Source organism: Eschrichtius robustus, chromosome 17 (assembly GCF_028021215.1).
Source record: "Eschrichtius robustus isolate mEscRob2 chromosome 17, mEscRob2.pri, whole genome shotgun sequence".
Classification (NCBI taxonomy): Eukaryota; Metazoa; Chordata; class Mammalia; order Artiodactyla; family Eschrichtiidae; genus Eschrichtius; species Eschrichtius robustus.
In genome coordinates this window covers 24,231,494-24,375,672 of record NC_090840.1, presented here as the reverse complement: position 1 = coordinate 24,375,672, position 144,179 = coordinate 24,231,494, and the positions used below count along the sequence as shown (strand labels likewise).

Here is a 144,179-nt window from a genome sequence, read left to right as displayed (position 1 = left end):
GGCCAAAGTGTGAAGGCAGGTTCCGCCCCCTTACAAAGTGTATACCTTTCAGCTGTCTCCGCTTCTGGGTGTCATGGGAATAATACCCTGCCCGAGCCTGCAGGTAGGGAAACTGCCAGGATGAGGGGAAATGAATGCAAAAGGACTTCTGCAAATTGGAAAACATTACACAATTACCAGCATTAGTTTGCTTCCTTTGCCTTCCCTGATGTCCCAGGGACCTCTCCATTGAGCTCCCACCCTCACGCTTTCCCCAACCACAGCCTTTATCCCCCTGTGCTGAAATTGCCCATTGATGTGCACATCTTCCCCAAGGTTCTGAGCTCTCTCAGGGCCAAGGGCTTCATCTAATTGCATTTGGTGCACCGGGAACCCCTCGATGAATGTTTGCTGAATGTCCGAACCTCTAAATCTCCAAACTCCCAACCCAAAAGACCCACGTTACACTAAACAAAGTGTATACTTTTAGGGTCTCACTAATAATAAGGCAAACGCGCTCATATAAATTTGTAAATAAAAACTTTCTGAGAAATGTTCCCAACATTATAAATTTATAACTCACAATAGTCATTTTCTGGGGACTCTATTAAGTGACGGGGATGGTGGGTGGGGACAGAGGTGGGTTGTGAGGGAGACAGAGAAAGAAATGACTATAATTCAGGATGTTTCTAGGCCCCTAACTTTCCAGGTTCCTCTCTTAGCCAAAATTATAGATCCACCTGGAATCAAGCTTTCAGGTCTAAAAGCTGCCTGTCTGTGGAATTAGTCACTTGACATGATGAAAATTCAGATACTCACTCCAGTGTTCAAGACTTGGGTTTCTCGTGGGGATCCCAAATTAGCCTGCTGCTAAGTGTGGACATTTGCAAAACTCCCCTTTATGTAACTAAGTATTAACGCCTACTCTATGTCCTACCTCATCACCTGTCACAGTCAAAAAGTGGCAGTGTAAATTCAGATTTCAAGGAAATAAAAAAATATATTGCACAGGAATTCCCCTTTAAAGCATGACCTTAAGAAAATTCCTTTGCTCTATGTCTTCTAGATTGGATAAACTGGGGTGGAGAGGAGAGAGAAATAATTGAATTTCTGTGGACCCAAAAGCCCAACAAAGGTAATTTGGGTAGGTACTATCCTGTATCCCACACATTTTGGAACAGTTCAAATCCAAAGATCTTGATAATTTTTCAGATTCAAATTCTGTAAGTTTGACATTTATATTAGTATTATTCCCATTTGGAAGAAGCAGTATACTCTCCGCATAAATATATGTAAAATCGGGCTTCCCTGGTGGCGCGGTGGTTGAGAATCTGCCTACCAATGCGGGGGACGCGGGTTCGAGCCCTGGTCTGGGAGGATCCCACATGCCGTGGAGCAACTCGGCCCGTGGGCCACAACTACTGAGCCTGCGCGTCTGGAGCCTGTGCTCCGCAACAAGAGAGGCCGCGATAGTGAGAGGCCCGCGCACCGTGATGAGGAGTGGCCCCCGCTTGCTGCAACTGGAGAAAGCCCTCGCACAGAAACGAAGACCCAACACAGCTATAAATAAATTAATTAATTTAAAAAATATATATATATATGTAAAATCCCCCCCTCCCTACTACTAATTTTCTGCCCATCTAATAATCGACTTTTAGGTAGTACCTGTTTATATGTTCTAGAAAAATGTCAAACTATTTTGAAATCTGGAAATTTTTTAAAAGCTTAAGAAATAATGTTTATTCCAAACAGGCAGCAGTCCCCATAGTGAGCAAATGCAAACAATGATCTTTAAATCGGAAGATGAGGAAAAACTAATAAAATTACATTCTATCCCAGGGAATTTTAGCTTTATACATAAGCCAAATAATTAATGTAATCCTCCTTAATGATTCATCCAATGTTTATTAAGCATCTATAATATGCCACCGTTCTGGATATTGAGGATGTACCAATAAACAAAGCAGACAAAAATTCCTGCCCATATGGAGCTTACACTCTAGCAGGAAGAGAAACAAACTTTTATATAAGTAAAATGTATAATACGGCAGATGTTGCCAAACACTGTGTTTGATTGCACTCATGGCCCCAATTCTTTACCCTCCCTCTATCCATTCCCTTCGTCATGTTCTCTCCAGTGACCTGGGCTTCTTCCCTTCTCCTTGACTTTGAGTCTGGCCATGTGACCTGATTTGCTCAATAGAATGAGGTAGAAGTGACAGGGTGCCAGCTCCTGACTCTGGTGAAGACCACAAGAGCCCTTCATGATTCCCATGCCCTTCTTGCTCCTCTGTCATTGCCATGGGAAGAAGATGCCCAAGCTAGTCTGCTGGTCTCAGGAGAAGGATAAAAGATATGGAACAGAGCTGTTCCAGCTAAGCTTCCTCAGCCAAACTTAGTCTAAGGGGCTCCTTAAATGCATGTATAAGCTGAGCCAACATTAGCAGGGCCACCCAACATGCCCAGCGTAGAGGAGCTGACCTCCTGCTAACCCACAGGTGCATGAGCTATAATAATAAATGACTGTTGCTTTGGTGTTGAGTTTGGGGGCTGTTTGTTACACCTCAATAACTAACCAATACAAGTACTAAAGTGTGGTCAAAATAAAGCAGTAAAGAGAGATAAGAGAGTATGTATGTGGTAGTAGTGGGGGAGTCAATTTCAAATAATTTCCTTGTATAGAGTTATTTTTTAAATATAACACAGTATTAGTAATTCTAAACACACTCTCTTTCTAAGAATTGAGAGGTTCTTATGTTCATTACCTAACATCCTCATCACATACACTCTCATCCTAGTACAACTTGGGCCCAAGTAAAGGGGAGGCAGAAAAAATATTGCTACCTTGTTCTGATAGGAGAAGCAGAGCAGAAATTAACACCCATTTCCAGTTCCAACCCAGGTGTACAATCTTGCTCTTTCTCGTGTTTAAAGTGCAGTGCGTGAATGCATATTCTCTTTTTATGTGGCATCCTACAGCTCCACTAAAATCTTCCCTAGAAGCACTCTTTCCTAATTTTTCACAAAGTCACTTCAGGTTTAAAGGTAGAGGTTTTAGCCAATAGAAGTCTATTGGCGGTCTTCCCTGGTGGTGCAGTGGTTAAGAATCCACCTGCCAATGCAGGGGACAAGGGTATGAGCCCTGGTCCAGGAAGATCCCACATGTCGCGGAGCAACTAAGCCCGTGCACCACAACTACTGAGCCTGCGCTCCAGAGCCTGTGAGCCACAATTCCTGAAGCCCGGGTGCCTAGAGCCCATGCTCTGAAACCAGAGAAGCCACCACAATGAGAAGCCCGAGCACCACAACAAACAGAAGCCCCCACTCACTGCAACTAGAGAAAGCCCGCGCACAGCAACAAAGACCCAACACAGCCAAAAATAAATAAATTAAATATTTTTTTAAGTACCTTTAAAAAAAATTAAAAAAAAAAAGAAGTCTATTGACAAGTTTAGCCGATAGAACTCCTCCAACACACTCTTTGGAGTAAGGAGACCACGTTTCAAGGATTCTTTTCAATGGTTTTGAAAGTAACCAGTGTCGTTGTTTTGTGGAAATCAAAGACTTTACAAAGTAGCCACCCTACCTTCTAGCAAGGTGAACTTGGGTTCCACTAGTCACTATGTCCTCCTGCCTGAAAAATGAGACCAGAGGGTTCCAGCCCAGCTTTGATTTCCCATTTCATACAAATCCTAACCATGCCTTTTCCATCTTCCATCGCATCACAAAATGAGTGCTCTAATGGAAAAAAAAGTCACAAGTTCCAGTTCAGGGTTCAAGAAGATTCTAGTGGCTAGAATTGGCTCCAATACAGACTTGAGCTAAAGTTGATGAATGTATAAAGAAGGAGGAAAAAAATTCCTCTCCATGCCTTGTCTTCTAGGGAGTTACCTGTTGGTGGCTCCAGTGGACTGGTGGAAAGGTTTGAGAGCATCTTGATTAAGGTATTTTTCAAGGGCTCCTAAATCTACTGTCTTAAAGTTTCCCTTTCCTTCGTCTTCTACAGATTTGAACAGTTGACATCATATTCCAAAAGCTGTATGATCTTTGGAAAATCACTTAACCTCTCTGAGATTCAAATTCCTCACTAGTAAAATAAGAACTGAAGAAGTTCCTCCCTGTTCTAACACTCTATCATTTAAGTACACATGTTTAAGCTACTGATTCCAAACTAATGAAACCTTGCAGCCTGCTACAGGCTATAGCACTGGGCACAAACCAGCTGAGTTAATAAAATGAATTAGATTAGATCTTTCATTGATAATTTTTTAAAGTCCTGGTCCTCCTTATGCCTTCTTACATTCAGCCTTACAAGTTTGACAAGCAACAGCCAAAATGTAAATAGTAACTATTTCAAAATCCTCCTCAGATCCGAACTATTTGGCTTTTTAGATTTCCGGACAAAGTGATAAACTGTGAGTTCTGTAAGAGAGCATCAGAAGTCTTTAGCAAGACTTTTCCATTCTACGATCTTATGCTGCGACCAGGCTGATAAAACTTCCTCTGTGAACTCTGAGTTTCTCCGAGCCGTACCTAATAGCTACCGGTTCTCAATCAATTGCTATTCACACGCACACATCTGCACATATAAAGCCAATTTAAACATCACGCTGTGGGGTCCTGACATGATGACTGAACCACCAGCTGTCGGGGCACTGCACTGAATTGGGGGCACAAACCCCATTTTCCCATGTAAATTGGCCTGGACGATGCTTAGGCCCCCCAACAAAAGGGGGCACGCCTTTAAATGGGGCCATCTGGCCGTCCCCCGGCCCCAGTGATACCTCTGGGATGGGGGTGGGGATGGGGAGAGCGAGAGTGATCTTCGGGGGGCCACAAGGTAGCTCGGTAGCGCGCAGCTGTCACCCCGACCCCTGGGGTCCGGTCCACAGAGATTGGGGGGCCAGCAGATTCGCGGAGGTCTTAAGCCTCGGGCCTGGGGCGCCTGAAGGTCTCACAGCGCACTCCTGAGATGGGGGAGGGCGCGCTTTGTTCCCGGGCCCCAAGGGGGCGAGGCGCCAGAGCCTCGGGCAGAGTCCCTGCTCCGTCCCCGGGGCCCCAGGGCAGCTCACGGCGGGCGGCGAGCAGCCGCGGGCGCCTCCATAGCAACGGCGTGGGAGCTCCGCGGACCGGGAAGAGGAGCTGGGAAGGAAGGAGGGGAGCAGGGGGGAGGGGTGAGAGAGAGGAGGGAGGAGAGGTTCAAGGAAGGAACAGAGGAGGAAGGAGGGAAGGGAGCCGGGAGAAGGGGCGCACGGGAGGAGCTCAGTAGGAAGAGGGAGGGGGGCAGGAGAGAAGGCTGTGGGAGAGGAAGGAGATCTGGAGGAGCTGGGAGAAGAAAGGAGGGGAACGGGAGCGAGGAAGAGAGGTGAGGAGGAAGAAGGGGCAGAAGGGAGGAAAGAAGGAAGGGAGCAGGAGCGTGGGTGGTGGGCAGGGAGAAAGCGTGCGGGGAGGAGGGGAACGGGAGAAGCCGGGATCAGCAGAGAAGGGGAGGGGAGAGAGCTGGGAGGGGGAGGACGGGAGGAGGGGAGCCGGAACCTGGGAGGGGAAGAGCAGAGCCCGAGCAGGGGAGGAGGGTGCAGCCCAGCCGCCCGGCCCAGCCCTCCAGGGCACGGTGCCCCGGGGAGCGCGGCGGCCGAATTCCTGCCCCCAAGCCTCGGGGCGGGAGGAGGGGCGGGAGCCGGCGGCCGAGGGCTGGCGCGGGAGGGGAGAGACTAGAGGGCCGGAGGCCGCGCGGGGAGGATCTTGGAGAGCCTGGGGTCCGCCCACCCCAGCCCGGGGAAGCGCCCCAGTAGCGCCCGAGGGCTCTCCCCCCGCCCCCCTCGGCTAGAGGGTCCCTCTCCAGCTACGCCGACCTTCCCAGCCCTGAGAGCCGGCTCCCCTGCCCCAGAGCAGCCCGCAGTTTTCCGGGGATGTGCAAACCCTCGTCCCCAATACTATTAGAAAGGTGATGTGGAGCTTTGTTTTGAGTCCACTCCCCTTTCCTCCCTACCGCCTCCCCTCCCCAAAAGGAGGGGCCTCTTGGAGAAAGTATCTTGCCAGTATTAAGCTTGGGAAATTGACAGTCTGGATGGAATTCTTACATCCAGCTGAAAAGTTTTGGGAAAAGCCAAGTCACACAAAACACATCACCATTCTTAAGTACTCTTTGCTGAGCACCAGCTTGTACAAGACATTTCACAAAGTTGGCGGAACGGATTTGATCCTTGCTCTGGAAGAGTTGAGCATAAAAATGGACTAACGTTACATCTGAAAAGCATTTTTGAATAGCTCTCATGACGGGACGTTAAAATGTGTAAAAAAGAAAAAAATTCAGACTTAGTATTTCAAAAGAAAATCAATAGATATAAGTGGTGTATATTTTATTTTAAAACCATTATACAAAGTAAAGGAAAGAAAAATAAACTTTGGGACGTTCTCAGCTAACATGGCCTATGGGAAAATGAAAATAAACCTAATTGAAAAAACAGTGCTCACCATAAATAGGTTTAGCTTGCAGTCAGGGAACATGGTTTAAGAAAGAAAGAAAGAAAAAAAAAACCCAGCAGAAAAGTCACCAATCAAATGTAAAATTGTCCATGTTTCATAAAGCAAAAGTCAAAGAATTCTGTCAAGCCTTAAAGACCACTTTCTGCGTACATAGCCAGGGTTTTGGTTTTGTTGTTTGTTCTGAAAACCCTAATCTTAACTCCTGCTTTCAGGTATTACTCAAAGGAATATTTTTTGGTTTCTTCTACCCACGTATTCCCAAATTAGGTATCAAACTAAAAGAAACAGGAAAACTTGTAGGTTTGTAATTGTGCGATATCCCATCTGGTTTCCACTCTTATCTTTGACCAAAGAGAAAAGATGAAAATGTAGACAAACATCCAACTATGTCTATAAAACTCTAAATGTTCACTTATTTTGACATAAAATGAATGACTTGTAGTCTTTGCTTCCCAGCTATTTGGTATGTAATATTTTTTTAAGGGCTCTATGCATTCCAGACATTATTCTCAGCAATTTATAGATATTAGCATTTTATTTAATATTCTTAAACGTAGAAGTGAATATTAATATTATCCCATTTTATAGATGAAGAAACTGAGGCTTAGAGAGGGCATAAAACATGCCCAGATCCTGACACCTGTAGTCAGAAAGTTTGGGATGAAGACCCCCAAAACCAGCCATCACTGAACATTTTGTTCCCTGACCACACACTCCACAAAGGTGGGACTTCCCTTGCATCTCATCTAAAATAATACTGAATATAACTATGGATCAATATAATTATAGATTAACTGAATTTCTCAATTTCATCCAGTTTTTCTGGCACTAGGTAGACATGTAAATTCACAAGTCATTATTTTCGTATTTTTTAAAGCACCCCTATAATAAATCTTGGTACAATATTGTAAACTTCAGAAATATTAAAAGCAGCAACTTGCCAGACCCAAATCTACTGAGCACAAATTGCTAGTGTAATTTCACATGAACACTTAGAATTGTGGCAATATTTGAAAATATATATTCTGAATTCAATGATAAACCATATTTTTTTTTACTTGTTTACATCCTGTTGCTTATACTTTTTTTTTTTTTAAGTTAAAGAGTTTGATGTCCTTTATTCAAGAGAAAATAATCCACGAATTGCGGAGTACCGTGCCTCACAAGCAGAGGAGTACAGCTCTCTAGGATTTGGGTCCAGAGGGAGTTTTATAGAGACTTAGAAAGAGGCAACATGGAAAGAGGGCATGATTAGTTAGGAAGTCAGGGATTTCCTTAGAAAGCCAGCAGGTCCTGTTTTCTATGGTAAGATAAGCTAGCTAAAGCTGAGTTGGAGGATTATGATTGGTGTACGTTAGGTTTCCTTGACAGGGGTTTCCCATAAGTGCAGGCTGACTTAAGTTTAGATTTGTGACATCGGCTGGGCCACTGAGGTGGCTTCCATTTTGTGGGTGCCAATATTCAAATTAACTTTATCATTTCCCCCTTTTGATCAGTACTCTCAGTTGCACTCAAAGTTTAAGGTATTAGGTGCCACTCTGAGCTACTGCTTCTTGTTGATGTTGGAGTCAGGTTGGATCACTGACTGGAAAACAAAGGTTGGAATATCAACATCTTGGTCTCGTAGTTGACTGTTTTCTTCATCCCATTTTTGGCATTCTAGGCAAAGGGAGATCATTTGTCTGGTCACCAGCGACTACATGCATGCAGATAAAGCTTTTGAGAGAACACAGCAAACCAGAGAGACAATCATGACTATAATTCTGACTATAAGCAGAATAATACCCAGCGATTGGAGGGCACCCTGAAGGCATGGTCCCCATGACCCAAAACAACTTAAATCAAGTAGATCAGAGGAAGAGTCTGCTGAAGGAGTAAAATTCTTGAACCAAGTGGCTTGTTCAGTGACTTTATGTAGCTGAGTCTCAACTTCCCCAGAAGTGTTCATTTAAGTGTAGCAAGTGGTGCTGGCCACATCACAGATAGTTATCTCCTTGCTCAGCTAAAAGATAATCAAGGGCTATCCTATCATCAAGAACAACTTTGGCCAGAGAGTCTCAGGATATTTATTGGGCAGCTACTGCTTTAGCAGCAAGTTCTTCAATATCTTCCAGAGCTAAGGAGAGATTCCTGGTTATAGCCTCGTTTTCACTTACTTTTCTATTCAGGGGAGTAGGCATCTGACAAAGGAAATGAATTTTGAATCAGGAATGCCCCCTGGTATTTCCAGTTTGAGTCTGTGGCTGGGGGCTGGAAAGGTGACAACCATGGAAGCCAGTAAAATTTAAGGGTCTGTAGACCACACAGGTGGTTTTATTTTGATTACCCTTGCCTCGAGTCCCTTTCTTTACCCAGAACCTGGATGCAAGAGTCCCTATGTTTGGTGTTGTCCTGTTGCTTATACTTTGACTTGTTTCTTTATTTTCTATGTAAGGTTTGACAACAACCTTAAATTCTTAGGCACCTGCAAATTAGGAGGAATGGACTAAACATCACTTGATGTTTGTTTGCACATTCAAAGTCAAGTGCGGGTTGAGAGTTTTCTGCTGAATTTGGCCTCTGTCAATAGATAATGAGACGAAACCCACCCTTAAACTGTTTTGCCTCTGCATCTTTTCTTTTCTTCTGTCAGAATCAGTCCTACAGTCTTCACTTGACTCAGCTAGGGAAAGAAAGGAGGAAAAGGAAAGGAAAGGCGTATGGAAGAAACAAAAGTGAAACATTTGCCTCAAAAGTAAGCAAGGGCCTGACTTTTTCCTGTGCAGAGTCAGCAATGCTAGATGCTAAAAATGGGCAAGGCTCAGAATGGAAGGGGGATGGGGGATGAAGTGAGAACTAAGGAGGCTAAGGTCCATTTTTTAGGCTAACTAGAAGGAAGAGCTTCTTTTGGGGCTTGGCTTAGAAGTCAAACTGGAATTTCAGTTGACTCACTGGGGGTGAGGTGAGATGCCTTCCCAAGAGGCCAGGCCCCCAGGAAGTTTCAGAGGATGGGACTTACTCTTCCTTCTTTCTCCCACTGAAAACTGAAGGGAAAAAAGGATGTTTGGTTGTAGCCAGAGCCATTTTCCCTGATGGCCTGTGTGACTGTCCCAAGGACTCAAGAGTGAGGGAAGAAAGGGGGCCACTGTGCTCTGCCCGAGCAAATGCTGCGGGCCAATCCTGTCCTTCTGCTGAGTGACTGCAATTTCAAATCTTTTTGTTTCTTTTAATTTTCTAAAAAGATTTTCCCCTTAGGAAAACACCCTCTCATTAACTTTAGTCCAGGGTGATTTTTGTTTTTCTTTTACAGAATTTAGGGGGGGGAAAATACCCTGTGACTATTTTTAATACATATGAGAGAGAAGAGATTATTTTCTCTTTGCTTAAATATTCTGATATTCCCACCACTGGTAGCTGACATTTCCCAAAACCAAAAGTGAAATTTCCCAGTAGGGTCTCAAGTCTGAATAAGATTTATTAGAAGATAAGATTGAAGGGATGGGGGAGGGAGAGAAGGAGAGATGACAAGAATTTTTCACAGGATACTAGTGTTTGTCTCAACAGAATTCATTTTAATTGAATTTATAGGCAACATTTTGCCATAATGTTGTTGCATGCCTTGCTTTTTCTTTTATACCCACAGCTGATTTTTAGGTCTGAAATTTAAAAGAATGCAACTGAATGATTTTTTTCCCCCCTTGTTAAGGAGGTCAAACAAAAAGAGGACAATTTAATCAATATAGAGTTTGGGTTAACCAATTCAAAGTAACAGGATGAAAGTCCAGAATTAAAGCATTAAGCATCCACTGAACAGAATACCTAATTAGTATTGATCACCAAATAATTCTAAACACATGTGCTATTTACATAGAAAGGAAGCAATATATTTTCTTATAAAAAGTAAAGCAGCAACACTATATCTGGACCTCATTACCATGAGGAAAAGGGGGAAAAGCCTTATAAAATGAGACTCTGCCACACTAGAAAACAACTTTATTGGGCAGGACACATTATTTAGTGGAAGCTGTAATAATGTCCAGGGGCAGAAGACAAGACTTGGGATGAGGGCTACGCTAGCAGAGGAGCCTGAATGGGGACAAGAGTGACAGACTGAGGTGTCCAACTGGGCTTCTCTGCTTGGATAAAAAGAAGAACAGCTGACACTTTTTTGTGTGCAAGATGCTGGGCAACAAAGTTACGCATATTATCTGCAATCCTTATATTGGCCCTATAAGGCCCTCTTACCCACTGTATTATTACTGCACCCATTGTACAGGTGAGGGGTCTGAGGACTGGAGAGACCAAATAACGGACCCCAGGTCACCCGAACCACAGATGGCAAAGGTGGAATCCCCTGTCCCTTCTCCCTCTTCATCCTTCCATCCCAGTGATTAGTGAGTGGGGGGTAGAGGTGGAGACTCCCAAGGAAAAGTGCACATGGACAAGCAGTTTTCAGCTATTTAAAGCTCCCAGTCTTCTACTTTGTGTTACTCAGTGTCACTGGAAGAAGCCTCAGAGCTGGGGGTGTTGCTGGTTTTCCTTGTGGAGAGAAGTTTTAGATAATACCGTCTCTTTTACCTAGAATTGTGTAGAAATCAGAGGTTATCGCTTGGGCATCCAGACATGCTTAGAAATATCCAGGAGACTGACTATAATTTTCAGTTTTGAACCAAAAGTTTTGGCCTAGTAGAACTGAGAGGGTGATTATTGCTTGGGAGGTAAATTGAAGGAGAATGGGAGAGAAAAATTCTTAGCTAATTGACTAGTTGAAACTTGAAATAAAGATGGAGGACAATGTTAATACTGTTACTGTTAAGTCTAATTGAAGGAGCCTCATTTTGTGGAATTTGCTAATTTGGAAATCATTAGTGTATTTCTTTATGGTCTGAGGGAAAATCAGGGATAGAAGGACCGGGATAGAGGAGGAAAGGCCTGAGGTGGTGACTTTTTAGCAGCCTGTTAGTTAAGAAGGTGCCAACCTTGAGGAGCGCTGGGGAGGAGGAGAGATGGGGGTGGAGGTGCGGGGCAGCTTGTGCAAAGGCCCTGTGAAGCTGACAGTTTCGATTTTGCTGGGATTCACCATTTCCTCTGCTGCCTAAGAACCAAACTTCCAGACCAAGGACATGTTTTATCTTTACTGATCTTCCCCATTAGCCTAAACTAGACAGGAATGTTCTCGCCCCTTTTTATATGATGCCTTAACAATGTTTACCCAGGGAGTTTACTGTAGGGATTCAGGGCCATAAGCATATTTCATGGCGCCCAAGGGCAGGTGCACCCTGGCCCAGAAAGGAGTTGGTCCCAAACCCGAAAGTCATCAGAAGTGAGACAGAATGCCTTCCCCATTTCTGCCTTTTGTCTCTATTTCTCTTCAAGAGCCCTTACCTTTTCACCTCTGCAGACCAGTTTTGCTGCTCCTCTGGACATATGATCAGTGAGGTCAGAGAAAAGCTTAATTTTTTTTGGAGTCATCAGTCCTTTATTATTTTTAAAAGTATCATAAAGCAATGTAGCTTTTAGGTGTTAACTTGAGACATTCAATTTTCCTGCACTTCTAAAAAACTATGAGATCAACTTTTAACATCTGGCTCTCAGGGAGTTATATCACCATGCAGAGGAATAAAAGACTTGTACTACTTATTTACACCTTCAATACTTAACCAAGATTGAGCAGTTACTTTGAGAAAAGCTTAATTTATATCACCTTAGTTCCAGAAATGCTACTCACTGAATCTCATTTCCAAATACGAGGTCAAAAATGAGACTGATCCAACTCAGTCAAGTGTTCACCTTTGAGGCAATCATCTGGAGTTGAGGATGTTGATTTTAAATAGGAAGAAAGATCCCTCTCTGAGAAAGGGGTTTGAGATGAGCTAGAAAGGCGGTCTCCTACAGAACCCCTGTGGCTTTCCACATCATGTTTTAACTCCTCATATCTTGACTTCCAGATTCTCAAAAATATGTTTTTTTCCTTGTGCCATGTTAACTGCTATTCATTCCCATTATTTTAAAAATAATGATAAATGTGTTCTCTGCTTTCCGCAGCCCCAACTTCACAATTCTTTCATCCGGCCGTGGGATAGAACACGTTCTTCCATAAATCCTGCCCCCACCCATTCTTTTTGCTTCCGGCTTAAGGGGCAGGAAGGAAGGCTGAATTATTGCAATGCAATCAAGTACAGTATCTTCTTTTAAAAACAAAAGTGAAAACAAAAATTAGTCTTTTTTAGGATTAAATTAAGCATCTGTTGTTTTTCTCTCATTTATCTTAGAGATCATCTAATCCAGTCCATTAAGAACTAAAGATGTTAAGTGCCTTGCCTGGGGTCACACGCCTCATCTGTGGCAGAACTCTCTGTACAGGGGTTTTTCAGCTGTAACATGCTGCCTTCTACCCAAGTGTATCAGGGACCAAGACACAGAGTAAAATAAGGAAGAGCAGGAATCTCACCACCACGCTACATCTCGGCTCAGAGTGGGCAACCTTTAGTGATGGGCTCACTCTGGCGCGTGCATGCCATCATACAGATGTTTCGAAGGGCAGGACTTTGGATGACCAGGTCCCAGCGGGTGGTGTCCGTCTAAGTCTTTCTGCATTCTGGAGAGGGGGTGCTAGCAAAAAAGCCCCGTGATGGTGTCTGGATTGCTGCTCACCTCTAAGGCACAATGTACCCTTGCTAAAAGAGCTGCTGCATCATAGAAATGGGATCTTCTGGAGAAATCACATGCAAAAATGACTCTCTCTGGGTCACCATTACCAAATGAAATGGTTGGATAAGAGCTAAGTGACTGGGACTTCCCTGGTGGCGCAGTGGTTAAGAATCTGCCTGCCAATGCAGGGGACACAGGTTCGAGCCCTGGTCCAGGAAGATCCCACATGCCGCAGAGCAACTAAGCCCGTGCGCCACAATTACTCAGCCTGTGCTCTAGAGCCTGTGAGCCACAACTACTGAGCCCACGTGCTGCAACTACTGAAGCCTGGGCTCCTAGAGCCCATGCTCCCCAACAAGAGAAGCCAGTGCAATGAGAAGCCCGCGCACCACAACAGAGAGTAGCCCCTGCTCACCACAACTAGAGAAAGCCCGCACACAGCAATGAAGATGCAACACAGCCAATAAATAAAAATAAATATAAATAGATAAATAAATAAATTTAAGAAAAAAAAAAGAACTAAGTGACTGCCATGACTGCTCACAGCTCTAAAATCCCACAATTCCATGATAAATATCTAAAAAGAACAGGAGAAATTCATCATATAATAAAACACAAAAGGGCTAGACAGTATTCAGACTAAATGCAATTTTTAAAAATCCAGGTATTTTTTAAAAAATAGCCCAAATAATGAACTACTAAGAATTGTAAGAAAATGCTCTTGTAATCACTGTGTAAGGGAAGAAAGTCTCAACAATACATTATTTTTTAAATTATGAAATGAAACTCTGTATGTTAAATCTTTAAGACACAGCCAAGTTATTCTCCTCTGCACCTTATGAAGCTCTTAAACATGGATTATCTCATGGCAAGGATCCTGTTCTGAAGCAGGTAAATATCCATTTTATAAACGAAGACATTGTGACTCAAAGAAATAGGTCTCAGGCAAAATAACATGCTCACATGTCCATAATCCAAGGCTTCAAGAGATGGGCAAACTGGATGAAATCAAGAAAAGCTTTATTTTATCCAATGAGCCTACTTTCATTTCGATTTTTTAAAAAAGGCTAGCTGGGACTTCCCTGGTGGCACAGTGGTTAAGAATCCGCCTGCCAATGCAGGGGACACGGGTTCAATCCCCGTGTCTGGGAAGATCCCACATGCCTTGGAGCAACTAAGCCCGTGTGCCACAACTTCTAAGCCTGCGCTCTAGAGCCCGCGAGCCACAGCTACTGAGCCAGTGTGCCACAACTACTGAAGTCCGCGCACCTAGAGCCCGTGCTCCGCAACAAGAGAAGCCACTGCAGTGAGAAGCCCGCGCACTGCAGTGAAGAGTAGCCCCTGCTCGCCCCAACTAGAGAAAGCCCACACGCAGCCAAAAATAAATTTTTAAAATAAAATAAAAATTAAAAAGACTAGCCATGAAATCTCTTAATAGTTAAATGCTAAGGCAGTTATGCAAATCAAAGATGATATATGTTTTTTAAAATTATACAGTTTTATGCTTACATATTTGAAAATATGAATAAACTTATTTCCCTCAAAGATGCCAAAGTTGATATCAAATTGACTCCTCTAATTTTAGGAATTTTGTTAAGTATAAAAGTTGAAAAATTTTCTTCACGTTTGCCAATTTAAAAAACATCCTATTTAAGAATATGTGTCTGGGAATGTGAGTGCGTGTGTGTGTGTGTGTGTGTGTGCGTGTGTTACGCTTCTCATTGCGTGAATGTGCCTGTGTAATTGTGTCGATAGGGCTGAATGTGACTGTCACATGGAACAATGAAGAAAGATCTGGGTTTCATTATGTAAGAAAACATATCTCAGTTTTTTAAAAAATGAGAAAATCCCTACGTATTTACTTTCTCATGAAGAAATTCTTCAGAAGGAGCCATGAGGTATAAAAAGGGTGTTATTTCTAAGCAGCATTTCCAAAAGTGTAGAGGGGTAGATAATTTTATGTAGCATATGAATAAACTTTTTTATTGAAGTATAGTTAATTTACAATGTTGTGTTAGTTTCAAGTGTGCAGCAAAGTGATTCAGTTATATACATATATTCTTTTTCAGATTCTTTTCCATTATAGGTTATTACAAGATATTGAATATAGTTCCCTGTGCTATACAGTAGGTCCTTGCTGTTTACCTATTTTATATATAGTAGTGTGAATATGTTAATCCCAAACTCCTAAGTAAGTTATCTCTCCCCTGCCCCGAATAAACTTTTTATGTAAATAATCATGCATTGATTTTTATCATTCAGCCCCATCCCCCCACCTCTTACACTCTGCCTTGGTCATTGGTTTTATTTACAGCATTTATTTGGTTCCTCATGTCTGCCACCAGAATCCCAGGCCCAGAAGGTCATCCCTTGCCCCCTACTCCCCACGCTGCACCATCTTTTCTGACCCCGTCTCCACATCCTCCCTAACTACGGGAACTGTTGTTGCCTGAGCCCTCTGCAACTCACAACAAATCATCAGCCAGAACTCCATCTAGAGAGCAAGTCTAGCTGTCTTTCCTATAAGGCAAAGCCATGCCCTATTAACCAAGAGTTATAGGTGACAGTGAATGGCTTGCTTTCTATTTTGGTTATTTCTTGCTATGGAACAAATTACCCCAAACTTAGTGACTTAAAATGGCAACCACTTTGTTTGCTTTCTAGTTACTGTGGGTTGACAACTCAACTGGCAGTTCTGCTGGTCTCCTTGGGAGTCTTCCAAAGGATGGCTGGAACTGGAGGCATGTGGAGGCCCGCCTTCACCGCGGGAGGCCAGCAGGCTGACTCTCCTCCCTCTCCATGCAAGGGATGTGGTCTCTCTGTGTGGTAGTTTGGGGCTCCCAAAAGAAACAGAAAATGGAAACCTCCAGGTCTTCTTAAGACCTAGGCCTAGGCCTGGCACACCATCCCTGTGCCACCTTCTATTAATTAAGTAGTCCCAGAGTCAGCCCATAATCAAAAGGAGGGGAAATAAATTCTACCTTTGAGGGAGGGGAGGTGGTGACAACGAATTTGCAGTCATCTTTAATCCACCACAATTTCTCAAACAAAAGAGTTCCTTTTAGTTTCTATGCAGAACAAGTGCTTTGAGGGTTTCAAAACCTATCTACTATTTTTTGGAATAAACTTAAGTTTCTTGGGTATAAGAAGTGTGATGTTTCCCCAAAGCAGTGTAATATTGAGGTAAAGAGCTGGTCCAGAGAGATGGTGATTATTATAAAGTGATGTACACACGAGTACGTATAAATAGTACTTGCCTTTCAAACAACACTCTGAAATCCAAGTTTTACAACCATGAGCTTCATTTTGTAGGTACTCTCAAATCCCCCACTTTCTTAGAAATTAAAATTAATTTTTAATTTTCTAATCAGTAAAAACGTGTTTCTGCCCACACTTCTAAAAGTTAGAAAACAGATAAAAGAAGTGTCCATAAATTGATTATATATAAATAGGGGAACTTTTTTCCATCCCAAATGTATCTTAGCAAATAAAGGACATAGTATAAATTAACCTAAGCACGGGAACCCTTCCTGGTTTAATTTATTTTATTTTATTTTTCTTCCTGGTTTAATTTAATCTCATCTTCCTCTGAAAAACTTTCTCGGAGTATTAGGATACTTTTCAGGATAGGTGCCTCTATTTCTGTTCATTTCACAACCTACCTCTTCCCTCCTCCTTTTTATTTAATCAGAATGCATAAATGCATTTAAGGTAACTAACAAGAATCTACAAGAGGGAACAGCAGTGAGAACAATTCGAAAATCACTCACATTCAATTTGGTAAATATATTGTACTTATGTTTTGAATGGCTGGCTGTATGAGGGTGTTTTCTGAGTCCAATCTTTTAGCTGTGTGGGGAAAACTGCCAATTTTGCTTAACTGCTCCTGCGTGGTTACTCCCTGCAATTCTACCCACGCTAGAAATAGATGCTGAGAGAGTTGCCTTCCCTCTGGCCTCTTCTGTGACTTGTCTGGTTCTGGGGTCAATAAATGTTTGGGTTCAAAGGGCTTTTCTCTTCGCAAAGTAAATAGAAGGAATGGAGATGTGAAAAGTGCAAGTAACTAAATGGGAATATATTGTCAGTTTACTGGAATTTACTTTACCCATTTGCTGGTCATTTTCTACCCATGTCATCATTCATTGACTGTATTTGTTATTGCAGGTGTTAGTTGTAGCACTGAGGTAAACAGAATGAAAAACAGCCTACTAGTTACTCACAGTGATGTGGGAGTTTTGCCAGCCCCAACACATATCTATAACGACATGGTAGGAGTTCTTTACATCAGAGCTTTATAAAGATAAGAGTAACTGACGTGGTAATGATTGAACCGACCCTGCCGAATAAGAACCACAAGCATTTTACAATATCTGGTTGATATATGACTACAAATATATTAATTTCCAATCCCTCTTCACTCTCGTAATAATCTTGGCCAGGTGTGCAACAGAATATCCCCATCATTGCGTGGGTTCTTCTGCCCAAATTATCCAAATTCTCCTGGCCCCTCCACGGGAGCCGGCTCCAGGGTTCTCCCTGGGAGGTACGTTTCTTAGTTCAATTTAGGGCAGCTTACTTTGGGGAGGATACTCTTGGGAATGACGGGAGAATTCCTTCCCTTGTTTCCAGGGCCGGCGGAATGGCTTCCTGTTCACACCAGCCTCTCATCAGCCTGCTGCCCCCTCTCTTTCTGAAGCTGTCCAGCTGCGCAGAGGGGAGGGAATTTTATTTCCTCCTTGAGCAGAACTGGGGGCCGGGCTGAAAAGAGATTCTCCCCATGGGCAGAAACGTGGATCCCCGATGCTGGTGTGACATCCAAACTCTCTCCATCCGCGCCCCACCCACACGTACCCACGAGGCTCGGGGGAGGTAACTGATTAACCATCTCCCTGGCCGGAGCATCTGGGCCGCGACGTCATCAACACCCGCCCACCGCGCGCCAGAGGTTGACAAGGTCACGGAGGGCAAAGCTGTAACTGTTCAACTTGGTACAGTCCTCGCTGAACGCCTCTGCCTCGACCACAGGGCCTCTAGGTCAGCCTAGCATACGCTAGAAGGAGAAAAAAAAAAAAAAAGAGAACACACAAGGCCGAAGAGAAAACAGCTAAACACCAAAATCTGTGAACTGCCTCTTTAGGGGGAAGGAGACTGGAAGTTTCCAATTATCCTCGGAGGAAAAAAAAATCATAAATGCTGAGCAAGCATTTGGGCATGGTTTCAGGTAACGAATGAAAGAATAAAATGCAAGTAGACTGGAGCAATTGTTAATCAGGTGTACTTCAATAAAAAATAAAATTATAGAAATAAAAAAAAAAATACAAGTAAATTGTCCTACATTAGCTAATTACTAAAATCCGTTCTGAAAAAGTTTTGAGATTTAAACTAAAATGAACGCTTAAGTTACTTTAAAAGTATAGTGAGACTAGAAATGGACAAGGGCTATTAAGCCTCAAAACTGGATGGAATTCAAACCCTGACAAAGACGGGGAGGCAGTGCTTTACATTCTGAATCCTGTCCTGAATATGGCTACGGTTTTACCAGAAAATATATTTTTCTACTATCAGTTTTGTTTGGCGTAATAGAATATCCAAAAGAAAAATATTATTGTTATGTATTTGGAAACTTAGGTATGCAATCATTTTTTATATATAAGAGAACAAAATTATGCTTTTAAAAAGAACGCTAAATCACTAACAGAAAGAGGCTTGGTTAGAAAAATCAACAAGTCGGTTAGGGTACTGAATGCACTTCAGCATATGTTGGTAGAACACCTACATGCTTGGCTTACACTGTCATTTTCTGCGGGTTTCTAGAACCTCAGGCGTTCACTGGAGTCGTCTGCCTGTCAGTCCGTCAGCGACATTCGCCAGGTTCTGCGCCTAGAGCGCTGACAAAGCGCTTTGGGTCTGCTTTTCTAGATTTATGATGATGCATTCTCCCCATGAAAGTGTTTTGTTCATTTTTTTCTCCCCTCATCATTGACTTTTATCTATATTTTTCTTGTTCTGCAGATAAATACAAGATGATAAGGAGACACTAATTTTAATTTCACTTTTTATTTTTGTACTGGTTTTTGTGTGTGTGTGTGTGTTGCAATAATATAATGCTAAAGTGATAGTTTTGTCCTTCTAACGAGGTCATTTAAGCAATTTTCCAACGTTTTGCCTTATAGTTGGTTAAATAAGAGCTTTGACAAAATAGCTTTAAAAAGGAAAAAATACATCTCCAACATATGTGTGTATATATGTTGATGTAAGGGTGAGTGTATATAAGTGTGTATGTATATATATGGTAAAGTGTATGCAAAATAGGTCTTCTTTACTATAACACCTTACTATTGATGTTTACTCCTGTCAGATGTCATGATCAAGCAAGATGCATTGCCCTAAAAATGTAAAACACAATTGCAAAATTCTCCATACTTCCAAAGTTTCATCCATTATGCCTATAAGAAAACTCACCTTATTTCTATCTATGTGTAAAATATGGATCTAATTCGATACCAAATATTTTCAACAGCCTTTACATACATTTCTGAAGAGTGAGACGTCATACTGTACTTACTGTAAGCATATTGCTAGAAATTATGTTTTTGGTTTTGCAGCCTCAAGTACGACACTCAGGCTCTCAGCCTCTAAAAACAAGCAATAAAGTTAGTTGCAAGTAAAAGTTAGAGCCCTGAGCGCCTTAGAGAAGCATTCCCTAAAGTTTGTTGTGTGGACTGCAGTGAGAACCTGTGTGAAAGCCTGTGTTTAAAAAAGGGGGGAAGGGAGGAGGTAGAATTCCTTGTTAAAAACATTTTGGGAAACAGTCTATATCCTCCCTGTTGGAGATTCACAACACACATTAACATATTAAAGACTCTTACACTTATGCTCAATTGCTTTTCAACAAAGGTGCCAAGGCAACTCAATAGGGAAAGGATAGTCTTTTCAACAAAAGGTGCTGGGACTATTGGATATCCATATGCAAAAAGATATATTCAAACCTTTACTTCCCATGATACTCAAAATTTAACTCCAAATGAATTACCCATCTAAATGTTAGAGCTAAATTATAAAACTTTTAGAAGAAAACATAGGCGTAATTCTTCATGACTTTCTTAGAAATAACAAGAAAAACACAAGCAATAAAAGAAAAAAATTTGAGAAGCTGAACTCCATCAAAATTTAAAATATTTGTACTTAAAAAGACACCAAAAGAAAGTGAAAAGAAAAGAGGGGGAAAATATTTTCAAATCATATTTGGTTAAGATCTTGTATCCAGAATACAAGGAACTCTTGCAGTGCAATAGTAAGAAAATGACCCAATTTTAAAATAGGCAAAAAATTTGAATAGAGCAAAGAAGATATATGAATAACCAATAAACACATAAAAAGATGCTCAACATTATTAGCCATCAGGGAATGCATATCAAAACCACGGTCGAATAGCACTACACAACCACTAGGATGACCAGCTGGTGAGGATGTGGAGAAATAGGAGCTCTCATACACTGCTGGTGGGAGTGCAAAATAGTGCAGCCATTTTGGAGAAACAGTTTGGAAGTTTCTTCAAAAGTTAAACATAAATTTATCATATGATTCGCAACTTCAATCCTAAATATATATCCAAGAGAGATAAAAAAGTATGTTCAAAGAAAGACTTGTACATGAATGTTCCATAGCATTATTCACAGTACCCCAAAAGTGAAAACAATCCAAATTCCCATAAACTCATGAACGGAACAAAATAATATATGGTATATCTAGGGAATTCCCTGGCGGTCCAGTGATTAAGACTTGGGCTATCACTGCCATGGACCTGAGTTCGATCCCTGGCCAAGGAAACTAAGATCCCACAAGCTGCATGGTGTGGCCAAAAAAAAAAAAGGTATATCTGTATAGAATACTGTTTGTCAATAAAAAGAAATGAAGTACTGAAGTACTAATACATGCTACAAAATGGATCAACATCAAAGCCATGCTTAGTGAAAAAAGCTAGACACAAAAACCAAATATCGTATGATTCCAATTATATAAAATTTCCAGAAGAGGCAAATCTATAAAGACAGAAAGTAGATTAGTGGCTGCCTAGGGCTGGAGGTAGGAATTCAGAGTAGTAGCAGATGGGAACAGGAGATGTTTTTGAGGTGATGAAAATGTTTGAAACTTGGATTTTAGTGATGGTACAACTCTGTAAATTCACTGAAAATCATTTAGTTGTACCCTTAAAGCAAGTGAATTTCATGGCATGTAAATTATACTGTAATGAAGTTGTTGTTTAAAGGAGAGGGTGTTCTCTGTTCAAAACAGTTTGAGAAACATTTTATGTCTCACATCTTGGAGATTAACATATTAAAGACCAAGGAACGCTATAGTAAAGAAACCTATTTAATTTTTTAATCCAATATAAACCAAATTTATGTGACCACAGAAACTTTAAAATTACATCAATTAAACCCTTTCAAAATGAGTGTTAAGGGAAACATAATTAGGTATTGCTGAAAGTAGTTCCCTTCACTATCCCTTAACTTCTCCAAGCCCTCAGGTCCAAATAAATAGCATACACTTGACTAATCCCTGAGATTTTTTTTTAACAAAAATAAATACAATTTATATAATTAGTGAGTCCATATGATCCTTCAAGCTGGAAAGGCCTCCCCATTCACCATGATTGCCATTGTGTCTGGCTTTCTGCTGGGGTATCAGGCTGAGAGGCTGAGATTAAACAGTAATTATAATTGAAGCTGAATGTAATTAATTACAAAATTTTGAGTTGTTCCAGGTTAATTCCACTACTAAAATTATATCATAAAATCAGAGCATTAAGAAAGATTACTGTCAAAAGAAAAGGTGTGAATCAAGCACCTGACTCATGTATGAATCATCTTCAAAGCACTTGGCTCATATTTGAATCACGTGTAACAGTTGAATGACAAACATGTACTCCTGAGATTCTCCATAGTCATTAGTTAAATAATTGATGTAGACTGTACATATAGAGTCCTGAGCATGGGAACTACTGTTGGAAAAAAACCTGGAAGCCCCCAATGAGCATATCTTTTTTTTTAAAAGAAATTTTAAAAATAAATTTATTTATTTTTGGCTGCATTGGGTCTTCATTGCTGCACGCGGGCTTTCTCTAGTTGTGATGAGAGGGGGCTACTCTTCGTTGCGGTGCGCGGGCTTCTCATTGCGGTGGCTTCTCTTGTTGAGAAGCACGGGCTCTAGGCGTGTGGGCTTCAGTAGTTGTGGCACGAGGGCTCAGTAGTTGTGGATCGCAGGCTCTAGAGTGCAGGCTCAGTAGTTGTGGCACACAGGATTAGTTGCTCCACGGCATGTGGGATCTTCCCAGACCAGGGCTCGAACCCGTGTCCCCTACATTGGCAGGAGGATTCTTAACCACTGCGCCACCAGCGAAGTCCATGTCTGTCGTTTTTCATCGGGGAAGGATGATTGTTGCACAGAAGGTGTGAGGAAAATTTGATTAGAATTGTTTACTTCGGGAAGGAGAAGAGGAATTTTTTAAAAAGCATTAACAAGATGTATTCTGCAAACAACTACCCCATACTTTTTTGTCAAAGAGAGGAATGATTGTGGGATGAGAAATGGATAAACGATTTGTTATACCCAGTTGGTTACTTTGCAAAGAGTTTCTTATAACCATATTAACAAAGAACTGTTACAGCCACATATCAGGACTATGAAATGGATTTGCTAAGAGAACAATATTTTTTAATGATACTCTTCAGAAAAAAATTGGTGTCAAGCAAGGCACAGATAATGTGATTTGCCCTTTGTCTTTATTCCAAATGCATGCAAATAATGATATTGATGATCCTAAAAGATAACAGCCAGAATTTCAGGAATATTGGTTTTCATATTTGGAAATGAATCTAATTTTGATGAGATTATTTTGGATGTATGCAGGGCAGAAGGCAAAATGAACATTGTAAAACACCACTACATGTAAATTTTGCATTTACCTACTATAAGTTACTTGTAACTAGAATAATCTTTTTAAACAAGTGTATACTGAACAGGAAAATGAAAATCATCCAAGATTAAACTTGTTTAAGCAAGGGGAGAAAGCAAGAACTTCTTTTCGATAATCTCTAAAATCTGAATTTGTATTCCAAGTACACATATAAATTACAGTTTAATAACATGCTTATGAGAGAAGAGCAAGCCAAAAAGGCTGCAGATATATAGCCCCAGACCACTTTGGAAACCCAAAATACCCACTTTCTCCCAACCACCTCAGGTTAATTTGATTTTTGTTCATAGTCTAACTTTTGTTTGTATCAACACTTGTTTATAAAGTTTGTGGTTCAACTACATCTATTTTGCATATTGCACTTCTACCACTTACTGGCTTTCCTACACTAGTTTTAAGTTTTTTCTCTCAAAACCAAGCTGACCTCTGACGGTATTATATCTTCATATATTCTTCATATTTCTTCATGTAGACTGAATCTCATTTTCTCAAAAACAGCTTTGCAATTCCTAAAATTATTTTCTAGATAAAAAAGTAAAACATTATTCACTTCTCCTTATAAACAGAATGCCTTTTTTAAACTCCAGTTTGTGTGAAGTGTTGAGAAGGTGAAGGAATTAGATGAAGTCAGGCAAAGACTCTTTTGAGGAAAATCAGGAATGGGAGTACAGTTTATTTGTAAGGGGACTGTGTCTGCTGATGGAAGTCACCTCTGTGTGCCTCTTGAATCTGAGTGATATAACATAGGAAGGACCCCTGTCAAGACTTTCTCCATATTTATGTGTCACTTCATTTTAGCCTGTAACTCAAAATGATCTCTATTCTCTCCTACTGGACTTAAGCATTATTAAGTACTTAATTGGGGCTTTTTTTTCTTTCCTTTTCTTCCAGTTTTATTAACTGCAACAGTTACCTTAGCAATTGTATTATATATATATAGATATTTTAATCACCTTTACAGAATGTAAAGAAAAATAAGAAAAAATTATTCTAGCATTTTAATGTGTTTCCTTCCTTTTTCTATCAACTTTTTTGTGTGGTTGTAATCACAATCTACTTATGGTTTGGGGTACTGTTCTATATACTAAGATCTCCCTTGTTGCTAAATGTTCTTCTAATCATATGTAAGCTCTGCATAATACAATATTCTTGACAGTCTTTAATTTTTTGACATTTTAAAAATCACAATACCGTGATGGACATCTTCCTGTATAGACTCTAACAATATTTTGGGTTTCATAATTATCTTTAATGAATCTTAGCCCTGCAAGACTCAAGCAATAGTGCAGAGAGTCATTCCAGGAGGAAGACCACAATGACAATGGATGTTAACCTTCTCCTTTTAGAAATTTGCACTGATTTTAAAACTTTTTTAAAAATGTGACTAGGAATCAGATTTGTAGTTTGTTTAAATTAGCTTGCACTCAGAATTGAAGACAGAAGAGAAGAGAGGAAGAAAACATTAAAGGGAGGAGCAGAGGGTATCAATGTCCATTTCTTCCAACTTTATCAGGGAGGGTATCCCACTTCCAGAGAGCAAGCAGAAAGGCTCACGTTTGTTCAGTTGGATGTCTAAAGAAGTGCACCCCTGTTAGCCAGAGTCAGACTCCTGTGAACTTGACAGCTGTCATTTTCAAAGTCAAAAATAGGTAGTTTGACTTAAATGGGAATAAAAGGAAAATAGAAATTTAAAATTTAAATTTTTAATTAAATTCTAAAATAAATAGAGGGGCTTCCCTGGTGGCACAGTGGTTGAGAATCTGCCTGCCAATGCAGGGGACAAGGGTTCGAGCCCTGGTTCTGGGAGGATCCCACATGCCGCGGAGCAACTAAGCCCGTGAGCCACAACTACTGAGCCTGCGCATCTGGAGCCTGTGCTCCGCAACAAGAGAGGCCGCGACAGTGAGAGGCCCGCGCATCACGACGAAGAGTGGCCCCCGCTTGTCGCAACTAGAGAAAGCTCTCGCACAGAAACGAAGACCCAACACAGCCAAAAATTAATTAATTAATTAATTAAAAAATAATAAAATAAAATAAATAGAATCTAATTTTAGCCTTTTGTTTTTAATAAAAAATAGTTTACATTTTATCTTCACTAAAGAGCCAAGGCAGTGCTACTCAAGGTTAAATGCTGTGGTATTTTCATCGATTGAAATGGATGGTAAGCCCCAAGTTGGTTTCTTCAATCTCATTCTTCAGTGCTTCTTCCCAAATAATGTATTTCATTGTTAATATAAAGTGCACTGTTGTACTCTCGAAAGAACTTGGCAGTTCATAAATAAAGAATAGGCAAAAAAAATGGAAATCTTTGCCAGCCTCCGAGTCCCTTAAGGTTAATTTAACTGTCACACGTAATGTCCCAGGAAAGAAAGCAGCCTATGTCCGTGAACCAGCCAGTTAACTCATCTACGCTTGCATCGCACATGTCACTCCTGTGTAATTTTTTCAGCACAATGTGATTTACTGTGTCAAAGGCATTGATAAGGTCGGTAACCACATTCTGTTCACACTGATTATTCAGTTACTTTAGGCAGATCTTGAAGCATCCACAGCAATTTAACGGGTCCTTCATTACAAGTTTGCAAAACACCGGCATTAGATAATTAAACTTCCGATACCTATAACATGATTCTTAACACATCAATAAGACATTAGAAGAGTTCGTCACAATCATTCTGTAATCACTTAAAAATTTTTTTCCTGCCTCCTCCCTGAAAAAAAAAAAAATCCAGGCATCACAAATGCATTTTTAGTGTTTCTGTTTGAAATTTAATGGGCTCTAATTAATTTTCCAGGGACTGTTTGTCCTAGTTTGGGTTCATCCTGCTGATTCTAATCCTACTTCCATTTCCATGTTGCTTTTCATTGCACCTGGATTAAGAACAGGAAATAGAAGAGAAAGCTCTGGGGCCCCAGTCCTTGCCTCCATTTCCACTGGTGTGTAAACTAGTGGTAGCTGTTCTGGTTATCTATTGCTGCATAACAAGCTACCTATAAGTATAGGTAAATATAAGTGGCTTAAAACAACCATCATTTATTTTGCCCCTGAATGTACAATTTGGATAGGGCTCAGAGGGGACAGGCTTTTCCTTCTCCCGCAGCATCAGCTGGTGACCACAGCCAGGGGCCGGAACCATCATCCAAAGACTCACTCACACGTCTAGCAGTTGCTGCTGGCTGAAACTGGGACTTCAGCTGGGGCTGTTGTCTGGAACACCTGCATGTGGCCTCTCTGTGAGCCAGATTGGCTTCCTTGCATAGTGGCTGGGTTCCAAGATCGAGTGTCCCAAGAGGACAAGGCAGAAGTACATGGCATTTTTAAAAAATTATTTATTTATTTTGTTTATTTATTTGGCTGTGTTGGGTCTTCATTGCCTCGAATGGGCTTTCTCTAGTTGTGGTGAGCAGGAGCTACTCTTCGTTGCGGTGCACAGGCTTCTCATTGCGGTGGCTTCTCTTGTTGTGGAGCACAGGCTCTAGGCGCACGGGCTTCAGTAGTTGTGGCACATAGGCTCAGTAGTTGTGGCTCGCGGGCTTAGTTGCTCCACAGCATGTGGGATCTTCCCAGACCAGGGCTCGAACCCGTGTCCCCTGCAATGGCAGGCGGATTCTTTTTTTTTTTTCCAAATTTATTTATTTATTTATTTATGGCTGCATTGGGTCTTTGTTGCTGTGCGCGGGCTTTTCTCTAGTTGCGGCGAGTGGGGGCTGCTCTTCGTTGTGGTGCGCGGGCTTCTCATTGCGGTGGCCTCTCCCGTCGCGAAGCACGGGCTCTAGGCGCACGGGCCTCAGCAGTTGTGGCTCACCGGCTCTAGAGCACAGGCTCAGTAGTTGTGGCGCACGGGCTTAGCTGCTCCGCGGCATGTGGGATCTTCCCGGACCAGGGCTCGAACCCGCGTCTCCTGCATTGGCAGACGGGTTCTTAACCGCTGCGCCACCAGGGAAGCCCTACATGGCATTTTTATGATCTACCTTTGGAAGTTATAGAACACCACTTGCAACTGTACTGTATTAATTGAGGATATCACAGAGGTCAGCCCCGGTTCAAGAGGAGGGGACATTGGCCATACTACTTGATGGGACGAGTGTCACTTTCTCACGGTACAAGGAGCATGGGGGATGGGGAATATATTGTGGTGGTCATCTTTGGAAAATAAAATCTTCCACAGTTGCTAAATAAATCATTCAGATGGAAATATTCATTTAAAAAAAGGACCTGCTTTTGAAAATATTTAGGTACTACCATTGATATCTAGGTACCATTATCTAAACATTGGCTCAGGTATAGTGCTGAGCAGTATGCTAGGGGCTAGGGTTTTAAAGAGGAATATGGCATTTTCCTTACCTTTAAGGACTGTTTAATCTATTGGGAGAGACCTGAAGTGAATAATTACAATTATATGTGATATATGCAATAATGCAGGTAAATGTTGATATACATGTGAAAAGAAAACTTCATCTCATTCTACCTGAATGAAACATAGATGCGTTCACAGAGGAGGACCCTTTATGGTGGCTCTTAAGAACTGTGGTAATAAAAAAGGGGAGAGGGAATCATTTATAGTGGTAGGTATGGGATACCTCATCAGCTATATTTCTAATAAGGATAAAAACTTCAAGGCGATTGGAAATAATCTTGTACTTGGATTATTCTAGTTGCATCTTTTTTTTAGTTGAGGTCTAGTTGATGTACAATGTTAAATCGGTTTCAGATGTAAAACAGTGATTCACAGCTTTTAAAGGTTGTACTTCATTTACAATTATTATAAAATATTGGCTATATTCCCTGTGCTGTACAGTATATTCTTATAGCTCATTTTATACATAGTAGTTTGTACCTCTTAATCCCCTACCCCTAGCTTGCCCCTCCCCCCTCCCCTCTCACCTCTCACTGGTAACCACTTTAGTTGCATCTAAAGTTTAACTTCTCATACAGTATATCTGAATAAGTCATACTTGGCTTAGTGACACTTTAATTACGAAAGAGAATGACATGCTAAAAATCATGAATTAGTACATAATACAAAATGTTATAAATGTAATATCTAAATACCTGACATTTCCATGAGACACTTGAGTATTGGCTTCCAAACCATTATTTACCAATAAATATGCATTGAATAAGTGAATAAATAAATAACCATTTGTCATTGTTCTCAAATAGCATAGTCTCTCAAAGTATTAAAGTGTTCCTTAATTGCTCCTAAAACAAATTTAAGTCATGTCTATGTGAGACCAAAGAAAATGGTTTTGGATAAGAAATAAACATCCAAATTCTTTTTCATCTATGCATTTTTAACATAAATGAGATGGTTTTATGCAAATAGTTCTGAGACTTTTTCACTTACAAATTGATGGATATTAAAATGTTATTACTTACGGACATTAAGATGCTTCCAGTATTTCACTATTACAAACAATGGTATCTCTGGGTAATAACTGTGGATTGTTCTGACTTTTCTGTATTTTTCAGAATTTCATTTTGGAAGTAATATGAAAATATGTCTTGGGTTTTAGAAAGATACCAATGCACCAGAGGCATATGATAGCCAGAGACAGGTTACTTATTATATAAATAGGTGGTTCACATTTGGTTTTAATTCTGCCTCCCATTTCATTTCAAAATGTTTGTTTCTAAGGGGAGTCTTCCAGCAAAAAGCTTTCTGATTGGTCTACTCTTCATTTTTACTCCAACTAGGCAAACAATATAGGAGTTAGGGAAACATTTTGGGTAAACAGCTAAGAACAGGTTGGAAATACTGTCCCTATTTGGACAACTTTTAAAGAAATACCTTCTTTTTTAATTATTTATTTATTTATTTTTGGCTGTGTCGGGTCTTCATTGCTGTGCACGGGCTTTCTCTAGTTGCGGTGAGCGGGGGCTACTCTTTGTTGAGGTGCACGGGCTCTAGGCGCGCAGGCTTCAGTAGTTGTGGCACATGGGCTCAGTAGTTGTGGCTTACGGGCTCTAGAGCTCAGGGTCAGTAGTTGTGGCGCACGGGCTTTGTTGCTCCGCGGCATGTGGGATCTTCCCGGGCCAGGGCATGAACCCATGTCCCTTGCATTGGCAGGCAGATTCTTAACCACTGCACCACCAGGGAAGCCCCAGAAATACCTTCTTGCATGTTGATTTATTTATCTGTTGTAGAGCTTAGATTATTTTCTTGTTTAAAAGTGTGCCCTTTGTTAGAAGTCAGGATAGTGGTTACCCTTGGATGGAGAGAGAATAACTGGTAGAGGCTGGGGATGGCAGACTGCTGGAGTGCTGGAAACTTCGTTTCTTAAAAGGGCTACAAGCTGCACACAGATGTACTCATTTTGTGAAAAGTCATCAAGCTGTACACTTTTGTTTCCTGTACTTTTCTATATATATGTTACTCTTCAAGTACAAGTTAAAAAATACAGGACCATGAATGAAAGATGATGTCATTTTGGCAGGCCCAAAGAAAAAAAAAATCAATGAAATAAAGGGATGAGGCAAGAGGACTTGTAACTTAAGGAGTAATTTCAGGACAAAATGCTATCTCTATGTCATTCAAGAAAATGAGAAAAGGTAGCTAATGAAAAAATGCCCACCATATCAAATAATATTTTTTTACTCTTTGCAATAAATTTAATAATATTGCAGACTTTGACTATTATTCCTTTGTTTTATCCATAAAGTAGTCACCATGCTAGTTACTCTTTCCCAGGTGAATCCCTTCACCTCTGTACTTGATCCTCACCCCTACCCCCAAATCCACCAACACCTTACTGCATCAATTAATCATGCCCTATCTTGGCCTCTCCACTGGTTCCTTTCCCTCAACCTGTAAAAAATATGCAAATCTCTTCCTATTCTGGAAAATGTCTGCCCACAACCAGGCTCCTTCGCCAGTGCTTACCCTCATCTTCTGTCATTTCCTCTGTTTTTAACTATCCCTTAACTCTCTGCAACTCAAAATGGTTATATGAGTCTGTTGCACTATTGTATTGTAATGATTTATGTGTTACCCACCCAACACTATCAGACTAGCAGCAGTGAAGAGACCATGTTTATTCATCATCTATCAGCAGAACCAAGTACAGAGTCTTCCTTTCTGAAAGCTGCATGCATCGTTACCACCAGGAAACTGTTGAGTAAGTGATTCCCCCCGTGCCATGACAGAAGAGCACATTTCACCTCCTTCATCACACCACCACTGCCCCTCCCTTGGAGTTTAGATCTCCTCTGACTCAGGTTTCCTTAGAATTGGTTAGTCCTGTGATCTCTGGAATCTAGCCTGCCTACCACTGTTTTCCTAATAACTGACCATGTGCCCAACTCGTGGTAGGGGCTTCATAGCTATTTCTCTAATAAATGAAACGAGGGAATAAATGAATGAATGTAAAAGAAGTATGGAAATAATCTGAAGTAGACTGGCAAAGTTCTTGGGGCTGGTCCGGAGAGAAGACGTTTCTAGTTTTCATCCTTTGCTGTACCTAGACTAGAGCAATGTTTTTCAAACTGCTCATTAAGATCAACTAGTAAGTTGTGAAATCAAATTTATGAGTCACAAATGACATTCTAAAATGAAATAGAATAGAACAAATAGAGGGAATAGAATAGAATAGGATGGAATGGAATAGAATGGAATGGAATGGAAGAGAAAATATTAGTGAATTGCAAGTAGTAGAGGAAAGCAATATTTCATAACACTTTTTCTCAGTTGTATATATTCATGTACATGCCTATTTTAAACTTCCATTTAAAATATTTCTTATGTGTGTCAGGGTCAAAAAATTGGAAAACTACTTCCCTAGTAACCTGTGCAGGATATCATTAATGGAACTTCGAAAGGTAGATAGTCGTGAGAGAAATTAGGTTATGGTAAAGATCAGCAAAGTTTGAGCTGCTTATTTCTTTATTATTTTTGGTTATCATTTGGCATTTTGGGCAGCATAAAGTCTTCTAAACAAGTTAATCTTCAACTCAGAGCCACAGTTCACTTTGAAATGTCCACAAATACTTTTTGAAATAGGGGATGGATAAATCAACTATCCATATAGAATGTATTACTGTACCAATGTCGCAAAAACACACTACACAGGGCTCAATGTGGAAATAACATGCATTACTTTTTTGAGTGAAAAAATAAAGTTTCAATACATATCAGATATACATATATCTGACACTTACTTGATTCTCAATTCTCTAAAAATGTTCTCAGGGTTGGGTCTGCCTTTACATTTTCTTCATCCATTAGCAGTTTCTTACATAAAATCTCATTTTATTTTTATATTATTTAATATAATCTAATTTCCAACTATACGTCCAATCAGATTGAGCCAGTGGCCTTCACTGCAACCTGTTCACTTTGATTCTCTTTGACCATGACCCCGTAGTTAGAAGTTACGTTAGGGACTTTACTGGAGGCGCAGTGGTTAAGAATCTGCCTGCCAATGCAGGAGACACGGGTTCGAGCCCTGGTCTGGGAAGATCCCACATGATGCAGAGCAACTAAGCCCGTGTGCCACAACTACTGAGCCTGCGCTCTAGAGCCTGCGAGCCACAACTACTGAGCCTGTGTGCCGCAACTACTGAAGCCTGCATGCCTAGAGCCCGTGCTCTGCAACAAGAAAAGCCAATGCAACGAGAGACCCACGCTCCGCAACGAAGAGTAGCCCCCGCTCTCCGCAACTAGAGAAAGCCCGCGCACAGCAACAAAGACCCAACACAGCCAATAAATAAATTTATTTTAAAAACAAACAAACAAAGAAACCAAACCAAACAAACAAAGATATCCTGCTAGTAGGTCTCCCAGCTTCCAGGCTCCATCCCACATCAAGCTGTTCTCTGTACTGCTATCTGTTGAATGCATGAATGAACTATACTGATAGGGAAAGTCCAGTTGTCACACATTAATATTCTGCTTATGGAAAATATGTTCTTTTAATGTTTCCTAAATCCAGATTGCATCTAGGAGAAAAGATAGCAAGTGTGAAGCAGTCAAGACAGAGAATCAGACCAGACAGCTAACTCGAAATACTTTCAGACATGTAGGAGAGTAGTTTTGTGAGGTTTTCTCAAAACCTATAGTAATTGTAAAGGGAAAACGAGGAATGAACACTGACCTCAGGTGTGGTGAGATGTCTGTCTTTGGAACTATTTAAGTGCAAGCCACATGATTATTGTTTGAGACGTGAGGGAGAGAACGCCAGCACTGGGAGGTGAAGGGTGAACCCACAGCTCTGAGGCCCTTTTATTTCCTAGAATCTGTTTCTAGACGTTCTCCAAAAACACACAAACAGGCAAAAGGCTTTTCAACTCCCTGGCACTACTAAGGGCAGAGTTATCTGTTAAAGACATGAAGGCATTCAGGGAGCCCTCTGACAGCCATTGACTTTTACAGATGGTTAAAATGACTCTCAGGGAAACACAGACAGCAGGTTTTCTGCCTTTACTATCTTCTTCTTGTGATTTAGAGACCTGTACAAGAAAAAAGGATTGAACTCTATAAGCTTTGTATATGAAAGCCTCATAAAAATATTCCAGGGAGGGGGGAAAATGGGGAGTTGTTTGATGGGTACAGAGTTTCAGATTTGCAAGGTGATAAAGTTCTGGAGATCTGTTTCACAATGTTTTCTCACTAACACAACTGAGTGAGTAACAGTACTTTAAAATGGCTAAGACGGTAAATTTTATGTTGTCTTTTTTACCACAGTAAAACAATATCTTACTGTGTGTGTTTTGTTTTGTTTTTTAATTAGTTTATTTATTTATTTATGGCCGTGTTGGGTCTTGGTGGCTGTGCACGGGCTTTCCTTAGTTGCGGTGAGCGGGGGCTACTCTTTGTTGCGGTGCGTGGGTTTCTCATTGCGGTCGCTTCTCTTGTTGAGGAGCATGGGCTCTAGGTGCGTGGGCTTCAGTAGTTGTGGCATGTGGGCTCAGTAGTTGTGGCTCGCGGGCTCTAGAGCACAGGCTCAGTAGTTGTGGCACGCGGGCTTAGTTGCTCTGCGGCATGTGGGATCTTCCCAGACCACGGCTCGAAACTGTGGCCCCTGCATTCGCAGGCAGATTCTTAACCACTGTGCCACCAGGGAAGTCCAGTGTGTGTGTTTTTAAAAATACTATTTAAGTAGGAAAATTAGATTAAAAATTTCTTCATTACTCTTCAAAAGTCCCTAGAATCAACAAGGGATTACAAATCAAATCAAAGGGTTTCGAAGTTCTGTGCCATATGGTTGACATCCTAACAGTAATAATAGTTATGAGAACCCAGGCACCCAGGACCTTTAACGGTCTTATCCAAGCTGCTGCCTGGGTGCAAAATACTATTAGTCACCTCACTCAATAAACAGACAGAGCTGGATGTAGCCCAGGGGCTAGGGTGCAATTTTCATGAGTGCTTAGTGCTAAATAACGAAGAGCTGTGAGCCAGAAAAGGAACTTGGTAAAATTTATAATATATAAAGGGATATGGCATAGTTAGTGATAATATGATGACCCCTTTTGCCACTCAAAATAGAGTTAAAAGAGATTAATGTAAATTAGAAATTTTACCCCGTTAAGTTGAAGTGCACCATGACACTCGGAAAGTTAATTTTCACAGCGTGTGATTTAACGAGATGATATATGTAGAAAACATCCTGCCCAGAGCCAGACACAGAGCACAGATTTTTGTCTCTTCTATTTTATAATGTACCTAGAACAGTGCTTGGCATATAGTAGACATTCAACGTGTATTTGTTGAATAAATGAATAGTAAGGACTTAATAAATGTTAGCTAACAATGTCTTAGACTTCCAACATGAAAGAAAAAAAACACTCTCTGTGGAAGATGTGAACAAGCTGACAAAACTGGAACAAATTGCAGCTCAAGATATTGTGCAGAAGGAAACTTTCTAAAAATTCAGATGCAGTAAGAAAGACAGTGAAACCTATGAAAGATGATACAGAAGAAGCAGCTTTTGGAAACCTGAGAACATGACAATAGGTGGTCATACACTATGTTGATGGATAATATTCTCACACCTAAGCCTGCAGGTTTCAGACTTTCCCTTTTCTCTTAGTGCCTCAATTTATTCAATATTCATTTGACACACGTTTAATAAGTGCCAGGTGCTGTGCTTGCCCTAGAGATATGAACACGTATAAAACCTAGATCCTGTCATTTAAGGAGCTCACACTGAGGGGGGAATGCAGACACACAACTAAATGTCATAATGTGGTAACATAACACAACGTAATGGAGCCACATAGAAGGGTGTGATTCGCGTTGTCAGCTGGTGTGAGGAATGGAAGGCGTAGAAGCTTAGGCAACGGTCCTGACCTGGGGGCATCAGAATCCCCTGGAGGGTCTGTTACAGCCCACGTTACAGGGCCACCCTCCTGCGCCCCGCCCCCCCAGAGGACCCAGTGGATTCTCAGTGGGGCCCAAGAGTTTGCATTATCTAACAAGTTTCAGGTGATGATGCCTTCTCTGAAAATCACTGGCTTAGGGTAATTAAATTTAGTTGGCATTTAAACCAGGGCAGGGAAAACAAGATGTTTGGCTTTTTTAGTTACAACAGCTGATTCAGGAATCAAGGAACCCAGACATCCAACTTAAAGATCACAGTTCTGCCTGTGCTTTCTTGACTGTGAGAAGCACCTCAACCATTATCCTAGCTTGTCACAGTGTTTCGAAGAGGAGCTACAGTAGAGGCTTTTACAAGTACCACTTCTGCAGTGAGAAAATACTATTTGTTGTTAATAAAACAGAAAAGAGGGGCAGGGCAGGCTGGTGGGGCCTCTTGGTTCCTGGAGGAGAGGGTGATAATCTGAATCTAAGAGCAGATAGTGTCCTGAGATATGCCATCTGATGACACAGTACTGGGTTATGGTGTTTTCCTGCCAGTCTGCCAGCGCCGGGACTCTGCCACTGAGTGGTCTGAGGAGACGGAGGCTCCCTCTCCATCTCATACTGGTGCAGAGTGGGACTCAATCCATGTGATGGAGGGTGTCAAAGGTCATGTTTTGTTGTTTAGCAGCATCACTCCACTCCGTATCCCCCCGCAGCCACCCCGAGAACTCTTACTTGGACCGGAGAGCGATGAGGCTGGGCCACAGGAGGGGTTGGAAACCACTATCTAATATTGAGCTCAGAAAAAACCAGAAATGCCAGAATCTGCGAGACACCTCAAGAAAGTTCCAGGAAAGATACCAGGAAAACCACAAGCTTGAAGGACTTAAGGGAGAAGAGCTGGAGGCAGACAAACCTGGGTTTGAATTCAGCCCTGCTCTTTATTTCCTGGGAGTTTGGAAAATTTGCTTAAATACTCAGCCTGAGTTTTCTTTATTTGTGATTGTTGGACATTGAGGTTGTTTTTAGTTTTCACAATTGTGTAAAATACTGCAGTCAATATCTGTACATCCTTGAATTAATCTATGATAATTTAGAAGAGATTCCTAGAAGCTGCATCACATCAAAACATCAAAAGTATGAATTTTTTTTTAATTGTTCTTTTTTTTTTTAAATATCTTTATTGGAGTATAATTGCTTTACAATGGTGTGTTAGTTTCTGCTTTATAACAAAGTGAATCAGTTATACATATACATATGTTCCCATATCTCTTCCCTCTTGCATCTCCCTCCCTCCCACCCTCCCTATCCCACCCCTCTAGGTGGCCACAAAGCACCGAGCTGATCTCCCTGTGCTATGAGGCTGCTTCCCACTAGCTATCTATTTTACATTTGGTAGTGTATATATGTCCATGACACTCTCTCACCCTGTCACATCTCACCCCTCCCCCTCCCCATATCCTCAAGTCCATTCTCTAGTAGGTCTCTGTCTTTATTCCTGTCTTGCCACTAGGTTCTTCATGACCTTTTTTTTTTTTTTCTTTTTTCCATAGATTCCATATATATGTGTTAGCATACTATATTTCTTTTTCTCTTTCTGACTTACTTCACTCTGTATGATAGACTCTAACTCCATCCACCTCATTACAAATACCTCCGTTTCATTTCTTTTTATGGCTGAGTAATATTCCATTGTATATATGTGCCACATCTTCTTTATCCATTCATCCGATGATGGACACTTAGGTTGCTTCCATGTCCTGGCTATTGTAAATAGAGCTGCAATGAACATTTTGGTACATGACTCTTTTTGAATTATGGTTTTCTCAGGGTATATGCCCAGTAGTGGGATTGCTGGGTCATATGGTAGTTCTATTTGTAGTTTTTTAAGGAACCTCCATACTGTTCTCCATAGTGGCTGTATCAATTTACATTCCCACCAACAGCAAGAGTGTTCCCTTTTCTCCACACCCTCTCCAGCATTTATTGTTTGTAGATTTTTTGATGATGGCCATTCTGACCGGTGTGAGATGATACCTCATTGTAGTTTTGATTTGCATTTCTCTAATGATTAATGATGTTGAGCATTCTTTCATGTGTCTGTTGGCCATCTGTATATCTTCTTTGGAGAAATGTCTATTTAGGTCTTCTGCCCATTTTTGGATTGGGTTGTTGGTTTTTTTGTTATTGAGCTGCATGAGCTGCTTGTAAATCTTGGAGATTAATCGTTTGTCAGTTGCTTCATTTGCAAATATTTTCTCCCATTCTGAGGGTTGTCTTTTGGTCTTGTTTATGGTTTCCTTTGCTGTGAAAAAGCTTTTAAGTTTCATTAGGTAACATTTGTTTATTTGTGTTTTTATTTCCATTTCTCTAGGGGCTGGGTCAAAAAGGATCTTGCTGTGATTTATGTCATAGAGTGTTCTGCCTAAGTTTTCCTCTAAGAGTTTGATAGTGTCTGGCCTTACACTTAGGTCTTTAATCCATTTTGAGTTTATTTTTGTGTATGGTGTCAGGGAGTGTTCTAATTTCATACTTTTACATGTAGCTGTCCAATTTTCCCAGTACCACTTATTGAAGAGGCTGTCTTTTCTCCACTGTATATGCTTGCCTCCTTTATCAAAGATAAGGTGACCATATGTGCGTGGGTTTATCTCTGGGCTTTCTATCCTGTTCCATTGATCTATATTTCTGTTTTTGTGCCAGTACCAAACTGTCTTGATTACTGTAGCTTTGTAATATAGTCTGAAGTCAGGGAGCCTGATTCCCCCAGCTCCATTTTTCATTCTCAAGATTGCTTTGGCTATTCGGGGTCTTTTGTGTCTCCATACAAATTGTGAAATTTTTTGTTCTAGTTCTGTGAAAAATGCCAGTGGTAGTTTGATAGGGATTGCATTGAATCTGTAGATTGCTTTGGGTAGTAGGGTCATTTTCACAATGTTGATTCTTCCAATCCAAGAACATGGTATATCTCTCCATCTATTTGTATCATCTTTAATTTCTTTCATCAGTGTCCTATAATTTTCTGCATACAGGTCTTTTGTCTCCTTAGGTAGGTTTATTCCTAGATATTTTATTCTTTTTGTTGCAATGGTAAACGGGAGTGTTTTCTTAATTTCACTTTCAGATTTTTCATCATTAGTGTGTAGGAATGCAAGAGATTTCTGTGCATTAATTTTGTATCCTGCTACTTTACCAAATTCATTGATTAGCTCTAGTAGTTTTCTGGTAGCATCTTTAGGATTCTCTATGTATAGTATCATGTCATCTGCAAACAGTGACAGCTTTACTTCTTCTTTTCTGATTTGGATTCCTTTTATTTCTTTGTCTTCTGTGATTGCTGTGGCTAACACTTCCAAAACTATGTTGAATAATAGTGGTGAGAGTGGGCAACCTTGTCTTGTTCCTGATCTTAGTGGAAATGGTTTCAGTTTTTCACCATTGAGGACAATGTTGGCTGTGGGTTTGTCATATATGACCTTTATTATGTTGAGGAAAGTTCCCTCTATGCCTACTTTCTGCAGGGCTTTTATCATAAATGGGTGTTGAATTTTGTCAAAAGCTTTCTCTGCATCTATTGAGATGATCATATGGTTTTTCCTCCTTCAATTTGTTAATATGATGTATCACGTTGATTGATTTGCGTATATTGAAGAATCCTTGCATTCCTGGAATAAACCCCACTTGATCATGGTGTATAATCCTTTTAATGTGCTGTTGGATTCTGTTTGCTAGTATTTTGTTGAGGATTTTTGCATCTATGTTCATCAGTGATATTGGCCTGTAGTTTTCTTTCTTTGTGACATCTTTGTCTGGTTTTGGTATCAGGGTGATGGTGGCCTCGTAGAATGAGTTGGGGAGTGTTCCTCCCTCTGCAATATTTTGGAAGAGTTTGAGAAGGATAGGTGTTAGCTCTTCTCTAAATGTTTGATAGAATTCGCCTGTGAAGCCATCTGGTCCTGGGCTTTTGTTTGTTGGAAGATTTTTAATCACAGTTTCAATTTCAGTGCTTGTGATTGGTCTGTTCATATTTTCTATTTCTTCCTGGTTCAGTCTCGGCAGGTTGTGCATTTCTAAGAATCTGTCCATTTCTTCCAGGTTGTCCATTTTATTGGCATAGAGTTGCTTGTAGTAATCTCTCATGATTGTTTGTATTTCTGCAGTGTCAGTGGTTACTTCTCCTTTTTCATTTCTAATTCTATTGATTTGAGTCTTCTCCCTTTTTCTCTTGATGAGTCTGGCTAATGGTTTATCAATTTTGTTTATCTTCTCGAAGAACCAGCTTTTAGTTTCATTGATTTTCGCTATTGTTTCCTTCAATTCTTTTTCATTTATTTCTGATCTCATCTTTATGATTTCTTTCCTTCTGCTAGCTTTGGGGTTTTTTTGCTCTTCTTTCTCTAATTGCTTTAGGTGCAAGGTTAGGTTGTTTATTCGAGATGTTTCCTGTTTCTTGATGTAGGCTTGTATTGCTATAAACTTCCCTCTTAGAACTGCTTTTGCTGCATCCCATAGGTTTTGGGTCGTCGTGTCTCCATTGTCATTTGTTTCTAGGTATTTTTTGATTTCCCCTTTGATTTCTTCAGTGATCACTTCGTTATTAAGTAGTGTATTGTGTAGCCTCCATGTGTTTGTATTTTTTACAGATCTTTTCATGTAATTGATATCTAGTCTCATAGCGTTGTGGTCGGAAAAGATACTTGGTACGATTTCAATTTTCTTAAATTTACCAAGGCTTGATTTGTGACCCAAGATACGATCTATCCTGGAGAACGTTCCATAAGCACTTGAGAAAAATGTGTATTCTGTTGTTTTTGGGTGGAATGTCCTATAAATATCAATTAAGTCCATCTTGTTTAATGTATCATTTAAAGCTTGTGTTTCCTTATTTATTTTCATTTTGGATGATCTGTCCATTGGTGAAAGTGGGGTGTTAAAGTCCCCTACTATGATTGTGTTGCTGTCGATTTCCCCTTTTATGGCTGTTAGTATTTGCCTTATGTATTGAGGTGCTCCTATGTTGGGTGCATAAATATTTACAATTGTTATACCTTCCTCTCGGATCGATCCCTTGATCATTATATAGTGTCCTTCTTTGTCTCTTGTAATAGTCTTTATTTTAAAGTCTATTTTGTCTGATATGAGAATTGCTACTCCAGCTTTCTTTTGATTTCCATTTGCATGGAATATCTTTTTCCATCTCCTCACTTTCAGTCTGTATGTGTCTCTAGGTCTGAAGTGGGTCTCTTGTAGACAGCATATATATGGGTCTTGTTTTTGTATCCATTCAGCCAGTCTGTGTCTTTTGGTTGGAGCATTTAATCCATTTACATTTAAGGTAATTATCGATATGTATGTTCCTATTGCCATTTTCTTAAATATTTTGGGTTTATTATTGTAGGTGTTTTCCTTCTCTTGTGTTTCCTGCCTAGAGAAGTTCCTTTAGCATTTGTTGTAAAGCTGGTTTGGTGGGGCTGAACTCTCTCAGCTTTTGCTTGTCTGTAAAGGTTTTAATTTCTCCATCAAATCTGAATGAGATCCTTGCTGGGTAGAGTAACCTTGGTTGTAGGTTTTTCTCCTTCATCACTTTAAGTATATCCTGCCACTCCTTTCTGGCTTGCAGAGTTTCTGCTGAAAGATCAGCTGTTAACCCTATGGGGATTCCCTTGTGTGTTATTTGTTGTTTTTCCCTTGCTGCTTTTAATATGTTTTCTTTATATTTAATTTTTGATAGTTTGATTAATATGTGTCTTGGCGTGTTTCTCCTTGGATTTATCCTGTATGGGACTCTCTGTGCTTCCAGGACTTGATTAACTATTTCCTTTCCCATATTAGGGAAGTTTTCAACTATAATCTCTTCAAATATTTTCTCAGTCCCTTTCTTTTTCTCTTCTTCTTCTGGGACCCCTATAATTCGAATGTTGGTGCGTTTAATGTTGTCCCAGAGGTCTCTGAGGCTGTCCTCAGTTCTTTTCATTCTTTTTTCTTTATTCTGCTCTGCAGTAGTTATTTCCACTATTTTATCTTCCAGGTCACTTATCCGTTCTTCTGCCTCAGTTATTCTGCTATTGATCCCGTCTAGAGTATTTTTAATTTCATTTATTGTGTTTTTCATCGTTGCTTGGTTCCTCTTTAGTTCTTCTACGTCCTTGTTAAATGTTTCTTGCATTTTGTCTATTCTATTTCCAAGATTTTGGATCATCTTTACTATCATTATTCTGGATTCTTTTTCAGGTAGACTGCCTATTTCCTCTTCATTTGTTAGGTCTGGTGTGTTTTGACCCTGTTCCTTCACCTGCTGTGTGTTTTTTTGTCTTCTCATTTTGCTTATCTGACTGTGTTTGGGGTCTCCTTTTCACAGGCTGCAGGTTCATAGTTCCCGTTGTTTTTGGTATCTGTCCCCAGTGGCTAAGGTTCGTTCTGTGGGTTGTGTAGGCTTCCTGGTGGAGGGAACTAGTGCCTGTGTTCTGGTGGATGAGGTTGGATCTTGTCTTTCTGGTGGGCACGTCCACGTCTGGTGGTGTGTTTTGGGGTGTCTGTGGCCTTATTATGATTTTAGGCAGCCTCTCTGCTAATGGATGGGGCTGTGTTCCTGTCTTGCTAGTTGTTTGGCATAGGGTGTCCAGCACTGTAGCTTGCTGGTCGTTGAATGAAGCTGGGTCTTGATGTTGAGATGGAGCTGTCTGAGAGATTTTTGCCGTTTAGTATGACGTGGAGCTGGAAGGTCTCTTGTGGACCAGTGTTCTGAAGTTGGCTCTCCCACCTCAGAGGCACAGCCCTGTTGCCTGGCTGGAGCACCAAGAGCCCTTCATCCACATGGCTCAGAATAAAAGGGAGAAAAAAATAGAAAGAAAGAAAAAAAGAGGATAAAATAAAATAAAATAAAACTATTATAATAAAAAATAAGAAAAAAAATTAAGAATAAATTTATTAAGAGAAATTTTTTTTAATTTTAAAAATAGATTTATTAATTTTTATAATAAAAAATAGAAAAAAATTAAGAAAAAATTTATTAAGAAAAAAATTTTTTTAATTTTTAAAAATAAAAAATATGAAAAAACTTATTAAAAATTTTTTTTAATTTCTAAAAATAGGAAATAAGGAAAAAATTATTAGGAAAACATTTATTAGGAAAAAAAAAATTTTTAAGTAAAAAAAAAAAGAAAAAAAAAAAACGGACGGACCTAACCCTAGGACTAATGGTGAAAGCAAAGCTATACAGACAAAATCTCACCCAGAAGCATACACATATACAGTCACAAAAAAAGGAAAAGGGGAAAAATTAATATATCCTGCTCCCAACGTCCACCTCCTGAATTTGGGATGACTCGTTGTCTATTCAGGTATTCAACAGATGCAGGCACATCAAGTTGTTTGTGGAGCTTTAATCCGCTGCTTCTGAGGCTGCTGGGAGAGATTTCCCTTTCTCTTCTTTGTTCGTACAGCTCCCAGGGTTCAGCTTTGGATTTGGACCCGCCTCTGCATGTAGGTCGCCTGAGGGCGTCTGTTCTTCGCTCACACAGAACGGGGTTAAAGGAGCAGCTGCTTCGGGGGCTCTGGCTCACTCAGGACGGTGGGAGGGAGGGGTACGGATGTGGGGTGAGCCTGCGGCGGCAGAGGCCGGCGTGACGTTGCAGCAGCCTGAGGCGCACCGTGCATTCTCCCGGGGAAGTTGTCCCTGGATCACGGGACCCTGGCAGTGGCGGGCTGCACCGGCTCCCGGGAGGGGCGGTGTGGAGAGTGACCTGTGCTCACACACAGGCTTCTTGGTGGCGGTGGCAGCAGCAGCCTTAGCGTCTCCTGCCTGTCTCTGGGGTCCGCGCTGATAGCCGCGGCTCACGCCCGTCTCTGGAGTTCGTTTAGGCGGCGCTCTGAATCCCCTCTCCTTGCGCACCGCGAAACAAAGAGGCAAGAAAAAGTCTCTTGCCTCTTCGGCAGCTGCAGACTTTTTCCCGGACTCCCTCCCGGCCAGCACCAAAGCCCGAGCCTCAGCTCCCAGCCCCCGCCCGCCCCGGAGGCTGAGCAGACAAGCCTCTCGGGCTGGTGAGTGCTGCTCGGCGCCGAGCCTCCGTGCGGGAATCTCTCCGCTTTGGCCTCCGCACCCCTGTGGCTGCGCTCTCCTCCGTGGCTCCGAAGCTTCCCCCCTCTGCCGCCCGCAGTCTCTGCCCGCGAAGGGGCTTCCTAGTGTGTGGAAACCTTTCCTCCTTCACAGCTCCCTCCTACTGGTGCAGGTCCCTTCCCTATTCTTTTGTCTCTGTTATTTCTTTTTTCTTTTGCCCTACCCAAGTACGTGGGGAGTTTCTTGCCTTTTGGGAGGTCTGACGTCTTCTGCCAACGTTCAGTGGGTGTTCTGTAGGAGCAGTTCCACGTGTAGATGTATTTCTACTGTATCTGTGGGAAGGAAGGTGATCTCCACGTCTTACTCTTCCGCCATCTTGCCTCGTCCCAAACTGATGTTTTTCAAAAGTATGAATTTGATGCATGTGGTTAAATTGCTTTCCTGACAGTTTTCAGCATTTTATGTATATTGACAGTATATGGGAGCGCTGGTTTCCCAGCATCCTAGATATCATGGGGTAGTTAATAAAAAAAAAATAATCTTGATTTCGTTGATTTTACATAAAAATATGCATCCTATTGTGTTATGTGGCAATGCTGTAATCACTAATGAAGCTGGATATTTTTCACACGTTTATTGGCCATTTATATTTTTCTTCTTTTGTGAATTGCCAGTTTATGGCCCATACCCATTTTTCTATTAGTCTGTATTTTCCTTATCGTTTTATAAGAATTCTTTATACACAAAGAAGAGTTCATTTTTATCTGTCATAAGTTTGCAATCTTTGCCTTTTTATTTTTTATGATGGCCTTTTATATTTAGAAGCTTTAAGATTTATGTGAATGGAATAATTTCTGATGCTCTTTGAAATTACTTATGGCATGTATTCCTAATGATTTGGGGGGAAAATGCATTTATATGTACACATAATTACTTTGGACCCTTATCCATGGAGGGTTAGATGTACAGATATTAGGTATATGGAGTATAGAAAAGCCAGAAATGAAGTCACTCATATATTGAGTTATAGGATTTAATGTTTAATGTAGAGACATATATACAAATCAATGCAATTCTTAATTTTTTTAGTGATTTCAGATTTTGAATATGCTTTTATATGTATGTATCAGGTATTTTGGTGTTTAAATATTTAAATAAAACATTTCTTCACAGAGATGATGTAATGTACTTTTGCCTGGAACTAGCAAATGCACAATATATTGACAAATATTACATGCTTATATTTATTCAAGCTACCACAACAAGGGAAATATGAATGAAGACTAAGAAATTTATGAAAATTTTTTCCAATGCCAGATAGGATGTTTATGTGTAGAGGGAATGATATTAAATACAAATGAGATAACTAAAATTAGACACATGTAGCACTGTGTCTACCATTTTCTTTTCCTTATTCTCTTTTTTCTTCCCTCTGGCTCAAGCAATCAGAACTGAGTAAATAATGTGTTGTTTGATATATTTTTTTAATGTGGTATGAATCCTATGAAGAGGATCCAGAAAAGCACCAAAGAACAGCATAGACGAATTAGTCCATTTCCAGGCCTAAAGGCAGTGCCACAGCTCAACAGTCCTGACCAGTGGGCTCCTTGCATAAATCATTCCCAGGTTGACCGTCAACACATTGAGAAGAGGATTAAAAGGTTAGAAAGGAAAGCTTCAGAAAAGGTGAAGGCTGGGTTGAAGGGACTAAGGCTTCAGAATTGGCTCAGACCTGTTATTTAATTTCATTCCGCCTAAGGCAAATGATTCTACAAACACAGATGACATATAGCTAATAGTATGTGTTATTTGAGTGCTTGATAATGGAGCAGTAGAAAATAACTTTTTTTTTAAGTCTTGCTCTTTTTTCATTGTATAGGTCCAAGACTCATCTGTCACATGGATCCCATAAAGGAAAAGGGGTCATGGAGAATATTTTTCCTTGTTCTCAGGTTAAAGAACCTGACGTTTTAACCAAGAAAAGAAGCATGATAACTTGAGGATATGAAAGGCTATCAGTTTTCCTTCCCACCCCACAGAGGGCTGAGAAAAGGAGGGACTGAGAAAGTGAGGAATAATGTCCTGGTTCTCTGGACTGTTAAATTTGTACATAGACCGATACTAAAATAACTAAATAAATGAAAAGGAAAATCTAGGGAAATATTAAAATATACCAGCCCTAGCTCCATATTTCAAAAACGATTTCAAAAACTTGCAGAGAGTGGCCCAAGGAAGGACACCAATGGCTCTGCTTGAAATGTATACCCACCAATCACTGAGCCCAGGAGATGGGCTGCTATGATTGGCCAGGTGCAGAGCTGGGGGGTACGGAGGAAATGTTCTGGGGAACCAAGCACAGGGGTTACTGTAATGCACCGCAGAAAGACAGAAGCAGAGCTGCGACGAGGTGGTTTTTTTTTTTTTTTTCACTCTTTTTTTAAAATTAATTAATTTATTATTTATTTATTTATTTATTTATTGGCTGTGTTGGGTCTTTGTTTCTGTGCGAGGGCTTTCTCTAGTTGCGGCGAGCGGGGGCCACTCTTCATCGCGGTGCGCGGGCCTCTCATTATCGCGGCCTCTCTTGTGGAGCACAGGCTCCAGACGCGCAGGCTCAGTAGTTGTGGCTCACGGGCCCAGTTGCTCCGCGGCATGTGGGATCTTCCCAGACCAGGGCTCGAACCCGTGTTCCCTGCATTAGCAGGCAGATTCTCAACCACTGCGCCACCAGGGGAGCCCCGGTTGTTGTTTTTTTTGTTTTTTTTTGTTTTTTTTTTTTACAATTCAGTGCCAGGAAACAGTTTATTTTACTGGAAGAGCTGCAATGATTCATTGAAAGAGGTAACAATTGAACTTTTAAAACGCTCTTTTTCATTTTTGGCATTGGCTGCTAAGAATCTCAGAGTTAAATTTAATACTCATAGTTATTATCTGATTCTAGTTTCCTGACTCAGTTATCTCCTGTGTTCCTTAGTCAATATAATACTAGTCTCACTTATTTCACCTTTATTTTTTAACTATTCTGTTGTATGTGTTTTACTGTTAAAAGTTAAAGTTAAAAGAGTTAATCCTTTTTTTTAGAAGCAGGTAGATGTATACATCTTGCTATAAATAAATAAACATAAGTATATGCATACTTATTTTAATACACTACCCTTTGTATAAAAAAATTTTTTTTTTTTTTAAGTAAAAAATTTTTAATTGAAGTGTAACACATACAGAAAAGCACACAGATTTTAACACCGGTATAGAGTTTGATGAATGTTTACAAAGTGGAAACACCCATATAGCTATCACCAAGATCAAGAAATGAAACATAAGGTTTGAATTTTGTGTAAGTTCACTTAGGTCTTGATTGGCTTCTTTTGAGTCCCTTTCAGGGCCGATTTCTATATATGCTAACTCAATAAATGTTTCCTCAAAATGGATAAATCATAATCACCAGTGCTTGTAATCAAAGAATTAATTCAATCCTCTAAATAATAAATACAGAAATCTTTTGATTTTCATGATTTTTCTCTCATTCTAAGAAATATTCCTTAGAAAAAAGAAAGAAAGAAAAGAGAAAGGGTATGAAATGACCCTCAGAACCTTTTTGTCTTCCCACCATTTGTCAATCACCTGCCTGCTTTCAGTTCCCGTGTTTTGGGGTTTTCTTCATCTCCTTACTTCCTGCAGTGCTACTGAATAAAGCCAATGGCTTAATAATTATTTTTCTATATTTTGCTGTATTTTTACTTTTATGTTTTTACACAGAAATAAAGTTTTTAGAATTATATCGAATAATATCTATTCCGGTATGTTTTAGTAAAGGGTAATAGGTCTATGTTGTTTTTTTTCCAAATACAGGCATACCTCGGAAATATTGCAGGTTCTGTTCCAGACCGCCGCAATAAACAAGTACAAATATCGTAATAAAGTGGGTGGCATTAATTTTGTGGTTTCCCAGTTCGTATAAAAGTTATATTTACACTATTCTGTAGTCTATTAAGTGTGTAATGGCATTATGTCTTAAAAAACAGTGTACATACCTTAATTTAAAGCTACTTTATTGCTAAAAAATGCTAACCATCATCTGAGCCTTCAGCAAGTAAATAGTAGTAACATCAAAGATCACCATCACAGATCACTGTAACAAACATAGTAATAATGAAAGTGTTTGAATTATTTCAAGAATTATCAAAATGTGACACGGAAACTTGAAGTGAGCAAATTCTGTTGGAAGAATGGCGCTGATAGACTTGCTTGACGCAGGGTTGCTACGAACCTTCAATCTGTAAAATATGTAGTATCTGTGAAGTGCAATAAGACGAAGTATGCCTGTAATTATTTTCTGTGTAATATATGTTCATGTTAAAATTTTGAAAATAACAAAGGAAAGTATAAAGAAACTGAAAATCATTAATCCCACCACACAGGAATAACCACTTCAAACTTTATGATTTTCCAGATTTTTTTTCTATGAATATATACATCTCTTCTCCTTCACAAAATTCATAACTTCTGTCAGTTATGTATACTGCTTTTTTCTCACTTCAGAATCTTATGGCTTTGCACTTCTAATTAGAAAACACATAATGAGAAATGTAAGTGAAATTAAACGTACACGCTACTCAGTAGTATTTCACCTTGAGCAGTCGGCAAAGGGTATAGAATCAGAGGAACTCTGCAGAATCCAAAAAAAAAAAATTAAAAAAAAAAAAGGCACTGTGAAGTTCTAACGGCCAACTCCTAGATGCAAACCAATAGAGCTCATCTGGTGACTATAAATCTCAATTAGGAGACTAGCTAAAGAACTTAGTGGATCTTTCAGAGATTGAAATTTTAGCCAGTTCCTCCACAAGCAACATGTGGATCATCCATTGCGTGTCACAGTTCTACAGAGAAGCTATACAATTTCTGAATTAAGTTCAATCTCTGATGGGAAGTTAATGAGACCATTTAAGAAATCATTTAAGATCTGAGCTAATAATTTAGATAGCAATCTGAGATTAATCTCTAGGCAAAGGAGCTCTCTTCTGCAGTTCATGGGTTTCTCTGCAATTGATAAACATGAAGCATGGTTTCAAAGGTAACTGAATCTGTTCAAAAGTGAAGTTAATTTTGAACATGATAAATTCAGGTATCAAGACTTGTAACAGGGAAGAGAATGTGGTTGTAAAATTGTTATCTAAATTGTTGGGACTGAAATGAAGGCAAAAGCATACTAAACTTAAATCCTCTGACATAGACTTCTTGTAAATAAATCTCCAGGCAATCTTACAAACAGCTTGGAGATTGGTTTACTTTAAGAGAAGTATTGAAAGGAAAATAGGAGATTACTTTAATAAATTTGAATTGGAGAAGGTAGAAACCATAAAGAAAATAAAAATGAAATGATTTATTTGACTATGTTAAAAAATGGTCTATACATTTACATTTAAAAATCTACAAAGCAAAAAGGTAAGATAACAGATAAATGAAACAATGTTTAAAAGTTTTTGTACGTTTATTGTATCACAAAGAAACACACTTCTCACTGACGGATTTTTTGAATGTCATTAAGTTTGTTGGGCTTAATTTATTCTAAGCCTCTGACCGTACTGGCCAACCAACTTGTTTCTGGGTGGGAGATATGGATCTTGTAGAGGTAGGCCTTTGCAACTACATCAAATAACTCTAACAAGGTCTTTATTGAATACCAAAAATTATACTTCATCAGGGTGGCAAATAAATTACAAGGATGCAGGCTAGCACTGCTCAAGGGCATTCATGGCTTTAAAGACTCACAAATCCAGGTTTAAATTCTGATCCTGCACTTGCTGGCTGGCAGGTTATTTACCTTTCTGACCCATAGTTTTTAATCTGTGAAATGGACATAAATACCTACCACACAAAGGTTTATATGATGATAAAATAAGATAAGGTATATTAAGCCCTTGAGAGAGTACGTGGCATACAAAACATTTCTAAATACACGGTCACTACTAAAATGCAATATTTCTTTGTGGTAGTCAATTAAGGAACAAACTATAAAAAAGAAGCATATATAATGAAGCTTAGGAGTATGGCTTCCACAGGACAACACTAAGGTAAAGTCTTCAATATCTAGTCAATTTTGTCTCAGTAAAAGTATAAAAGCAATGGGAAATTTTTACAAGAAAAGAAAGAAATAGAATTTATAAAATATACTAGTGCATTCAGTGAACGTGTTCAGTTTCTGGAAAAAGTGAAATTGTTGTTATTCTAAAATAGAAATGAAGGCCTCTGAACTTCATGATTTTAGGTTTTGGACAGAAACAGCAAGCTAAGTCAGGGGTATGATCTTTTGCTTTATTCCTTAGGGATTCTCTGTCAAGAGAACATTTTCCAAGAAGGTTAGCATCTAACTGAAAGAAATTTAGGTGTGACACTGATAGACTTCATAGCAGGAGATGAAAGCTGTGAAGGGAAGCATTCAGCTAGAGAAGGAGACAGAAGACTGCAGCCCACATCTGACCGGCCACCTGTTTCTGTAGGACTGGCAAGCTAAGAGGAGGGAGAAAGCTCTTACATTTTTAAATGGCTGAAAAAATATTTTTTCACGACATATTAAAATTATATGAAATCAAATTTCAGTGCGCATAAATAAAATTTTAGTGGAACGTAGCTACACTCATTAGTTTAAGTATTGTCTATGGCTGCTTTCCCACTACAGTGGTAGAGTTGAGTAGTTGTGATAGAGACCTTCTGTGTGGCCCACAAAACCAAAAATATTTACTATCTGACCCTTTGCAGAAAAAGTTTGCTGACCACCGAGCTTGAGATAAGCTTAACCGGAAAACAATGTAGATGGATATTTTAATGATTTTGAAGTGCAGAAGGTCTTTCTAAGCACACAATCAAATACAATGCAGTTGTTAAAATGATGTAGACCCATATGTTTATTAACATAAAAAGATGTTACTATATTTTTAAATGAAAAAGGGGCAGATTATAAACAAAGCACATAATATGACCACATTTTTTAAAATATAGAAATAGATCAACCAATTGATTGATGGATTGGAGATTGGAAAAGGTTGATAGTCTACAGATTTTGCCACCTGTAGGTATGAACATGGAACCACCAGATCGTTGCCATTTGTAAATAACTGATATAGTTATTTATCAGCATATGTCCCTGAAAACCAGTCCAGGATATAGACATATCTGCATAAACATTATTTGGAAGAATATACAATAAATGTTAACATTTATTTGGTAAGATTGTGGGTAATTTTTCATGGCTCTTTTTATTTACTCACACTTTTCTATATTTTTATATTTCTTAAACCAACAACATTATTACTCTTATAATCAGGAAAAAATACTGTATGTTTATTTGGAAAGAGAAATAAAGCAAAGGAGAAGAAATCAACCAACTAATCAAGTAAATAGCACCATTTCCATAAATTGTGAAATAGAAATGATGTTTGTTTCCTAAAATAATAAGAAATGCTTTGACTCTTAATTTTTATCATATAATTTTCTGACTAAAATACATGTTTATCAAAGAAAATTTGGAAAATATACTAAAAAATTAAAAAAACTTCCTAAAAATTAAAATATTGGTATATTTATTTTTTACACAAAATTGGACACATTGTCCATTGTTTGTAGTTTGTGTCTTTATTTCTTAATATTTAGATAAGGTGATATACTATTATATTACCAAATGTTCTTTGAAAACGTTATTAATGGGTAATAATAGTTAATAAGAATAGTGAGCATCTACCATAATTTATTTATGCCTACATTCTTGGAAATATAGGGCTTTTTAAAATTCTTCTCTCCTATAAATAACACTTTGAAAAAGAAACTTGTATAAAAATCATCTCTGCTGTGGCTTAGTTTTCTGGGAGTGCATTTTGGGGGCATGAACGTTTTTAAACGACTCTTGAAACACGTTACTAATTGCTTTCCAGAGAGCCTTTTCCAATAGTCCCAATCATCTCAACTTACATCATACCTGCCAATTTAAGGTATTATAATTTTTAAAAATAAATCATCCATTTTCTAGAATGTTTTAATTTCTGTTTGAAAACCAGTTACACTGATTTATTTTTGTATGTTTGCCATATAAATGACATTTTGATGGCAAGTGCTATTATCATAGAACTATACTGATGACAGTTATCTAATAAATAAATTATGGGCCAGAAATTTTATTGAAAGTTAAAAAAAAAGGTTTTTTTAACAATAGCTTTTTAAAGAAGAACTTTATCTATGACTCTTTTTTTCTGTATAATTTTTTTTCCCAAAAAAGTGGTGGCGTTCTATTTGTCTATGAGATGAAAGTATTCTGGTCTTACAGTATTTTAATATCAGTTGGTAAAGTGGTATAGAGTTTTTAGTATTCATATTAAGCCTAGATCATAACCATTCTTCTACTAAATCATTAAGGATAAAAAGAACTATATTCAGTTTATAGCTCATGGTATTTGCCATTGATTCATATGTCTTTAACATTCAAAAGGATTTTTTATTTCTGTGGAATATTGTTCATGCAGTTAGTATGTGGTAACATCAGGTAACTGCAGTGGCACATTTGTTTACTTTTTTAAAAAAGTTTAACTTTTAATGTTTAGGCTTAGATGCTTTCATACACAGTGAGTTAGAAATATCAAGGGGAAAAAGCTTTGCAAAGAAACACACATAACTAACCTTTCTCACCAAACCTTAACGGCTACCAATCACCATTTAACATAACCCTGGTATCATTTCCAGTCAATTATAATGTTCCTTTCTACATTTCTGTACATCTTAGTATCACACAGTTCTTAGGTCAGCTTTTCTATCTCTACTTCATGCGGGCTACTAATACTAACTGAAACTCTTTCATGTAATTGAATCAATGGCTTTGGTTGTCTTTTTTTTTAGGAAGCCCTGATCACCTAAGAATAGGACAACTTACAACTGGCTATTCTCTCATTTTGACAAAAGTAAAAATCAGGAGAAAAAAGGCGTGTGGAGCTCATCGTACACTGCAACCATAGAATAACTTCCTAGTTAGTAGCACTATCCAAGTGTCATTGAACCACTCACTGTGATTCACTCGCCAGCAATTTCTAATTTTACAAATAATTGGAAAGAGAATGTATCAGAAATAGCTTTTAGGAAAAAATTTTTATTTATGTAGAGAACATTTTAAGACATATTCAAATATTTTTACGAACGAGGATTTAATGGGTTCCACGATAATGGTCACATGAAGATCATTCCAATACACTAATGTGTATTAATTCACAAAAGGGATGTGTATCCATTTAAGGAAATCTAGATTTCAATAACAGTTAACAACAAAAAATGACAAGTTTTCTGTGTATTGAAAATTATAAATTACTTGCTACTAACTCTCCATATATATACTGTATTGGAAAAATTGGTTGGAACTGACAGGTAATTTCATAGCAAGTTCCTAAATATAGTCTTGGACCACTTCGATGTGTCTTGAGCAGGAACTACTATGAGTCATTTTAAGAGTCTTGGACGTAAAAGGAAAAAGTTTAATTGCACATAGTTTCCCCTGGTAAGAATGGGCACAGCACAGGAACTACTGGTTACCTCCTGGCAAGAACAACTGAAAAATCAGCTGGGGGTTGGGCACGTGTGTTTCTTTTTTAAATGTTTGGGCATTCACCCAGTCCTGTAAGCTATGACATTCCTGGGCAGGGTATACTGGTAGTGGAAATATTGATGGTTATTCAGACGACTGAATTCTCCACTCTACAATATGGAAACTGGCGGACTTTACCTCAAACATAAGTCCTCCCCCCTCTCCCTCACCACCTCCACCCCACATCTAAAATATTAGGTTAAGAATATAAATTACTTTAGGTCTTTCTTCCAGCAGGCACTCAAAGAGAAGCTTAAAAAACCTTAACTATCCTGATTTTGGGGGTTGTATATAATGTTTATAGTTATCAACTTATAAATTTATACAAATTACAAACATATAAATAGAAAAACAAATAGCCTCTGTTAGAAGTTGGCAAGAATGAAGATGGTACAGTTAGGGATTGATTGATTGATTGATTGATTGATATTTGGCTGTGTTGGGTCTTCGTTTCTGTGCGGGCTACCTCTAGTTGCAGCAAGCGGGGGCCACTGTTCATCGCGGTGCGCGGGCCTCTTACTATCGTGGCCTCTCTTGTTGCGGAGCACAGGCTCCAGACGCGCAGGCTCAGTAGTTGTGGCTCACGGGCCTAGTTGCTCCGCGGCACGTGGGATCTTCCCAGACCAGGGCTCGAACCCGTGTCCCCTGCATTGGCAGGCAGATTCTCAACCACTGCGCCACCAGGGAAGCCCCAGTTAGGGATTTTTGTTTATCAATTAGATTCACCGTGAAAAATTACATCTAGGATCAAAGATAATTTGGTGTTTTTCTACTACCAATATCCAAACAAGCAATTGGCAACACTTTTAGACTTGGGGGAGAGTTCCTAATCAGAAGCATGAGGTCACAGATATCTCATCTTAAAGTAGGGTAAGAAGATGGGTCTCGTCTTGAATGCCAACACTAATGGATTAAGAGTGACTGCCCATAGCACCTTGTGGAGACGGATTCTAAGGCTGTGCTGGTGACCAGTGAGAAACACTGGTTTTAGCCATTAGCTCTGTCTGCCTCAAGCATGGGAGCACAAGGTGGTGGCACACTTACCTCGTGTTTGCCATTCCTGACTTAAGACATTAATTGGCACACCCAGATTTGAATCAGAGTCTGTCGCTTAGTAGCTGTGATCACTTGGGCAAGTTATTTGATCTCCTTAAGTCTCAGTTTCCTCATTTGTAAATAGGAATAATAAAAATGCTTAATCTTACAGGGTTGTTTTAAGGATTAATAGATTAACTTTAGAAAATACTTAGAGTCTGGCACATGATAAGCACTCTATAAACAAAAGCTACTAGTGTTATTATTAATATTATCATCCATGAATGTTTTGAAATCAAGTCCGTGGTTTAAAAACTTTTTTTAAAGTACTGGGCCCTGAAAGCATAAACAAATAGATAAAAGTGAAGCTGCTGTAGAGCTTTGGCTGAAGGCCCAAGGGCCCTACCTACTCTGCATCAGCTAACCCCACTCAGAGGCATCTTCAAAGAACTCCTAGGATCCCAGAGCATAGTTTGAAAATCCCTGAAGAAGGTTATTTAGAAGTGAAAACAATGCTCCTCTTTTGAGGTTTGCTCTGCATTTGTTAGCCAGTTAGGCTTTAATGAGAAAGGCCATAGTCAGGGCAAAATGGCCAAATTTAAGGCAGAGAGAAATTCACTAGAAAGAAACTGTTCCTGGTGGTGAGGTAGTAAGAATCAGGCAGTAAATTTACATGGTTACCATTAGAATAAAAAATATTTAATTGAGATTATTTTCGGCAAATAAAATAGGATTAAAATTCACTTTCAGTGATTTCAAGGATAAATTGGATCCCTGGTTTCATATTTATATCTTAAAACATGGCTAGATTTAGTTAAAAGAATTTAGCTACAAAAAAGTAACTTCCAAGAGTCAGCCAAAGATCAGAATTTAGCTACAAAAAAAGTAACTTCCAAGAGTCAGCCAAAGATCAGATGAAGGTACGCAAAGGGGCTAAAGTAGGAACTCAAAAGAGTGAGTGCAGAATGTGTGGAATACCTGTCAAGCACCAATGCAAACAGGGAAAAGAAATGTGCAAACAAAATGCTCACTTTAAAAATTCACGTTGTAAATAAGTTAATTAGATTTATAAAAAATGAATACAGTAACTAGCAATTATCCTATAAAGTATACTTTCTCTTCAAGGATGAATTTTAAAATAGAAATGTCTTGGTGTGTTTGAATAGCTTATGCTAACTAGTCACTGTGGAATACAACAGCATATATGGTAATTTAAATCACTGTTTACTAAAGAAAGAACAAAGGGTCTCTAATAGAGCTAAAGAAATAGACATGATCTGAATGATAATAATTATCTAATATACTAAATGGACTGGATTCATTAAAGGAAAACATTCTTTAATTATTTACCAAATTTACTTGCTCAAACAAGTGAAGTTCATATGAAATTCTATAGTTTATTCTGAAACCTTTCTATATCACATCTACAGATCATGAAGACTTTTGCTTGAGGAATACTCTTTTCAATATATTTTGCCTCATAAGACTTATGTTAAGTTCCTTCTCTAATGACCATAAATGAGAGAGCCACATAAATGTGTTACAACTTTACTTTTTAGAAGCTTTGGAAAGCTTTCAACTCTGAAACTAAAATATAAAAGGTCTCAAATATATGTCATACTCTAATTATTAATCCCACAATGAAAATACTTTGAACATACTTAAATTATTATGATGGGACTCAATTACATAGTACAGTTTCAATTGCTAACAATTTTTCTTTAATGGCATGATTAAGTTTTGCTTTCTGTGTGTACATATGGCTAAAAAATAAAATTGACAGTCTTTCTTAGAATATACAAAATGTCAGATTTTGCCTTTGCAGTTGCCTCATTAATCATCTCCAATGACAAATTATGTTAATAAAGGTGGGAATATAAGAAAAAAGATTCTATTAAAATGCAGGATATTAATAACAGGATGATATATTGAAAACATTCTCAAATCTGATTTTTCAAGTCACTTCATTTCCATTATATATGCAGAAAAAGGACTTTTACAGTGGCAAACCAGCTAATGCAAATTTATTCATTTTTTGCTTGCAAATAATATTACATCTGCATCATTTAAGCTTAGTTTCCCAAAAAATAGCCATTCTGAGGTCTAGTAGATTAGAGTCACAATGATACTATAAAGAAATTGCTCACATTAAACATAAAAGTTATAACAAACTGGCACGATGTCAGTGAGTTATAAATGCTTAAAGAGTAAAAACATCCCCCTTTTTCCCTCTCATATCCGTAAATGGCTAAAATTGCAATGAAATTCTTCACTTACACAGGCAAAATGTCCACAGATTCTCAGCTCACGTTCTTGGATTTTGTGCTGAAACAAAGATGAAGGATATGGTGGTAACTTTCAAACAGCACGCAGTAAACCAAACCTTACAAAAATGTATTTTGGGTAACTATTTTTATGGAATTTCCTGACTCATATTTTTAGAGTTCAAACATTGAGAAGAAATATTATGCCAATGAATACTCAATAATGTTAAACTGGCTACCTAATGAAGACAATATTCTCATTCTTCCATCTTGGCGATAAACGCACCAGGACTGTACTCATAATCTTTTTCAAACTAAGTATAAAAATAACAAAGTAGTCATAATTATAAACCTATCCTGCTGCTTAAGGAGAGGGATGGCTTGGGCCTGAAGGACCTGAAGTTTTATAAGAATTTAATAAAAATGAAATATTTCTCACTTCTTTTAGAATATGATCTGAAATGCAAATAAAGGAAAAAATAACTCACATCTTCCTCGTAATACATTTTCTAAAGGGAGTTGAATCATTTATTTTATACATGTTAAAATTGTACTGCATTAAGAAATCAATTAATTATGAAATTCTTGAAAGCCTAGGATTAAGCAACGTTTAAATTTTTATATCAAGCTGCAAACTTAATCTTATCTTGGAGAAGCAAGTTTAATCTTATGTTAAGTGTTATATACCAGTGCCAACAAATTAATATTCTACTTTACAAGAAATATTTCTGGGTGCTTTTCTTTAAAATCTTTTTTTGAGCATTGGTTTTTCATATTAAATATTTGATTCTTAGCTTTAAAATGAAGAAACATTAAACTGGAAAAGAGTGAACAGTATGGATTTCTGACATTATATAAATACTTACAGAAATGAAAACATACGGTTTTCTAGCAATGGAAAAAATTTAAGGCCCTAAGTACTCCTCAAGTACAGTGTACACCCCTTTCAAGTTCCCACAGTTGCATAGACCATTATGTGAAAGGATGTGAATCCATGTGGCATTGGGAGATGGAATAAGGAGACTTCAACTCAACTCAGTCTAGAGAAGAACTAATAAGATGGATCTCAACCTAGTATGGCTGCTATGTGAGCTGAAAATGAACTGATGAACTGATGGGATGAGGTCAAGCAGAGGCTGGATAAACAGGTGTGGTTTTTCTCAGGTTCCTTCAATTCGAAGATTTTATTAGTCTGTATAGTTAACAGAGATACATACATGTTGATATGACATGATAAAGTCAGCTAGACATCACCTCATCAAATAGTGTTTACATGGCTGGCATGCATTAAATAGCTTCAGAAAAATCAAGGTTATAATTTTTCTAAAGGTAACTTTGCTATGCTCATGATGAGACTCCGTACACCAGAAACGTAAATCTAAAGACCCCCGAGGTCATCCACGAGAAATTAAAGAACAGTGACCCAAATTAGGATGTGATCGAAAATCCAATGTGCGTCAAACGACAATGCATGGTGTCATTTCAACAAATCTTTGTCAACTCTGAAGAGAGGTCAGCCAAGTCATTGTGATCATTTGGGACTAAGAACACCAAGGGAAAGAACACTGGGAGAGTGAGAACATAGGCTTCTGAATCAGTTTGATAGTCTTTAGTTTGGGGAATTTTCTTCTTCAGTGTGATAGAAAGTGTTTTTCAGGTCAGATACTTTGGCTCAGTTACTCACAAGCTTAGCATTTTCAAACTGTGTCCAAGAAGACTGACAAGTCCAATTTACTGACACCTTTTATAAGTGTAGATATTAATGAAAGTCTTCCAAAATAGTTTACATTGTAAAGGCTATGGAAAGTCAAAGTCATAGTACTCAACTTAGGTTGAGGTCTGATATAAAAGAATCTTTTAACAGAGGATAAAGGTAGGATTAAGTGGCAATAAAAGGGTCTAATTTAGAAAGGTACATATTTTTATCAGCAAGTTAGTCTCCTCTTTCAAGCTCTGAATGTATTTCTGAACTGGACATATCCTTTCTCTCATTTAGCAACTGGGGTTATCGGGGGAGGGAGCACTCTGTGTACTGAGGTATGGTATTTAACTGAATTCCTGTTAAGGTCTTATTGCTTAATCACAGGCAAGATAGTATCTAAAATGGTGCCATCGAAGTGTTAAATCTTGTTGCTACCCCAGATTTGTGATTCTGGAAAGGAAATAATTCACTGATGTTAAGAAGGCACATCATTCTTCAATGTATATATTGAAGTATTTACTGTTTGGCCCTATACAGAAAAGGTTTGCTGACTCCTATTACAGATTATTAGAATCCTGACCGAAAAGCAAACTGTAAAATACACCACACACACACGGAACATGAATGAGATGACTGGAACTATGAACATTGACTAGGTTTTTGATATTAAGAGATTAATTTTAGTGAGGCGTAAATATGCTATGCTAAAAAAAAAGCACATCAAAATTGAGTAAACGGGGGGGGGGGGGGGGAAGCGGGGTGGGGGGGGTGGTAGGATGAATTGGGAGATTTGGATTGACATATATACACGTATATACACTAATATGTATAAAATAGATAGTTAGAACCTGCTGTATAAAAAAATAAAATAAAATTCAAAAAAAACTGAGTAAAGATCTTATCATAACTTTCCTTAAGAATAACTTGGGGTGGAGTTGGGGACTACGGAAGCCTGTGAATTTCATCCTTTGAGAAGAGGTGATATTCTTTCCCTACTCAGAAAATATGTGGAATGAACATTAGCCCCAAGTTCCTACAATTTTACTGAACTGCTTTGTTGGATACGAAACCTCTATGTCAAAGTCTTCATCATCTAGGTCCCCCAAACAGTAGGTAGACTCTACTAAGGTGTCCGTTTCCCTGAGTACACAGATGGGTCTTCCGAGAAAAGAGGAGCTTGTCTAATCCTACAGACTTGTCCAGTATAGCTGACAGAGAACTGGGAGGCACCTAGAAAGTAGTAAGTTTTCAAGGTCAAAGTATTCTTTCTCCTCTTTCTTACATTGAAGAGGGACAAAGCAAAGTGCTGTGTATGCATTACTAACTTAATCTGCACTGTTTTATATTTTCACTCCACACCTCACAATCACTAACTTTTTTCAATTGCTGAAATGAAAGGCCTCTTTGATAAAGTTCCCTGATTGTCTAACTTTGCATCTTTTCCCATCCCAAATGTCTTGCGGAATAGAGAACAGAATATACACTGTGATCCCATTATCCATCACAGGTAACTGTTTTCTCACAAATTGGTATTCAGTACATCTGCCAAATACATGTATGACCAAAGAGGAAAAGAGTCCACTGACTGAAATGGGAGCTTACATTTTGAGTGTCACGTAAGTCACCAGTAGTAACAAAGAAGGGCCAGCAAATAGACTAGGGTGCTAAAGAGTCAGCAACCTTCAGAAGGCACAAATAGGGCAAAAGTTTAGGATGATTAATGGCTCAAAAATAACTGCCTGAAGTCTAAGGTAGGATTCTAATAAACACCCTCAAGCCTATGAAATAATAAAATCTTTTAAGGAAGCAAATCAAAGAAAAACTATACCTACATATATAAAACTCTAGTTGTTTACCTAGAACTAAAGTAATTCTTAAAATAATTTCTTCTCATTTCCCTTGCCATAGATGAGAAGTATAAGACCCTGGGTTAGTAACTCTTGGACACTGATCCAATTCCTATAATTGCCATTCTTTGGAATGAGCTAATTGTTTTAAGTGGCAATTACTTGAAAATTCAGTGTGGTAAAACTTGCTTTGGAGAATCACTCATGTCTCTTATGTAAATACCACCATCTCAGTTTAGGAATCTAGGTGCTACCAAAATCCAAGTGGATGACATAAGAACATGGTACAGATAAATACACATTTGTCTTTCATATGGTAAAATATAAATGCAACACCCAACATTCCTCTTCACAAATACCAAAAATTCGTATCAGTAAACTAAAACATCAGATCCAAATATCTTTATTGATGCATTGCTGCAGTCTACACTACATGAAGGAATACACTCCAATCGGGTTTTCTTCCTAGTTTTTTCACATCTTCCTTATATACACTGAATATTAGACATTTAGATGTTAGTGGCGGCTATGCCAGTCATTAAAATTTTGCAGCAAGTGGCTGATACTTAATCTTGTCACTTGTTATGGAGATGGTGTAGGTTAAAAAAGAATCACAGAAGACTACTTGCACTGAGATGTCTATGGTAGTATTAGCCAAAGGTTGGGTTTGGTCATTGTGCCTTTGGGTATGGACACCTATGGTGGTGTTGGGATAAAGGGCCCCGAGGGCTCAGTGTGATTCCTATGCATGGCACAACACAAACTACTTCTAAACAAAATTAGCTTGAGAGCTACATGCCACGAGATACTAGCAGGCAAAAGCCTTAAAAATGTTGAGGTCTTTAAAATAATCATTCACTTAGGAAATAATTTCGAGCTCAGACTATGTGTCAGGAATTTTATCTGAATATAATTTGTAGTCTCTAATGTGAAAGTTTTCCCAAATGTTGAATATTTATTGAATGAGTTTGTTGTGGGGAAGATACTGAAATGAAAGCCGAGGAGCCCTGGTCTAAAATTGACTGCAAAGTCATTATAGTTCCCTCTCTGGGAATCAATTCTATATTAGTTATCTCCTAAATCTTTATAAAGTTTCTTTACACCCAAAAAAAATCTACAATTATTGAGACCATTTTATATATTGTCCTCTCAACAGCTGTTGGGACATGTGTCAAGAAGGCTGTCTTTTGCATGTCTTTCACTAAGACTCTAAAACAGACCTAATTATGCGTGGAAAATTAGTATTTTCTTATTGCCAAACTGATTCTATTGGAAAAAAGAAAAAACATTCAGAAGGTAGTATTAATAGCATGTAAGGCACCATGCAACTATGGAGCCTATTTTTTATTCACTTTAACTGAATAGATTTCCTGTAGTCCATTTTTAAATTTCCCTTAGTTCAAAATTCACTTAGGACATAGACTAAGATCTGAAGGACCTCTAATTTTCTTATCTAACTATAGATCCAATAACTGAATTTCCTACACCAGCTTCCAAACATTGGTCTGTGATGACTTGTAGTGAAAAAGAAAAAAGCTCAAGTAACAGTTTTTTCCATAAAGCTAAACATGATATTCTAAGTTTCAACTGTGTTCATTTTGGTGTCAAAATATCCTTCATGAGATATTTACACAAAATTTTATCAACATTCTAAGCAAAACAAAAAGTTGATAACTACAATGGTCCAAAAAAATTACAACAAAAAAATCCATCTTGAAATAGAAATTTTTGGTCAATACTGCCTTAGCCAAAATGCTTCTCAGGTAATCTTTCATTTTATTTAGGACATCTCCAGTGGTGAGGGGGTTTGGTTTTTTCCTGGAGTAATCCCACTTCATCTTCATTTATTAAAAACTGCTTTTTAAACCTTGAGCACTCTGAGCAGTTCCAATCCTAATCCCTTGGAACCGCAGAGAGTCTATCTATATAAACCATTAGAATATATCTAATTCTGCCACATGACAGTTCTTTTAAAAGTTTAGATACTAACAATTATATGCAATACAGGCATCCCATCCATTAATTTGCTGTTTTCCAAACTAAATCAAAACTCATTTCTTTAATAATTAAAAGCCTGGATATCTAGTCATTCTATGATTTCCTTTGGGCTATTACTAACACCACCACCACAAAAACCTCTTAAAAGTATGTTTTTTCTGTATTGTTTCAGACTTGAAATTTATATATTTACTTATAATCCATTAATCCACTAGTATGCAGCAAATATGAGATGAAGTAGTTCACCTTGGCTTTTCAACCCATTTCCAAAAGTATGTACATTTCAGGAGGAATATTTCAATGTTTTCTACAACCTGTAGAGAATTCCAAAAAAGTAATAAAGATGAAAGACAATATGCTGATTACAAAGCACTGCTATTAATTAAAGCAGCTCTCCAAGCATTACTAGGAGGTAGTTTGGGTCTTTTATGCACTTCACATAAAGAGACAAACCAAAAAACCCTTAATATTCTACAATTCAAACTTGTAAACCTTAAGTACAAAGGTATCTGAATTATACATAAGTCAAATTTTACAAAGGTGTTCCCGACCCCAATTAGTCTAAATTAGTATATGTTAAAAGCAAAGAAATCTGAATTAAATGTCAGAGTCAACAAAATTCACAAAGCCAGAAGCAGTTCAGTGCTCACAAGTTTATATTTTTAGGTTTGATAAAGATTCTTGTGTATTTTCTAAATACACAGACAAAACAGTTGTGGAAGTTTACATACATGTCTTAGGACACTTATACTAGGTAGGTAAATTACATTAAAAAATTGGTCTTCGTAAAAGATCTTCCCAAAGAGCTTTTACAAACAGCAGGCAGAAGAAAGTGTTCTTTTATGTTTACAGTGTTTAAAATGCTGATTCTCCCATTTCATAATGGCCTCAACCATCCCTCTCCTAAACCCAAAATTTTGTTCTCAATAGCCAGCATATTCCAAATTTTAAGTACCCAATGTCATAAAATTCAGGGCTAGAAAATATCTTTTAAAGTGTGCTTATCCCTAATACATTTTAAACTACCTTGAACGGTTCAACTTCACTTGAAAGTAGGGATACAGCAAGAAAAAAAAACCTTTCCATTTAAAATCCTAAAGTGACTAAGAAAAAAACACCTGTTAGTTCTAAGCATGTATATTATGTACCATAGTTAAGTTTAAGGATCTGGGTGACTGAACGACACAAAAACTGGGGTTCACATCTAGTTCTTCAGTTAAAAATCATCCTTTTAAAAATGAAAATGCTATAGCCAATTAACAGCATGTGCTACACTGAGGTTGGGTATCTTGCTTATAATCATGTGATGTAACAATTGCTGTACTAGGAGGAAAGAGTATTAAGGATATTTGGGGGAGGAAGGATTAGACATTCAAATTCCTAACATAGCTGTTTTACAGGAAAAAGATGTCTCCATAGACAGACTCCTTTAAAGAGCTAAAATCCTACAAAAGTTGGGGCAATAGAGCCCCCTAAAAAGAGCATGGGCTTCAGAATCAGACCTGGTCAAAATCCAGCTCTACCACTTAGTAACTGTGTTACATTAGTGAAATTAAATTAAGCAAATTTCAATGGAGCCTTTCCTCTTCTATAAAATGGAGACAATAGCACCTACTTATAGGGAATTTGATAAGATAATGTAAAGCGCATGGCACGTGCAGGCACTAAAAAAAAATGCTAGCTTTTGGAATTATTCAGAAAAATAACTTTTTCATCCTATGTTAACATCCTAAAAACATAAATAAAACTTATTGGTTTTAAATTTTATGATTTTTAAGACCCATCTTCCATCACACTTTCCCCTATTATACTATTCCAGTCATCTTCAGGCCTTTTACAGCACATTGTATTACTACAAATTTCTAAGCCGCAATCTTTTCATTCCCTATTTTCTCCCTATTCTCCACCCCTTTTCCCACTTCTTTTCGTCTTGGTATCCATGTATTATTAAACAACTAAGATGAGTCATGCCCCTATTACGCACCAGGCAGTGTTCTAAGCGCTTTACATGAATTAACTCATTCATCTCACTCTTCCTTCATCAGGATGGCTCTACCAAAACCAGCTCATGTTTTCCCCCCAGATTTCAGAGCTACTCATTACTGTTCAGTTTCCCCTTCCTATAATGTTTTTTTTAGCTCTTAATTGCTATGGTGCTAAAACTTAGCAAAATATCTAGTGAATATGAAAAATGAGGGCCAATAACAATGAAAAATCAGGGACCGTATGAAGTAACTGTCTCTGAGACTCGTTAAGAAAGAATACATGATCTTGATTTATGAGAGGGTCTGTTACTACAAAATGAATAGGAAATGAACAGTTTATACTCTTCCCCTTCATTAAATAAAAGCTCTAAAATATTTTTCATTTAAAATATAAGTTACAAGAGAAAAATTCAGCAAATGCGTAACACATAATTCCGCCAGGGCTCCACAGACAAAATTTTGAGTATTCCATTGTCACCTCTCTGAGACCAATCGTAAGTTCTTAGTATCTATCAACTTCCTGAAATTGTACTGTAAGTCAGAAAAAGAATATACTTAAAAAAATAGAAACATCCAGTAGTATACCTTAGTACTAAACTATTTTTTTAAAAAAGATCTGGAAGGGAAAAGGCAGTCCCCTCGAGATCATGAAACAAAATAAGTTAGGCAGTCAGCAAGTAGAAAAATCTGTCAATTCTGTTTCTGGTAAAATGTTTACTTTAAAGACGAAATTTTTATATAGGCTGAGGCTAATATATTCAAGAGTATAAACATTTTTCCTTTGGATTACCTTTCTAAAAACAAACTCTTAAAGTATATTTCAGTTGACTAAAAATATAGCCAAATCTGTCACAACACAACATAAAAGGTAATGGACAATAATTATAGAATATTTTAAATTAACAGTAACAAGCCATCTACATCAAACCTTGTTTCCAACTAAAACCAAAACAAAAGCACAACAATCCCGTAGTGTACCAAGAGTGTATTTCAATTTACTGTATGCAATCTAACAAAAATTTGGTCATAATTTACCAGATATACATAAATGATTTAAGTAGTAAAAGAAAATTCAGTTTAAAGAGAGTAAGTTCATATCTTAAGGAAAAGTAAAAGTACATTAAGAATGTAAAGCCAAGTCCAGTTTCTATGCAATAAGTGAACTGTAGTTCACTGAAGTGAATCTAATAAAGCAGACTTAGGTGATTTTTAGATATATATCTTTTCTCTTTAATATATATTTATATATAGACAGATCTACCAATTGTAAACTATGGTTTATTTTAAAGGAGAGGGATAAATGGGATGAAAGAAATCTTTATACTATACTTACATATTCACAAAGCAGAACATTTTACGTTTAAAATACTTTTCCATTCATAGTATCTTTGCCCAACTAACGTCTACTTTGGACCCAACCAGAATTACATTTTACTCATTTGTCTAGAACATTGAGAAAAAGATGTACTCTTCAGTCTTAAAAGTCAAACCAAAACTATTCATGTCAGTTTTTCAGTTTTGTAGAAACTATGATAAAGTTTAGGTGACAAATGATGCATCTAACCATGTAACTGTACTTTATCTTTCTTTGATTTATCCAAGCAGAAGCATCAGTGTCTAACGTTAAACCATTTTTCTACTGAAATCAGAGACGATAAGAAAGCCTGTCTCTTAAAAAACCTATCATCTTTCCAACTTTGATCGGATGGAGCACCAAAAGGATTATGTCTGTCAAAGTGTACTTTGCAATTTTTTCCACACGACTAGCATAATTTAGTTACCTGATATAAAATAGGAAAATATACTCAATTTCTATTTAAAAGAAAGCTGAAAATATGATATCCCTCAATCTTATATAATATACAATATGTTCCTGATAAATGTTGTGCATGTTAATATCAATTACGTGAAATGCTGCTGTGAGTCAATCAGCTAATTCATCTGTCATCAGGCTAAATAAGTCTGGCAATTTCAACTTAACACATCACCCCCTTGTACCCTGAAGAATTTAGTTAACAGAATAAAAATTGTAAAGCCTCTCAATGCTTTATTTGTAAGATTTTTGCAGATTGTTGAATCATGGTGACTACTAGAAAGACTATATATCAAGATGTAGTGACTTCAAGGAATTGAAAAATAAATTAACTAAATTATCTATCATAATTTCAAACACTGAATACCCCAGTAAGTATGAAACAAAAGAGAATGCACTTTTTGTGTTAATTTTAATGATAAAAAGGGCACAGGAGTAAAAACCTGGTATTTCACTTATATTGCATAACAAGCTAACCAAAACTGGACATGGAGGATAAATTATAAAACAAATCATTTTATCTATGACTTTTCTTTCGATTAGATTTCTGTCTTTTCAAATAGGACTGAGGTATAGTACACTGGCAAAAATAAAAAGAAGCAAACAAGAGTAGTGCCAAAGTAACAGATACCCAAAACCGAATGCCTTGTCAGAAAACGTCATATAGTAACCATTTATCAGATTAGAGCAGCAGGAAAAAGTTACTTCTAAATCATAATCATTTTAGTGGTATTTGTCAACCTCACCACGGTACTTTGCAACATCATTCTTCATTTGTAAAGTAGTAAAATTCATGTCAAAAAGGAAAAGGGGAATGGAGGAAGTCAGTTAGTTCATTCTAATAAATTACCTCTCCAGTTCTTAGAGACATGCCCATCAGCACAAAATTGAGAAATAATACCTAAGACTAGAAGAGACTTGGTTTAAGTTATGAAGCAAATTAAAATGGAAAATACAGAAAAGTAGAACCAATGGGGTTGAAAAGGCCCCTCACTGAAAATCTGTATTAAAAAAAATAAAATTAATAAAAATAAAAATAGAAACAAAACTCTACTAGTACAAACTAGCCTGAGTGGTTTGATGGACAGAGTAATTAGGTCAGCTGTCACTGTACTCTTAATAATGGATTTTCTTCATTCATGTTAAAGTGGCACATGAATGTAAGCTTTTTAAGAACAGGTACTATATTTCCATAGGACCCAAATAGTTACTGTATATCCTATAAATAAAAAATATTTTTACTTTGATAACTGACTGAAGATGTGTGGACTCCATGTAATCCAACCACAAGGTTGTCTGCTGTACAGTCCTGTGCAAATATAAAAAAAAATTTTTTTTGCTATAAGGCTTTGACCCTACAGTTTTCACAGCAACATAACTACCATCCAGCATGTACCATATTTTGCAAGCCTTCAAGTTCAACAGTTCAAATTGTTGATTCATATTATGTCCAAATGCAGCATCCTTGAGGAGTATAGTAGGTCAGTTAGTCATCTAGAGACATACAAACATCTCCGGATTCATCCCATCGAGATGCATCATTCTGATCCTCTCCATCATCAACCAGCTCTTCATCAGCTTCTCCTCCTCCGTTCCCCTCATATTCTTCATCCCGAGGGAAATCTGTATCCTGTCCCTGATCTACACCTTCCTGCCCTCCTGGTTGTGATTTATCTGCACAGTCTACACAAACACCATAGCGTCGAGATCCATGTCTTATTCCAACACTGGCTGCTAACATGAAGATCTTCTTACACACCATACATTTGTATTTTTTATCCTTTTTATGCACCTAATTGAAGGGGGGAAAAAATCCAATGTAAGAATAGTACAGACAATATAATACATTTGAACCATTCAAATTAAACATCCCATTTAACAATGAGTAAATACATCATTATCTTTCTGTATCAAGTTCAGTACTGGTTCATAAATCACATTCATTGTTTAAAGCAATTTATTTAATAATCTACCTTCCTTAAATTTGCAGGTAATAGTGTTAAAATATCTTAAGCTTCACTGACACAAATATACTTTATCTCAAAGATCAGTTACATTTAAAGTTACTTACCAGGGAATGTCTTTTTACATGTTCTCTGCGAGTAAACAGTTTCCCACAAATATCACAGCTAAATGATCTGACTCCCGTATGAATGAGCAAATGCCTTTTTAGTGTTCGTCTGTATTTGGCTACATAGCTACAATGAGGGCATTTTAACTTGTTCATGATTAGAGATGATTCACCTTTGAGAATTAAAAAACAAACAAAAAAAAGCACTTATTATATATTAAACAGAAAACTTGCTATCAAAAGCTTGTCTATTCCTGAGAACAGGGATTATTATAGGGCTACTAGTATCTGAGTTTTTTAGAACCCAGAATGTGGAAGCTTTTAATTGATAAAAAGTATTAAGAATTCTATAGATGTTTGACTAATACTTGCCATTTTCCCAAGTTTCTTGTTTTGGCCAAGATTCAGGCAATAATCCATACTTGAAATCGTTAGAAGCACCTGGTAGCAATCCATACTTGAAATCATTTGAAGTACCTGGTAGCAACCCATACTTGAAATCGCTTGAAGGGCCAGGCATCAGGCCATACTTGAAATCATGTGAAGGACCTAAAACAATTGAAAAGTGATCCTGATGTAATGATGGTAATTAAGATCTGTCTCTTATTAGAATAAAAAAAAATCTATATTTTATGATAGAACAGCTTAATATAAAATAGCTGAATTAAAAACTATATTTTAGTCTAAAGCTGAGATGGCCTCATACCTTATTATCCCAATTTATAATATCCTGGTTGGCAGGCTATTAGAATAGAAAACAAACTAAAGTTTAAAATACAATTCAACCACAGAAAAAAAAATTCAGTAAAATAAAAATACTATTTAATGGTATGTGGAGCCACCTGAAACTACCCTTTTAATAGCTGCTGTTTCTAACTATACTATCACTTAAGACCAGTATCAGCTGTGGAATGGGAAACCCAGCTGTGGAATGGCATAGTCTCGTATCAGTAGAGAAGAAATGGGCTAAGGATGAAGAATATAAATATAGGGTAATTACAAATGTAAAGTTCTTGTATTATTAGACCCTTGTTTGTTGTTTCAGACACACTGGTGCAAGGTAACGGGGAATCTGGGGGTTCATCAACACCTCTCTAATGTCATCCTTAAATAAATAAAAGTCTGGAAAGTAGACTCAATGAACCTTAGGGAATTTGTGCCTGGGGATCTTCAGACAAGCTAAAGTAGGAATCATCTCCTCTGCATTTAATTCCATCTTGAATATGTATGTAATTCCTCGGATCCAGGAATCCTTTGGCAATGTGAAGATATCCAGAATCCCCCATAACTACTGACATCCTATTCCAATTGACCATCAACTGCTGCCTCTGGATTATCTTCAATAGCCATCTGCTTGTCTCCCAGCTCACACTGTGCTGCCTTCCTAGAGTTTATTCTCAACACAGCAATCTCAGAGATTCTTTTAAAACTTTAAATCAGAGCAAGGACTAACCATCGTACTCATAGTACAAGCCAAAAACTTCCAATATACTACAAAGCCTTACCTGATCTAGCCCTTGTTTCCAAACCACCCCCTTGGTTACTCTCTTCCAATCATACTGGCCTCTGTGCTGTTCCACCATGATAAATTGGCTCCCACTTTAAGGCCTTTACACTTTGCACTTACTCCTTCCCCTGCTTAGAACACTGCTTTCTAGGATATATGCACAGCACACTCGTGCAGCAATTTAATAATTTTCCTCCCATATACACGATTTTATAAAAGAATGATTGCCAAATGGGTTTTCTAAGAATTCAATTTCCTGTATCTACTTCCCAGATACATTGCTTCTTTTAAAAATTAAAAGAACTTAAGGGGCTTCCCTGGTGGCGCAGTGGTTGAGAATCTGCCTGCCAATGCAGGGGACATGGGTTCGAGCCCTGGTCTGGGAAGACCCCACATGCCGCAGAGCAACTGGGCCCGTGAGCCACAATTACTGAGCCTGCACGTCTGGAGCCTGTGCTCCGCAACAAGAGAGGCCGCGATGGTGGGAGGCCCACGCACCGTGATTAAGAGTGGCCCCCACTTGCCGCAACTAGAGAAAGCCCTCGCACAGAAACGAAGACCCAACACAGCCATAAATTAATTAATTAATTTATAAAAAAAAAAAAAAGAACTTAAGATTTCCCTCTTAAGGAAAAGTTGAAAGTATCAATACCCAACAACACAGAAAGGTCTTAAGGTATTTAAAAATTGCAATTCATTACTACTATTGTAAATTGTTTTGTACCTGGAATACCTTCACCCACTTTTTTTTTTAATGTTAGGAAAGCCCTCTGTATCCATAATTATATAATTTAACTGTAATACTGCTTGGGGTAAAGTTTCAGAATCCTAAAGTGAGACACCATATCTATATGTGTGTGATAGAGATAAGGTTGGGAGTAGTAGCCTGTGAAAGTTCATCAACTTTCAGTTTCACATTTCTACATAAAGTTTGAGTTTTATGATTCATAGCTCTTGTCCAAATCAGTACAAAACAAAGTAAGCTCTAAGAGCAAGGACTGTGCCTGTTACTCACCTCAGTATTTCTAATGTCCAAAACATACACCATTCAATTATTTGTTGAATAAATGTATCTAGCAAAGTGCTAACATGTACTATTTTTCACTTGCTCAAAAAACTTGGAAAATTAACCTCATAAATGTTAGATATGCTAATATCCAACAAAATATTATTCACTGCATAAGAATAAAGAGAGCAGCCCTAAAACAAGTGATGACTTGGTAACTCAAGATTCAGAATTGAAGATTTTTAACACGTGAAATGTTTCTCTAGACCTATAGTAAGATACAATAAAAAGCATCCATGGTCCAGGCAAGAAAACCGTATGTGGAATACAAAATGGTAATTCAAATTAAGAAAGCCTCATCTCAAATTTCTTTCGTCTCTCCAAATTCTTTTTTTTTTTTAATGTCTGAAACATTTATATTAACATATTTCCATACATATTTCCATACAAATACAAATATAAGATTTTTAGAAATTTCATGTAATGTCTGAAACATTTATATTAACATATTTTCATACAAATAACCCAATGAAAGTTTAGTATTAGTTGTTTTGTTTTTTTATACTGCAGGTTCTTATTAAGCATCAATTTTATACACATCAGTGTATACATGTCAATCCCAATCGCCCAATTCAGCACACCACCATCCCCACCTCACCGCAGTTTTCCCCCCTTGGTGTCCATATGTCCATTCTCTACATCTGTGTCTCAACTTCTGCCCTGCAAACTGGCTCATCTGTACCATTTTTCTAGGTTCCACATACATGCATTAATATACGATATTTGCTTTTCTCTTTCTGACTTACTTCACTCTGTATGACAGTCTCTAGATCCATCCACGTCTCAACAAATGACTCAATTTCGTTCCTTTTTATGGCTGAGTAATATTCCATTGTATATATGTTCCACAACTTCTTTATCCATTCGTCTGTTGATGGGCATTTAGGTTGCTTCCATGACCTGGCTATTGTAAATAGTGCTGCAATGAACATTCGGGTGCAAGTGTCTTTTTGAATTATGGTTTTCTCTGGGTATATGCCCAGTAGTGGGATTGCTGGGTCATATGGTAATTCTATTTTTAGTTTTTTAAGGAACCTCCATATTGTTCTCCATAGTGGCTGTATCAATTTACATTCCCACCAACAGTGCAAGAGGTTTCCCTTTTCTCCACACCCTCTCCAGCATTTGTTGTTTGTAGATTTTCTGATGATGCCCATTCTAACAGGAGTGAGGTGATACCTCATTGTAGTTTTGATTTGCATTTCTCTAATAATTAGTGATGTTGAGCATCTTTTCATGTGCTTCGTGGCCGTCTGTATGTCTTCTTTGGAGAAATGTCTATTTAGGTCTTCTGCCCATTTTTGGATTGGGGTGTTTGTTTCTTTGATATTGAGCTGAATGAGCTGTTTATATATTTTGGAGATTAATCCTTTGTCCGTTGATTCATTTGCAAATATTTTCTCCCATTCTGAGGGTTGTCTTTTCGTCTTGTTTACGGTTTCCTTTGCTGTGCAAAAGCTTTGAAGTTTCATTAGGTCCCACTTGTTTATTTTTGTTTTTATTTCCATTACTCTAGGAGGTGGATCAAAAAAGATCTTGCTGTGATTTATGTCAAAGAGTGTTCTTCCTATGTTTTCCTCTAAGAGTTTTATAGTGTCCAGTCTTATATTTAGGTCTCTAATCCATTTTGAGTTTATTTTTGTGTATGGTGTTAGGGAGTATTCTAATTTCATTCTTTTACATGTAGCTGTCCAGTTTTCCCAGCACCACTTATTGAAGAGACTGTCTTTTCTCCATTGTATATCTTTGCCTCCTTTGTCATAGATTAGTTGACCATAGGTGCGTGGGTTAATCTCTGGGCTTTCTATCTTGTTCCATTGATCTATGTTTCTGTTTTTGTGCCAGTACCATATTGTCTTGATTACTGTAGCTTTGTAGTATAGTCTGAAGTCAGGGAGTCTGATTCCTCCAGCTCCATTTTTTTGCCTCAAGACTGCTTTGGCTATTCGGGGTCTTTTGTGTCTCCATACAAATTTTAAGATGATTTGTTCTAGCTCTGTAAAAAATGCCATTGGTAATTTGATAGGGATTGCATTGAATCTGTAGATTGCTTTGGGTAGTATACTCATTTTCACAATGTTGATTCTTCCAATCCAAGAACATGGCATATCTCTCCATCTGTTGGTATCATCTTTAATTTCTTTCATCAGTGTCTTATAGTTTTCTGCATACAGGTCTTTTGTCTCCCTAGGTAGGTTTATTCCTAGGTATTTTATTCTTTTTGTTGCAATGGTAAATGGGAGTGTTTCCATAATTTCTCTTTCAGATTTTTCATCATTAGTGTATAGGAATGCAAGAGATTTCTGCGCATTAATTTTGTATCCTGCAACTTTACCATATTCATTAATTAGCTCTAGCAGTTTTCTGGTGGCAGTTTTAGGATTCTCTATGTATAGTATCATGTCATCCGCAAACAGTGACAGTTTTACTTCTTCTTTTCCAATTTGTATTCCTTTTATTTCTTTTTCTTCTCTGATTGCCGTGGCTAGGACTTCCAGAACTATGTTGAATAACAGTGGTGAGAGTGGACATCCTTGTCTCGTTCCTGATCTTAGAGGAAATGCTTTAAGTTTTTCACCATTGAGAATGATGTTTGCTCTGGGTTTGTCATATATGGCCTTTATTATGTTGAGGTAGGTTCCCTCTATGCCCACTTTCTGGAGAGTTTTTATCAGAAATGGGTGTTGAATTTTGTCAAAAGCTTTTTATGCATCTACTGAGATGATCATATGGTTTTTATTCTTCAATTTGTTAATATGGTGTATCACATTGATTGATTTGCGTATATTGAAGAATCCTTGCATCCCTGGGATAAATCCCACTTGATCGTGGTGTATGATCCTTTTAATGTGTTGTTGGATTCTGTTTGCTAGTATTTTGTTGAGGATTTTTGCATCTATATTCATCAGTGATATTGGTCTGTAATTTTCTTTTTTTGTAGTGTCTTTGTCTGGTTTTCGTATCAGGGTGATGGTGGCCTCATAGAATGAGTTTGGGAGTGTTCCTTCCTCTGCAATTTTTTGGAAGAGTTTGAGAAGGATGGGTGTTAGCTCTTCTCTAAATGTTTGATAGAATTCACCTGTGAAGCCATCTGGTCCTGGACTTTTGTTTGTTGGAAGATTTTTAATCACAGTTTCAATTTCATTACTTGTGATTGGTCTGTTCATATTTTCTGTTTCTTCCTGATTCAGTCTTGGAAGGTTATACCTTTCTAAGAATTTGTCCATTTCTTCCAGGTTGTCCATTTTATTGGCATAAAGTTGCTTGTAGTAGTCTCTTAGGATGCTTTGTATTTCTGCAGTGTCTGTTGTAACTTCTCCTTTTTCATTTCTGATTTTATTGATTTGAGTCCTCTCCCTCTTTTTCTTGATGAGTCTGGCTAATGGCTTATCAATTTTGTTTATCTTCTCAAAGAACCAACTTTTAGTTTTATTGATCTTTGCTGTTGTTTTCTTTGTTTCTATTTCATTTATTTCTGCTCTGATCTTTATGATTTCTTTCCTTCTGCTAACTTTGGGTTTTGTTTGTTCTTCTTTCTCTAGTTTCTTTAGGTGTAAGGTTAGATTGTTTACTTGAGATTTTTCTTGTTTCTTTAGGTAGGCTTGTATAGCTATAAACTTCCCTCTTAGAACCGCTTTTGCTGCATCCCATAGGTTTTGCGTCGTCGTGTTTTCATTGTCATTTGTCTCTAGGTATTTTTTTATTTCCTCTTTGATTTCTTCAGTGATCTCTTGGTTATTTAGTAACGTATTGTTTAGCCTCCATGTGTTTGTCTTTTTTACGTTTTTTTCCCTGTAATTCATTTCTAATCTCATAGCGTTGTGGTCAGAAAAGATGCTTGATATGATTTCAATTTTCTTAAATTTACTGAGGCTTGATTTGTGACCCAAGATGTGATCTATCCTGGAGAATGTTCCGTGCGCACTTGAGAAGAACGTGTAATCTGCTGTTTTTGGATGGGATGTCCTATATATATCAATTAAATCTATCTGGTCTATTGTGTCATTTAAAGCTTCTGTTTCCTTATTTATTTTCATTTTGGATGATCTGTCCATTGGTGTAAGTGAGGTGTTAAAGTCCCCCACTATTATTGTGTTATTGTCGATTTCCTCTTTTATAGCTGTTAGCAGTTGCCTTATGTATTGAGGTGCTCCTATGTTGGGTGCATATATATTTATAATTGTTATATCTTCTTCTTGGATTGATCCCTGGATCATTATGTAGTGTCCTTCCTTGTCTCTTGTAACATTCTTTACTTTAAAGTCTATTTTATCTGATATGAGTATAGCTACTCCAGCTTTCTTTTGATTTCCATTTGCATGGAATATCTTTTTCCATCCCCTCACTTTCAGTCTGTATGTGTCCCTAGGTCTAAAGTGGGTCTCTTGTAGACAGCATATATATGGGTCTTGTTTTTGTATCCATTCAGCCAGTCTATGTCTTTTGGTTGGGGCATTTAATCCATTCACGTTTAAGGTAATTATCGATATGTATGTTCCTATGACCATTTTCTTAATTGTTTTGGGTTTGTTTTTGTAGGTCCTTTTCTTCTCTTGTGTTTCCCACTTAGAGAAGTTCCTTTAGCATTTGTTGTAGAGCTGCGTTGCTGGTGCTGAATTGTTAGGTTTTGCTTGTCTGTAAAGCTTTTGATTTCTCCATCAAATCTAAATGAGATCCTTGCCGGGTAGAGTAATCTTGGTTGTAGGTTCTTCCCTTTCATCACTTTAAGTATATCATGCCACTCCCTTCTGGCTTGCAGAGTTTCTGCTGAGAAATCAGCTGTTAACCTTATGGGAGTTCCCTCGTATGTTATTTGTCGTTTTTCCCTTGCTGCTTTCAATAATTTTTCTTTGTCTTTAATTTTTGCCACTTTGATTACTATGTGTCTCGGCGTGTTTCTCCTTGGGTTTATTCTGTATGGGACTCTCTGCGCTTCCTGGACTTGGGTGGCTATTTCCTTTCCCATGTTAGGGAAGTTTTCGACTATAATCTCTTCAAATATTTTCTCTGGTCCTTTCTCTCTCTCTTCTCCTTCTGGGACCCCTATAATGCGAATGTTGTTGGTTTAATGTTGTCCCAGAGGTCTCTTAGGCTGTCTTCATTTCTTTTCATTCTTTTTTCTTTAGTCTGTTCCGCAGCAGTGAATTCCACCATTCTGTCTTCCAGGTCACTTATCCGTTCTTCTGCCTCAGTTATTCTACTATTGATTCCTTCTAGTGTAGTTTTCATTTCAGTTATTGTATTGTTCATCTCTGTTTGTTTGTTCTTGAATTCTTCTAGGTCTTTGTTAAACATTTCTTGCATCTTCTCGATCTTTGCCTCCATTGTTTTTCTGAGGTCCTGGATCATCTTCACTCCCATTATTCTGAATTCTTTTTCTGGAAGGTTGCCTATCTCCACTTCATTTAGTTGTTTTTCTGGGGTTTTTTCTTGTTCCTTCATCTGGTACATAGCCCTCTGCCTTTTCATCTTCTCTATCTTTCTGTGACTGTGGTTTTTGGTCCACAGGCTGCAGGATTGTAGTTTTTTTTGCTTCTGTTGTCTGCCCTCTGGTGGTTGAGGCTATCTAAGAGGCTTGATGGGAGGCTCTGGTGGTGGGTGGAGCTCTCCAAATTCTTATAACCAGTACAAATTACTTTTAGGAAGTATAAGAGCAACTTGAATCAAGGTATTACGCCTTTGAGTGGGATGGAGAAAAAGGATACTTTGGAGTTAGAGGATGCAGAAAATTAAAATACAATTGTTACAAATAAAGAAGGGAGACTTCAAAAACAAAAGAAAGCCACAACCCAAACAAACCAAAATTTAAATGCCCAGAATTGGCAGTACCAACTGACTAGTATCATGGCAGTACCCGCCCACCCAAGAAAATTGTGCCAATGCATTTAGAAAACAAATATACAGTAAAAGTAAACACACAAACAGCAAATTTCAGGTAACTATTTTGGATTGCAAAGAAGGATACATTTAATGTTCAAACAATCTGATAAAACACCCATTTGAAAACTGAAAAAGGTATTTCCTTTGCAATTCATAAAACTGAAGGATTGTTAAGGCCATTAAGTTCTAAAATTGTGCTTACTGTTTAATAACACCCTTCTGGGTACATTATTCCAGAATGGCAAACTAAGAAGAAAGCACTTCTTTTTGATGTCAAAACTGTTAACACAGGGGGCTTCCCTGGTGGCGCAGTGGTTGAGAATCTGCCTGCCAATGCAGGGGACACGGGTTCGAGCCCTGGTCTGGGAAGATCCCACATGCCGCAGGGCAACTAGGCCCGTGAGCCACAACTACTGAGCCTGTGCGTCTGGAGCCTGTGCTCCGCAACGAGAGGCCATGATAGTGAGAGGCCCGCGCACCGCGATGAAGAGTGGCCCCCGCTTGCCGCAGCTAGAGGAAGCCCTCGCACAGAAACGAAGACCCAACACAGCCTAAATAAATAAATAAATAAATAATAATTAAAGGTGATAATAATTAAAAAAAAAAAAAACCGTAACACAAGGGATCTCAGTTGCAAAAATACTATTTCTTTTTTTTTTTTTGGCTGCACCGTGCAACTTGCAGGATCTTAGTTTCCTGACCAGGGATTGAACCCATGCCCCCTGCAGTGGAAGCACAGAATCCTAACCACTGGACCGCCAGGGAATTCCCCAAAGTACTCATTAATGCATTAGAATGTCCCCTAAAGAGAAATGACTCTAAATCAAGGATTTGCTTTTTAAGAATGAAGTGAATTATATGGACCGTCCTCCACTGAATATGTTTATGTGCACAAATTTAAATTTTACATCTGAATTCACATGCCCAACTAAATAAACCCATTCTTGAGCCAGATTTCTAAAACAAGAAAGCAAAGTGCAATAAAGTACTCTTGGCACTATTAGTGATTTTCTGTACAAGAGACAAGTGTTCAAAATTCAACGCATCTAATCTGTAAACTGCTAACTTCAAAATCTTTGTAAATTCTTTTCAACAGTTAGGAGAAACCACCTTAAGGCAGTTTCTTCAGAATTATGGCTTAATTTTGGTCCGTGCACACTGTATATTCAAAAGCCCCTGAGAGTTTTCTGTAAAAGTACCCCCATAGTTGTCCCGGTCCCCATCAATTGTTTATAAAGATTTCCAAAGCTACAGAAACTGAATCACTGAATATCCCATATCCCTTTATGTATCTTCAACAAATGTTAGTCTTGTCACATGTGCTTTCTATGTATACATATACATACCTTTGTGTACTATTTGAAAACAACTTGCATGCTTCATCACTTCACCCCTAAACACAGCATGCATCTTTTAGAACTTCCTCCTATATAAACCATAGTGCCTTTATCACATCCAAGAATTTTTAAAATTGTTAAGACTATCATTTAACCCAGACTACGTATTCACCTTTCCAACTATCCCCAAAATACCTCTTCATTTTTCTCTTTTTTTTTTGGATCAATGATATAATAAAAGATTGACATAATGCAAAATGCATTTAAGTTGGTCTCATTGGTCTCCTTCGACCTAGTGGTTCCTCTGCTTGTCTTTCTTGGCATTAACATTTTAGAATCTGGACGTGCTGGATTTGGAGAGATTCGTCTTTTTTTCTCCTCATGAATAAAGTCGAGTGAAACATTCTGGCAAGTACACTATAAGACATAGGTGATGTGTGCCAGCTAGTGCATCATACCAGGAGGCATACTAAGTTTAATCACTTGGCTATGATCATGTTCATCAGATCTCTTTACTGTACAGATATCTTTTCTCCTTTGGGAACAAAAGTAACCTGTGGTATGATACTGAGACCACGCGAAAATGCTATTACAACAAACTTTCGCCCAGTCATCATGGGATAAGCCCATCAATGGTGGCTTACTATCCAATGATGACCTTGAATTATTTCCCGTGGACATTGAAAAACAGGTGTTTTTCCAATTCTATCATTCTTCTATGTTTATTAGCTTGGCATTCTTCTGTTAAAAAAGCTTTCTCCCTTTTTAATTTACCTATATTATTCTTTGGAATATTCATGGATTCTTTGTATTCATGTGCACTTCCCCCAAAGTAGTTGTTATAAATATCACTATTTAGAATTAACGTTTTCTATAGTCATCAACAACCACACTATTATTTTACATCAAAGCTAATTAAAATACATTAGTCAACCATTCTGATAGTTACCATTCTTATTCCATCTATATACTAGCAGAAAGCCACAAGCTCTATTAACTTAATTGCTTTTGATACTTAAGAGTTTTAACAACTCTGAATAAATGACTCCCTCAAACAAGAAATACCTATCCATTTCTATTTACCAGGCTTCTAAATTCTACAATCAACACAGCTGCCGCAGACTGAAAGTGTTTACACCTAATACTTTCCTTTAAGGAAGAGAAACTGCAGTAGGTCCTTAATAAACACATACACAAATACCTCCCAATCTTCAAATCCTCTTAAAGGTACTCCTGCTAAAATTCTATTGTACCTACCAGCATCACCTCCATCTTGACTGGAGCCGGCTTCAGCCAATAAATTTGTATTCACATTCCTATCACAATCTGGCCCTGAGAGTAGAGCACCATCCAGATCTGGAAAGGAGATACAGAATAATCTGTTATTTACAACCACACAACAGCCATCACCCAGAACACCACTCTCTTCTTGGAATTGTTTCTTATGCAGACTAAATAGAGGATATCTGCAAGTACTGAATAGCTACTATGTGGTTAACGCTACAAGGCACAAAAGCATACATAAGACATGTTTTTCAACCACAGGAACAAGTGCACACTCCACAGGAACACCAGCACACTAGATTAAGAATGAGCTTTAGAGCCTGGCTCCATTTGTACAAGCATGTGCCTCAGTTTCCTCATATGCATCTACCTATATCATAGATTTGATAAGGAAATTTAATTAGTTAATGCAAGCCAAGTGTTACAATTATGGTGTCTGATACCCAAAAGATAGCTGCTACTGCTAGTATTAAGCACTAGATATGTAAAACATTGTTTCTGTACTGGTTCAGAAGTGGAAAAGACCAATTAATACTAGATTAGTAAAGGAAGACTTCAGAGAAGAGGTAATTCCTAAGAGTTAATCTTGAAATATGGAAAAGCAGCATAAAGGGCATACTAATGAGATAGTACTTTTGGTTCCAATCTGTTATTTCCCTTGAATCTGTTCCATCTCTTCTTTTTCTCTACCGCTGCCTTAATTCAGGCACTCATCATTATTCTCCTGGATTAGTTAGTGAATTACTTCAACAGTTTCTTGGTCCCCTTGCTGCAAAATACAGTGCTCACTCTTCATTTCCCACAACATTGCCAGAAAGATCTTTCGACAACATAAAACATGTTGCTCCTTTACTTAAAATCATCAATTCACCAGTTTTTAGGATAACCTTCAAACTCCTTAATTTAGAATACAAGGTCCTAATATTCAGGTTTCTATTTATGAATCTAGCATCATCCCACTGGTACTATCTACTCCTCAAATCAAAGTCTCAGAAGACATTTTTCAAATGCCACTTTTAATAAGCAATCTCTCCTCTACCTCCCATTCAAGACTCATCTTTGGTGTCACCATCCTATACTACCAAGAATTCAAGATGGAGACTGAAGTATGTGTTACTTTCATTTCATTCAATAAATACTGAGCACCTTGGAGGTCACCTGGTGATCTTAGAGTGGTACTGGTGGATCAGCTGGCAAGTAGAAAGAGTGAGAGTGGCCTGTGCTGTGAATGGAAGATGAATTAGAGATACATACAGACAATCTGAGAAATGTGACTGTAAAGGGCAAGAGTGAGATATAGGGTACGAGTTTTGGGTTTTTTTTAAGATGGAATAAACAAACATGTTTAAATACTAAAAGGAATAAGTCACCAAGAAAGGGAGAAGACACTGAAGAAATACTGCAAAAAGAAGGAATTATCAATTTTGTAAGATTGCTAAGGAGTCTGGGATCCAGAAGCGTTAAGACAATCAGTATATACAGAGAGAAGTTTGAAGACAGGCACTTAAACACTAAATGTCTATTGGCTTTTATTTTCTCGTAACTTAAAACAGTAGAACGTGAGGTTACTGCCTAGAGTAAATGGGTTGGAAGTCAGAAGGAACAGTAAATAGACACAGACTCCTTTCCTGTTCCTTGAGAGCAGGGATACTATCTAGATTTTATTTTCCCAGTATTTATCATAATGCATGACAAATAAAAGGCTTTTCAACAAATGTTGTTAAATGTTGGCTTCAGTAGTCTGCCCTTTGCAACCTGTGTTACTAATTTAAACTTATGAAGAATAATTTCTCCGCAGTTCCCTGGCAGTCCAGTAGTTAGGATCCAGCAATTTCACTGCCGTGGCTTGGGTTTAATCTCTGGTCAGTGAACTAAGATCCTGAAAGCCTTGTGGCGCAGCAAAAAAAAAAAAAAAAAAGGAAAAAAATAATTTCTCAGTTTTCTAGTATATAATAACACTAAAACATCGATTAACTGAAAATTAATTAATTGAAATTTAGTGGCTTTGCTTTCCTATGAAAAGTTAAATATATTTCAATAATCAAAAAATAAAATTTAAATCATTATTTAAAAAATGTTACTTTTCCCAGCATCTTTTGAAAAAAGTCATTATTCTAAAGTGTACAGTCTGTTCCGAGGGCACTTCTTAAAATTCTGCCAAGCAGGTTTGTAAATACAGGGTGTCTCTATTTACGTAATATTCTATAGTGATTTGTTCAAGGCTTTCAAGTATTAGGATTTAATTTGTGATCTTTAATGCTACATGGACATTAATACAGAATACCTCAACCTAAAAACTTAATAGATGGCAAATGTATTCTTTCTGCGTACAATAACAAAATCACATCCATACTACAGATGTTAAAACCCATTTGAAAGGTACCAACTACTTGGTTCTTGATACCAAAAATAAATCTTAAAATAGGTGAGCTCATCCAGGTTGACAACAGCTTTCAAAAACCACGCTTAACTTAGGCATCAATACATCATATCACTGCTGTACCTCATTTGAAATCACAACCCACCTAGCAACTTATTTTTAATCAGCTGAGTTGATGTGAGTAAGATAGAAGCCAGGCAACCAACCAATCACTTGATACAAGAATATATTCTGGGGGCTTCCCTGGTGGCTCAGTGGTTAAGAATCCACCTGCCAATGCAGGGGACGTGGGTTCAAGCCCTGGTCCAGGAAGATCCCACATGCCGCGGAGCAACTAAGCCCGCATGCCACAACTACTGAAGCCTGCACGCCTAGAGCCCGTGCTCCACAACAAGAGAAGCCACCGCAATGTGAAGCCCCCACTCGCCGCAACTAGAGAAAGCCCCGCGTGCAGCAACGGAGACCCAACGCAGCCAGAAACAATAAATAAATTAAATAAAATAATAAAATAAATTAAAAAAAAAAAAAAGAATATATTCTGGGACTTCCCTGATGGCGCAGTGGTTAAGACCCCACCTGCCAATGCAGGGGACACGGGTTCGAGCCCTGGTCCGGGAAGATCCCACATGCCGCGGAGCAACTAAGCCCATGCACCACAACTACTGAACCTGTGCTCTAGAGCCTGTGAGCCACAACTACTGAAGCCCGAGCGCCTAAAGCCTGTGCTCTGCAACAAGAGAAGCCACCGCAATGAGAAGCCCACGCGCTGCAACGAAGACCCAATGCAGCCAAAAAATAAATAAATAAATTTAAAAATATATATATATATTCTGCTTCACCAGGAACTCTTGGTCATCATCTTTTTCTCAAAAAAGTAAACTCTAATATACTTTGCTTTTGTGACATTCATGACCTTCCTATGGAAATCTTTCTCTTAATGCAAACTTAGTAAAAAGGGCTGAGACCTCTTTGCAAACAACAAAAGACCTTTTTTGAAGAGCTATTAAAACATTAAGAAAATAGGAGGTATATGTACACTATGTAATACCATTCAAATAATCAGAGCTAAATGCTAAGCCACGTGCAATTTCTTCTATTTTTACAAACGTATTTTCTTCAGTGAACAGATAATAGCTGACCCCCTCCATAAGAGAAAAAAAACAGGTTTTATGCATAAAGTCTTTTTGTATATGCAATCTCATTTAAATTTCACTACATATTTATATAGTTAAGAATATTCTTATCCTCAACCTTTAAGAGGAAACTAAAGCTAGCGCAGAGTGCTGCACTGTTTGTTAACTGTATTACACTGCCTCCTGACAACATGAGCACCAAACCTGGCACTAACCAGGCAATTAAAAAAAAAAAAAAAGTACAATCTGCAATGTTGGAAATGAGAGTGCAGAATTATAAACATCTTAAACTTACTTTCCTAGTGATACTTGATATCTACTGCTAAATGAACAAAAACAAACCTACCTACACTCTGTGCCAAACCAGCCTTCACTCTATGAACCTCTTTACTTAACAAAAGCACCTCCAAAATCTTAAGTGTACCTAGTTATTAGCTGTCATTGTTCTTTAAGTAATACATTTTTGTCTATCTTCAAAGCAACTTCCTCCTTAGAATGCACTTTTTTATACTTCTCTGATTAACCATGTATTGCATTCTTTAAAAAAATGACATCTTATTCATGGGTTTTTTAAAAACCTGATTACCAAGCAATGCAAAGAGAATGAGATGAAAAAGAATGGTATAAATCTCAGTCTCTACCTTCTCCCAAATTTATAACAATCATAACTTAACTTTCTTCACAAGGAAAGAGTAGCAATATTTACCCACTTCACAAAGTTGCTATGAAAAGTAACATTAGTAAATAAAAATACTGCATAAATTATAAAGTGCAACATAAATCATGATGTCCTTAAATGAGTTTAATCTTGGTGCATGTGGCTATAGGTTTCTCTTGGACCACATTGGGCTAGCATCACTTCCAAAGCATCTGGTGCTTAGTACGGCACCTGCCTGTAGTGCTAAACAAAGCTATGTTGGGAAGGAGGTCTCCCTGACCGTTTGCTTTTGGTTCTCAAAATTCCAAACATAAGGCAGGTGCAGACTAATCCAGATTTTCTTAAAACACAAATATTCTTGAAAAGAATGAAATATGAGAGAGGACATCAGAAATCAAAGTTCTAGAAATAACTACAACTCCATCCTACAAAAACTCAGTAAGGCCTATTCAACTTTTGTTTTCATGTAAATATATACTAGCAACAAATTTCTCTGAAGACAGTTTCAGAGAACTAAGTCTGATTTTTTTTCATAAACAGTTATAGATTTTTTTCTATTCATTCACTGTTTTCGAGTTTTTTTTCCCTTTCAGTGGAGAGTAAATTCAGTTGCAAATGAATTATACAAAGCACCCCTGACAGTTCTATAGCAGCCTAGAAACTCAACAAATAGCAGTTTCCCTTTACCTCCAAACTCGATGATTCAAATGACAGACTAGGCTCTACTGTTTCTTCTTTGCTTCTATTCAAACAAGGCTGTTATTTCTTCCATGACTGGGCCTTAACAGGTCTCCTCGGGACACTCCCCTCTCCAATTCATAAACAACACCCTCCAAATGCCTTTGTGTTAAAGGCAAATATATACAGCTCGGATCCCTAATTTAAAACCTCTCACTGCCTCAGAGTCTATAAAATAAAATTCACAATTTATTACCATGTCAAACAGAGAATTACAATCTGGCCCTAACGTTTGACCCAACCTCATCTACCCCTACGACACTCCCCTTTCTATTCTTTCACCCACTTACTCCAATTTCTTGCCACCTTGCACCCTCTCCTGGCAAACTCCTATACAATACAAGATCCAACTCTATGAAGCTTTCTCCAAGTCTTATGAGCAGTCAGGAACCCCCCCCCGCCATTGCACCCTCTGCCATACTTCTGATTTTAACATTTATCACACTGCACTGGTATGTTTCTACCCCACAGCCATCCTATTGTGAACAAGTTCTCAATCTTGACAGCAATATCACCTGACCTGTTGCTCAGTTTTTTGCGGATTTAAATAAAAATTTTATTACCAAATTTCCTCTTATGATGTGGAAAGCTATTTTGGAGTCCCAGAAAAGTAATAATATGTGATTATAACATAAAATTTCTGGTCACCCCAGAATATTAAAGCTATATCAGAAAAAAAAATTTAGTCTTACAAAAATTTTCAGGGGTCGTTGACACAGGGTTTAGACAGCTTAATCCCATCAACAGGTAGAAGTCACAAAAATGCTTTTATAACTGATCCACATAAGGCTTCCTCAACACACAGCTTTAGTCTGGCCACACAAATTCTATTTCTTTAAGGCTTATAACTTGAAGAGAATGATCATTAGTGTAGCCATCTCTTGGATCAGATACGGCAGACAGGGAAGGGAAAGGAGCACTAGGCAGAGGAAAGTAAAGAAGGAAAAGAAAGATGGCAGAATATTCCTATTACCATATAGTTACCTATTATCATCCTTTTAAGATTAAATATTGAGGAGTCTTATATATTAGTATAGTTTGCAGTCCATTAGCTAATGGTGGACATTCATTTTTTAAAATGAGCATCAGGCCTTCAAACTACCATTTAATACCCAAATGTAAGTTTCTAGAGAAAAATGACTTTAAGTCACTTGTAGTTCATCCTTTGTAACATACTCTACCAAAAGGATGCCTGCAACGTAAAGCAGTACATCTGGAATCCCTTAAGAAGAAAGAACTAATCCAGGTCCATAAACCTGTTATGTAAAACACTTGGGCTAAGATGTAGAATGCATAAATTTTCAGATTTTAGGCCAGTAATAACTACAACACCCCCAGTGGGTGTAGGGTAGTAACCTGTAATCAAAATGGTATTTCTGCAACGAAACATATGGATATTCACATTTTAGGAAATAAGTAAAAAATATAAATAGGTGGTTTTGCTGCCAATTGATTATCAGGTTTTGTTGCCAAAATGATTTTTAAAAGCTTTGATTTATAGCCTCCAAGATTTCATAATTATGAAATTTTCTTTCCTTCTAATTAGAGACATTATGTGTGATGAACTCAAGCCAAGTTAAGTGGAAATATTTTAAGTAGTTCATACAGTAACTTTATATGGCATGGCCAAAATATTGGAAAATCTCAAATCAGACGGCCAATTTTCAAAGTTGTAAAAATGTTTAAATCTAAAAAAAAAGATCATTTAAGAAAGCATTTCAAGATTCTGCAACATCTGAAAGTGATGCCGCGTGTCAATTATCACCCCAAATATAGAAGGGCATAAGTGCTGGTAATTCACTACTTCAAGTATGACTCATTAGGATATCTTAAAGATATATAATTTGAGCATTCTTTTCTCAAAGTTGTTTTCTAAATACTCGAATTAAATGCTTTTTAACCAAAAGACAACTACACAAACTAAAGATGTTAAAGCTTAAACATGAATTCAACTCTACTTGTTGGAATTAATAAAAATTCACAAATGCCACAAAGCTGTTTTCCCATCCAAAGTACAGATGAGAGAAAGGAACGTTTAGATTGTTTAAAAGAATCCTAAATTATATCCTTTGATCAACTAAAACCACCTTGCATCTGAGTATTTGTACGGCATCATGAAAAATTCAATTATCTAGATGAAATTTTACCAGTTTTTATTAGATAAAAATTAATTATATAATATACTGTTGCATTTACTAGAAAATGCTTTTGAGGAAATTGTAGATTATACTACTTGGTGTCAACTATACAAAACCCCACTGGAGAAATTCCTTTCAGAATTCAGTACCAGAAAAGTTTGTCATCCCACAGAACTGGTATGTTTCCTCACTTTGAAGGGTTTCTTACCATCTTAGAACCAACAAAAAGCAATTTTAATTAGGCTAACCATATTAACACCCTTGGCTAGCACACTTCTTTATTGCTAAATTTTATTTGTATTTTGATAATTTGTTTCTTGTCAGTCATTCAAAATCTTTGTTCAAAATGAGGTATGTATTGCATGCATACATAAAATGTACGTATTACATGCAGAGTACAGTTATTTACAATGGGGGCAACTTGCCAGTGTGACTGGCACAAATAATACAAAAATACAGATTCAGAAAACCCAGTGTTCCATGAGTCCAGAGTAGATCAAAAATGGGATTAACACACCTGACTTGTTCTAACACTACAGATGAACACACTGTGTGAAACAATGTAGGCATTAGTTATTTTTGCCCCTACAATTTAATTTCTAATCTTAGATTTACATGTACTTTATTTGGCTGAAATTTGTTTTCTGGCTGTAAATCAGGAAGATGAGGTTTTGAAATTTTTACATTATCAAAGGAACTCATTAAATGACTCCTGTTTTTCCTATTTTATTACCCAGAATTGTTTTTCCTAACAGTTTTAATTACCCCTTAAACCCCAATAAGACAGTAAAAAAGACAGAAGTTTCTAACTTTTCCTGAGTTCCACTTCCAAATATCTTCATATATCAAAAATGATTTGAAGGGAATCCCAGTATTGAGTCAAATAATAGGTATACTATCTTCTTTAAGATTAAAAAAAATACCATCTGAATACAATCCCTAAACCTTCCTATCTCAATATCTCAATTATATTTATGAGGCATCCAAATACCACCTTCAACATTATATGACAAGAAGACAACATTATTTAGAGCTGTGATTTACAAATAGTAGGCTTAAGAATCTGGGAAGTCACAGTTCCTACAAGAGACCCACAAATCCAAATATGCCAAGCACTGCTTATAGACTAAATGTGTGATTCACCACTACTTTTCAGATGTTTAGGTATAGAATTTTAAGTACGTTTAAAAGCATTTATTTCACTGAAAAATTTCACTATTTTTTCAATAAGTGAAAATGAAAAAAAGTATAACCATTAATGTGGAATTCATTAAAATGTTACAAGTTTTAAATGGACCTCATTTTTAAAAAGACTGGGTCACTAGTTTATTAACTGCCAAGGTTTTAATGCCAGACAGTCCTAACATGGAACCTGCCTCTATTTTTACTAACTGAATGACCTTGAGAAAGGCCTTAACCTTGGTAAATACAGACCCACTGTGTTCTTTACTGGTCAGAATTTGCCTGCAGAGTTCTAGTCAATTCTGTGCACCAAAATTTCAGGGTGAAACAAACTGTCTATGACTGTTAAGAAGGGTGTAAAAGGGTTTGGAGTTCACAAGGTGGGAGGTACAGGACTTAGCCTAGAAGAAGGGGACTTCAGGGGAATTTTTTAAATGTTAATATCTGAAGGGTTATCAGGTTGATTAGAGAGATTAGAGGTCAGGCTCAGATTATACTACTAAAAACGGTAGAATTAGGAAGTTAAAGAGAAGCAAATTTTAGCACAATATAAAGTAACTTCCTAATAATGATATTCATTCTACTCTGGAACAGGCTGCTTAAAAATGTATTCTAAGTATTAAAACAAAAGGTCAGGCTGAGGCTATAAGACCACCTATCTAGAATTTGGTAGAAAGTACACTGCACTGGAAAACTGATTTTAAATAATCTCAACAGCCTTTAAGGGGGACTAAGATGACCATGTCAGCTATGTTTTTGTATTTGTCATTTTTCATAATAACCCTATAAAATAAATAGCATATTCTAAAGAAGAGGAAACCGAGGGCACGAGTTTAGCTTAATTTGATTATGGTAATATAGTAAGTGGCAGAGCTCACTTCCCAATCCTGATTCAATTTGGGCTCTTTCCTCTACATCAGCGGATTTCAACCTTGGTTCACAACACAATCACCTGCAGGGTTTATAAAAGTTTCAACAAACAGGCCACATCCCAGACCAATTAAATCTATATCCCTAGCAGAGAGATCCAAGAATCATGACGGCCTGTAAAGTTCCCAAGTAATGCCAACATGCAGCCATGATTAAGACCCACTGCTCTATACCAAAAGTTGGCAACACTGGAACACACCCATGTTCATTTGTTTACATACTGTCTTGTGACTGCTTTCATGCTACAATGACAGACTTAAGTAACTGACTTTATGACCAACGAACCCAAAAATATTTACTGGTTGGCCCTTTACAGTAAAAATTTGCCAGCCTCTGGCTCTGTATCATATTATGTTCTAGCTCTTACAGGACCCATTTTCTGCCACTGAATGAACGTGGATTCAGAGGCACTAAAAAGTTGTGAAAAGTTTTAACAGCTGGAATGTAGCACATCACTGATACAACCAAACTTGTGAGTTAAGCAAGGTTCATCATATACTAATGTGGTATCAATGACATAACAGAATTTTCATTTATAAGATATTAGAGATAAGTTAAAAGCATACTAGACTACCAAAAATTAATTTATGATAGACCTAGTCCATTGATACAGCTAGGAGTGCTTGCTAAGATAATCACTAGCAATGTTATTTTTGAAAGCATGCACTGTGGTTCAAATTACTGCTTTTCTTCTCTTTGAATCACTCCAATTATGTGTGGCATTAATTTTAAGAATGGGGTTAGCTCTAATTAGTTTTGTCAATCAACTACTATACAAAAAAATCTGCTAACTCCTTATATTGCGTGTTATCTATATAAATTAAAAAAAAAAAACACTACAGGGTTCCCACCATACTACTAAATGATTAATTCATGCAGAAAAAGACAATGTAGCTCTAATTCTGAGAATTGCTTCAAGGTCTTCTACATTAAAAATTAAGACAAAACATAAAGTGCTCAAAGCTTTGAGCACTTTATGTAGTGTAGTATTAATAGTAAATAGACTTTCTTAAGAAAGTCTATTTACCATTAATACTTTAAAGAAACTACTTCTGGGGTTTTATTGCTAAAGACTTGAAAAGTAGGAGGGGAAAGATCAGCAAATAGTATTCATTACACATGCATGCTGATTTTCACATGATTAAAAATTTCTACCAATGAAAATTAAACCCAAACCTAAACAGCCAGAGGAACCATTTCACAGGATTATGGCATTTTGCCCTTTGGGAACTAACAACAATGATTCTCTTTAACAGAAAGTACTCCATCCCCAGATGATCACCATCATGTAAATCAGACACTAAACAGTTATGCTCTGAAGCAACACAAGCACTAAATCGTATATGACAGTGGTAGACAAGTCTGGGGTCCACAAAGGAAAATCTCAAACCCACTGGGCTACTTCTTCAAATAAGTTAAACACAATCAAATTAAACGTAAAGAAAAGTTTCAAATCTATTTTCACTCTTCAACAATGGTCCCCCACTCACTCCATTTTTTAAAAAACCCGCACTACAAAATGTAATATGCTAAGGTTCTTATATATATATATTCCTTTGGGAATATATTGAAGAGAAAGGTCTCAGAGGCCTCTCTCTTACTTAACTAACGTAAATGAGAATGAAAATGAGGTAACAGTGGGACAAACTTAAAATATTCCAGCTTCTGAAAGATTTATGGGGAGCACAGAACAGTAGCTCTAAACAAAGTAGAATAATCCCATTAACATTTGCAAACTTCTATAAAACAAGTATATGTTTACGAAGAAAACTGAGAGTAAAGAATGTTAACTAGATCTCAAAAATGTCCTGAAATGACAAACGGATCACACATTACAACCAGAAGATTTTATCTTTTCCAGCACTGGGTACAAAAAGCGATCAGAGGCTAAAGATCAGGAAAGTCAAAGAACTATACATGGAGTCCACATTCCGTAAAATATGGGCAAATTCCTATATTTAACACAACCTTTGAGAAACTCACATCTACATGCTTAGAGAAAAAAACTAAGACATGCCAAATCTTACATTTAGTATAAGATGATGTAAGATATAATATGTGCTTGTTTGAGTGATTTTTCTCCCTTCTATTATAAAGACTCAAATTTTAGTATTACTTATGTATATTATTTTTATAATGAAAAAAATACTTTAAGAATACACACAAGATTATATCCAACCAGAAATAGAATGAAAACTGAAATACCTTTGTATATACAATATTTACCTGGTTCTTCCTTGATGAACGACAAATCTTCTTCTGGATAGGCAACAGATGGCTGCATCACTGAGCAATCTTCTAAATTTGTTTCATTATTAGGTGGTATATTATAAATAAATCTCTTCGTAGCCTGGGTTTTCCTCCTTGTTTTGCCAGTCTCTTGAATTCCCTGGGAGCCCATATTATTCCAAATAAACACTTTTGTTTGACCTTGAGACTCATTTTCTGTCAATTCAGGTGAACCATCCTGGACCCAACTACTGTCATTCATTTGGTAGTTTTCTATTTGGCCCTCGTCGACGTTACAACCATCATTTTCAATTTTTACATTACTTGCCAAATTGGTAAGATTCCGTGTTGCCCAAAAACTGGCAATTTTTTGATCCCGTGATGAAGACAGGCCATCTCTGTTAACTGGTTTTCTATTATTATAGTCCACAACTACAGACTCTGGAGCTTCTGATTTAATGCTTATATTTAAGGCATCTTTAATGAAATTTCGGCAAGTTTGAACAACTTCACTCATTTGAAGATAGCTGGCCACTGTCATTACTTCAATGGCATTTTGGCTTGTGAGCACCAGGTTACCAGAATACAAGAAGTCCAAGATGACTGAAAAACCTTGAACTGCAGCAATATCTAAATGGGTAGTATTGTTTTGGTTAGGGCTTTCTTTGTTTGAAAAGCAATATAAAGTCTTAAAGAAACGGCTGCCTGCAACCAGGATGTTCTTATGAGCTTTAAAGATTTTTCCGCTCACCACAATGCTGACATCACAAAGAATACCTTTCTTCCTCTGTTCATTTAGTTGTCGAAGAAGTTGATAGCAATAAGAGTTCTCATTTGGCCTACTATTAAAGTCACAGTACCCCTCCTCTGATGGTATTTCTGACTCCTGTAATAGATGGAAAACATTAATATTAAATTTTATTTACTTTTTAAAGCCATCAGACCAAAGACAACAAATCATCATCAGTAACTTTTTAAAAAGCACTATCAAATACACTAATTTGTTAGTAATCATTACATATGGAGACTGAAGTGTTCACAATCCCAAATATTGAGAGGAAAGGAGTGAACAGCTTAGCTTGCTGCAAGCCACTGTTAACATAAAAAAAAAAAAAAAAAAGAAACATCCCAAGTATCAGCAGAATTTCATTTAAAGAATATGTATCACATATCATGCTATCTTTTCAAATATAGCTGAAGACATGGATTAAGAATTATTTAAGGGACTTCCCTGGTGGCTCAGTGGTTAAGAATCCGCCTGCCAGTGCAGGTTTGAGCCCTGGTCCAGGAAGATCCCACATGCCGCGGAGCAACAAAGCCTGTGCGCAACTACTGAATCCATGAGCCACAACTACTGAAGCCCGCGCACCTAGAGCCTGTGCTCCACCACGAGAAGCCACCGCAATGAGAAGCCCACACACCACAACGAAGAGAAGCCCCTGCTCACCGCAACTAGAGAAAGCCCACGCACAGAAACGAAGACCCAACGCAGCCAAAAATAAAAATAAATAAAATAATAAATACATAAAACTCTTGGCAAACATTGAGTCAAACAGTTTAGGTCAACAAAGTTAATTAAATCTAACTAATGATAAAGTTAAGACCCTAATAAAAAATGTGCTTCAAGCTACAGGAACAACCAAGTATATAATTTCCCAATCAATTTTCAAAATGACTTATCTCTTTAGGATCATAAATACTATCCATCAGGTAAAATTCCTGAACTCAAAATTCTTAATGTTTATAATCTTCCCTCTCAGCAATCTTATAAGTACTCATTACAGTTCATTTTAGCATCACTAAAGCTATGGTAATTTCCTATAAAATAACATGTGATATCAACAGAAAAAGGAGTGTGATCTAGATTTGGAATGCTGCCTATGCTAGTTATTAAGTGTGTGTCCTTGGGCAAGTCACCATGCCTTCTTAAACTAGAAAGCAGTAAGTACTACGAATGTTTCTAATTAAGAACTTCAGGACTTTACTCACAGAGTGACTAGGTGGGTAAGCCCCCTAAATGAGGCAGGTGTCTATTCTCTCAGCACCTTGCTCAATAACTTTCCTAGATAACTGAAGTAATCATTGTTTTCCAGCAAAAAAAAGTGCTTAGACATTTCTAGTAGAAAAGATAACTGACAATGCTGACCTTATTTAAGTGTTAAAGATTCATTACTTTCTTTGGCACAAAATATTAACTTAAATAAAAGTCATTACTATAAAATAATGAGATACATATATACAGATCTATGAGTATATGAGCCTGGGAAAAACATGGAAAAGATACATGCTGGGAGGACTGATATGCTTGGAGAGGAAAAGAGAGAAGGAGGAATTAGGGGAAAAAAGGTTGTAGGGAACAAAGCTGTTAGGACTGCAAAATATTTCTCACTGAATATTCTAAATGGTGGTGAGATTCCTGAAGCAATCCCACATCTCCATTTAACCCCATCATGGGTAGGGCTAAATTACAAAAATAACAGGATTCATTCTGAGTCCTGAACACAGGGGGTCATGCACATAACAATCCCAATTCTCTGAAACTAAACCAGATCACATAATCTATCTAAGAATTTTCGTGCTGCTTCCAGGTATGAGAAGTCAACTGAAAGAACCAAAACACTAGAATTCCGGGACACTTCAGTATTTCACAATAATGAAACATTACAGAAAACCCTGCAAATCTGGAGTACACGATCACTACAGAATGAAGCGCAGAAAGTGGAGAATTTCCTTTGCATTTCCAACTGACCCTTGGCAGCATCCCTATCACTTCCCAGCGCTTCAACTGCATACTTATACTTCATACTTATACTTACTGCATACTTATACTGCATACTCATACTTCATACTTATACCTCATACTTACACTGCATACTTACACTTCATACTTTTACACTGCATACTCATACTGCATACTTATACTTCATACTTATACCTCATACCTCATTTTTATACTGCATACTTATATTGCATACTTATACTGCTTACTCATACTGCATACTTATACTTCATACTTATACCTCATACTTACACTACATACTTATACTTCATACTTTCATACTGCATACTTATACTTCATACTTTTATACTGCATACTTATACTGCATACTTATACTTCATACTTTTATACTGCATACTTACACTGCATACTTATACTGCATACTTATACTTCATACTTTTATACTGCATACTTACACTGCATACTTATGCTGCATACTTACACTGCATACTTATACTGCATACTTATACTTCACACTTTTATACTGCATATACTGCATACTTCATACTTTTATACTGCATACTTATACTGCATACTCATACCTCATACTTACACTGCATACTTATACTTCATACTTTTATACTGCACACTTATACTGCACACTTATACTGCATACTTATAGTTTATACTTTTTTTTTTTTAATTTTATTTATTTATTTATTTATTTATGGCTGTGTTGGGTCTTAGTTCCTGTGAGAGGGCTTTCTCCAGTTGCAGCAAGCGGGGGCCACTCTTCATCGTGGTGCGCGGGCCTCTCACTGTCGCGGCCTCTCTTGTTGCGGAGCACAGGCTCCAGATGTGCAGGCTCAGCAATTGTGGCTCACGGGCCCAGTAGCTCCGCGGCATGTGGGATCTTCCTGGACCAGGGCTCGAACCTGTGTCCCCTGCATTGGCAGGCAGATTCTCAACCACTGCGCCACCACGGAAGCCCCTATAGTTTATACTTTTATACTGCACACTTATACTGCATACTTTATACTTTTATACTGCATACTTATACTGCATACTTACACTACATACTTTTATACTGCATACTTATACTTCATACTTTTATACTGCACACTTATACTGCACACTTATACTTCATACTTTCATACTGCACACTTATACTGCATACTTATACTCTAACCCCACCCCCACATTCTTGCTCTGTCAGACCAAAATATTCTAAATTGGCTATATTCTCCTACTGAAACACCCAATCCTAAGCAAAAACTGCTAACAGCCACAGTTGGAGTAAAGTAATCAAGTAATTCATGATTAAGTCCCAAATGTTTGCTTTGAGGGGCTGGAGGAAAGGAAGTGAGGTAAAAAAGACATTTTAACTTTTAGATCTTGTACATAAACCAGTATGTTGTGAAGTTTCAAACTATTTAGCAAAGGGGATGGGAAATGTTTAGGACTTGTATGAATATATAAAGAACTAAACCAATACTAAAAATATCTAAAATAGTTACTGCTGTAGTATAATTTTCTACAGAAGTATCATACTGTTTACTTTTACTAAAAGATTTTTTACTAATTTGCTTGTGCTCTCTATTCACTACAGCAAATTTCCAAACTGCATCTTTTTTTTGATGCAAGCCTAAAACTAAGCTTTGCTATGCATGCCATACCTGCCCAGCAAAGCTCATTCAGTTCGAAGTTCTAACAGGTATTGTAGTAACAGTATCAATACTTGGAAGAAGCAAAAATTTTAAGCACTGATCATAATTTACCAGCACATCATGAAGAGTCTGTGGAAGCAGTGAATTAGCATTTACAAGTCAAGAAGTGCCTGAAGTTTATACACTAAGCAATTCAAAACACTTTAAAAAGGAGGTGGCTACGTCACAGCAGTTATTTTAGGCCATGGTCAATGTGTTCTGAATTTTCTGGGCCAGTCCTAATTTCTGTAATTCTCTGCCATTATCAGACCAAATGTCCTAATTTTTAAAAATAACTTAGACAAAAGCCTATCCACCAAAATATTTGCCCCTTCCATTTTTGACACAAACTATACAAAACCAAGCACGCTATTCAACTACTATTTTTTCTCATTACTATTGTGCAAGAACAGTAATGTTACCTGTTTTTACAAGCAACACTAGCTGTTTCTCCTTCAGTACTCATCAGAGCACTATGCCATGTTTTTGTAGCACCTATTAAACATGCTCTTCACAATGAAGGGTTTACAAGTCAAGAGTATATGTATTCAACAAGCGGGAGTATTATTTGAGGATATGGGTAAAACAGAGCAAAATAAGCACTAAAATAAACTGCCAATATTATTTGCTGAACCAAATAAATTCCGAGTACTAAAGACAAAAATTAATAGATCCCTAAGAAGTCATCTGTCTCTCTAGTTCTTTCTTTAACATTCTATGTCCATTCTCAGTATATTGATAAACATGCGATATCACTGATAAGTAAAAATATACTGATAAAAAGGTTTAAATATTTCCAAAACTAGTCTTTTTAAAGACTAGTTGGAAAATTTTCTATATCCTTTCCCGAAAAGGAAAACACGACTTAGCCCAGACATTAGTCTAAACTAGATAAACAAGGAGATTTTAAGGAAATGGACAGTCAGACTTCAAAAATCAGAAAATGTGCTATACCAGAGAATCTATAAATATGAAGTCTTCTGTTATTTTATTTGTGAAGATGCCCATATGTAAAATTATAATTTTAGATCTGGAAGACACCTTAATTAACTTTTCCAAAATGAAGAAAATATAGAAAAGTATACATTTGGTTAAAATCCTCACAGCTTATTATCTTCAAATTTATTTCCAGAGAGGCCAAAAAATAGTAAATATTTTACTCAGAGAAAAAGCTGCTAAAAGCTTGAAAAATCCTGACTTTACTCACTTATTTAATAAGCATTAAGTGAATGCCTACTTTAGACAGGTTGTACACTGCAGACCCAAAATGAATTAGTTCCCAACCTGAAGTTATCACTACTGAGCAAGATTCTTAAGGTACTGAAGAGTATAACAAGCATGTTATGAGAGCAGAGAGCAGAGAGGAAGTGTATCTAATCCATTTTTTTTGGAGGTGGGAGAGGAGATGCTTTTTGAAAGAAAGATCTGAGCTGAGCCTTAAAGGATGCAAGAGTGGAATGGTAGGATGAGCACTCTAAGCAAATGAGATGGCGTGAGAAAAAGAACCAAGATGGTCTACGGATCCTCACAATTCTAGATTTATGAAAGAACTTCAAGGTGATCCCAAAAAAGTCCAAGAAATGCAAATATGCTCTTATGAATGTTTTTGGAGCTAAGTGTCTATAAGTTGCATCAGATTATCAAGAGATTCAAATCCTGCAAAAGATTAACCATTGCTATAGGTGCCTACAGAGCTTTAGAAGTAGTGATCTGATTGAATTAGCAGATAGAGATGACTGTGGCAGCAAAGTGGAGGATAATTATCAGGGGATGAAGACTAGAGATACTGTGACCAGGGGAATCTATTGTTAATAGTGCAACACACTGCACTTGCCAAGAAACAAGGACCTTAATTAGGTAAGAGAGAGAATATCAGTGGGGGGAGAGGTAGAGACGCAGAGCCTGGAAAAAAATTTGGAAAGTAAAATCCGAACTTGAGTGATTAACTAGATTTCAAGGTAGGGGTGGGGAGAGATCATAGGGTCTTCACAGCATTCTAGCTGGGGGAGCTAGATAATGCCACCAACCTGTAGAGAATCCAAGACCACACTACCCAGTCTCCCCACCCTTCTGAGGGGTACAATGGGAGAGAGAACTTCAGCTGCAGTGAGCTCACCTGTAGTCAATCCATAAATAAAAAAAGTGCTATTTGGCTAAAAAAATCAAGTAATTAGTATTTACCTCCCTACCCAGAATTATAGTCCTCTTTTGATAAATGGATTAGTAGAAAAAAACAATTTCCAACACAAACATCAAAGTGTAAGCTAAAAGAATTAAAACCAAAAATCTTTACTACTTTTGTTGCAGCAACCCACTGGAACAGTATACTGAAAGATTTAAAACATCAATGTCCACTTGCAAACCCAAATTCAATTTCTAGTAATGAGGACAAACAAGGCCACAGCAAACATGATGCCAAATAGATGCCTGCTAGTAGTACTGACAAATTATGTAACAGTCAGTAGAGAAAAAAAGGAAGATGTCCTTTGCAATCTTCTATCACTTCTCTGATCTCCTTGAGTGATGGCATCTTTTCTTGCAATTTAAGTACTATCCCCAGAAATTCTAAATCTATAGGCCTGGGGTATTAGCCTTCAGGTGATTACAACTTCCAACCAACTTCAGATGCCAAAAATATGCTTTATTATGAGCTCTCCTCAAAACCCACACATACACACTACACAGGTGCTTCTAAACAGCAACTTACACATATTTCATCGTGGTTCTCCCCTGCTTAAAACTGCTAAATAGTTTGCCCATTGTTAGCAGAATAAAATGTCAGTACAATCATTTCAACATAAAAAGATCGTCCATAACCTGGAGTCTGTCTACCCATTCAAACTTGATTCTTCATCCTGCTCAACAACCAAATCATCTACTTCTCAGACACATCAAGACATCAATTTCCACTATGCTCAAGCTGCTTCCAACTGCAATGCCTGGAATGCCCTCCCCTCTTCAACACTTATTCACTTAACACAATTAAGTTAGGAGTCAATTCTACAAGCTTCTCCCAACCTTCACAAATAGAATTGATGACTTTCTTAGTGTCTTAACTGTAACTTGAATATACTTCTAACATGGTAGCTATCATTTTATGTCTGTCTCTCCTTACTAGAGTACAAGTTTCTTGAGGGCAGAAAAATGTCTTTATTTATATAGGTTTATCTTCAGTGCCTTGTATCTACCTAATATGTGTATGTAAACTTAAGAGGGAGAAACAAGCCAATCTTAGATACACTGTAACATATAGTAAAAACCACAAGGGAAAGGAACCAGCTTTTACCAAATCAAAAACAATGAATGACTGTTAGAATCTATGTAAGTATTATACAAACTGATTACTTAATGGGCCATAGGCTCTGTAGTCATCCGTAATACCTATTTCTCCTTCCTAGTGAAAGGTTTTTTCAGTCTTTCTTCCAAAATCTTTAAAACAAAACAAAACAACTTATTTTTGCCACATGCAAAGAAGGCTGGTAGATCTGTCTCACCTTTGCTTTTGTTGCTCACCAACATATTCCAATTAGTAATTTTAATTAGATCACTCATCTGAATTAAATATTTACTTTCTGGAAAGGTTAACTAAATTTGTAACAATAACACGTTTGAGTGCATGTTTTAGGCTTACTAAACTGGAAAGAGTTGACAGAATGTGTGATTTAGGCTACGAAAATTTCACAACTGGGTAGAAAGTGATCTGAACCAAGATACAGTGGTAATCACTGTTATTAAAGCAATTTTAAAGTCCTCTGGGCCAAATGGTCAAATCCTATATGAGCTAATCACTGAACCTGACTCTTCAGATATAGGCAGTTGTTACTCAAAATAGAAACTACATGTTGTCCCTTACATCCTTATAAATACAAGGGTATTTCTGAAATACAAGGCTCCAGAACAGATTCTGAAAGCATATTTATGGATTCTCACATGAGCAATCCTTAACAACCAACATCCAAATAACAGAAGAATATCAAAGGTTTTAAGAATGTGCCACAGGGAATTCCCTGGCGGTTCAATGGTTAGGACTCCACACTTCCAATGTAGGGGGCACAGGTTCGATCCCTGGTTAGGGATCCCACAAGGCATGAGGTACAGCCAAAAAAAAAAAAAAACAACAAAAAAGGATGTGCCACAGTTTTTTGGCCACCACCAAGGAATTAATGGAAAATAACTTTTCTCTTACAGAAGGCATAAGAAACAAAAAGTAAAGTAACCCTTATTCACATACTAAGATTTGGCCAAACTCTTCTCAAAACAAACAGGCCTCCATGTGCTCCTGATTACATTTAAATAAGAGAGGATAAACACACAGATGCATGTATATGCAAAGACTGGAAGTAGATAGAAGAAAACTGTTATTGGGAGGTGAGGGGGAACTAGGTAAGAGGGAGACTCATCTGCTATTATTTATCCTTCTATATACTTTTCCAATTTTTGAAAATGAGCATATACTATTTTCATAATAATAAAACTTATCTTGCTAGTTTTCTGGGTTTTTTAAAAAAAAGGGAGGGGAAGATAAAGGGAGTGAATTACACCCTAGCCTCAAACTTAATTCTTGCCGGAGGAACTCCAGAGGAACTCTTATTTCAGCATTTTTAAGACAGGACAAAGCTAATGCAAGATATTTCTTACGAAGGTGAGAAAAATTGCATGTATGATGAGAAAGTCTCAATCTTCAAAGAATTGAATGGCCAAAGTCTCTAAAAGTATGAAGAAGAGAATTGGTTTGCTCTCTAGAATCAAGAGTGATTCCATGAGATAAAGTGGCTTCCAAACTGAGAAAACTGGTAACACTGAGACATGAGGTACCAAGTCCCCCCAAAAAACGTCGTTATAGTTATCTACAACGAAAATAAGTAATGATGGTAATAACAGTTATCATTTACTGAGTGATTACGTGCTGGCATATATACTTTGCACACGTGAGGAAACTAGAAGTTAACTCATTTTCCTGCCAAGAAAGAGGATTAGGACTCAGGTCCCCCTTCTTTAAACTCAAGAATGTTCTTACAGATTGTGTTATACTGCCTCCTACAGGTAATCAAAGGCTAAATGGCAACGGAAAAAAAGTGATTAACTCTGCCCATAGGAAGAAATAAGTCAGTTCTTGAACCTGACACTCATGTAATAACAAGACAAAAGGATTCTATAGGTGGTACCTGGGGTCAATCACAAGGTAACACCCCAAACTAAGGTTAGTTAGAATGAAAACAGAAATAACATCCAAAATCCAATCCAGGGAACCAATAAATAGCCTTAGGCAAACATGACTACTAAACTTTATTATTCTCTGTCTAATGAAATAATGTCCTAAGAGAAAAAAGGTGGTCTACAGATTATATCTGTAAAAAGGGAGTTTAAGGGGGCAAAGGGTAAGGGAGGGATAACGCAGGGATTAAGTTTAGAAAAGGGTTTACCTAAGAATGAATTCCCTAATCCAGACATATGCCTAGGGGAGAAGGATACACCACACTAAGTCTATCATAAGGTTATCCAACTAATTCCCCTTCCTCTAGATTTCAGGTTCACTAAGCAGCTAATTATAATTTGTACTCCCATTCAGATCTGCCTACACGTAGACTACGCTGAAGAAGATAAGAGTAACTGGTCCACTGGATTAGGAAAATTCATTCTGATTGTCTTTTTAAATGCTTCTAAATAACCAACTTACCATTTAGAAAAGCACACTTTCATTTTCACAAGCCTTCCACCTCCATCATACTACTAAATAACTTCAAGAATATATAACTCTTTAAAGCCTCTAGACTCCTCTTCTGTAAAATGGGAACAGAATAATTACTTGCCAGAGTAAGGGACATCTGTATTCGGCATACAGAAGACAAGTTTGGCACTCCAGTGCCCAAGCTCACAAAGCTAGTAATTGCAGAAAGCTGAGATCTGAACCTAGATTTACTCCAAAACTTTTTTTTTCCATTGCAACATTCCTTATAGACTTCAGTCTCATTTATCACAAGAACTGTAAGACTTGGGACAATTTACTTAACCTTTCTGGGCCTTATATCTTTAAGTGACCTTCCTTCTAGGGCTTAGGCAACTAAAACTTGTGCAAAAACTGTTGCCATTGCCCCCTGAGAAAAACAACCCTAGGCTTTAACGTTAAAGCCTCAACTTCTGAGAAACTTCTGGGCTACGGGGTTATTGGATAGTGCCTAATTAACTCCAGTATAAGTGTTCTGAACAGCAAGATCATTCCAATAAACACACAAAGGGACTAATATCCGAAAGGTGACTTTCTAAAATCAATGGCTAGCAATACAAAAGAATAAATTCCATCCACCACCACAGGTTGTCTAAAAGTCTTCGAAGCACTTATCAACATCTGTTTGGCTTGAAAAAGGATTATCAAAATGGTAAGACTATTATTTTTAGACTAGAAATATTAAAACAAGAGCTAAGAACAACTAAAATATAACTTTATTTGTTTTATAACTAAGAACTTATGATTTTAAGGAGTTTGGTAAATACATTCTCTACCAGTCCAAATCAACTACTTGGTATAAGTAACTTTACATTAAACATTTCAAATATGCTAAGTTTAAAGTAAACTGCACTTACAAGAAACTTTTTGAAAAGGGGGGTTACAGAAAATCTCAGCACAAAAATCTGGGTAGAAGGAAACAAAAACTACCACAATTTACCAAAAGTATGCCTTTGGAAAGAGAAGTTCAACAAGTTTAACGGAGATGAATTTAGTAAAATAACCCAGGAAAAATGAGTCTTATCCAAATAGCTTCCTCTACATTTACATACTGCTCTCATATTTCACATTATCCTGATATGATAAAAAATATTTTTCTCCGTTGGATGTTCTCCTAAAAGGGGTAGCGTCAAAGATTAAGGAAATTGTTTAATTCATTCTTCAAAGAGTTACCAGATTTGACTTCCACCAGCAAGCTGAAAGACTACCAACATAAAGCAGCTTTCCTAAAACCACAGCTAATAACATTTTGACCCCGCAAAGCCAACCTTACAGGGTTAAACCCTTCCACCTCGCGTATTAAACTTTCCTTTTGATTCAACCTGATGGGCAAAGAAATCTGCGTCACGAAAAAATTAAAACAAATTCAGCGTTACGATTAGAAAATTGTTATTCCCCCCTCCCCCCCTCCCCCGGTAACTTTTGAAAACTTGTTCCCAGGTTTTCTAACCCCCCCACGCGTAAACTCCCGACACCTCTCTCCCAACAGGAAAGATGTCTTCACCCAAGAAAACGGGGTTTTCAGCTGATAAACCTTTCCCCCGAAGTAGAAACAGAATACACCGTACCTGGGCGTTGGCTTCGTGGAGTTTGTGCTCGGTAGAGACGTGGTGCCTCAGAAGGAGGGTTTTCTTGTAGTTGCGGGTCCCTCGCGAAAGCTCGTCGTGCCCCACTGGAGGCAGGTCCCCGCTTATTCCGTCCTCGGTGGTCTTTTGGCACCAGCCGCAAGACATAAGGCCAGTATCCTTGGAATAGCGCAGCCAGGGAAAATCTTTGAGCCAGGAGGTCTGAAAGGAGCACTGGAGCTTCTGCATTAGGGACTTGGGCCGCGCGAGGGGGAAGTGCTGGACAGTCTCCCCTTCGCCAGCTCCCACTCCGCTGCCCTCCGCTTCGTCCCCGCCATCGCCGCCCGACCGCCTGCTGCTGCTGCAGCTGCCGCCTTCCGCCCCGCTGCCGTCGCCCAGGCTCGCCCCCTCCTCTTCGTCCTCGGTGCTGTCGCTCAGGGACGCGCCGTCCGGCATCAACTCCTTCCCCTCCAGCGCGTCCAGCTCCAGCTCCACGGCCGCGGGCCCTCGCCCATTGAAATGCCTCAGGGGCCACGCCGAGGTCTCGGGGCGGCCGCGGCTACTGCCATTGTTGCCGAGCCCCCCACCGCCGCCGCCGCCGCCGCCGCCGCCTCGGAAGGCCAGAGTCCGACGGTTCCTTTCCGCTAGCAGGGGGCCCCCTGCGCCACCGCCGCCCAGCGAGGTGGGGCCGCCCGCGTCTTGGGGGAGCAGCAACTCCTTGGTTTCCTCGGCGGCGGCGGCCACCCCGGCAGAGGCCTCCAGGTCTTGGGGCTCCAGGCCCTCCAATTCCACTTCCTCGTCGGCCCCCCGCCCATTGAGCTGCTGCGGCGCTGGCGGCTGGGGCTGTCTTGGCTGGGGGTGCTGGGGCCAAGCCGAGGCCTCCCCGCCAACGTTATTGTTCGCGGAGCCGCCGCCGCCGCCGCTGGCGGTGACCAACCCGCCTCCTCGGAACGCCAGCGTCCTGCGGTTCATTTCACTGAACGACATGGCGCGCGCCGCCGCCGCCGCCGCCCGGTGCCCCGGCTCGCGCCCGGCCTCGGGCCGCGTCCCGCGCGCTCCCCCTCCGCTTCGCCCCCGCCCCCACCCCGGGCGTTCCGGTCTCGCGGGGCTCGGCCTCGCCCTCCCGCCCGGCTCGCGCTCGCTCCCCGGGGCTGCCTCACGCGTCCGCTGCCGCCGCCGCCGCCGCCCGCCGGGCCGCCGCCTCCGGCCGCCTCCTAATCCTCCACCCCCGCCCCGCTGCGCTCCGGGCAGCGTCCCGCGCGGAGAAGGGGGCGGGCGGCGGAGAGGTGAGCAGCGAGCCGGGGCGCGTGGGGCCTTCGAAGTTGAGAGGCGGAGTGCGGGGAGACCCTCCGCTGCCCCCTCTTTAAAGCCGCGCGCACGCACCGACCCTCCAAACAGATATCCTTCCTCCGGCGCGCCGAGGAGTCCCAACCCGCTGCCGTCTTGCGAGGCGCTGAGGGCGAGAAGCACGTTAAACTGCCGGGCTCCGCCACATAACGAACCGACAATAAAGCCGGCGGAGCGTTTCCGTCCGACCAGGCCCCGGCGGAGGTCGAATGGCAAATGAACAACGGACCGTGCGCCCACAATGCACCGGGGTAGCAGTAACCGCTGGAGGGGGAAAGGGTGGGGGCCGGGCTGGGGGAGGGGGGCTGGGCTTGGGGCTGGGCTGGGCTGGGGTGGGGTGGGGTGGGGGCGCCAGGGGACCGGGAAAGGGGCCGGGCCGCGCCTCCGGCCTGGGGGCGGGGGTGCGGCCGCGGGGAAGGAAGTCGGCCGAGGAGCGGGGGACAAAAGGCCGGGCGGCGGGCTGGGGGTCTCGGGGAGGGGGCGGGCGTGTGCGGCCGGGGCCGGGCTCCGCGGAGGACAAACAGCTGGCGAGTGTCAGGGTCTGGCCGCCTCCCCGCTACCCGCACGCACCTACCCGCGCCCGGGAAGCACATTTTCCTTCTCTCGCCACGAGTTCACCTGGGACTTTGGAAATAACTGTGCGGTGGGAGCTGCGCTCCAGCCTTGTCATTTGCTGAGGGTGGGTGGCGGTGCCCAAGGAAGTGAACTTATTTTGTTCCTTCACAAAGACTGGACCAGGCTGTGCCTTTCACGCGAGGAGGTTGCAACCACGGACACCTCCTCGTCTGAGGCATTGTGTGTAAGAGGCAGCACTTCAGGCCCAAGGCAATAATCATTTCACAGAAAATGCACCGCCCCGAGTGTCTTATTGCTGTGATGAAATGGAAATTTAAATAAAAGGTCGAACACGTGCGTTCAGTGGGAAGTATTGACATGGGTGTTACATCACCAGCAGCCAATCAGATAACTCCAGTCGTGTTTATACTTCTACAACCACCTTGTGAGTATTACAGTATGTCATAACGTTATAAATATTAGGCAGGGTTTTCCCCAAGAGTGGGGAGGAGTCCGCTTATACAGACGCTGCGTGCGACTCCGGAGATCGTGTGTGTAAAGGCAAGAATTGATTTGTAGGACTTGTTTTTTGTAACTGTTTACACTGCATTTGGAATTTAGAATGATTAGAAGAACAGATGGAGCTGGAAATGAAACTCTTACAATAATAATCGTAGTCAAGTTTTTCAGAAGATTTTCCAGCTTAGAGCCCTTATACTCCTATTTAAAATTTTTTAATATGCTGAATTTAGCAAAATCTAAAGTGTTTAGATTCATTTTACTATTTTGAAATGTGAAACAAACTTGTAAAAACACAAGAAGAAAAAATGAAAGGAAAAGCAAAAAAAACAAGAAGTGTGAAATCTTAAATTATTTTTATTCAAACTTATTTCAGGTTAAAAAGATTCTCAAACTATGGAGGAGCTTTTTACTCTTTTAAGAAATATAATAAGAGGACTAAATGAAACAATGTATGTAACCTTAAAAATAAAATAACTCAGTAAATTAAAAATTAAAAAATATATATTAAAAGTTTAATCACAAACTAATATAAAATATGTTCAAGATAATTATTGAGTGGGAAAAAATATGTTACTTCTTACATTAATATATGTCAGGATGTGCATGGGGGAAAAAATACAAACTCTACAGTTGTAGATTATCTTGTGTTAGAGGTTTTAATCTTCTACATTATATATTAATGAAAATTATGTATGTTTAATAAAGAGCATGTGTTACAATTTTTAGGTTCTCTAGTCTTGTGATTCAGAAATTTCTACTTTTAAAATAATATTTAAAGCTTTGAATATACCATGAGGAATATGGAATATGCTATGTTTTTCAAGATTAACTTTTAAAAAAACAGATTTATTATAAAATACCATTTGTCTTAATATTTTTAAATGGACTAAGCACATGCATGCACAGCCAGACTCATATATTATTGATTATATAGATTTAGTCAAAACAGCTTTCACTTGATTCACTGTAATTTTAGTATCTGTATAAATGAGCAGTGTTGTTTATCAAACAAAAAATATGAGTTCTACCTTATAGATGAAATGTAATTTTAATGTAAAGAATGATGGTACTAACTTGCCACAAAAAGATTTTGGCTTTGAGTTTTTTTCAGTAATGATCATATTGCCACCTGTCCATATTGTCACCTGGCCACCAGTGATCAACAGCTTGAAATTCCAATATAGGTCCTCAGGTTGGTACAGTTCGTGGGTTTTTAAAAAACTTTGTCCTGCTTTGTTTTAGTTGGAAAGTTTAGGACAGTGGAATCTATGGTGACCTAATTTGTACATTGGAGAAATGAGAGGATTCTGCCTGCTTGGCTGTATGTATTATGTGCTTCCATGTAATATATGGAAGAATGTTATAATAATACTGTGCTTTGTCCTTAATGCATTTTTTAAAATTCCAGGCACTTTGCAAATAAATATATATACATTATTTATTCAATTTTAACCACCACTGCCTCCTCCATAAAAGGAGGGAACAGTTACTGAAGTTAATTGCTTATCTAGGGTTAAGGTGATGGGAAGTAAAATGTACCTAAGAATTTTTTAATTTCAACTTTAAAGATTATTTTCATTCCCATACTGTTAAATTCATATCTTTGCTTCTTTTCATCTTATATGCCTAGTACATAGTAGGCAATATATAAGTTTATGCTAGTATTATTATTTTTGCTGATTCCGATAGCACCAGAATCACCAGAAATGCTTGAATCCATAAAGTTGTTAATTGTGTCCGAACTGTATTTTTCTCAGACATATATCTTACCTTATATTTTGTAAAATTCACATCATCTTCTGTCTGGAATTGTTTAAACGTGCACTGATGAGGAATGAACAACACTAGATTCAAGTGGTACAAATAAATGACTTAAATTCTAGGGCCACTGACCACCTAACAGCCAAACAGTGGGAGTGTGTGGTGTATGTGTGTGTATGTATTTATATTTTTATCATTTTATATGTATAAATATATACTCAGGTGTCTTCTAAACCCTGAAGGAAGATCGAATCAGAAACAAAGTTCAAGAGGACAGTAATCCACAAATGGCTCAGAATACCCTGTACAAGGGAACTTTGAGTAACAGAAGGGGATCTCCTGTTCTGTAAATGGAGTTTTTAAGAATTCCCCCACCCCTTCCAGCCTCCTAGCAGCAAGCCAGGATCTGTTCTCCCCTCTAGCCCCTATATTTACAGTTGGGGTTCTACCATATTTAAGGGGATTCCCCCTTATGCTTACCAGGGGAACCCCTCCAGAATGGGGCACCCCCAACCAATTTGTCCCCTAATTTCACTTTAGGCTATGTGGAGCTGCTGCAGGTTACCTTGATAACTCTTCCACTGTAACTCTGTGATGAGGCTGAGCTCCTAGACCTGGTTCAGCTGATTTCTGACAGTCAAACTTGACTGTCCTTTATTGCCTTGGTAGAGGCACTTTGCCTCTGTCAGCGCTTTGCCTCTTTAGGTTCTAGGGACAATGGTCTGTGATTCCATCTGTGGCACTGACATGAGTCATCCACCAGAATAAAGTACCTGAGAATAGAAACTCTGTATTATTCACTCTTATTCTCCCCTTCCCCAGCACCACCCCAGCACAAAGTAGGCAATTAATAAATGTTTATTGGATAATCATCTTCCCTTGCAATCTGTTTTGGTAGGCCACTTTTTTCTTTTGTTTCTTCTTCTTTCCCTTAGGTAATTAAAAATACTCTTTTCAAAGATATAGACCTACTGTTTCCATTGCATTTACATTAAAAGCAATAATAATCATATAATATACAATGGAATATTATTCAGCCCTTAAAAAGAAGGAAATCCCGCCATTTGCAAGAACATGGATGGACCTTGAGGACATTATGCTAAGTGAAATAAGCCAGACACAAAGGGAAAAATACTACATGATGCCACCTATGTGAGGAATCTAGTCAAACTCATAGAAGCAGAAGGTGGAATGGTGGTTGCCAGGGCTGGGAGGAGAGGGAAATAAGAGGTATCAGTCAAAGGGTACAGTTTTAGTTATACAAGATGAATAGTCTTAGAGATCTACTGTATAGCATAGTGCCTATAGTTAACCATACTGTACCGTACACTTAAAATTTTGGGAAGAGGATAGATCTTAAGTGTCCTTATCACAAAAAAAATCAGTAAACAGACTGGGCAGTAGTCTATTTGGGAGATGATGGATACGTTTATGGCATAGGTAGTGGTAATGGTTTCATAAGTGTATACTTCTCTCCAAACTCATCAAATTGTGTACATTAAATATGTACTGCTTTTCATATGTCAATCATACCTCAATAAAGAGGCTTAAGCAAAAACAATGATAATCATGGAGTTGAATATAAATAACATTAGCACCATTTTCTGTGTTGCTTACAGTGAATCATAATTTACACAACTTCCTTGTGAGTTAAATCTGGGCAGGTATTATTATCTTCATTCAACAGATGAGGATACCCAAGTACGAAAAGGTTAATTGACTTGCTTAAAGTTATTGGATGAGGCAAAATTTACCTTTGCAAGTTGAAGACAAGGATAATGCTCTCTAGTCTAAGGCACCCTTAGCTACTAAAACACAAATAATACACTTAACAATGTTGTATCTGCATAATTGTAGGCTACACTTAATTTTAAATATTTTTATTGTTCAAATACTCTCATAGAAGAAAAGAAAAAGAAAAAAGATCATCAGTGCCCAGAACTAACCACTATTGTGCAAATACAGTCTTCTTTTTTGCGCCTAGCCAAAAAAATTTTTTGGTGTTTATGAATTGGACTTAGCATATTTTTGCTTTTAGTTTTTAATATGTTTTAATATGATTAAATATTTTTTGTATTTTAATGGATATAGATATACGATAATTGATTTAACCAGTCTTCCATTGTTGAACATTTCATTGTTTACAGTTTTGGGGGTTTTGCCATTTTAAATAACTCTTTAGTGAGTATCCTTGAAACTAAAACTTTGTATCTTATTCCTTTAGGATAAATTCTAAAAGGGGAATTTCTGGCAAAGGGAATGAACATTTTATAAAGTTGTATTAATATCACCTGATTGCCCTCCAGAAATGTTCTCAAAGGTGTAAAAAATACCAAAAGAAAATGTTATTAGGGAGGTATTTTTATAATGCTGGGGAGTGAAAGACCTAGTTCTAAGCGGAATACAATGTCCAGAAACTTTAAAGGAAAAGATTGTCAGAACTGACTATATAAATTATAAAACTTTTGTTTTCCAAAAACGTAATAAAGATTTCTTAGAGTGAACTAGGAAAAAGAAATAGGGATAAATATGACAGAAAGAGGCTTAATATCACTAATATCCAAAGGGCTCTCATAAATCCATAAGATAAACACATATCTAGTAGAAGAAAAAGAAATGTGCAAAGGACATGTATTAGAAAATCACAGAAGAGAAAATACAAGTGACTAGTAAACTTATGAAAAGATGTGCAGACCTGGCCAATAATCAGAGAAATGTGCATTAAAAACACCAGGAGAGGGCTTCCCTGGTGGCGCAGTGGTTGAGAATCTGCCTGCCAATGCAGGGGACACGGGTTCGAGCCCTGGTCTGGGAAGATCCCACATGCTGCGGAGCAACTGGGTCCGTGAGCCACAACTACTGAGCCTGCGCATCTGGAGCCTGTGCTCCGCAACACGAGAGGCCGCGATAGTGAGAGGCCCGCGCACCGCGATGAAGAATGGCCCCCGCTTGCCGCAACTAGAGGAAGCCCTCGCACAGAAACGAAGACCCAACACAGCCAAAAATAAATAAATAAATTTATAAAAAAAAACAAAAAACACCAGGAGATGAAATTTTTTAACCCATCAGAGGTATAGGAAAATGAATATAATTGAGAATGGGGATAGGAACAACTTTTCTGGTAGGCTATTTGGCTATAGGTATCAAAATATAAAATGTGTATATATCTTTTTACCCAGCACCTTCAGTTCTACGAATTTATCCTAGAAAAGTATTAAAATGTCTGTGCAAGGATGTTCATTGAATCACAAGGATGTGTTTATAAGCCTAAAACTCTTGAGCTTCCATCAGTGTGGGGTTATTTACATACATTATGGCACATGCCTATAATGAATTATTGAGCCATTAAAAAGGTTGATGTGGTATTATGTAAGTCCAGGGCTTATTACTGAGTGAAAAAAGCAATATGTATATTAACAGATATAACAGGAATAATTAATGCAATTAATAGCTACTGAGCACCTACTTTTGTTAAGTACTGGGCATACATTCATTACTGAATGAAAAAGGCATGCTCCCAAGAGCGTATATATAAGTTTGTATGTGAGTACAAGCATAAAAAGTAGTTTAAAAGGATGTACTTTCCATACTGTCTTATACTGATATTATAATTTATATTGAGTATATAATACAAAAAATAAAGCTGTTTTCGGTTTTGGGGAAAAAGTTAACTTTGATGATATGTTTTTCCCCAGGGCTTCTGGAAAATACTGTCCTTTCTTCTTGTTCTCCATGTATCGTGAACCAACTTTGCCCTGCCCCCCAAAAATAAACACAAAAATTTAAAAGATAAAAACCAGTGATTCTTTTCTTAGAAAATTCTAAATCCCTTTAAAACATGATTTATATTTCAAAAGCTTGTGTTTACAAGCATATGTTCAGGGTAGCATCTATCTCACTAAACCATACATTCTAGCCCTGCCCTCTAATCCATTCTTACTGTGAAGCCAGTAATCTTCTTAAAATGCCAATCTGATTTTATCACCCCACCCACATTAAAACCCTACAAAAGTTTTAATTATTTTCTGTTGGTCTACGTATCAAAACACCTTAAAGCCCTGCAGAGCCCAGCAAGTCTGGCTGCCTTCCACCTCTCCAGCCTCTCCTTCTTCCTCTAACCCTCTCCTCCAGAAGCTAGCCTCCTTCTGTCCTTCAGGTTTGCTTTGATCCCTGTCTGGCCTTTGCACCGTTCCCTGTCTGTAACGCTCTTCCTTCCCTTCTTCTAATGAACCCACATTCATTCTTTTTTTTTTTATAAAGTTATTGATTGATTGATTTTTTTGGCTGCATTGGGTCTTTGTTGCTGCATGTGGGCTTACTCTAGTTGCAGCGAGCGGGGGCGACTCTTCGTTGCAGTGTGTGGGCTTCTTATTGCTGTGGCTTCTCGTTGCGGAGCACGGGCTCTAGGCGCGCGGGCTTCAGTAGTTGCAACACGCAGGCTCACTAGTTGTGGCACACGGACTTAGTTGCTCCGTGGCATGTGGGATTTTCCCGGACCAGGGCTGGAACCCGTGTCCCCTGCATTGGCAGGTGGATTCTTAAACCACTGCGCCACCAGGGAAGTCCCCCCACATTCATTCTTACATCACTTCCTCAGGGCAGCTTTCCCTGACCACCCACACTCCCCAACATTCAAATATCCTGTTGCAGATTCTCCCAGCACTTTTTCCTCTCCTTCACAGCACTTGTTGCAACAGCAGTTTTTAAACATGTTGTCAAAATTGCAGTTTTTATTTTTGTATATATATATATGTATATATATATATATATGTATATATATATATATATATATATTTTTTTTTTTTTTTTTGCCACACCCTGCAGCTTGCGGTGTCTTAGTTCCCCAGCCAGGGATCAAACCCATGCCCCCTGCATTGGGAGTACAGAGTCTTAACCACTGGACTGCCAGGGAAGTCCAAAATTGCAGTTTTTAATTGATTATTGCATACTCCGCCAACAGACTGACAGCTCCATGCAAGCAAGGACCATTTCTGGGTTCGCTCAATATTGTATTTCCAGCATCTAGAAACAGTGACTATGACATAGCATGCAATCAGGAAGGATTTGTTAAATGAATCAATATATGAATGTGCAGATTGGCAGGCACTAGGTACACACAACCTTGAGTTTTCAACAAAAGACTAAAACAGATTTTTACTGAATAAACTAGTAGAACAGAAATATGTTATGGTAGGTTTTAAGTGTTGATAATATTTGCATGTTATACAATGTAAGGCATTTCCATAAAATACATAGTTGTAGAAAGGTTTTGAAATTTTTTTAAATTAAAGCTAGTGAATAAAAATTCCAATTTCAACTACTAGGTCATTAAAAATTTACACAAAACCGCTTTATCTGTGAAGTTATGCATTTTTAAAAATTTTTTTAAATTTTTGGCTGCATGGGGTCTTCGTTGCTGTGCGCGGGCTTTCTCTAGTTGCGGAGAGCGGCGGCTGCTGTTCGTTGCGATGCAGGGGCTTCTCATTGCGGTGGCTTCTCTGGTTGTGGAGCACGGGCTGTAGAACGCAGGCTCAGTAGTTGTGGCACACGGGCTCAGTAGTTGTGGCTCACGGGCTCTAGAGCGCAGGCTCAGTAGTTGTGGCTCACAGGCTTAGTTGCTCCGCAGCATGTGAGATCTTCCCAGGCCAGGGCTTGAACCTGTGTCCCCTGCATTGGCAGGCGGATTCTTAACCACTGTGCCACCAGAGAAGCCCCTGAAGTTATGCTTTTAAATTCTAAATTTAATGATAGCTAACCCTTTTGTGATTGCAGTGTCTGTATTCTAGTTAATCACAAATATGAGTTAGTTCAGTCTATTCTCAGAGAGAGGAAGTAAAAAGTAAAATGCCTCCTTTGTATATATGAGTTGCACAAAAATAGATTATTTTTACAATATGAATTTTTATATAGGCTTCAAAGGATGAGAACTATGGAGTAGGGGAGGAGGTCAATATTTATTTTTATTGAAAACTGAATTATTAAAACCACTAATAGATTACTGACTTTTGTAGGAGTTCCATCCCAAATATTTAGTTTACAGATACTGTTTGATTCACAGATTCATGTTCCTGCTAGGCTGATTAACTAGGCTCTGTTCAGTAGCCATAGATTCCACACTAACCCACCTTTTTCATAAATTTGCAAATGCAAACCAATTACCTTCAGAAGGACCAGGTGAGAAAACACGGAAGACAGAAAGATGGCCAGGCTGTAATGGTACAGTGTCATGAAGAAATACCCTAAAGCAGGACTTTTTACATAACTTCAGGCAATAACTTCATAGGAGGCTTACATTCTGAATAAGGTAACTCCTTTCTCCCAGAATTTGAAGGTCATGTCAAGGTCAGAAAATACCACACTTTGAAACTAAAGCTGAGAGAATCAATATCAATCATGAGATCGGTCTTTACAAAAGAAACATACCATCCCAAAGCTGTGATTAGGGTATCTCCCATGTGTTCAAGATTGAGGGTACATCCCAGGATTGGAATGTAACTGCTTCAAAGAAAACACTTAATACTTTCAGGTCTAGTCCAGTGCCCTTCAAACTGGGGTATGCTTAGCCCTGGAGGTATACACAGAATTTCCAAGGGATATGTGAGCACATAGATGGTTTTTTAAGGTAATAAGCTGTCAGGCTTTCAACTTCCGCACGCATTCGTTTTCCAAAACTGGACTGCTGGAGAATGTTCCTCTCAAGCTGGTTTTCCTTTCCCACCTCCCTTTTCACAACCACCTTTCTTCCACTTCACCAAAAGAGGCAATCGGTCCACCCATCACTGATATTCCTGTTTTACATTGCCCTAGGATGGAAAAAGAGCACAGAGACAAATTGAGAAAGTAAATGTCATAATTATTTGGTAGCTACGCTTTTGCAGCTCTAATAGATTCCAGCTTTTACTTTCATCAAAACTCAAGAAGGCCCTAATTGAAGTGTCAGTTGATCATTAAAAATAATTTTCAACGATAGATCACTAGGGGTTTTTTGCACATATCTTGGAAGGAGTGTAAAGAATTTTGTGATGTAGTTGAAACAAAACCCTTTCTATTCCCATCATCCATAATTTTTTGTGAACAAATGTCCTCAGCACGTATTCAAAAAAAGAAGAACATTTTCACTCTAGAAAATAATGTTTTCTTGGCTGCACTGCTCGGCTTGTGGGGATCTTATTTCCCTGACCAGGGATCAAACCCGTGCTCCCTGCAGTGGAAGCACCGAGTGCTAACCACTGGACCGCCAGTGAATTCCCTAGAAAACAAATTCTTGGCACATTAATTAGTTGAAAAACTCAGCTAATTAAGGAATGTATTTCCAATAAATGTTTGTCATATTTAATATCAATATATTTATGTTCCTTTGACCAAATGTGCACTAATAATTATAATGGTAACTCATTTCAGGATATTTTATAACATTTAGGGTCATAGAAATTTTTTAAATTAAATTTAAATTGATAATAGACTTCTCAGTATAAATATTATAAAACTCTGTGGGGAAGTGGAATGGAAATAAAGGAATAATGTAGATTTTCCATCTGTTCATGTATTTTTTTTTTATGGGATTTATTTATTTATTTATTTATTTATTTATTTATTTATTTATTTATTTATTTATTTATTTATTTATTTATGGCTGTGTTGGGTCTTCGTTTCTGCGCTAGGGCTTTCTCTAGTTGTGCAAAGCGGGGGCCACTCTTCATCGCGGTGCGCGGGCCTCTCACTATCGCGGCCTCTCTTGTTGCGGAGCACAGGCTCCAGATGCGCAGGCTCAGTAGTTGTGGCTCACGGGCCTAGTTGCTCTGCGGCATGTGGGATCTTCCCAGACCAGGGCTCGAACCCGTGTCCCCTGCATTGGCAGGCAGATTCTCAACCACTGTACCACCAGGGAAGTCCCCAGTATGGATATTTTTAAGTGAATGATTGTGGGTATCAAATAAATATGGTATAAAGATTCCATTGATTGGATTTTCTAAGAAGATACAATTTTATTTTTTAGTGTCAATATTTACAACATGCCAGAAATGACATTCATTACAACAATTTGAACTTACAAGGAAAATATCTCAGATGCTACCTTAAGAATGCATAAAAGCGGGGCTTCCCTGGTGGTGCAGTGGTTAAGTATCCGCCTGCCAATGCAGGGGACATGGATTTGAGCCCTGGTCCGGGAAGATCCCACATGCTGCGGAGCAACTAAGCCCTTGCGCCACAACTACTGAGCGCTCGCACCACAACTACTGAAGCCCGTGCACCTAGAACCCGAGCTCCGCAACAAGAGAAGCCACCACAATGAGAAGCCCACACACCCCAACAAAGAGCAGCCCCCACTCGCCGCAACTAGAGAAAGCCCGCCTGCAGCAGCGAAGACCCAACACAGCCAAAAATAAATAAATAAAATAAATAAAAAATAAAAATTAAAAAAAAAAAAGAATGCATAAAAGGGTACTTAATTTTTCAAAATTATTTTGGGGAGGACACTGATCTATTTCAGCATTTCCCAAATGCTATTTTTCACCAGTTGGTGGTGAAATGAAAAATAAATACAATCTACAGAACTTTTCGTAAAGTTAAATTTGTTCATTTTAAGACTGTTGATTATTCTGAAATTATATCCTTTCTGATGTTTTAAGCTTAAGATATATATTTTGAAACTAAGATGTTAACAGATGGTAGCTTTTTTTAATGCTCTTTATTGCTCCCCAAAATATTTTAAAAAAAATTTTTACTAACTCACAAAATTCAGAACCCTGAGAGAACCACTGGTCTAACAGAATGTAAAGGGGAATATTTTATAAAATAGAATATTCTGGAATTGTTGAGGAATTGAGACAGCCAATTTACCACCTAGTTTAATGGACATAGCAACAAGCATTTTAAAGTCTTTTTTTTTTTCCTACTGCATGCCAAACACTAGAATTTAATAGATAAATAAGATTGTCCCAACCCCCAAGAAACTCACATTTCAGTAAGGGAGATTAATATGTAAATTAACAATTATAACAGTTAAGTATTGATAGGGATGTGTACAAAATGCTATGAAAACATGGAGGATAGAATGTTTGAAAAATTGAATTGCTAAGGAATATAGATCCTTGAGCAGGGTTTTGAGATATAGGTATGAATGTGGCCAAAATAAAAGGAAATTTATCATAAAAGTAAGGAAAATTTTAGTAGTTCAGTGTGTGTGGACTATAAAAATGCTTGATGTGAGATTTGAAAAGAAAGGAGGGGCAAAGATCAATAAAGAGTTTGTATGTTTTCCTGAAAGCGATGGGGAGAATGAAAGATTTTTAAGCAAGGAAATGACTAAATTGGATACTTCTTAATAATATTTAATTCCTAATTGTCACTCATCCAAAAATCTGATCTTTAATTGGGCCTTCTATGTAGTCATCCACTAGGAAGAAATTCCCTTAGTAAATGAAGTGGGTTATCCTGCCAGATAAATGTTCCATTGAAAAACAGTGAATTGGCAGTCTCTTCTAAATTTGATTGGTTTGAGGTAGTGTCCAAAATCTCATAGATTTTAAATATAGCGATCAAGCCCAGTTTGGGGATGCCCATACCTGAGTTGGAGATCTGAGGTGGTATTATTGAGATCTAGTTATTGCCACCTCTTGAAGTCCTGCCTGAGAAGCTAATAAGACTTCTAACGACATCCTGTATAGTACCCTGAAGACTACATACCTATCAGCCTCCCACCTCTCAGGTATACTGAGAATTCCACAGTCACAATGGCAATAATTTCACAAAAGATGGTGTGATACTTTAAAAATCCTTAACACAACTTCCAGAAATGAAGATGAAATTCTTCTAAACATATGTGATCAACTAACATAAAATTTGCCTCAAACTTTGAGTTATTGCTCTTGCAACAAGAGCCATTAAGAATAGCCGTGCTGTCATACCTCTATTCTCATCTGCGTGGACCAGATGGTGTGGGGGGAGAAGGAAAAATTCCTAAGTACCTTTGCCTAGACTGCTCAAAGTAGTAGCGCTACTTAACAGTGGCTCAGTAGTGTCATGGGCATGTATAAAGACAGTCAGCATAAGTGAGGTAAGTTGTTTTCCTGTCGGTGCGATGAGAATCAAGTCATTAATTGTGGCTTGATGTGTTTTTTCACCGCTTTGAGATGTGTTTCCCAGGCCAGTCATAGTTAGTGTTGTACTGTGCAAAGTTATTATGCCTCACTGGTCAGTGAAACAATTAGGCTCATTGAACAAGTACAATCCAGGTACAGCCTACTTTTTGCTTCTGTTTAAGTAACCTGACCTAACAACCGCGGGATTCTGTTGTTGACTCTTAAATATGTCAGGATTTTCAGGTTTGCTCAAGAGACATAAATGATCAATTTGTGATTCAGAGATTCCTTCCTTTTCACACGCTCAATAATGGTACTTTAGTTAATATGTTTACATCTACAAAGATATCCACAAATGATGGGTAACAGTCACACATGTAGTTTTACTGCCGAGGACTTCAGTGTTCATATTGTGAAACTTGGGAAAATCACCTAATATCTCTAGATCCTGTTTTACTCATTTGTAAAATGGAGCTAATAATAGAATGGTAGTAACCTCATAACTCTGTTTTAAAAACGTAATGAGATAATATATGTAAAGCACTTAGCTCAGTGTGGGGCAAATATCAACCAACAAATTAATTTACTCAACTTTTCAAATACTTACTATGTGCCAGGTGCTATACTCAGTACTGGAGGTAAAATGGCGAACAAGAATAGACACAGTTCTTGCTCTCATGAAGCTTACAGTCTAATGGAATGGAGGAGGTTGGCAATCAACTAATCATAAAAAAAAAAGTAAAAAGAAGAGAGGGGGCAAGAAGTGGAAGAACATGGTGCTTTTGGAGCTTATAATAGAAAAATTTGACTCGACTCCAGAGGGTGATTGGAGCAGATTTCTCTGGGAAAGTGTCTCTTGAGCTGCTACCTGCAGGTTGATGAAGAGTTAATTCAGTGATATGGAGAAGAAAGATGGCTTTCCAGCCTGTGTCGAGGCCTGCAGAGGAATGGGCCATCACAGGTTTGAAGGTTGGAAAGCAAGCCTGAGTGGCTGGAGAAGTTGCGGGGGGGGGGGGGGGGCGAGCAGGATGTGAGACAAGGTGGGTTTGAGATGAAGTGGGCAGGATCCATTGTGTAGCAGCTGTAAGTTTGTCTTTTTGGTAAGAACAATGAGAAGCTGCTGAACGGCTTTTGAATGAGGTGGGAGGAAAGGGCAGCATGATCAGGTTTGGATTTTGAGATCATCTTGGCTGTAGAATATGTATAGGAATAGGACCAGAGGAAATAGAGGCTATTATAAGAGATGATGAGGGAATTCCCCGGCAGTCCAGTGGTTAGGACACTGCACTTCCACTGCAGGGGGTATGGGTTCAGTCCCTGGTTGAGGAACTAAGATCCCACAAGCTGCATGGCATGGGCAAAATTTTAAAAGGTGATGAAAGCTTGGACTGATCATGGTAAAGGTGGAGAGAACTGGACACATTTGAGAGATATTTAGGAGGGATAATTTATAGGAGTTGGTGATGGATTGGATATAGGGATTAAAAAGGAGCAAAGTGTTGAGGATCACTCTTAGGCTTCGGCCACCATTCCCTGAGGCAGTTAATGTCAGAAGGACAAAGTTTGGGGGTAAAATTATGAATTCATTTTTTGGAAATTTGATTTTGAGGGTTTTTTTGGATATTCATGGCTAGAGCACAGAGGATATATATGTATCATAAACAAGTATAATGTATACACACACGCACATGCACTACACATGTCATCTGCATATAGGTGGTGACATTTTCCCCTGTAAAGTGGCAATACTACACCTGCTTCATAGGAATGTTGTATGATGAACATAAAGTACCTAAGCATATGTGAATGACTGTGCTAGGCTAACAGGGAGTAAGGAAACGGTACGGGGTCCAGTAGCGGAAGAGTAATATGGAAATGCCTGAGAAGATCCTACAGGGAGTGTCAGACGAGCAGCATCCTGTATCCAGTGTGATGAGAATAGTCTGATATATACCACGTCTGAAGGTCACAAGATCTGTTAGTGGGCTACTTAACTCAGATGTTTTCTAAATAAGCGGTTATTGAATCTGAAGCCTGGAAGGCTCTTATTAATAATAACTTCAACATTAAAGTATTCAGAGGAAGTTTTCATGGAAATTCATGAACGTTTATTGAGGGTCATGAGTCCAACGTGGTAAGGTCAGAGAAAAATCCCCGGAACTGAAGTGTAGAAGTTGACCATAAAAAGAAGTGAGAAGGTATCCTCTAGGAGGAGTGAAGAGTACAGAGACTTTAAAAAGCACAGGTAGGGCTTCCCTGGTGGAGCAGTGGTTGAGAATCCACCTGCCAATGCAGGGGACACGGGTTCCAGCCCTGGTCTGGGAAGATCCCACATGCCGCGGAGCAACTAGGCCCATGAGCCACAACTACTGAGCCTGCGCGTCTGGAGCCTGTGCTCTGCAACAAGAGAGGCCGCGACAGTGAGAGGCCCACGCACCGCGATGAAGAGTGGCCCCCACTCGTCGCGACTAGAGAAAGCCCTCGCACAGAAACGAAGACCCAAGACAGCCAAAAATAAATAAATAAATAAATAAATAAATAAATAACTTTAAAAAAAAAAACAGCACAGGTACATAAAAGCACAGTGGGATGAAGGAAGTGAAATTATCTTGGAATTAATAACGTTTGGGGAGTGACAGGAGATGATATTGGCTAGGTAAAGGGACCAAATGATGGAAAGCAAGTGAGTAATGGGACTCATTAGAAGATTGTAGTCAGGGACTTCCCTGGTGGTGCAGTGGTTAAGAATCTGCCCGCCAATGCAGGAGACATGGGTTCGAGCCCTTGTCCGGGAAGATCCCACATGCTGCAGAGTAACTAAGCCCGTGCGCCACAACTGCTGAGCCCGCAAGCCACAACTACTGAAGCCTGTGTGCCTAGAGCCCGTGCTCCACAACAAGAGAAGCCACTGCAATGGGAAGCCCGCACACCACAACGAAGAGTAGCCCTTGCTCACCGCAACTAGAGAAAGCCTGCGCGCAGCAATGAAGACCCAATGCAGCCAAAAATAAATGAATTAATTAATTTAAAAGAAAAAGATTGTAGGTAAAGAAATGATATATTAGACTTGCTTTTAGATAGAAATGTTCAGACCATCATACACACCAGAGAATGAAATTGGAGATACAGAGGTATCAGTTATGATGCTATTGCGATAGTGCAGGTGAAAGATAAAAGCCTGACGTCCAGGAGGTGCTTAGAAGGTAGTCTGGACTGGAAGCATTTAGAGATATATATTTGGTAATTATCAGCTTATAATGGGTAATTAAAGTCAGAATAAATGAAATAAACTAAGGAGAACATGTAAAGTGAGAAGAGATATAGAATTTAAAAAGAACCCAGTGAAATGGCATCATTTAAGGAACAGGTGCAAGAAGAGGATCCTGAGAAGGTCTCTCATCCAATAATGCTCATTCTCAAAAGTTCTTCTTTGTATCTAACTTAGATCTGTCCTGCTGTAATCAATGTCTATTTCTTCTGTCCGCTCTCCAGCTGAGATAGAAAGCAGCTGTTCATCATCTTGTGTATAACAACCCTTCCTTTGCTTGAATACTGTTATTAAGAAACCTGGTAGTCATCTCTAACTCAGGCTAAATAATTTCTAGCTCCTATTTTTCCAACCCTTTAATCATCTCTGTGACTCTGTTGAATCCCTTCCACTTTCTCCACAAACCTCTTTAACTTGCAGAAGCCTTGGCTGGGCATTGTACTTTCGAGACTCACTCTGAGAATTATGGAAGAACTTTCTTAAATTTCTTATATGGTAACTTTATGTATCCCAATGTTATGCTTGGATCTGATCCACGTGAAATACAGGATTTCTCGTAAACCAGTTTATTTTGGCTATTTATGTCTAACTAGCTTGTATTTATTATTAACACTAAGTCCCTTTTGATTGTGATGTTTCAAAGACATAATTCTCAATACCCTGATGTGACCAAATGAAATAAGTTATCTGTCCCTGGTCTCATGGATATCAGTTTGGGCAGGAGGTAAAAGCTTTGTACTCCATGTACTTGCATAGGATGACATAGATTAAGAGCATGTTGTTTTTCATCTCTCCTTTCTCGTTTACACTGTGAAATCAGATTAAACTCTAAATGTGAAGGAACCTCCCTTATTTCTCTTATCTCACATGTTTGTCTCCCTTACTCCACTGAGAGCTCCTTGAAGGAGGAGCACAATTCTGGTTATCTTTATATTCTCAGCCCACTTTTTTCCTTGTTGTTGTTGTGGGCAGGCGGTGCTGCACCACATGGCATGTGGGATCTTAGTTCCCCAACCAGGGATTGAACTCATGCCCCCTGCAGTGGAAGCACGGAGTCTTAACCACTTGACCACCAGGGAAGTCCCTTAGCCCACTTTTTTTTTTTTTTTTTTAATATTTTTATTTATTTATGTATGGCTGTGTTGGGTCTTCGTTTCTGTGCGAGGGCTTTCTCTAGTTGCGGCAAGTGGGGGCCACTCTTCATCGCGATGCGCAGGCCTCTCACTGTCGCGGCCTCTCTTGTTGCGGAGCACAGGCTCCAGAAGCGCAGGCTCAGTAGCTGTGGCTCACGGGCTTAGTTGCTCCGCGGCATGAGGGATCTTCCCAGACCAGGGCTAGAACCCGTGTCCCTTGCATTGGCAGGCAGACTCTCAACCACTGCGCCACCAGGGAAGCCCCCTTAGCCCACTTTTTATCTCAAGGAAAATAACATTTGATGCCTACCTTAAATCCAGTGTAGAAAAGGAAGGTCTTGACCAGCAATGGCATTGGACTTCCATCTTGCTTGTCATTTCCAATTGATTGGCAGTAATTTACTTATTCCTGAGCAATGTGATTAGAAGGACTCTGAAGCAGAGTCCTGGATCATCAAAACCTGCTGTGGCCAGTTGGAACTGCTGGGACTTAGAATTCTGAATTGCTCTAGCAAACTGTTTACCGTGGACATGGGACATAGGAGACGAGGCATGGGTAGCCCATATTTGCCACTAAAAGCAATACAGGACTATGCCTTCATTTCTATACAATGTCTTGGTCCCAGACTAGTCATGGACTACTCCTATAAGAAAGAAAACAGCACTTTGTTCCGTTTATGGATCATAGCAAAAACAACAGAAAGTCCCAGAGGTCATGGCCCTATTTAAAAAAAAATTTATCCACCCACTCATTTTGCCCAATTGCACAAGGCCTATTTTTAGTAGCTCTTGGAAATTGTGTTAGTGCTAATCTGCAGGTTGCCACACATGGTTCTGAAATGTCATTACAAGAGTTTTGTTCACAGTTCTCTCCTGGAAGCTGCTCAGAAAATAGTTTTGATTTAACTTAAAAGTCAACGAAAATAATAGAGGGTGTTTTGTTTTGGTTTTTTTGAAGTTAATCAAAATTCCACTGCCATTTTAAAAGTTCCACAAATAATCTTATGGTGTTATTGCTAATTGTTACTTTGACAGCATATTATCAAAAGATGTAGTGCTAGACAAAGAACTCGATCACTGAAACTTTAGTGACGTCTTTGCCAGATGGGTAGAGTTTGGTGTAAAAGCTGAACTAAGGCAGAACAAACTGAAGAATTAGTATGTTGGGGGACTTCCCTGGTGGTGCAGTGGTTAAGACTCCACGCTCCCAATGCAGGGGGCCTGGGTTCAATCCCTGGTCAGGGAACTAGATCCCACATGCATGGTGCAACTAAGGAAGCCGGCGAGCCGCAACTAAGGAGCCCGCCTGCCGCAACTGAGACCTGGTGAAACCAAATAAATAAATAAATACATAAATTAAAAAAAAAAAAAAGAATTAGTATGTTGGGGCTATTGTCCAGTCCCTGGAATGTAATAAATAGTCCTGAAGAACTGTCAGTACATTCAACTTTTAATACTTTTGTTTGTTTGCTTCTTTGTTTTGGTGGTATTGTTCTGTGCTTCTTCACTTAACGTGAGCCTCCATGTCTAGGCTTTGGAGAATAACCCCAAAGATATATAAGTTAATGACAAGTCAAGTCGGTTGATCCACTCATGATAGGTAGTGCATCTAAAGTCTACGGTTAATGGTGGAGATGAGTGCTCTAAAAGTATAACTTCGCAGTGAGTTGAGAAACATTGTCACTCTACATTCTTTCTGAGTTACCTGAACCGTTGACATGATTTTAAGTATCATTTGGTAATGACACTAAGTCTACAGCTACACCCCAAAACTTTCCCCGAGCTGCTGCCTGCTACATGAACCCTCTGGGTACACCTCAGCCTCAACAAGTCTCAAATTATTAAAGTCATCCCTTCCTGTCAAACTTCCTTCTTGTCCTGTAATCTCTATTGTGTTTGGTATTGATGCTATGCTCCACAGTTGTCTTTAACTCCTCCATTTTCTGTATTTCCCACATTCAATCTATCACCAAGTCTCTCCAGTCCACCTTCTAGCTAGTTCTTGAATGCTTTTCTTACTCTCCGCCTCTGCTATCACTGTCTTAGTTCTCTCGTATCCTGAATACTGCAACAGCCACTTAAATAATCTTCTAATCTCTGTTCTGGCCCTGACCATATCTTACCATTTCGACCCCTTATTTTAAAATTTCGGCAACTCTTCATTGCTTGTAAGATAAAGTTCAAGCTCCTTAACCTGGAATTCAAGAATTTTGTGATCTGGCCCCCATCTAACTTTCTATTTTAATCCCTCATCATCTCCTTATACATCTTGTCTTTCACTTTCCTCTCTAGCAATGGTGCTGTTTGTTTTCTTCTCTGTCTCTATATGGAACACCTTCCCCCTTTCAACCCTCTTCCTCATCCTTTGGTTAATTCCTAATTATTCTTTAATAAAACCAACCTCAGTTACCATCTCTTCCTGGAAAGTCTTTTTCTACCTACACACACACACACACACACACACACCCCTTTGTGCCTTTATGATACCCAGGATCCATGTCTACCATTGCCCTTAGCACATTATATTAACATGCCTGTGCATGGATTTGTCAGCACCACCATGCTATGAACGCTCTAAAGAGACATCATGTCATATTTACCTTTGTATCCATAGCACGCTAGCATAGTGCCTTGCACTGGTAATCTTTCTATGGATGTTGACTGAAAAAAAAAAATGACAGAGTGTATCATTATTGGTGCATGCAACAGAACACAAGTAGAAGCAATAATATCATCAGCTTGAATTTGCAACAGATTAACTAAAACGGATAATACAAAATACAGTGACTAAGCAAGGACAACAACTCCTGATGTACTTCAAGTCCCCTAGAAGTCATTGAAGCCTGTAATGCTAAAATGAATATAACAAACATGAATAAGTATAATTATTTAACTTTAGTGCCAAACTCTCATAAATGACTAAGTAATATATTTAAAGGTTGCTAACCAAATCAGGATTGTTAAGTAACACACTTCTAAAGGAAAATATTTAGACCAAAAGAACTTTTTTTTTTTTTTTTTTTTTTTTTGGAGAAGTACAAGCCCCTCTTAGAAGGAAAATCCATGAAAATGTATTACTGTTTTTGAAAGCACAAGACTACTAGAATCATCAGTACTATAAGAATAGAAAGAGGGCTTCCCTGGTGGCGCAGTGGTTGAGAATTTGCCTGCCAATGCAGGGGACACGGGTTCGAGCCCTGGTCTTGGAGGATCTCACATGCCGCGGAGCAACTAGGCCCGTGAGCCACAATTACTGAGCCTGCGCGTCTGGAGCCTGTGCTCCGCAACAAGAGAGGCCACGATAGTAAGAGGCCCGCGCACCGCGATGAACAGTGGCCCCCGCTTGCTGCAACTAGAGGTAGCCCGCACAGAAACGAAGACCCAACACAGCCATAAATAAATAAATAAATAAACCCAAAGTTAAAAAAAAAAAAAAAATAGTGGCTTTAAAAAAAAAAAAAGAATAGAAAGAATGGCTAGTTATGCCCCATTTTTCCCTTCAATAAAATAGATCATTTGAATTTTAAAAGTGTACATATTTTCTCCCCATAGTACTATTTCCATGTTATATGAAAAAATTTTAAATACAGTCTATATCCATAACATTGTTATTTTTCTAAATTATCTCCTAAGACTCCCCCTAACCCCTCAAACTCCCCCCCAAAATTGATAACCAAGATTCTAATATAAAATGAACAAGATAACAATTTCTCATTTGTGGCTCTCAGAATCTCTGCCTTTCTTTGCCTAGTAAGTTTCCCTAATTATCCCCCAGGTTAATTACTTATTTTCCCCACTAACATGTTTTATGGTTGACTTGCACAAGGATTTTATTGAAAACCTCAAATATTACAAGACAACTAGAAAATTAAACATCAGGTTTGAAAGCTTTATTGATATTTTCGTCTTTAAAAAGAAAATCATAGAAATACTTCTTTGCTTATTTTGGAGTACCTGATGAATCTTAACAACACATTCTTTGAATATTTTGGTTATTGTACACTCTCTTTTTACTAGAAAACAGGTTCTTCATATTTTGCTTACTGAAAATCATGCAAGCATATGGGCATGACATAAATACCTATCTGCCAATCTTTAGTTGATTAGTAGGATTTTTGGATCAATGTTAGTGCCCTCAGAGATTTCAGTGAGAAGATGCTAAGTCAGAGAGACCATAGTTGCTCGGTTAGAACTCTTTCTTGTTCCATTTAATTTACCATAGATGAATTTAAAATGAGATTGTTTAAGTGAAATTTACTTTTCATATCTGAAGGACAGTCTGAGTAAAAGGTGCCTCTTCCCTGAATTCACATGAAACAAAAAGAAGCTCTCTGTCTTCTTAAATATGTGCAGCTATGCTTTCTGTGCTACTTTCTAATGTATGTAAATTTTTTTTTAGCACTCACTCTCTTTCAGTTTGATAAAGTCAAAAATCCTTAGGGATTCAAGAATTTCACATAGGTTCATGTTTCTTTTAATTACCTTTTACAGTCAGAATCATATTTCCATGAGTGAGTATCATATATCCTTAATAGGTATGTATTGAATGAATAAACAAAGCAACCCATCAATGACATGAGAAGGATCATGTGCTTTAAAATTTTCTGTGTAATATTTTAAATATGTTATGGTTGGACATCTATGTTTTGTCTACCAAACAATCAGTCTTCTGAGACAGCCCTTTCCTCAATTCCTATCAGAGCTGCCAAGTTCCCACGTGACACTGCCACTCACAGTGGTGAGCGATTGAAACAAGCTGGACCAATGAATCCCACATTTTTTTGAACTTTTGATCTAGAAAATAAAATGTAAAGTCTGGATTGTGCTGTGGTAGCACAGTGGTCTAAAGCGTAGGCTCTCAACTCGAAGGGGCTTCCACTGGCCAAAGACGGGACAATTTAAACATCAATAAAAACAACAAATGCAATGGATTGAAACAGTTAAATGTTAGAATCCATGGAGTCCATAGTGATACCAGAAAACATTGATTGGTCACTTTTACTGGAGAACCAACTCATTATTTTGAACACTAGTTAATAAAGGAAAATGATCAAGGATTTATCCTGCCTTCCTTGAATTTACTGTACATTAGGGTAGCGAAATAGTTAAAGAAAAATTTATAGATCTGTGCCAGCTAATAAAAGAAGAAGGAATGATAGACTAGGTTACACTCATTTGCAAACGCCTAGTGGGCTATGCAATACGATATCTACTAGCCATACATGGTTATTGAGCATTTGAAATGTGGCTGGTCCAAAATGAGATGTGATATAAACAATGGTGTGCTGATAAATGTTTAACAACTGGCTCTCTGAGATGGAAAAAAACCTCTTTTTGGTGTTTGCTGTGGAGTGACTATTACCACCATAGTGAATTTCGAACAACCGAAGGGATGTCATGAGCATAGGGTTGGGATGAGATGCTCACAGCTGGCTCTCATAGGCTAGTGTGAACAGGCTCTAGCACCCACTGGCTATGAGTGGAAAAAATACACAAGACTTTGAAGACTTAGTATGAAAATAAGAATATAAAAGATTTCATTTCATTGCAATCATTGTTGCTTTTGTTGTGGTCATCCATTTACAATGATTGGTGTCAGTCTATTTATCTCTTGTAAAAATAAAATACAGTGTGTGTGTGTGAAAAAAAATAATAATAAAAAAAGGATCAGAAAAAATAAAAAATAAAAATAAAAAAATAAAAGATTTCATTAAACATTTTAAATAAACGTTGAAATGGTAATATTTTGGATATACTGAGTTAAATAAAATATATTATTAAAATTATTTTTAAAAAGGAGTTCCCTGGCAGTCCAGTCGTTGTTAGGACTTGGTGTTTTCACTGCCATGGCCTGGGTTCAATCCTTGGTAGGGGAACTAAGACCCCACAAGCTGCATGGCATGGCCAAAAAAAAAAAAAAAAGAATTATTTTTATTTTTTTAAAAAATAGGGGCACTAGAACACTTAAAATTACATATGTGGCTCATATTCTATTTCTCTTGGGCAGTGCTGCAGACAGTGATCATCACTAACTGCCAACATATCAGGTAGCTAGACAACCAGATATTGTGTGACTCCTGATGGAAGTACATGACACCACCTGTGAAGCAGTCTCTCTCTCTTTTTTTTTTGTATGTGGCCACACTGTGTAGTTTGTGGAATCTTAATTCCCTGACCAGGGATTGAACCTGGGCCTGGCAGTGAAAGCTCCTAGTCCTAACCACTTGACCGCCAGGGAATTCCCGAAACAGTCTTTTAAAGAACCAAACCTGTACAAGGTCAATCCTCTAGGATAAATTACTAGGTTAACAGGAAATACGGGAGACAGAGGAACATGTTAAATGACATCATAGGGGTACAGCCTTCAAAATTCAGGATGTGGGATATATCATGGGACCCAGTTTCTTCAACAAATACACTGCAGGGAGGAAAAAGAGAAATGGAGGGAGGATAAATACCATATGATATCACTTATATGTGGAATCTAGACTATGACACAAATGAACCTATCTACGAAGCAGAAACAGACTCACAGGCATAGAGAACAGACCTGTGGTTGCCAAGAGGACGGGGAGTGGGGAAGGGATGGATTGGGAGTTAGGGGTTAGTAGATGCAAACTATTACATATAGAATGTATGGACAAGGTCCTACTGTATAGCACAGGGAACCATACTCAGTGTCCTGGGATAAACCATAATGGAGGACTTCCCTGTGGCACAGTGGTTAAGAATCCACCTGCCAATGCAGGGGACACGGGTTCGATCCATGGTCTGGGAAGATCCCACAGGCCTTGGAGCAACTAAGCCCGTGCGCCACAACTACTGAGCCTGTGCTCTAGAGCCCGCAAGCCACAATTACTGAGCCTGAGTGCCACAACTACTGAAGCCCATGCGCCTAGAGCCCATGCCCCACAACAAGAGAAGCCACCGCTATGAGAAACCCATGCACTACAACGAAAAGTAGCCCCCGCTCACTGCAACTAGAGAAAGCCTGCGCGCAGCAATGAAGACCCAATGCAGCTGACAAAAAAAACGAAAAACCCATAATGGAAAAGAATATAAAATAATTTTTATATATATAAATAATTTATATATATATAAACTGAGTCACTTTGCTGTACAGCAGAAATTAACACAACATTGTAAATCAACTATACTTCAATTAAAAAAAAAGAGAGAGAGAGAAATGGAGGGAGAACCTACACAGTAAAAGAGACTTAAGAAACTATCAACCAACTATAATTTGTAGACCTTACTTAGATCTTCATTCAAACAAACATTCTGTATGAAAGAAACCCCTTTACGAAATTTATGAGAAAACTGGACATTTGAATACTGATTGGATATTTGATGATACTAAGGGATCATTGTTAATAGTTTAGGTGCGATAATAGTGGCATTTTTGTTATGTTTTAAAAAATCCTTATTTTTTAGAGATAAATGCTGAAATATTTACAGATAAGATGATATGATATCTGGGATTTGCTTCAAAGGAATACAGGAGAGAATAAGTGAGTGGGGTTATCTATGAAACAAGATTAGCCATGATTATTGTTGAAGCTTATCCAGGGTATTATGTCTACTTTTGTGTGTTTAAAATTTGCCATAATAAAGTCTTTAGGAATCTGTAAACTAGTTAGGAATAAATGTGTTTTCATCTCCTGTGTATATTTGTACATTGGATTTCCTAGACAGGAAAGTATTTGAGTGCTTAGAAGTAGAAGAATCCTATGTCTTTTCCAAGGGGTGTAATAGGTATCATGTACTATTCCACTGTTTTTGTTTTGTTTTGTTTTGTTTTTTTCAGAGCAATAATATTATTCTTGGAGACTGTCACTGAAAGTTATTTTTGAATTCCCGTTCTACTTTAGTTTTCTGTGTCTTTTGCTACCTATCAGTTTCACTTCAAATATAACTATTTAGGTCTTACCTATCCTAATAAAGTATAGTCTCTTAAAAAAGAGAGAGAGAGACTTAACAGATATGGCCATCAAATGTAATATTTGGGTATCATTTGGATCCCAATGCAAATAATCACCTGTAGGGAAAAAAAGTTGTGAAACAACTAGAAATTTTAACACTGGGTATTTGATGATATGAAGAAGTTATTGTTAATTGTTAGGTCTAATAATAGTGTTGCCATTGTTAAAAATTCTCTTTTAGAGATATGCACTGAAATATTTATGGATGAAGTGAAATTATGTACGGGATTTGTTTCAAAATAAACCAGTGTCAATGGGAAGTAATTGGTGGGGGTATGTATGAAACTGAAGTCAACATAAGTTGATGATTGTTACTGCTAGATGATTAGTCCATAAGTGGGATTAATTATATGAGTCTCTCTACTTCTGTGTATCTTTAAAATATTCCATAATGAAAAGTTAATGAGTGTGGGCTCTGTCAATAGGCTGCTTGGGTTTGAATCCTGGCTCTGCCACATTTTAACCTTATGACCCTGAACAAGTTACTGTGTCTCAGTTTCCTCATCCATAAAATGGAAACAACAGTTGTATCAACTTCATAGTTTACAAAAATTAAATTAATATAAAAGAAAGGAAGGAAGTAGATGTGTAAGGAAGAAAGACTTGAGACTGTGGGACTGATGTGACTGAAGTCTCTGGGTCCAGTTCCCCAATACTCAAATTACCCTCTTTAGGTCCCATAAAACACTCCAGAGTCCTCCTAATCAATTCCCCTTTTTTACTTAAGTAGGTTCAAATTGTGTCTCTGTCACTCAGAACTAAAACAGTTTAGTTTAATAAGTAATAGATAAACACATACTTTCAATCTAACATCCTATGAGATGTGAAGTTTTGTGTGTGTTCTGGGAGCAGCCAGTCTTAGAGTACTTTTCTGGAGTTCCCACTTGGCCCCAGGTTGGCCAGCCTCTGAGTTTGGATAAGAAATTTGATGTTTAGCTTAGAATTGAGGAGCCTTCCTTTGTATTATTGTTTGTTTGATGATTGATTGATTGATCGTTAACCTTAAAAAGCTTAACTTGACTGCTTCATTTCATCTAAATTAAAAGATTTAAAGGTGGCTTTGGTACTTTTAGAAGTTGTATGTCTGAAACAACAATACTTTGTTTTTCAAAATTCTCTAGACCAGATACCTCTGAAGTTTCATGATCTATTAGGTTACATGAAGATATTGATACTGTTTGTATTTCTATTATTTTATCTATACAGTAATATAATTACTAATATTTAATATAGAGATTGACAATATTTTAAGATTTATAAATAAATACAATTTATGGAGCTGCTTACTAAAAAAAATTATTTTTACCCATAGGCATAGGACATTAAAAAGTTTAGACTGGGGATCTGTACCCAGGAGCAATCTAGCCCTCACCCCACTCTCCCCTGGAGGGGAGGGACCCTGCCATAGCTCCAGGGTCTCTTCTCCTAAAAAAGAAAAAAAAAAAAAGTTTAGGGATCACTGTCCTTAGCCAATGAATTTCAAACCCTCCTTTATCACAACTGGCTGATACAGCCCAGCCTAGGCCTCATTCTTCTCACTGCTTACCTCTTCCGATTTAATTTAATGATATTCACTCTCCATACTCTTCTCATTTCATCTGGGGTCCCAATGCCATTAATTAACACCACCTTCTTACTTACTTTAGAAATATGGCCAGTCATTCCAGAAACAGTCCCATGCCTCATACTCTAAGGGAATCAATCACCAAATCCTATCCATTCTACCTCTTAGGTATTTCTTGAATCCATCCAGTTCTCTCTATCCAGTGAGAGGCATTATCAAGTCTCGCTTGTACTATTGTGATAACCCTCCTAAGTAGGTTTTCTGCATTCAAGTTGATTTCCCTCCAATCTGTTCTCTACCAAGCAGACACAGTCATCTCTTTAAAACCCACATCTAGTCTTGTCCCTTTCTGGTTCAAAATCTTTTAATGTCTTTGGATAAAACCCCAAGTCTTTAAGTCCCTACATGATCTCCTTCACTCCACTTCCCAACTCTCTTTAGCATGCTGCTTTCTACCTTGAGATGTAATGGTGTAATGCTGCATGAAATGCTCACTCAGCTTTGAATGCTCATACCTACTTACTTGCCTGAAAAACTCCTATGTACCTTTTAGGTTCCAACCTAGGAAATAAACTTCCAGAGTAGCTCAAGGTCCCCAACTCTCAAAGTAGCCTGTGTTTCTCTTTCGAAGCACATATATATTAATATCTTCCTGCCCCACTACCCTATAAGGTCCTTGAGAGCAAGAACAATATCCCCAATACGAAGCACAACATCTGCCATAAAGTACTAATGATTTGTTGCATTAATGAATGGACAATTAACTGTGGTTAATTCCTTCCTCGACTCATTTTCCTAAATGACTACTTTAGGTATAAATGTTCCTAATTATTCTCATTTGTTTATTCATTTGTCCTATAAAGAATTGTTCTAGGGCCTCCCTGGTTGCACAGTGGTTAAGAATCCGCCCGCCAATGCAGGGGACACAGGTTCAATCCCTGGTCCAGGAAGATCCCACATGCCGCGGATCAACTAAGTCCGTGCACCACAACTACTGAGCCTGTGCTCTGGAGCCCGTGAGCCACAACTGCTGAGCCCGAGTGCCACAACTACTGAAGCCCGCACACCTAGAGCCCATGCTCTGCAACAAGAGAAACCACAGCAATGAGAAGCCCACACACCACAAAGAAGAGTAGCCCCCGCTCACCACAGCTAGAGAAAGCCCGTGCACAGCAACAGAGATCCAACACAGCCAAAAATAAAAACAAACAAATAAATAAATTTATTAAAAAAAAGAACAGAGTAGAATAGACAGCATTTAAAAAAATAAAAAGAATTGTTCTAGGTACCACTCTCTTTCAACTGATTTGTAGTTCTTGTTTATGTTTCTCAGAATATCATTTATAACCAAACAATATATAAAATTTAAGGTTTCTACCCAAATTTGAGTTCTAGTCACTGTACTACCACTGACTATTTGTGGGGATTTGAGGCAAGTTAATTAATTATCTCTATTGTAGAGGGTTATTATGAGGTCTCAGTGATAGAAGGTGAATAAAGCAATCAGTAGAGTTCATAGCACCTAGTAGGAGCTCCATGAATGTTCTTTTCTGTCTGGCCTCAGTGGTTAAAGAAAAAGGACTCCTTGCTCACTCCAGGGTGTAATTCTGAATCCCTTCTCCCTCAGCACTAATCAGAAAGGTCTCTGAGCTGAAATTCAAAGAGATCTCTCCAATTTTAATCCCTTATTCACTTAATGAGTAATTAAGTTTTTGGTTTGGTGAGTAAAAATTAGATCTGAGTTCTGTAATTTAGGCTCTTATCTGTATGCTTAGCAAAGGAGAAAATTACAATTTTCCATGGATGTTCTCTCTTTCCCACAACCATCAAATAGAAGATTAGTTTAGCAGCAAGATATGGAGTTGATTCTGGAGTCAGGAAGCCCATCCATTAAGCTGTTAGACTAACGCAGGCACCAGGTGATGAGGGCCTATTGGCCAGAGAACTAAAGAGGAGGGGAGACAGAGGAGAAGCATCCTAAAGGGAGGCCTTTTCTGATGATTACCCTGAAGTAGCTACTCTCTTTATCTTGTTCTAATCCTCTATGAAGCACTAACCATTATCTGACATTTTTCTTCTTTGCTTATTGACTGTCACCCTCCACTAGAACATAAGCTCAAAAAGATAAGGAACCTTGTCTGCCCTATTTACTATTACTATACACCTAGCACCCAGAACAATGCCTGGTGTAAAGTAACACTTGGTATTTATTTGTGGAATAAATAGTTATGGGAAAATGAGGACCAACGAGATAAAGCCAAAATAATTTCAAGGTTTAAAGCTTGACCAAGAAATAAAGTATCAAGGACAAGGTACCTCTTGCAGAGGAGTAAAAAGTTTTGTTTTATTTTGTTTGTTTTCTTGTAGGAGGAAATATGAGTTTTAATAGTTTTGTATATGTTGAGTTGAAATGACAGTAAATCCCTAAAGGTGAAAATTTCTGATGGATGGCTATTTATACCATAAGATTCATTTTGATTTTGAGATTTTAAGCAAAGCAAAACAAAACCCCAATTTAGTTCTAGATCCTATCCTAGGCCCTAAGGACATAAGGATAAACAGCTGCTGTTGCCCTTAGGGAGCCCTTAATTAACAGGAGGAAATAGACAACTAATTATGATAGAAAATAGGAGCTATGTTAATAGAATGATAAATATAGTGTCATGGGAACACAGAGGAGGGAATAAGTAATTCAGCTGAAGTTGTAGAAGTCCAGGATGTGTTCCCAGTATGAAAAGATGAGTACTAAATTCTAGGAAAATAAGATTGGGGGGAAAACCCTGAGCTTGGTAGTTTCATTCATGTATAATACACAATCTATGCTCAACAAATCATTGGAAGATGATTGATGGACATGAAGCCAGGTACTGGTTATTTTAAAAAGATGGTATCCATATTATTGTCTATTTTGTTGATATTAGAAACCATGTTAGAAAATGTTTGTGCTACAACAGTTTTTTAAAGGTAGGATACAAGGGACTTCCCTGGTGGTGCAGTGGTTAAGAATCCACCTGCTAATGCAGGGGACACGTGTTCAAGCCCTGGTCCGGGAAGATCCCATGTGCCGCGGAGCAGCTAAGCCCGTGCGCCACAACTACTGAACCTGCACTCTAGAGCCCACATGCCACAACTACTGAAGCCCGTGTGCCTAGAGCCCATGCTCTGCAACAAGAGAAGCCACCGCAATGAGAAGCCCGTGCACCGCAATGAAGAGTAGCCCCCGCTCACTGCAACTAGAGAAAGCCTGCACACAGCAACGAAGACCCAATGCAGCCAAAATAAATTAATTAATTAATTTTTTATAAAAATGTTTAAAAGTAGGATACAAAATTACATACAGGGTTGGAGTCTAATGATTTATTTTCTTCTTTTGGAGTTTCTAAATGTTTCACATAGAGAATATATTAATCAGGCTCCCCCCCACCCCATTAATAACAAAAATATTTACAAAGGTAGAGTGGAAGAAACAAAGTGAAAAAAATAATTAGGGGGAAAAAAGAGACAGAAAGGTGGTACATGAAAATGTTAACCAGAGTTGTCTCAGATTGGTGGGGTTATGTGTGATTTTTGTTTCCTTCTTCATACTTTTCTGAAATTTCAAGGTTTCTATAAGGAACTATAAATCTTAAAATGTGAAAAATGTATCATATAGTCATAGATTTCATTTACTTGTTAATTTGTTTAACAAATGAGTATTTGTTTAGTGCTTAAAGCTTTCCTCAGTGCTAGAATTAGAGGCTTAGAGTTTCATCTAATACAAGCTATTTATTTCAGTGGTTAGGAAAACCCAGAGAGGTTATAAGATAACCTTAGGTAGTTAGTGCAGGACTAGAAGAGGGATCACTTGCTTTCAGTTCTGGACTCCTCTCATTTTATCATTTTAAAACCATGTACAAGAAAAATGTGATTTTGCTAACCACATAATCAAATAGCAGTAACTTCCTTTGTGGACATCCCTGCCATTTCCCTCTGACATACATCCTCACATTCTTCATTCAAAAGTTCCATTTTGTTGTCCATTGACAGATGATGAATGGATAAAGAAGATGTGATACATATATACAATGGAATACTACTCAGCCATAAAAAAGAATGAAATAATTCCACTTGCAGAAACATGGATGGACCTAGAAATTATCATACTAAGTGAAATAAGTCAGAAAGAGAAAGACAAATACCATATGATATCACTTACATGAGGAATCTAAAATACGACACAAATGAACTCATCTACGAAACAGAAACAGATTCATAGACATAGAGAACAGACTTGTGGTTGCCAAGGGGGAGGATGAGTGGGGGAGGGATGGATTGGGAATTTGGATTAGCAGATGCAAACTATTCTATATAGAATGGATAAACAACAAGGTCCTACTGTATAGCACATTCAATATCCTGTAATAAACCATAATGGAAAAGAATATGAAAAAGAATATATATATATATATATATATATATATATATATATATATATATATATATATATATATATATATATGTATAACTGAATCACTTTGCTGTACAGTAGAAATTAACACAACATTGTAAATCAACTATACTTCAATAAAATAAACTTTTTTTTAAATGCAAAAAAAAGTTCCATTTTGTACATACCATTTCTCTAGTCTGAAACCTTCAAAGGCTGTTCATTACCTCCCAAATGAAGAACATTCAAGGCCTTCTCCAGTCTGGTTTTCACATACTTCTCAATTATTATATTTGGTCTGCTCATTCATTGTTCATGTATAGAAAATAACAAATTTATCTGTTTGTGCCCTTCCTGTTCCATGACTACTCTCAGCTTTTCTCCTATTATTAAGTAATTTTCTCAACAGAGGTGTGTGGCAGAATGGAGACAATCAATCAGTGAACAGGACGGAACCCTAAACTATCCATCACAAAGGCTTAACCTCTATTTGGTTCACCATTTAACTGGTATGTGATCGTGAGTAAATGATTTGGGGCTTGTTGAAAAGCCCGTGCACTTCACAGGGTTACTGTTCATTTCTTCATGAGTTTTTATTGTATATTTACTACCTACCAGGCTCTGCCCTTAGGTACCGGGCATTCATCGGAACAAGATGGGCACAGTCTCCACGCTCAGGGATCCAAGAAGGAAAAGATAAAAACACAAAGTAAAACAAAAATAAACGAAGCAGTTACAAATTGTGACAAATGCTATGAAGAAAACAAAGAAGAGAGCAAGAAAGAAAAACTTCAGAAAAGGATGAGTATGATAATATTTTAGCCAAAAAACGAAAGGAACTAACTTAGCTAATGGTAGGGAATGAGTTTTTTTAAGTAGAACAGCATGTACAGAGACCCTAAGATGGGAAAGTCTTTCTAATGTTGGAGGAATTGAAAGAAGACTCTTGCTAAGAGTGCAGTGGATGAGAGATGAGAATGGCATGAGATTATGTTGGAGGTAGGCAGGGACCAGATCTGGAGGGCCTTTGGCCTGTAATAAGACATTATTCTAAGGATTAAGGGATAGCAGGAGGGTTTTAAACCAGGGAGTGGCATAATCTGATTTAAATGGTTCTATCAGTTGCTTGGAGAATGGAATAAAGTAAAAGCCATCAACTGTAACCCAAGGCAGCAATGGTGAAGGCCTGGACTAAGGAGTGGCAATGTAGGCAGAGAGAGAAGTAGACATACTTAAGACATATTTTGGAGGTAGAAATTATGAAGACCTTATGAAATAATGAATTGAACAAATTTAGTAAAGTACAAAATACCGGGTATGCTTTGAGTTTTATTATCACCCCTCTGAGCCTTGTTGAACAGAGAGGATGGCATTGAGTTATTCTGCTACCAATGGGGCTTCATTGTATATGCTCTTTATATCTGTACTGCATCACCCATCTTAGCCAATGAAATCTGCTTTTAAAAGATTTACCTTGTTCTTAGATTCTCAATATAAAATTCATTTATTCAAGAAATATTTGGAAATTCCCTAGCGGTCCAGTGGTTAGGACTCCGCACCTTCCACTGCAGGGAGCATGGGTTTGATCCCTGGTCCCTGTTTGGGGAACTAAGATCCCACATGCCTGCCACGCGGCATGGCCAAAAAAAAGAAATATTCATTAAACAAAAAATATTGTGTTCTCATAAATCTATATAGGTAGCAGATTTGACTATAAATTGATCCAGAAGGTAGTTTATATATTATTTTCATTCAAAGATTACAGTCATCTCTCGGGATCTACCGGGGATTGGTTCCAAGGCAACCTCCATCACCACCCATACCAAAATCCACGAGTGCCCAAGTCCCTTACATAAAATGGCATAGTATTTGCATCATATAATAACCTACTCACATCCTCCTGTATACTTTAAAATCACCCTACATTGCTTATAATACCTAATGCAGCGTAAATGCTACATAAATAGTTGTAAATACAAAGTAAATTCTATGTAAATAGTTGCTGGTGCATGGCAAATTCAAGTTTTGCTTTTGGAACTTTCTGGAATTATTTTGTCCAGAATACTTTCCGTCTGTGGTTGGTCGAATCTGCGAATGCAGAACCCGAGAATAGGAGGGCTGACTGTATACTTGCTCTGTAAACGTCTCTTTACATGCAAAAGAAGCTCCTTTATCAAAATATGAGAATTATGTGCTAGCATAAGCAAAGTATGTTGATGGAAAATAACAGAATGGAATCATACTTTGCAACGGAATTTAAGGTTACATCTAAATAAATAATGACAAATTAGAGTAAAGAATATTAAGAACAACCATTGCATAGAAATATGCCTTTGATTTTAGAATCTTTCCTTTATTAATAAAATATAGTATAGTAAGTTAATCTTAGTGACTTCTCCTATACTTTAGTAAACCCGAACATGCTACTATACAAACTAGAAGTCCCCATATCCGTCAAAACAAAATGAAAAATGTTTCTTTTGCTCCAATTTAACCTTAACATTCTTTGAGGAGCTTCTGAATTTCAAATAAATCCAATCACTCCCAAATAATGACAAACTCTAGCCTGTCTACTTCAAGTCCTAGCCTCTGTTTAAAGTAAGTGGATTAACATTTTCATTGTTGGGATTTTCTCCAATCTAGCTTTGATAGGTTATCAGCAATTAAAAAAAAGGACCCACCATCACAGGACTCTTTAGGTCTTTCTCCTCATTCCTCCCCACTCCCCAAAACCCCCTTTTTTCTCCACAAAAGATCATATGACATTTTTTTTGAATGCAGGCAATAGTCTAGTACCTTCCTTTTATCGCACAGTTGCAATGTTTGTTGTTTCCTTGACAAACTTTTGATAAATGTTTGCCTAATATTATTTTTAAGTCCAGATGTCTCTTTAATATGGAAAGAGTTAAGAGATGTCCCTTTCCCTATTGCATTTTCAGGGCACTTCTAGTACTAGGCAGACCAAAGCAAGATTTTCAAGGGTTCATGGTTCTAAGCACCCAAAGGGGTGGGTGCCTCATTGGTCCCCTTGGTGTTTCATGTCCAAAGCCCTGACTAGGACTTCTGAACATCTGTGTTTTCCTGTGTAAACTTTGTCACCGCTGATTAGCTGGATTGGCCCCCAAAGAGAAATTTCTTCTTAACAGATCCACGTGTCATTTAGGAACAGGAAGAGAGTTTGTCTGCCATGATCAGAACCTGCCACCACGGCACTTTTCTTCTTCCAAAGATACAGACTCTTTTTTTTATTTCATTTGGACAGGTTTCGTTTTAATTCTGATTACAATTAGGAAAATTATGGCTTCTTGAATTGTACCTCCTTTTTTTCTTTTATTTTTTCTTTCCTTTACTATTTGGTCAAGTGTATGTTCTCTCTCTCCAAAAGTTTCCTAAACAGTGACATTTATAGGCTACATAATTTGTCTCATCAATAATGGAAAACTGAAAAACTATATGGTAGATATTGATCTGTGTTCTCTGATGTGCAATGTAAAACCATTATTATACATACACACCTATATCTATATAGTATATAGATACATCCCCTGAATATGCAATGTTTCCATTTATTCCTGACTCCCTTCCTCCACCCCTTCTGACCGGGTATCAAGTTTATATCAGCTATTAGCAGAGCAACCACTTCTTGTAAGAGGAGACACATCTAAATGGTTTTCTAGGGATGGCAGTCCTGAACTAAATTCCTCACTTTCCATGCCCTTCCCCTCACCTCTGTTGCCAGAAACTTCGCTGTCAGTGTGGAGATATTGAGAACTTTTGAAAATGGAGAGGCAGCCGAATACAGCAGAACTCCTGGAAGCTTAGTCTCAGGAACTGGATTCTTTCCAGTCTGAGCTGGAAATCCTAAGCGAGACTTAGCTTTTCTGAGCTTCGGTTTCCTTTCTGTCAAACAGGAATAAATACCTTACAGGTTCAAATGTATATCAAATTTTATTATAAGGTGATATACAAATGCTAATTGTTGCTGTCACTTAAAAGTAAAGGTGGAAATTGTAAATAAACAAATAAACAAAAGTAGGAAGTTATGGGAATTCCCTGGTGGTCCAGTGGTTAGGACTCTGTGCTTGCACTGCTGGGGCCCCAGTTCGATCAGCCTAAATAAATAAATAAATAAAATTTAAAAATAAATAAAAGTGGGAACTTAAAGAATCAAATTTTGGAAACTTTGTCCAAAAATACCTTGTCTTAACCTGAATTTCCCCTATTAAATTGCATTACATTCTTCCTCTCCAAAATATACATGTTTGAAGTAATAATATATTCCTTGTCTTTTTAAAAAAGAGCTCTGCGAATATTCAGAATCCATTAGTCATTCACATATGGTGTTCAGTTAGAAGGTTTTAATAGAAAATTAAGATAACTCCACTTGAGTGCCTGGGAGTTTTACTAGGGAAGAAAGAAGCAATCATTAGAAAATAAGACATTTTTAAGGAGTTGGAACAGGCCCTAGTAGGGGGAAGCAGTGAGGACTTGGGACAGCCTGGAGAAACACCAGCAGGAGAGAGAACAGAGGGAAAGATGGAGATAACAAGACAGCCTTCACATTTTCTAGAATTTTCCTCTTTATGGAGAAAATGGGAGAAAGCTCTCTTCATTCCACTCTCCTCAGTAATACTTTTAGGACCCAGAATTCAAGCAAGCGGTATACATCCAACGTTGACCAGGTTTTTGTGCACTCGCCTGGGAACTCAACCATCACAGTGTTTCTGAAAGAAAAATGAATTCCAACTTTCAAAGAGCCAACCCTCAAACGCATTTTTGGAATGCAATCTGTTTGAAAGTGAAATAGCCGGGTGGCCTGTATAAAGTCATCTTTCAAAAAACAGTTGCAGTTAGAAACATATCCACTTCTGTGAAAAACTGGTTTCTAATGGGGGCTGAATCTTTTGGAGCTATCTTATATACTTTTGGGAAGGAGAAGATGGGCTGTAAATGTATAAATGAAGGGTTTATATTAAAATATTTAGGTAGATTTTGAGATTTTTTAAAGACTGAGTTCTAGAATTGTTTCACCAAGTTCAGACATCCTGAATATCTTCTTTTTCCATAGCCCTGAAATCAACTATTCACTTTAGGCTATAATGGGGCTTCCTATCCTAAAAACAATCTCATCTACCATAAATCACATCTATATGAAAAAAAGGCTGTGCAAAACATTTATAATACTGTAGCCATGTCCACGTGGTTTACTAAACCCCTTTGGAGAATTTAGAATCACTTATACTCACAGTTGAAAAAATAAAATGGCAAGTTGAGGTGAAATAACAAAGTTCATCAAGTACTTGAACTTTTTTCAATCAGGATAGATAGAATTCCTTCTACAGTAATTTTACTCAGATAAATGATATGAAAAATGAAAATGATTCTTTACTAAATTATTCCAGCCAACTCATCCTTTTTACACACTAGTTTAAGACTGCAACCCCGGTAAAATGGTAACATGTGTGTTCAAGAAAAGAACTAACTTACTTTTCCTGCTACGGGCAGTTACCCATAAGTAGGGCAAACATAATTTATGGTCCAAACCAGGACACTCTTCTCTAGAAAAATGCTAAACCAGGTGAAATATCAGGAAAATAGGCATGAAACAGTATTTTCTTGGGAAATCACAACTATGGTACCTGATTCATAGCTGCATTTTGGCTGCCCAGATTTCCCTCTCAACCCAGTGTGATCTGAGACAGAGGACTTAGTGCAAAGAACACTGACCCAACTGCCTTGGGTTTCCTCCTAGAGAAAAGATACATCCTCTACTAGCTCTTTAAACCAGAAAACTAGGCAAACGTAGGCCTCCTTTCTTCCACCTCTTTCTTCCAACCAATTATCAATTCTCATTATTTTCGCTTCCTAACTCCATCCACTTTTACCCACTCCACTATGACTGCCTTAGTTCGGGTCATCATTATCATCTGCATCATTGCAACAGCTTTCTATTGGCTTCTATTTACCACCTGAGCCCTCCAATCCATTCTTTACAAGGATGCCTAATTGATCTTTCTCAGAAGATCATTCTCCATCTTAAAATCCATATTGGGTCCCCATTGTCCTCAGATCAGTCTTTAGCTTGTCCTGGAAGGCCCTTCATAAATGGATACATAGGGATTTCCCTGGTGGCACGGTGTTTACGAATCCGCCTGCCAATGCAGGGGACATGGGTTCGATCCCTGGTCCGGGAAGATCCCACATGCTGCGGAGCAACTAACTGTGCATGCCCGTGCACCACAACTACTGAGCCTGTGCTCTAGAGCCAGCTAGTCACAACTACTGAGCCCACGTGTCACAACTACTGAAGCCCGCACGTCTAGGGCCTGTGCTCCGCAACAAGAGAAGCCACTGCAATGAGAAGCTCATGCACCGTGACGAAGAGTAACCCCCGCTCGCCGCAACTAGAGAAAGCCCGCGTGCAGCGATGAAGATCCAACGCAGCCAAAAATAAATAAACAAATAAATAAATAAATAAATTTAAAAACAACAACAACAAATAAATGGATACATAGCTCCAACCTCCTCTCTTAATCACCCCTTGCCCGCCCCCTTCCTTGCACGCTATGCTTCAGCACACTGAATTACGTTTAGTTCCTGGAATGCACCTCCCATTTAACTATATTTTGCAGAAGCGCTTCCTCCTCCAGGCTCCGCATTCTAGCTCACCCCATCCCATTCCTGTGCCTGGAATTCCATTTTTATTATTTAGATCTCAGCTTAGAAAGGACTTCCTCCAGAAAGCCTACCTCCTCACAGGCCCCATGTCCTTCACATGTGCTACCATCCCAGTAATCTCCACTTCCCTCATCAGAGCACTTAACCCAACGATGGTTCACTTCTTAGCCTGAAATCTACTGGAGTGTGATCTCAGTGAGAGCCTGCAGTTCCAACTTTCCTGTTTTGCACAACAAATCAAGAAAATCTACATGCTCTCCTGAATGCCAGCCTGACTGTGCCCTTTCCTAATCCCCAGCCTCCAGTCCTAATTTCTATATTCTCTTGCAGATCATAGTAATAGCTAATCATACTATCCTGTCTCATTCAATTTTCCCCCATGTTCTAAGTCTTCTCCTTCAGTGGAAATGAATCCCATGTACCTTCTGAGTGCCCAAGGGCAAGCAACATATGGAAAGGAAAATTGGCTTATTGCCATAAAAAACACAAACTCAGCAGATTTTTCTTTCCTCCTAATTTTAACATGATGAAGAAAAGTGCTTACATCACCAAAGCTCCAGAGACCCCAGGGAAATCACTGACAGCTGATTTCTCAGTCTCCTCAGAGTACTGTAGAGGGCAAATGCCTCCAGTTATGGGATCCATGCAGTCATAAATGGATGAAGGTGTTTAAAAATCATAAAATACTATGTAGGCATTCATTAAGGTATGTTTATGATCACCATATTCTTATTTTAAGTTTGAGACTGTGTTTCAAACACAAAAGGATGTGGAAACATATCCTCCTCCTCATTTGGAAAAATACCTCGGGGGCACAAAAATTCAGCTTATGTGAGAATAAACAATGAGAATGAATTTAGAGCAAACAGTATAGTGATCCTCTGGAATTCAAGTATGAAGACAGTATCCATCCCTGGCTAAATGCATCTGCTTCTGTCATGAGCTCTATCTCAAGTCACAACCCTTGAAATTTCATGGCCAGGACAAAAACAATTGGACAAAATGTGCCATTTGGAACCAATGTGCCCAGAGTTAAAGAAAAAGAAAAAAATTGCCCTTTCTTTGCTGTGGATATTCATTTACAGTTGCTTGAGAAGGGTGTCGTGTTAAGTCCAAGCTTCTGTCAATACACACTTGATTAGATCTGTTAGAATAAATTATTCACATTTTGGGGAAATGTTCAGTATTCCAGTGTTCTTTCTGTATTCTGAAAGATAAATACTTTCATCAATAATACTTGGGTATCTGGGAAACACAATTAAGTGCTTATTTACACGCAGCACAAGTTAGTACTGTATTAAGTAATTTAGATAGACAGTGAGTAGCCTACCCCTTTCCACTTTTTTCCCACTGTGATTTAGAGGGAAATCTGATCCTTACGATGCCCCAAACTGAATGAACTGGTTTTGTCCCCAGCTCTACCTCACTCCTTGCCTAGTGTGCTATATATCAATACAATGGACTTATTTCTGTCCCTCAAAACATTTGAGGTTCTTTCTTGACTGGACTTTTCTTTGCACATGCTGATCTATCTGGAATGCTATTCCCTCAACTCTTTCCCTGCTGGCTGCTTCTTAATCATTAGATTTCAATCTAAAATCACTTCCTTGGAAATGCCTACTTTGAATATGTTTTCTTCTCTCCTATTGGTTTCTACCATAGCTCCCAGGTTTTTTTCTCCTAGGGCTCATTCACTGTGTTATTTGTTTATCTCTTTCCTACTAGACTGTAAATATCTTGAGGGCAGAAGCCACAACTAACTTGTTCCCTGTTGAATCCCCAGGACCTACACAGGGCCTGGCACACAAGAGGCTCCCAATATATATTTGTCAAATGAATGTCTGAATACAAGGATTGAGAAAATATATAATGACGTTGGTTCTGTGAATCAAGTATTGCTTTAAATGGTTTTATATCTTATTAATCTCAAATATCAACATACATTTTAAAATATTCATATAGCACCATTATTATATTATGTATACATAGATACTCAGGTTGCAGTAGTAGATTAAAGATCATTTTAAATTATTTTGAGGAACCCCAGTTCTCGAAGGATTGGCAGCCACTGAAATAGACATAGAAGTTTGAGAAGTTTGTGCTAAATCTTGCTTATGCTATGACATACCCTAGAAACTGTTTTTTCATTCTTTCATTCATTTGTAAGAGATCCTTGGTAAAACCATTTGTTTCCTAAGATTTTTTTAAGCATCAACAGTGTAAATCTTCTCTTTTCAAAAATTCCAGTAAATCCAGGCAGTTAGCTGGTTCTAATTAATTGAGGTTTTCTTGCACCTAGCAATCACTGAAGTCTAACCTTTGCTTTTCTGTAATTTAATTTTTCTATGCAAAAAATCCCTTATTTATTCATTTTTCTTTTATTTAAATCTTACTAAATGGCATGGAGACAAAGGTGAGCCCCCTTTAGTAGTCCACGGCCCAACAGGACACATGAATAAACAGTTAGTTACAATTCAGTGTCATCCAGTGGAGGAGTTGTGCTCCCAAGAACCACATCACCCAACTTGAGATGGTTTCCTACAGGAAGTGGTGCATGAACCGGAACTTAAAGGTGCATAGGACTAAGCTGGGAGACGTGGAGGGAAAGGGCACAGCATGGACAGAGACATTGAAAAAAGAAGCATTCCACTGTGTTCCAGGAATCACAAGCAGTTCAGTGTTCCTGGAGCATAAACCTTGGAGGAGTGGAAACTATTGAAGCTGGAGAGGTAGGCAGGGCCAGATGCAGGAAAAGGAGCTTGTACCTTATTAGGGTGCTTGGACTTTATACTCCAGGCCGTGGGGATCCAACAAAGGGTTTTGAGGGAATCGTTAATAGTTAAACTCAAACAAAAAAAGAAAAAGAAAAGAAAAAGTTCATCTCCAAGAACATGTGAATTGAAAAATTTTATGTAAATTACTTTCCATTTTTACGCTACTAGCAGTTGGAAGAGACATATCATAAACAAAAACTTCAAAGGATTTACAATCTGGCACTCTTTTAATTGTGTTTGTTCCAAACACTTTCCACATCGAAATGGATGTTTAAAACGAATAAATTTGATATTGTGAAGTAGCCCATCTTTAGTCCTGATGTTTATTAAATAGAAAGATTCAAAAATCATCCAATTATTCTTGGAAAATGTGCATGAATGTGTGGTATTTGGAACTCTATTTTAGAACCCAAATGTCATAGACATCTGGACACAAAAATTATGCAAGAGAGACCTTTAGAAATGTGTTACTAATTATTGACTCTTCCCTGAAACAGCACAACTGAGCCTTTGTTATATTCACTGTGTGCGGTACTGCTGTACGCTGTGGCTTTTTTCACATGTTACCGTTTATTTTCATAAGATAGTCTTCATAACTAGCATCACAAAGTGCATCATAGAGTTAATAATAAAGGTAGCAAGCTTCAGAAATAAATAAATTATGTTAGCAGCAATGAACGAAGAAAACAGTAGCTTAGAAAAAAGTGTATAAGGAAGGAAGAGGAGAAATATGATCAAGCTAGCTGAAGAACTGGGGAGAATTCAGGGCAGCCAGCTATAATCAAGAGGTCATGTGAAGTTGTGGAGTTGGGAAAACTGGATTCTAGTACTGGTCTTACAACTTACCAAATATGTTTTTTAATCTCTCTATGCTTTAATTTTTATCATCTATAACATGAAAAGGTTATACTTTATAGTACTTAAAGTCTCCTATTCTAAAATATAGGTTATAAGAGTTTAAAATATCGTCAGTTTAACTACCATATGCACCAGAACAATTCTCAGTGACAGTGTTTAAGAACAAGGCAAGATCCCTGCTGCCACAGAGCTTAAATTCTGGTGGGAAGGAAAAGACAGAGTGATAGCTGTAAATAAAATAACTGTACTCGGGGACTTCCCGGATGGCCCAGTGGTTAGGAGTCCGCC

General features: G+C 38.3%; 1 protein-coding gene across 3 annotated transcripts; it reads right to left on the bottom strand.

Moving 5' to 3' along the window:
* Positions 1-64,139: 64,139 nt before the first annotated feature.
* On the bottom strand, positions 64,140-103,101 carry ZBTB10 (zinc finger and BTB domain containing 10). 3 transcript variants are annotated; one of them, XM_068525953.1, is made up of 6 exons: positions 102,863-103,101; positions 89,224-90,112; positions 77,812-77,910; positions 67,137-67,313; positions 66,765-66,937; positions 64,140-66,485 (listed from the first exon to the last, which is right to left on the bottom strand). In XM_068525953.1, the coding sequence occupies exons 1-6, from the start codon at positions 102,956-102,958 to the stop codon at positions 66,180-66,182; spliced, it is 1,740 nt and encodes a 579-aa protein (XP_068382054.1). In that variant the 5' UTR covers positions 102,959-103,101; the 3' UTR covers positions 64,140-66,179. The 3 variants fall into 3 exon arrangements, with proteins under 3 accessions (XP_068382054.1, XP_068382052.1, XP_068382053.1); XM_068525951.1 differs by lacking the exon at positions 102,863-103,101 and adding an exon at positions 100,945-101,974; XM_068525952.1 differs by lacking the exon at positions 102,863-103,101 and adding an exon at positions 100,945-101,974 and having other exon boundaries at positions 67,242-67,313.
* Between the last annotated feature and the right edge of the window lie 41,078 nt (positions 103,102-144,179).

Bases quoted from the DNA above. Each gene is read 5' to 3' on its own strand.
- ZBTB10 (XM_068525951.1), bottom strand. From the start codon at position 101,928: ATGTCGTTCAGTGAAATGAACCGCAGGACGCTGGCGTTCCGAGGAGGC. The intron at 90,113-100,944 runs GTACGGTGTATT...CATCTATTACAG, and splicing joins TCCACGAAGCCAACGCCCAG to GAGTCAGAAATACCATCAGA. The intron at 77,911-89,223 runs GTAAATATTGTA...TCTCCTTTCCAG, and splicing joins GTTCATCAAGGAAGAACCAG to ATCTGGATGGTGCTCTACTC.